General features: G+C 48.0%; 2 protein-coding genes across 3 annotated transcripts; both read right to left on the bottom strand.

Moving 5' to 3' along the window:
• Positions 1-26,834: 26,834 nt before the first annotated feature.
• Positions 26,835-68,382, bottom strand: LOC144952528 (kinesin-like protein KIF2A). 2 transcript variants are annotated; one of them, XM_078882979.1, is made up of 21 exons: positions 68,117-68,382; positions 58,321-58,418; positions 57,187-57,342; positions 54,707-54,761; positions 51,261-51,419; positions 48,301-48,416; positions 47,695-47,787; positions 47,340-47,394; positions 46,173-46,335; positions 44,633-44,723; positions 43,701-43,764; positions 42,859-42,950; positions 41,296-41,438; positions 40,325-40,529; positions 37,660-37,770; positions 36,823-36,890; positions 35,228-35,405; positions 33,824-33,916; positions 32,203-32,338; positions 30,767-30,810; positions 26,835-29,269 (listed from the first exon to the last, which is right to left on the bottom strand). In XM_078882979.1, exons 1-21 carry the CDS (start codon positions 68,169-68,171, stop codon positions 29,264-29,266), a joined length of 2,181 nt encoding a protein of 726 aa, XP_078739105.1. In that variant the 5' UTR covers positions 68,172-68,382; the 3' UTR covers positions 26,835-29,263. The 2 variants fall into 2 exon arrangements, with proteins under 2 accessions (XP_078739105.1, XP_078739114.1); XM_078882988.1 differs by lacking the exon at positions 68,117-68,382 and adding an exon at positions 62,305-62,387.
• Positions 68,383-71,070: 2,688 nt separating this feature from the next.
• On the bottom strand, positions 71,071-112,372 carry LOC144948367 (uncharacterized). The gene is made up of 16 exons (XM_078877798.1): positions 112,075-112,372; positions 103,674-104,141; positions 102,261-102,320; positions 101,374-101,454; positions 100,470-100,577; positions 99,500-100,232; positions 94,538-94,562; positions 86,353-86,833; positions 85,243-85,338; positions 83,516-84,272; positions 83,062-83,098; positions 79,055-79,227; positions 77,292-77,442; positions 75,767-76,307; positions 74,122-74,205; positions 71,071-72,961 (listed from the first exon to the last, which is right to left on the bottom strand). The coding sequence occupies exons 2-16, from the start codon at positions 104,137-104,139 to the stop codon at positions 72,243-72,245; spliced, it is 4,512 nt and encodes a 1,503-aa protein (XP_078733924.1). The 5' UTR covers positions 104,140-104,141; positions 112,075-112,372; the 3' UTR covers positions 71,071-72,242.
• Positions 112,373-120,716: the final 8,344 nt, after the last annotated feature.

Below are 120,716 nucleotides of genomic sequence, written 5' to 3'. Positions count from 1 at the left end.
CCGATCTCTGTGCTGGTCTTCTTTCATACCTCCCAAGCCCCCTCTCTGGAAGCTTCTTTCACCCCCCACTCCCTTCGGCCAATCCTGACCCTTCCCCACCAACGGTTCTCCACTGTCCTCCAGTCCACCACTTACTTTTCCTGCCTTTTTACCTTTCAAATATTTCCTCCAAAACCTTTCAATCTTGCCTCCCGACCAATCACAGTGGAGGCATCTGCACCAATGGGGGGAGGCATTGGCTTACGTCATGATTGTCAGACCGTACACTTGTGTCAGGTAAGCGGTCTGTTATCTCGGTCATTACACATGTAAAGCATGCTGGGTTTGGGCTTTGAAGACAGATTCATGCATATGTAATTTGCGTTCATCGTTATCCAATGTGGCAATGCAACTCAAGTTATGTACCACATGAGAAAGTGCTACGACCTATAACAGCAACGAGTTCAAATCAGTGTGCCTGAAGAAACCCATGCATGCCTGCAAAGGACCAACATGCAAAACTCTTGCAGAGATACATCAGCCTACTTAATGCCCTGGATTTGACAAACACCAAATTAATGAAGCATTCTCCAACTCACAGCATCGCGAGAGAGATGATGACGGCTCGGAGAGGACTTTATCCAACATGGCTGCTGCTGATCTTTCGTAAGGCTGCAGATGTGGATGCAGAGCCACAACTACAATTTCACATTCAGGTCAGATAGCCACATCAGAAGCAGCGGAGTGTATCACGTCATGTCTCCTTCGTATTTGTGGATCGGGCATTGCTTCATATGCTGGATGGTCCGTTCTGGATGATCACAATCGCACACTGGAGAGTTTTAATTTTGCAGGTATCCGCATCTGCCATGGTTTGTGCAGATGCGGTTTAGGGTGGACCATGAGCTTCGTGGAAGATCAAAACAATTGATCCGCGTTGGATTTTTCACAAGGTGTTTGTGAGTTCTGAACTCCCTTAACATTTTCCAAGCTTCATCGGGGTTAAATTCGCATTGTTAAAGGTTAAGGGAATGGGACCACAATGGCTTGCGTGACTTCCCCAGGTTGTGATTGCCAGTTTGTGGACCAGGTTGACCCTTGTTTTCGTTTTGGCGGCTACCTTTTTCATTTAGTCGCGAAAGGTTCGCGTACGGTCCAGCTTCATACCGACATAGGTTGGAGTGGGGTTGTTGTTTCACAGTGTTGCCGGAGAAGGTCACTTTCAGAGTGTGCTGATGATACGACAGCTGCTGCTGATATGACAACTATTTCAGGTCGGATACTTTTCAGTGTACATCAGATAATACAAATCTGGCAAATTATTTTAAGTAACACAAAAAATGAGTTTCATCTACTGAATGGAATGCGGCTGAGATATTGTCCGCCGAGAAGATAAGAGTGATGAACTCTGAGCATGTGCAGATGCTGAATGTTTTCGCTGCGTTAAAGGCGAACTGGAAAACGTCCTTCACCCATTACGGTCCACCACACCACTTGCTGTAAGACCACGTACATGTGCTCCCCGACTCCCTCTACCTCTTGTTTACCACACGATCCGTGATGGGGACCAGCGGGAGGGAGGTTGAAGAGTTTCCCCACTAGCCGTGCTGGCCACTTACTGCCAGGGAAATTCATCTAGCGCATGGCCTCTGCCTGCCACGCTTATTCTCGAGCCTACCCTCTCCACGCTACTCAACATGCACACAATGTCAATGCCACGCATTGATACACTTACAGCGGTTGCCATTGTCATAATCAGGGATAATTTTAGATGCGCGATGTGTTGATGATGCACCCAGGCCACACTCGCCATTCTCCCACTCGCACCGTCTGTCTCAGGAAAACAGTTTTATTGCATTCCAACACGACCTGCCCTTTCTAACTTACCCCCTTTCAGTGCTCGTGTATCTGGGTGCACCATCATATGCTACGCGGATTCTCCTGGAGGTGGTCTCGCGTCAAACTCGCCCATGTTTTACCACAGGGTCCGGGAGTCTCCATCTCACACCGAACTTTGCCAATTCTCTCTCACATGGGAAACCCATGGCTAGGTCACTCGCTAGGTTGCCGGGATGGAAACGCAGGTGGAGAGGTTCGGTTTGTGTCTTCTAGTTGACCTAAGCGCTAGTCGGGGTGCGTGCATGGGGTGAATGCATGGTGTGTGTGTGCATGGGCTGTGTGCGTGGTGTGTGTGGTGTGTGCATGGGGTGTTTGTGTGGGATGAGTGCATTGTGTGTGCAGTGTGTGCGTGGGGTGTGTGTGGTGTGTGCATGGGGTGTGTGTGGGGTGTATGTGTGCGTGGGGGGTGTATGTGGTATGTGCATGGTGTGTGTGTGTGGGGTGTATGTTTGCGTGGGGGGGGGGGGTGTGTGTGGTATGTGCATGGTGTGTGTGTGTGGGGTGTATGTGTGCGTGGGGGGTGTGTGTGGGGTGTATGTGTGGTGTGTGCATGGGGGTGTATGTGTGCGTGGGGAGTGGGGGTGTGTGTGTGTTTGTAGGGTGTCTGTGTAGTGTGTGCATGGAGTGTTTGTGTGGGATGTGTGCATGGTGTGTGCAGTGTGAGTATGCGTGGGGTGTATGTGTGCGTGGTGTGTGTGGCGTGTGCGTGGGGTGCAAGCATGGTGTGTGTGTGTGGGGTTTGCTTGTTATGTGAATGGTGTGTATATGCGTGGGGTGTGTGTGTGGTGCAAGCAAGTAAAACAATCTTCATAAACGTTCCAACAAAACCATAAATGCCAAAAAACATTGCTACAAATGAAAAATATATATTTACAAAATACTGAAAAAATTGTATTTACAAAATACTGAACACGAGGCTTGTTTGCAAACTTTCATGAAAGCAAGACGTATTGCACATTTACATCTTCTGCATTAATACTGTCACTGTGATGGTCTTCCTCGAAATTCAATACACGGTGAAACTAAACTAATATATATACAGTTATTATTATATACGAGTTAAAAACATCCTTAGCTATTTCAGTAACAGTGAGTCAAGAGAAAGGAGGGGGGGTATTGGGCGGTGATGGTTGGGTGGTTAGTGTGCATGGGTGGTGGGTGCGTGATGTGTGTAAGTGGGTGGTGTGTGTGTGGTGTGTGTTGTGGGTGGGTGGGGTGGTTTGTGGGGGTGGTTTGTGTGGGTGGGTGTGTGGTGGGTGGGTGGCGTGTGTCTGGGTGGGTGGCGTGTGTCTGGGTGGGTGGCGTGTGTGATGTGTGTAGGTGGATGGTGTGTGCATGGCATTGGGTGTGTGTATGCGTGGGGTATATGTGTGTGTGAGGTGTGTGTGTGGTGTGTGTGTGATGTGGGTGGTGGGTGGGTGGTGTGTGGATGGGGTGGTTTGTGTGGGTGGGTGGCGTGTGTCTGGGTGGGTGGCGTGTGCATGGGTGGGTGCGTGATGTGTGTAGATGGATGGGGTGTGTGTGGGTGGGTGATGTGTGTGGGTGGTGTGTGTGGGTGGGTGAGTGGGTGTTGTGTGTGTGTGGTGGGTGTGGGTGGGGTGCCTGTGGGTTAGTGGGGTGCGTGTGGGTGGGTGTGTGTGGGTTAGTGGGGTGCGTGTGGGTGGGTGTGTGTGGGTTGGTGGGGTGTGTGTGGGTGTGTGTGTGTGGATGGGGTGGTGTGTGTGGGTTTGTGTGGTGTGAGTGGGTGGTGGGGTGTGTGGTGGGTGTGGGTGGTGTGTGTGTGTGTGGTGGGTGTGGGTGGGGTGTGTGTGGGTGGGTGGGTGGGGTGTGTGGGTGGGGTGTGTGTGTGTGGGGTGTGTGCAGGTGGTGTGGTGGGAGGTTGCAGGATGGCCATGTCTTGGGGTCTGGGGTCGGGTCTCTGCCTCTTCCATTCCAGGTGTTGACATCCCCCGGTGGCGTCACCTGTTCCGGGCACAAACCCAGGGGAAGCATGGGTCATCAAGGAACAGAGCACTCAAGACACACAGCAGGTCTCCAAGTCGTGTCTCAAGATGCTGCATGACACAGTGCGACAAGGGAGTGACTCACCGACGAGGGAAGCAGCCAGCTGGATGCAGTGCAATACAAATTTAGATTTATCTTCTCCATGTAAATTTGGTGGAAAAGATGTTTTGGGGTGACGAAATGTTAACATACATTTCTTCAGGATGATCATGTATTTTTAAGTTATGTTAATTAAACAATTCCGATTGTTATGAAATAAATAGCTTACACCAAAACAGAACTCCTAGACAAAATAATCATTTTCCTTTACAATACAGATCTTTGGTCTTTTCTGAAATTGAACATGTATCTTGTCGATTGTACTTTAGCGGAAAGATTTACATGAGAACTGAGCTTTTGTTAACAAGCTCAAAATAAGAGCTGAGCTATTTTTGAATGTAATCTCCAAGCGAATTGTTATGTAATATTATTTAATGCTTGCTTTTCAACATTCCAGTTTCCTGAAATCTAAATAAATTGGCATATTTGCCCACGTGACAACATCGTCTGATTGGCTGTCAGCAGAGGGAAAAGCTGAAAATTGGCAAATACCTAGACGATCTAATCCAAAAGTAATGAATTATGAATCTAAGATTGGTCGTGAAAGCTGAGATATAATATTTTATAACCTTTTAACGTGCACAGTACTCGCTCACTCCCACAACGCGAGAAACCACAGAATCACAATTGTCTAAGCTCCGAGGTCCTCGATACGTTAAGGTGTTATCGGCCAAATAATGAGTGGCTTTAAATGTTGGAGGAAACTGGGGATCCGGAAAGAAAAAAATCCACGCATGCGCGGCGAAAAACACTCAATCCCATACAGACGGAACAGGTGGAGTCCACATTTTTAAATCCTTTATATTAAGTTCACTTGCTTGCTTGCTTGCGCGCTTACGACCGTGCAAAATTTTCGGTCGTTTTTTAACCCACTTCCAGTGATCCAATCGAGCTGACATTTTGCACACAGACTCGTTGTGCGTGACAATGTATTTTAGTGAGAAAAAAAAATTCCAAAATTTTCCACTTTTTAGGAAAAATTTTTTTTATATTTAATTACCAATTGCTTAATGGTGGCAGGCAATCATCTGACCCATAGGTGGCAGCCATCTCAAGCCAGAGGACGAGAGGACTCTAGCCGCCCGTTTCAAAGACAAATGTGGGCTGGGTTGTGGCCCATTGAACACGCATGTAATGGATTTATAGTGAAAAACTTTGTTTTTACGGGTTAATTTTGTTGTTGTACTGCCTTCTCCTTGCAAGCCAGGATACGGCGTCCACGGGAAAGGGAGTAATCCACCAACCCTTACCTCCACTGTACTGGAGTGGTGGGGTGCGCCAATGATGGGGGCCTTTATTCTTCCGCATTGCAGCAGCAATGCTTCCGGACGAATCTAAGAAATGTCCGGAGTCCCTGCCGCACTCGTGCAAATCTCCGCCCAGGCCCCCTCGATGCCTTCGTTCCGGTGTTGGTGACAGCTTCACTTGTCGCTTGATGGCTGTGCTGGTGTTCCACCAGGGCAGTGTGGGAACTGCCGTTCGTGCTGCTGTGCTGCTGTTCCAGGGCAGTGTGGAAACTGCCGTTCGATCTGCTGCGCTGGTGTTCCATGACAGTGTGGGAACTGCCGTTCGTGCTGCTGTTCTGCTGTTCCATGACAGTGTGGGAACTGCCGTTCGTGCTGCTGTGCTGGTATTCCAGGGTAGTGTGGGAACTGCCGTTCGTGCTGCTGTGCTGGTATTCCAGGGTAGTGTGGGAACTGGCGTTCGAGCTGAAAGAGAGTTGTGAGTGCCACTGTTATGCCTCTGTCTGTCTTTCATTATTCATGCTGAAACTTTCCTACTGCAATACAATTCCATTATCTATCCTACTGCTACTCCCTGCCCTGCCCCCCCCCAGCCACAACCAGGACTACCCCTGTCAGAATATATTCAGAATCAGAATATTGATTTAGACTGTGGGAATATTATGACCTATAAAGCTCCTTTTCACAGATGTCAAGTACATCACTGCCCCTACCCCTATCACTACCCCAAACGATCAAGCAGAGTGGTGGGAATTCCCCATTCCCATAGCAGGGGCCAATCTCTAAATGAAGACCAATGTTAGAATTATGTCCAGTACTGCTGGACATCATACTGGACATCCGTGAAAAAGAGCTTCAGACCTTATCGAATTCCTCCAGTATAAATACATATTCTGATTATTTTCTAGAGTCATAGGCAGAGGAGAAGTGGAAGATCTGGAGCCTAGAGTTGAACAAGAGCATGAAGTCGACAATAAAGATGGCTGGGGAAGGACGGTTTCAGACGGCAGAGGAGAAAGAGCAACCTCTCAATGAGATCTGCATGCAGAGCGAAATCATTGTTTTCTCTAAGCTCATTGGAGCAGGGAGAAACATCAAAGTCACGTCATAAGAACTTAACCGACACAAATATTCTTCAAGATGCACGTGGAGACTCACAATCGGCTCTTGGCTGACACGAAATCTTCCTCGAGATCTAACCCAGAATCATTCGTCCTTCCCTGTTCGCATTGGCTCACACGATCCACCTCCACGATCTCGTCCATTTTAATCGATGCGTCCACTGCATCCGGTTCATTGTGACTAGCGTGGCTTTCGACCTTGGTGCCATCCTGAATCCACTTGTAGCTCAAAGCCTCTTCAGGCGTGAGCCGGCGAACGGGATCCCACCTGCCAAGATATAAACGGGGAATCGTCAGGGTTCAGTTACCATCTACATTTCTTCTAACCATGGGGTGGAGGTGTGGCACATGCAATTATTTACATTCATTGTGCTAACGAATGTAAGAAGGCACAAGGCCAGAAATATTGCCCTGTTATGACACAAAGCCACTCCCTGTCAGTAAAACATCACTCTTAGTAGTGTGTACTCTTTATGAAAGTGCTGATGGTGACAATAAAGATGGCTGGGGAAGGACGGTTCCAGACGGCAGAGGAGAAAGAGCAACCTCTCAATGAGATCTGCATGCAGAGCGAAATCATTGTTTTCTCTAAGCTCATTGGAGTAGGGAGAAACATCAAAGTCACGTCATAAGAACTTAACCGACGCAAATATTCTTCAAAATGCACGTGGAGACTCACAATCGGCTCTTGACTGACACGAAATCTTCCTCGAGATCTAACCCAGAATCATTCGTCCTTCCCTGTTCGCATTGGCTCACACGATCCACCTCCACGATCTCGTCCATTTTAATCGATGCGTCCACTGCATCCGGTTCATTGTGACTAGCGTGGCTTTCGACCTTGGTGCCATCCTCAATCCACTTGTAGCTCAAAGCCTCTTCAGGCGTGAGCCGGCGAACGGGATCCCACCTGCCAAGATATAAACGGGGAATCGTCAGGGTTCAGTTACCGTCTACATTTCTTCTAACCATGGGGTGGAGGTGTGGCACATGCAATTATTTACATTTATTGTGCTAACGAATGTAAGAAGGCACAAGGCCAGATATATTGCCCTGTTATGACACAAAGCCACTCCCTGTCAGTAAAACATCACTCTTAGTAGTGTGTACTCTTTATGAAAGTGCTGATGGTGACAATAAAGATGGCTGGGGAAGGACGGTTCCAGACGGCAGAGGAGAAAGAGCAACTTCTCAATGAGATCTGCATGCAGAGCGAAATCATTGTTTTCTCTAAGCTCATTGGAGTAGGGAGAAACATCAAAGTCACGTCATAAGAACTTAACCGACGCAAATATTCTTCAAAATGCACGTGGAGACTCACAATCGGCTCTTGACTGACACGAAATCTTCCTCGAGATCTAACCCAGAATCATTCGTCCTTCCCTGTTCGCATTGGCTCACACGATCCACCTCCACGATCTCGTCCATTTTAATCGATGCGTCCACTGCATCCGGTTCATTGTGACTAGCGTGGCTTTCGACCTTGGTGCCATCCTCAATCCACTTGTAGCTCAAAGCCTCTTCAGGCGTGAGCCGGCGAACGGGATCCCACCTGCCAAGATATAAACGGGGAATCGTCAGGGTTCAGTTACCGTCTACATTTCTTCTAACCATGGGGTGGAGGTGTGGCACATGCAATTATTTACATTTATTGTGCTAACGAATGTAAGAAGGCACAAGGCCAGATATATTGCCCTGTTATGACACAAAGCCACTCCCTGTCAGTAAAACATCACTCTTAGTAGTGTGTACTCTTTATGAAAGTGCTGATGGTGACAATAAAGATGGCTGGGGAAGGACGGTTCCAGACGGCAGAGGAGAAAGAGCAACCTCTCAATGAGATCTGCATGCAGAGCGATATCATTGTTTTCTCTAAGCTCATTGGAGCAGGGAGAAACATCAAAGTCACGTCATAAGAACTTAACCGACACAAATATTCTTCAAGATGACGTGGAGACTCACAATCGGCTCTTGACTGACACGAAATCTTCCTCGAGACCTAACCCAGAATCATTCGTCCTTCCCTGTTCGCATTGGCTCACACGATCCACCTCCACGATCTCGTCCATTTTAATCGATGCGTCCACTGCATCCGGTTCATTGTGACTAGCGTGGCTTTCGACCTTGGTGCCATCCTCAATCCACTTGTAGCTCAAAGCCTCTTCAGGCGTGAGCCGGCGAACGGGATCCCACCTGCCAAGATATAAACGGGGAATCGTCAGGGTTCAGTTACCGTCTACATTTCTTCTAACCATGGGGTGGAGATGTGGCACATGCAATTATTTACATTTATTGTGCTAACGAATGTAAGAAGGCACAAGGCCAGAAATATTGCCCTGTTATGACACAAAGCCACTCCCTGTCAGTAAAACATCACTCTTAGTAGTGTGTACTCTTTATGAAAGTGCTGATGGTGAACACGAAAATAATTATCAATTAAGATAATATGTAGACAGTGCAGTTATATCTTACTCAAGGCATCCTTCGACGAAATCGATTATATCTTTGTTCATAGTCCAAAGCTTTTTCTCAAGAGAGGAGGTGCTTGGAAAGACCTTCCTGCCGTCCACCCTGTGGCACCCATTCTTGTCTGTGTTGGAGAGAAAATGAGTGAAACGAGTTCCGAGGAATAAGAACAAAGTACATTCAGGCAATGCTTGCCTGAATAATTGTGACAACAGAAGTAGCAACCTGCCCTCCCACTCACCCGTGGAAATGTGCATTCTGGTCGCAGCATCAATCATAGACGTTGGTGGGAGACCAAGAATCTGTGCACAGGTCACAGTGAAATTAATATACATGGGTTAGGTCATTGGACTGTGTGTATCGTAAACATACATGCAGTAGACTTCCTCAAATGTAAAGGTCTATAAAACTGAAACGTTTATTCCCAAGGACTGCACATCCTTTTACACCATTGCCAAATAGATTTAATTTGTATTGGGTACTTAATTAACAAATATTGCCCTTTGAAGGTGACTTCAGGAACCTTCGGGATGAACAATGAACCCGAAGAATGGAAAGGGTAAAAGTCTGTCACTCTGAGTTATTATGACCAAGGCCAAATCACATCATACGTGTCCAACTAGTGTCTGATCACATTAAAGATATGTCTATTCTCTATGTACATACTGGCAGCAGAGCAACATTTGTTCCCATGGAATGAGGCCAAAAGTATGATTGCTCCACAGATTACTTGAACCGTGTATTGCAATCCAGGGCAGTCTCCTATATCGTTGTTAGCGACTAATGGACCATCACTCAGCATTAGCAGTGTGAGCCGGCTCAACTAAAACTAAGCCATAGGCTTCGAAATCATAAATAATAAGATTATATTTTGGCATATTTCAGGTACCGTGATCATTTGGTCAATTAGATATCCTGTGGCCGTGAAAAGTGACTCCCCAGAAGCGAGCTCGGCAATTATGCAGCCCAGGGACCACATGTCCACTGCGCAGGTGAGTTGGAGACCCAGTAATATCTCTGGAGACATGTACTCGAACGTTCCGAAAAATCCGAAAACTGCACACCACACACAGAGGAATAGCACTGATTGAGCGAGATCATACACGTTATTTGCTTAGATTTTTTAGTGCACGCAGATTTTAAAAAACATGTTATAGGATGTTAACCTTTATAATTCTATACAGCAATTGAATGTGTATCTTTCTACAACTGGGTCAAAACTGGAAAAGCGTGAGTGGCACTCCAAGAGATGGTTTGAATTTTGGGTAAAGTTGTTTGCAAGCACCTATTAAGGCCTATATGACCTATTAAGGCCTCTGCGGCTGAGGATTAAACTGAGTCACTGAGATTATAGTGCACTGCAGTGCTGCTCACCATGCCACGTTTCCACACGCACACACATAAGAATAACAGTCGCCATTTGCCACTAAGTGGCGGTGACGTCACCACGGCGCCTGTGCCAGGCCAGGTGCACTTTGAGGCCACTTGAAGTGTCGAAGGTTCACCGAAAGGTCACGGGACCGAAATGAGTGGCAGATGCACCAACTATTCCCCCTGCTGTGCCAACACACATATAAGACAAAGATCCCCCGTGTAGCCTTAGCAGACTGTTGGGGCAAGTGCTGTTCACGAGCACCTATGAAGGCCGGCACGGCACACGAGGGGGTGGGGTGGCCAGCACCACGCCCGGCTGCTTTTGTCTCCCTAGTGGCGATGTTTACTACGCACCGCACTAGGTGCTAAGTTGGGTCTGAGTCGACCTAGGGGGGACCCAGGACCGGTTCAGATAATCGTCACTTGTGTCGGCCATGAGCGGGAATCGAACTCGGGGCGGCCGCGCTAACCGCTGCACTAGCACTCCCCACTCACATATTCACGAAGATTCACAAAGACACACAGAGACACACCCTCGCACGAAAACACAAGTAAAACCACTCACTTGGCTTCGTCATCTTAACACTCACGCCAAAATCAATTATCCTGATGTTGCCGGTTGCATGGTCTTTGACCATGGTGTTTTCCTAGAAAAAAAATAACAAAGGGCAATAGTGGTTAACGTTCAAATGTGTTCATGGCATGCAGCTTCTACCGTTTAGACATCCAGTTAAGACTGCATTTTACATATTCAGTTTAAAGTGGTTCTCTCCTTTACTCGTGTAAGAAATGTGTCTAACTTTGGGCCAATTGTAGCTGTCATTGTGACGAATGTAAATTAGAATCTCTTCAAATAAACTGCAGTGAGCTCTAGAGCAAGAAGAGATAGACAATGTCCAAGATTGAAACGAGTGTCGATTATTTTTATAGATTTATGAAAACAATAACATTCGTGTTGTTCAATGCGGTATAAGGTGCAGTGTGTATGGTTTTAAATTTTTGAGTTACGGTAGAGGCATCTTTCGTCACAGTTGCCTCAAGGCGACACAGATCCATGAATGACGCAGTATGCTATTGTATTTACTTACCAGCTTCAGGTCGCCATAAATGATGGCCTCCTTCTTAAGTTTCGCCAGGGCTATCAACAGGGATCTTGTATAGAGCCTGATTCTTGACGGCGCAAAAATCGTGGAGTTGGTCTGGAATTGATCAAAGAGGTCGGTGCTGCAAGACAAGATACCGTCAATGGTTATTTCCCTGCCACTTCTTGGTCAATGCTTAGACTCGCTTCATGAACTCGGGGACTTGTGTTTTACAATAGTTTAGGATTTTTATCATGTAAAACCAAATTAAAATTTCTCCCAGGGGAATGATGATGAAACGTGACCTGCATATTGGGTTTGAGAAATATAATAATATCAACTTATAACATGCACAGTAATCACTCACTGTAATATAAAGAGAGAATTACTCATAGGTACGAGGAACCACAAACAGGAAATTTCGATTTAAAACTTTCGTGACTGCAGGGATTCATCTTCTTGGTTATTTCGGTAAAGTCACGTAGAAGGGAAATAATAAAATAATAAAAATAAAACATAATAAAATACAATTCACACGACGTTTCGGCCACAACCCAAGCAGCTGTCATCAGGTGAAGAACAGGGCTGTCGGAAAGATTCGGACGCTGTCTTTCCGACAGACCTGTTCTTCACCTGATGACGGCTGCTTGCGTTGTGGCCGAAACGTCGTGAGAATGTTACTTTATTACGTTTAAATTGTATTATTTTATTATTTCCCTTCTACGTGACTTTACCGAAAGAACCAAGAACACAAACAGGAAGTCAACCAGGTGATGAGCAGGCGCCAACAGATGCCTAAGCTCTGCGGTCTTGTATATATTAAGGTATTATCAACAACATTTTGAGCCTATGAGACATCTCCTTTACCAGTGGCAAAATATAGTAATAGGTTTTTACCCTTTCAACTGGTACAAAACTGACACCTTTATACAAGGCATCATGTTTGCAATAACCACAACACAAGCAGTCTGTTTGCATTTTGACTGCTTGTGTTGTGGTTATTGCAAACATGATGCCTTGTATAAAAGTGTCAGTTTTGTACCAGTTGAAAGGGTAAAAACCTATTACTATATTTCGCCACTGGTAAAGATGTCTCAAGGTGTAAATGCTTACCCCGAGCTCTCAATACTCTGATAGTTGCGCTGTTTTTGAGGTCCAACACCAATGGAGACTAGGCTCTAAGAAAAGCTGTCTCGGGTGTGGACCAATCAACTTCAAGGACAGTGCATATCATTATCAGAGTTGTTTCTTTTTATTTGCATTTTGACTGCTTGTGTTGTGGTTATTGCAAACATGATGCCTTGTATAAAAGTGTCAGTTTTGTACCAGTTGAAAGGGTAAAAACCTATTACAACATTTTGAGCGTTTACATGTTGGAAGGAACCGGAGCCCCCAGACAAAGCCCACACTTGCTAGGGGGACAATACTCTGTCCCATACAGGTGGAACAGGTAGAGTCGACATTTTTGTTCTACTGCCCTCTCCTGACAAGCCACGGTATCACACCTCGACGCCCACGGTAGGGAGTTTCGTTCATAGGGCTCATTATGAGAATTTGCTGTTGCATCTGGTTTCATGATGAAGGTAATGGGTGAGACAGGACATTGCGGTAGGTAGCAATGTTGTTTACAGATAACGAGAAACATTACTCTTGGTTCTTTCGATAAAGTCACGTATAAAGATAAAATAATAAATTAAATAATAGCATACGACGTTTCGATTGCAACACAAGCAATCATCATCAGGTATTATTTAATGTATTATTTTATCTTTATACGTGACTTTACCGAAAGAACCAAGAGTAATTCCTGCAGTCACGAAAGCTCCAAAATTAACGAGAAACATTGTTTACTGTATTTGTAATTATTATGAAGTGCTATGTTTTAATGTGCTGTACAATGTAAAATGGTGGTACCACTCTAATTAAAGTGGGAGAGTATCGTTGTATCATAAACAGTTACGTGCCAGGTTAAGGAGGCACCCATGTCCATTTCATCTTTTAAAAACTACCAATAAAGCCTTAAAATAAAACGGCTAGGACATTCCGATGGGTGGTGACATGGCCTAATGGCAGTAGGATCCCCGCCTTTCGTCGAGGTTCATGGTTCGAAACCAGCAGCCTCCCTGATTAATGCAGCTGTAATAATACCACACACCGTGTCTGTCTCATAGCCGATGTTAAATTCGAAAATTACCCAAAAAATTACTTTAATTGCCGTTGTACAACTTAGGAATCATCGCCCCCCCCCTACTGGCAATCTAATACCCCAGGTCACTGTTGCAAATGAGACGCATCCTGGTCTAATCTTAATTTTGGAGATTTCGTGACTGCAGAAATTATTCTTTGGTTCTTTCGGTAAAGTCACGTGACTTTACCGAAAGAACCAAAGAATAATGCATCCTGGTCTCTTGAGTTCTCACCTGATCAAACAAAAAAATTCATCTGAAATTCAGCGAATGTTATCTGCACGTTTTAAAAACTTGCTTGAGATAAACACGATGTTGGCGCACATATGTGATATTTACTTACGTGATGAGCTCCATAACGAAGGCGGGATGATGTCTGAACAGAAGGTGTCCGAGAAATCTAATAATGCAGTTATTTTCTTTGTCCTTGGACTGCAACGCTTTCATGATATGCGCCTCCATTCTGCATTTCTGAATGTTTTTGCTGTGGAGGGAATGCATCGATAAGTCTCACCCCACTCTTTAAGTCTTGCATATTTTTATGCATTATCACACACATGGGATGGCTCAGTCAATAGAGCTCCAGAATCATGGCTATGAGCGCTTAATCCCGGTCAACGTCAACATCGTCCCTGCCCGGTCGACGTAATCAGCGCCAACTGGGGAAGCTGCACCAATTGGTTGGGAAGTTGTCAATGGTCGTTACTCGAAGGAGTTACCGCATCCCATCTCAGTGAGGTGAAAACTGTGCACCACTGGATTATGATCACTGTAGTTTTTGAGCTATGTTAAGCGAGTAAGGTAGAAAGTGTCCTGCTGCTCCAACCCAAACTGTGGACGATATTGTCAACCAATGTAGTCTGTGCTCCTTTAATGTGGAATTGTAAAAGTAAAAAAATCTCTCCTGAAGACCCCTTGTGGCTAGCAGACCTTGGCATTGGTATTTAGTGCCTGAACATGTTGCCATATAGAAGAATAGAATATAATGAGCAAAAGGGCAGCACTCATCCACGCTGTTGGTCAATGGTTTGATCGCCACGTTCACGTGGCAGGCACCATAAAAATTACATATTGCCTCTTCATGACAAATCAAACGTTATTTTGATGGTGTTTGATGACATTTATGAAATTATAAACTCATACAGAAACAACAGCTTCTGATGGAGATGGATACATGACCCGGCAGTAGCACGTTCGCCACTCGTTGCAGAGGTTCAAGGTTCGAATCAAGTGGCCGCTCTTATTAATACTGCGGGTGTATAACCATAATGCATGCTGTCTGCTTCGATGGATGCTAAAGATCACCTGACGTAATTTGCAAGAGTATGCCACTGTGTGCTTGTAACTGGGTACAATGTTTGCCAATATCGAAACCTACGCCACAAATTCCTCAATTTGTATTGTGCAACATAGCAATCATTGTCCCCTACTGGCAGATTAATGCTCCAAGTCACTCTTGCAAATGAGACTCATCCTGGTCTCTTCAGTTCTCACGAGGTTAAACAAAATCAACTTTTAAATGATTACTGTTTAGACTTCCTCTGAAATGTGTAAATTAACACAAATTCTTACAAGCTATGGTTCTCTTCACAAATTCAGATCTTTTTAAAATGTGGTTCATATCGTTGTTCAAACTTACGTAGAAGTGTGCACTAGCATCTTGATAGCCACTTCTTTTTTCGTCTTGTGGTCCAGGCATCGGAGTACCTGCCCAAAGGACCCCTTCCCAATTACATTCAGTACTTGGAAGCGGTACACCAAGTGTTCATCCGTGATCTGGAACAAGATTACACAAGTGTTCAGTACTCAACCAAGGCTGTCTCTGAGTGCTCAGACATTACTCAGCCTAAACACACGGCTCATTCAAGTTCTCATTTATCAGTCACTGGTTTTACATTCCCACCTCTCATGCACATGTCTGAGCTTTCTCTGATGTCTCTGCCAAATACATCTTTGCCTCACACTGGAAACCACTAAATCATTCTATGCAAAGTATGGGTTATAGAATGTCCTTTATCTGTATTTATGAAGCTTTTCTCTCAGAGCTGGATGACAAAGATAGTCACCACATCGCGCGCTTTGAGATGCACTTCTGCGGCCGTCTGGAATGCTCTTCCTTCCGATATTAGGAAGCCACTGGAGCGATGCAGTTAAATCTAGATTTAAAACCCAAGATCACAGATGCCAATTTTCAGGCCCTTTCTCCTTCAGCCCCGTTCACTTTTACATAGCCATGTTCATTCAATTCCCGGATTCCACCCACGCAGTGAGTGGCCTCACTCTGTATGCCCTGCATACTATACTCATAGGCTATGCCAACCCCACCCACTACTCAGGTAGCCCCACCTTTTGGTCATATCAAGAGTTGAGCATTAGGCCAGAACATTTTCATCGATACAAAATCCAATTTTTTTTGTAGTTGCTTTGTGGCACCAGGAGAGCCTTTCTGAAAATGTCCAAAACCAGGACGTTGAGTCGCTTAACATTTAAGTGTTCTTCACATAGAAAATCATTAGCAACTTATTAGGTATACACGTGCGTGTAAGGGATGTTGTGGTTTATAGTGGAATGCATGATTTAGTTGCAATGAGCATGGCTCATATTGGAGAGTCTTACCGGAATGTAGTGGTCGTTGATGTCATCATAGCCATGATTGCAAGGGCCATTTCGTTCCGAACGAATCTTGAAATAATAAACTTTATTGATACTCAATATTTCTCGACGTTCCTGCGCTGTCATTCTGTCTTTGAATTTGTCCAAGACTTCTGCACACACACACATGCCCAAAGACACACATGGTCATTCATGCACATATACACGTGTGCAACAAACGTAATTACATACAATCACAAATGAACCAAGCACATAATGTTACACTTAACAAAGAGACTCGATTTGGGCCTCTTGTATGTGTGCTCGTAACGGATTTGTAAAGCCATTTAGGGATTGGCTCTAGATAGATGTGGATGTGTGTTTGTTATAGAGGAGTGTGGCAGTAATTCATGTGGTGAATGATGCTGAATAAAGTGAGGTAAAACCTTGTGGTGTGCAGCTCATCCCTGCCACTGGGAAGACGACTTCATCTAATGGATTTGCCTGTTTTTGTCACACCGATGCACACAGAGAGGCACACGTGAACATGCAGGCAAGCATACAGACGTGGACATTTCTACAGAAACACAGTGGTACACCCACAAACACCCACTGAGAGACTACTTGTGGAATGGCCTACATCGCAGGGAGCTCTCAGAGGATTACCCTAGAGGGTAATTTTTGGCCTGCACCTCCGCGAGAACATGAAACGGTGCCCGTATTCCCAGAAGCTAATGGCCAATTCCATGAAACATTTGAAACTGCATTTTTCATTGATTTCTAATTTACAAAAATATGACTGAAGGGTCAATTAATGAAGGTATTTTATTAAACTGGTTCCAGGTCACGCACCTGACTGCATTCATGAAGTCCAAGTAGAGCTACGACCAATGTGTGCTGTCTAGTAAGCTTGTGTGTGTTTGTGTCCTGGTAGGTTCACTAGTACTAGAGTCCCTTACTGCGAACTCAGCTGATAAGCATTGCCTTGAATGTGTCACGAGTCTACCGTGTGTATGCGTGTCTGTACCATTAGGTCAAAGCAGCCCGTCATGGTCCTGATTACCGCACCACCATTTCGAGTGCACCACCGTACTAGTTGTAATAGATGTTTACTAACAGCACTTGCCCCAACAGTCTATAGATCTTACACGAGCTGGGGGGGTGGGTGGTGGAACTTTGTTTCTTTGCTGTCAGGTAATAAACACATTTGGTGAAGTGACCTGAAAGTCTGCACTGTGTGTCGGGCTTGTGGTCTGTGTCAATTGTATGTTAGAATGTCAGTTAAATATGTAGTCCACGACTACTACAACCGAAGAAGTGAACTTGTCTCTGCATTGTGCTTATAATAGTTTGCTGTCAAGTGAGTTGCTATCCGTACATTCGGCGAACACTTACCTTGTGCACAGGTGCAGAGTTATCAGCGAGTTGAGCCTTCTTCAAAAGATCGTTCTGTCACACAGCAAAAATATAATATTAAAACCTCAACAATCTCCTTTGACATTCTTCATTCAACCAAGTTTAGAGCAACAAGGGAGACCTGTCCAGCAGATGTGACACTCTCCTGGAACTGTCTTCAAATGGGAGTTAAAATCCACGTTTAGATATTGAGAATACAGCTCGTTCTTCCTTGAAGGGTTCCTGAAAAAATTAAGTGCCACTTTGTGGTAATCAATTAGTTGTCCGTATATTTGAATATGGGCCTCGCCATAGGAATGTGGAATTTACACCACAGGGAAATCACTACCGATGACATGAAGCTTCATAGCTTATTGAGCCCTTCCGCAACCATCAGCAACAACATCTACCTAAACCACAATCGCCATTAGCATCACTAGCACCACCACGAAAATTGTCTCTGCCATCACCACAATCACCACCAAAAAGCAACTAAACTATCACCTCTATCACAACAATTACACTCTTCACGTAACTATCACTTGCAACACTCAACACGAGCAAAGAGGAGCTTCCCTATCACCATCAACACAACCACCAAGACCATGACAAACATCATAGTACCATCCTTAACATCATTACCATCACTTACCTTGGATACATCTCTCGTCGAATAACTCGCACTCACACGATAGGATGACATTTTAAAGGCTCACACGTGGCAAAGCCAGTATCCAGGGGGCGCTGTAGCCCGAGCCGCGTGCCGTCTCCACGAAGTTAAACGCCAGACTAACGCGCCAGGCTAGTGACGTCACGGCATCCGGTTTTATTTCACCCGCGTGGAGTGTCACGTGGGCGTCTGTAACAACCCTTGGCTGGTTGTGACGTAACTCAGTGCCTGGTCCCTCCCCCCGTGGCCTCGCGGGTACCGTGGATTTAAGTAAAACATAACCCACCCACTAGACGATAACATTAAAGTACGTGCGTGTGCCTACACGTACGTTAGTATAATGTAACGTGCACAGTCACTGGCACCATCGCCAAAAGCATCTACCAACACCGCAATTTCTATTGCCATCACTAACACCATCCCGAATAGTATCACTATCATCATCACTACAAACCATTAAACCATCACATCTCTACCACCAACACCACACTCTTATTTACCATCTTCACATTACCATCGCTTGCAACACTCAACAAGAAGCAAAGAGCAGCTTCTATACCACCATCAGCACCATTACGATTACAACCACCAAGACCATGACAAACATCATAGTACCATATTCTTAGGTTTTTTTCGGTAAAGTCACGTAGGTAAAAAAAAAATTTGTACTTTTCTTAATTTATTAATTTAAATAAAAGTAAAATTATTTTATTTGTATTAATTTAAAAAAAAAAATTACCTACGTGACTTTACCGAAAAAACCTAAGAATATGAATCCTTGCAGTCACGAAAGCTTCAAATCTAGAACCATAGTACCATCTTCAACATCACTTACCTTAAATACATCTCTCGTCGAATAACTCGCACTCACGCGATAGGATGACATTTTAAAGGCTCACACGTGGCAAAGCCAGTATCCAGGGAGCGCTGTAGCCCGAGCCGCGTGCCTTCTCCACGAAGTTAAACGCCAGACTAACGCGCCAGGCTAGTGACGTCACGGCATCCGGTTTTATTTCACCCGCGTGGAGAGTCACGTGGGCGTCTGTAACAACCCTTAGTTGGTTGTGACGTCACTCAATGCCTGGTGCCGTCCGCCGTGGACTCGTGCGTCACGTGGATTTAAGTGAAACGTAACCCACCCACTATATGATGACATACCATAATGTATGTGCACCTGCAATCGTTTTCTGTGTTCAGTATAATTTAGCGTGCATGTGTGTCATATACATGATACGTTGTCTACAATACATGCTTGCATGTGTATGGGACTGTGACGTCACGCGATTTTGGACGATTTTTTACCCCCCCCCCCACACACGGCGTCACAAAAAAGTCAAACCCCCCTCAAATATGACGTCATAAAGCTCTGCCCCCCCCCCTCACAAAACCATATTTCCATTTTGAAAATAAAACATGCTACAAATCGCTTTAAACTATTGTCATTGTAGTGCGTATTTAATGTGGCGCTGCACTCTGATGTTGGAGGAGAAAACATTTTATTAAAAAGTCTATTTAATTAAGTAGAACGTGTTGTCGATATTTATTTAAAGTTGCGAATTTTGATGTGACGTCACATTTCTCAACCCCCCCTTTGTCACATATCGTCACAAATGTCTGACCCCCCCCCCTAGGTGCGTGACGTCATTTATGGACGGCCCCTATATTATACGTATGCGAGTCCATATTATTATAAATCATATCTTCTTGGTTCTTTCGGTAAAGGTAAATAATAAAATAATAAAAATAAAACATAATACAATAATTATCACGACGTTTCGGCCACAACACAAGCAGCCGTCCATGTTTTATTTGTATTATTTTATTATTTCCCTTCTACGTGACTTTACCGAAAGAACCAAGAAGATGAATCCCTGCAGTCACGAAAGCTTTAAGTCGAAAAATAAATCATATCCTTATATTTCATGCCATTATAAATCTCAACGTTCATCCTTCAAAGTCCCATCACAAGGGAGAAACACTGACAAAATATATTTGTTTTAATCTTGATTTGAAGCTTTCGTGACTGCAGGAATCCATACTCTTTGATTCTTTCGGTAAAGTCACATAGGTAGAAAAATAAAATAAATCACGACGTTTCGGGCGCAACACAAGCGTCCGTCATCAGGTGGGAAAGCATGGCCTGCTGCTGATGCAAACGACTCTACGCCGTATGGACCTGCACACTCAATTCCCTGTACAAGAATACATGTAAAACGTCTGAGTTGACAGGTATGATATATGGATAAGTACACATAACAATGTACCCCTCTGCCCCCGTGATGTCTGCGTGCCGAGTGAGTATTTGTGACGGTTGTGGCACTTAGAGTGATGCCCACAAAGTTGTAACACCTCGATTAAAAGCTTTCGTGACTCCAGGGATTCATCTTCTTGGTTCTTTCGGTAAAGTCACATAGGTAGAAAAATAAAATAAATCACAACGTTTCGGGCGCAACACAAGCGTCCGTCATCAGGTGGGAAAGCATGGCCTGCTGCTGATGCAAACGACTCTACGCCGTATGGACCTGCACACTCAGTTCCCTGTACAAGAATACATGTAAAACGTCTGAGTTGACAGGTATGATATATGGATAAGTACACATAAAAATGTACCCCTCTGCCCCCGTGATGTCTGCGTGCCGAGTGAGTATTTCTGACGGTTGTGGCACTTAGAGTGATGGCCACAACGTTGTAACACCTCGATTTAAAGCTTTCGTGACTCCAGGGATTCATCTTCTTGGTTCTTTCGGTAAAGTCACGTAGAATGGAAATAATAAAATACTAAAAATGAAACATCATAAAATACAATTCTCACGACGTTTCGGCCACAACGCAAGCAGCCGTCCTCAGGTGAAACCAGGTCTGTCGAGGCGACAGCGTCTGAATGAAACAGCACACGTGCTTGGAGCATATATGTAAGCTGGGTTGGAAGGGGGGGGGGGGACGCCTTGACAAAAAAAAATTGCATATCAAGAGGAATTCAGCATATTTATGGAAAATGCAGGTATGTGATTAGTACTACTTATGTCCGTGCATTATGCAGGATTAGCAGCATCCAAGGGAGGGGATATGGGAAATGCAGGTATGTGATTAGTACTACTTATGCCCGTGCATTATGCAGGATTAGCAGCATCAAAGGGAGGGGATATGGGAAATGCAGGTATGTGATCAGCGCTACTTTGCCCGTGCATTATGCAGGATTAGCAGCATCACAGGGAGGGGATAGGGGTAGCATTAATAAAGGGAAGAAGTGTTAATAGTATGTAGCTGCAGTAACTAAAACCACCACGTAAACAACTAAAGCATAAACTACATAGTATCATCATTATACCAAATATACTCTACAATAAGCTGAGCCACTAACAGTAAGTAATACATTACAATTCTACGTCGTAAAAAATATAATATGCTTCCACCTAAACTGTATTCTCTTACATCACACGAGTCTACACCGTACTATATACTGCCATAGACAAACCCAACATTAAATTATATACTGTATTGCCATCCAGACTGCCACTCTACGCCCGACCTTATGGAAGAGGTACATAGATGACACTTTTGTCATCTGGCCACATGGCTGGCCTGCTCTAGACCAATTCCTCGACCACATCAATTCCATACATCCAGCCATCAAATTCACCATGGAAGTCGAAAAAGATGGCAAGCTACCCTTTTTGGATGTCCTAATTTAAAGGAGACCTGATGGTTCAATGAGCCATTCTGTCTACAGGAAAGCCACCCATACGGATGCTTACCTAAAACCGGATTCCCACCACCATCCATCCCAGAAGAATTCCCTCATCAAGACACTATACCATAGAGCCCAATGCATATCCGACCAGGAACACATTGCCAGTGAACTCAAACACGTACGCCAAGCTCTTAAGGCTAATGGTTACTCCGACTACACAATCCGCAAAGCCATCCCTCCAACCATCAAGAAGGATCCCGTTGAGGAGCCTTTCAAGACCATCACCTTACCCTACATTGCTGGGGTCACAAAAAAGATCTCCAAAATCCTGATAAAACACAAGATCCAGGTCCGATTCAACACAGTACATAAAATCCGTGATCTGGTCCCGTCTGTAAAAGATGTGGTTCCAGACATACAGTACCCTGGCGTCTACAAATTAAGTTGCCTCTGTGGTAGCAGTTACATTGGAGAAACCAAACGACATGTCTCGGACCGCATCCGTGAACATAAAGCAGACTTGAAACACGGTAGGACAAATATCTCAGCCGTGGCAGATCACTGTTACAATTCAGTGGGCTCACATGATATTGACTTCTCCAAGACAGAGGTTTTCTGCAAGCCATCTGGCTACCATGAGAGATTCGTTCATGAGGCGATCCACATATACAAACACAGAGACAATTTCAACCGAGAAGATGGATTCTGGCTTAGCAATCATTGGAAGGACGTAATAAACCATTTCGGATCTCAACTGATTGTGTTCACGTTTATGGTGACTTTCAGACCGCGTTCCACTCACTGGCATTGTATTCTCCGCAGGGAATGGATTTTTTGCTCCGCTGCATTGACATATTTTGTTTCTTCCTCTTAGTATCTTTCACACGACGGTCAACGGTACAATGTATAATAACAAATAGTATAAAAATGTATATGCTTAATACAATGTACAAAGTAATATATAGTATCGTAATTGTATAGTGAATATACAGCAGTGTGATATACATTAGGGTGGGTAGAATAGTGTAATATAGTGTAATATTGCAATGGATAAGGTATAGGGTAGTTTATAGCAATACAGTATATGATTTAATGTTGGGTTTGTCTATGGCAGTATATAGTACGGTGTAGACTCGTGTGATGTAAGAGAATAAAGTTTAGGTGGCAGCATATTATATTTTTTACGACGTAGAATTGTAATGTATTACTTACTGTTAGTGGCTCAGCTTATTGTAGAGTATATTTGGTATAATGATGATACTATGTAGTTTATGCTTTAGTTGTTTACGTGGTGGTTTTAGTTACTGCAGCTACATATTATTAACACTTCTTCCCTTTATTAATGCTACCCCTATCCCCTCCCTGTGATGCTGCTAATCCTGCATAATGCACGGGCAAAGTAGCGCTGATCACATACCTGCATTTCCCATATCCCCTCCCTTTGATGCTGCTAATCCTTCATAATGCACGGGCATTAGTACTAATCACATACCTGCATTTCCCATATCCCCTCCCTTGGATGCTGCTAATCCTGCATAATGCACGGACATAAGTGGTACCAATCACATACCTGCATTTCCCATAAATATGCTAAATTCCTCTTGATATGCAATTTTTTTTGTCAAGGCGTCCCTTTCCCCCCCCCCTTCCAACCCAGCTTATATATATGCTCCAAGCACGTGTGTTGTTTCATTCAGACGCTGTCGCCTCGACAGACCTGGTTTCACCTGAGGACGGCTGCTTGCGTTGTGGCCGAAACGTCGTGAGAATTATTTTATTATGTTTTATTTTTATTATTTTATTATACCAAAACAGAACTCCTAGACAAAATAATCATTTTCCTTTACAATACAGATCTTTGGTCTTTTCTGAAATTGAACATGTATCTTGTCGATTGTACTTTAGCGGAAAGATTTACATGAGAACTGAGCTTTTGTTAACAAGCTCAAAATAAGAGCTGAGCTATTTTTGAATGTAATCTCCAAGCGAATTGTTATGTAATATTATTTAATGCTTGCTTTTCAATATTCCAGTTTCCTGAAATCTAAATAAATTTGCATATTTGCCCACGTGACAACATCGTCTGATTGGCTGTCAGTAGAGGGAAAAGCTGAAAATTGGCAAATACCTAGACGATCTAATCCAAAAGTAATGAATTATGAATCTAAGATTGGTCGTGAAAGCTGAGATATAATATTTTATAACCTTTTAACGTGCACAGTACTCGCTCACTCCCACAACGCGAGAAACCACAGAATCACAATTGTCTAAGCTCCGAGGTCCTCGATACGTTAAGGTGTTATCGGCCAAATAATGAGTGGCTTTAAATGTTGGAGGAAACTGGGGATCCGGAAAGAAAAAAATCCACGCATGCGCGGCGAAAAACACTCAATCCCATACAGACGGAACAGGTGGAGTCCACATTTTAAAATCCTTTATATTAAGTTCACTTGCTTGCTTGCTTGCGCGCTTACGACCGTGCAAATCTTTCGGTCGTTTTTTAACCAACTTCCAGTGATCCAATCGAGCTGACATTTTGCACACAGACTCGTTGTGCGTGACAATGTATTTTCGTGAGAAAAAAAAAATTCCAAAATTTTCCACTTTTTAGGAATTTTTTTATATTTAATTACCAATTGCTTCATGGTGGCAGGCAATCATCTGACCCATAGGTGGCAGCCATCTCAAGCCAGAGGACGAGAGGACTCTAGCCGCCCGTTTCAAAGACAAATGTGGGCTGGGTTGTGGCCCATTGAACACGCATGTAAAGGATTTATAGTGAAAAACTTTGTTTTTACGCGTTAATTTTGTTGTTGTACTGCCTTCTCCTGGCAAGCCAGGATACGGCGTCCACGGGAAAGGGAGTAATCCACCAACCCTTACCTCCACTGTACTGGAGTGGTGGGGTGCGCCAATGATGGGGGCCTTTATTCTTCCGCATTGCAGTAGCAATGCTTCCGGACAAATCTAAGAAATGTCCGGAGTCCCTGCCGCACTCGTGCAAATCTCCGCCCAGGCCCCCTCGATGCCTTCGTTCCGGTGTTGGCGACAGCTTCACTTGTCGGTTGATGGCTGTGCTGCTGTTCCACTAGGGCAGTGTGGGAACTGGTGTTCGTGCTGCTGTGCTGGTGTTCCATGACAGTGTGGGAACTGTCGTTCGTGCTGCTGTCCTGGTGTTCCATGACAGTTTGGGAACTGGCGTTCGATCTGCTGTTCTGCTGTTCCATGACAGTGTGGGAACTGGCGTTCGTGCTGCTGTGTTGCTGCTCCATGACAGTGTGGGAACTGGCGTTCGATCTGCTGTGCTGCTGTTCCATGACAGTGTGGGAACTGTCGTTCGTGCTGCTGTTCTGGCGTTCCATGGCAGTGTGGGAACTGACGTTCGATTTGCTGTTCTGCTGTTCCATGGCAGTGTGGGAACTGCCGTTCGTGCTGCTGTGCTGCTGTTCCATGACAGTGTGGAAACTGCCGTTAGTGCTGAAAGAGAGTTGCAAGTGCCACTGTTATGCCTCTGTCTGCCTTTCATTATTTGTGCTGAAACTTTCCTACTGCATTACAATTCCATTATCTATCCTACTGCTACTCCCTGCCCTGCCCCCCCCAGCCACAACCAAGTCTTCCCCTGTCAGAATATATTGAGAATCAGAATATTTATTTAGACTGGAGGAATATTATGACCTATAAAGATTTTTTTCACAAATGTCAAGTATATCACTGCCCCTACCCCGATCACTACCACAAACTCTTCTTAAGGTAAGAAAAGTCAAAGCATTTTCACACTCAAAACGAGCAAGCAGGGTGGTGGGAATTCCACATTCCCATAGCAGGGGCCAATCTATAAATGAAGACCAATGTTAGAATGATGTCCAGTACTGCTGGACATCATACTAGACATCAGTGAGGACGGCTGCTTGCGTTGTGGCCGAAACGTCGTGAGAATTGTATTTTCTTATGTTTTATTTTTTATTATTTCCCTTCTACGTGACTTTACCGAAAGAACCAAGAAAATGCTGCCGAAATGATGCACTTTCCTGATTTAAGGCCGTGAATACCGATGCGTAAGAAATACTTTTTTTTTTATATTTGATACGGAGACGGATATGCGAATGGGGGGCATATGGTGCGCTTATTTATTTTGATATTTGATATTCCCCACGACGACCCGAATGATTTTCGGTTGTACACGGGCAGGAAACTGCTCCACGTGCAAATTGTACATCTCGTGACTGCACAGCCAAAGGGCTGGAGCATTACACTCATTCATTCTGGCAACAACCCGATACCAAGATTGACTGATTAAAAAAACCTATATAATCCGTTTAATACGTAAGTTTTCACGATAAATATTATTCATAAAAGTTTTTTTGGGGTTAGATCACGCACATATAAGTGCTGTTAACCCACCATCACCAGCACAGCCAATTAAGACGTTACATACACAAAATGTGCCAATTAGTTACTTCAAAAATTGTAACCTGACATTCACAATTTCAGTACGTTTCAATGGCGATTACAACCAGCTTCATCAGGCGATTTGCCCAAATTGTGAATAAGTCTTCCTGTTTCCAGTCTTAGTCAGGCACTTCCAAATACGGCCGTCACCGCTGTCAGCTGTGTGGTCGCGGGCTCTTGCAGCCATGTGACCTCAAGACACACACACACCTGCACACGGGCGAGAAGCCGTATATAGCTGCAACGTGTGTGGCCCAGACCTTCAGGTCGCTTCCACTTACTTCAGATGTTGTTTTCCCCGCTTCAAATAAAAGGTGCATCGTGTTGAAAAGTTAAACATTAGACAAAGAGCCTCCATCAAGCTGCACAGGGCTCGCAAATCAGTTTGGCCACCGATGAACGACAAGTTTAACCACGTGTTATAGGCGAGCAACAAGTATGACCATTGGACACGGGTAAAGGTGGAAGTTTTAATAGTATTTTCTATAAACTCATTATGCATTTCCATGGAGCATTGTGGATAAAAGCAGCAGGATAAAGTCAATTCTGTGTTCACAAATTAAAACGCGTTTTAGTCGATCAGCCTATTGGTTATCCAGAAAAATATGATCAAGCAGCATTATGTTAAAGCAAGCAAACTGGACAAGTTTAAATATTTTGGGTCTTATCAGCAGTCAGGTTGGTTTAAACAAATGCTGCTGAATTACCGGATGTTATTGGCTACGAGCATTCCAAATAAAATATGGGACCCCGTTCAATGCAAAAAATCAAAACGATACGTAAACTCACGCGTTGCTGCGAACAATTTTTGGGTAACAGCATATTATGATCATAACTCCATTGTCTCCACATTAAAATATTCTTTATTTTATATTTTAGAAAGGCCTTACAACTGAGCTTCATGACACACAACACATACATTTTATTGGCCCCGATGTGAAAGAAAGAGGGGTTCGTGAAGGGTCAGCATTAATTAGTTCGTCCAAGGAAGGAAAAACACCACTGGTTGGTGACTGAAAGTTGGCTTCTATGAAAGAAGACAACAAGAACGTTTAATTCGGCGAGGGGGAAAAAAAGGGGCAAATGAGCATCGGTGCGGGTGGAAGCACCATAGGTAAAATCGTTGTACCAACTATTCTTGTAGAAAAAACAACAATGAATTCTATCCATTGTAACAGAGGTGGTACATAGAATTTTCTAAGCACATGCCCGCCATTGGGACTACCAGCCGAATAGACACGTTTTACAAATCCTTGAACGGTTTGGAAAGTGAAACCTCAATAGAGGATGCGCATTAGGGAACCTGCTAAATATTAATGTTCAGCACGACTAGTGCAATAAAGTCACGCCTGGTCTTAAGGTAGGTAAAACCGGCTATGTTAAACAAAAATATGGGTCTTCCATTGTGTGCCACTGCCTGTAACTGACCAAGAAAAGTTCTGGTTACTTCTGACAACTTTTCAGTGCATTTACTTAGCTCAAAATTATTTATTCGAAAAAACACAGTCATCAAATGTACTTCAGACTAAAAATACATACTGCTGCCACGGATGAAAAAAGGTCAGTCCTATGGAATAATAGTTTTTTTTAAAACATGTACACTTCTGCTGTTGCAGCAGCAGAAGATGAGATGCTAGTGACATGAGACCACTGTTAGGAGGGGCATGCCGACAAACACACAAACGGACAACGATCACAAACTATGTACAACAATGAATACCACCGCTGGGATTCCCAACGTCCTATGTAGTGTCACGTGCCTGAGCCTATGGGGAGGGGGTGGATGCAGAAGTTGCATTTCCCAGGCAATTGCAACAATGTCAGGTTTTCTCGCAGACCCAATTAGGGGTTGTTTTGAACACCTTCGGCATAAACAATAAGGTTATGCTTTTACATAAGTGATTTTTTTTATGCTGGTAAATGCATTAGTGTGCTTAAATGTGTTCCTTTGGTTTAAAACAACTGGGCGAATTCACTGGTCGTGAGAATTTGGAAACTGGCTCGGCAGAATCTGGAAGTTGATCGATGGAAGTGAGAAACGTTGAACACAAAATCAGGTTAAGATGAGAATGGCTGTGATAATCATGGTTGACCCCCTTTTTGGGGAATGGCCCTTTTCCATCGCTGAGATATTGATGGGATGGACATTGAACCAAAACAGCCTTTTTTTTAGGGCAGTGTTAATGACGATTCGTGTTGAGTTGTTATTTGCACATCACTGCCAATGCAATAGTAAACATAAAAAAAGATAGAAATTAAGATGCAGAAAATGCAAGTGGATAAATGCATTTGGTCTGAATTTAAATAAAAATGCAGTCCCCGTTTTCCCTTCAGATATAACCATGTCCAAGTTGTAAATTTATAATCAGAGTCTCCTTGCACCACGAAATTAATGCAACCCGTCATTCAGAAATTCAGCTACAAGATCAACATTTAAGGCAAGTAAAACATATCACTTTGGGAGAAACATTGGTGCCAAAGTAATGCAAATCTTTAAATGAAGAAATCAGAATTCCTCACATTCACACATCCAAAATGGAAAAGACAGGTTACAGAGAGAAACTATTCTTAAACTTAGAACAAAAATTGATGAGAGAAGAAATGAAATTAGTAAATGCTGCAAAAACAAGGACGAAAAACCATGCACATACGTGGACTTTCTCACACTTCCCCAAAAGCGTTTGTCTTGAGAAAATGTTGTTTTTCTCACAGAAAGCACAGGCAGGGTTATAGAAACATCATATAAACTGTTCAGGTCAGCGGGCCTTTTGACCAGGCAATTTCCCTTGGAGAGGAGACACTTCGCTCGATATACGGGCGTACATAGGCAAGAATAATGAGAGGATGGCAGTGAAGGTAGAGAAAACACCGGGGGAGATCCTGTACGGAACGGAGACAGGGCGACGAAATCAGCCCCGTGCGCAGGCGCGCGCGCGGTCGGTCGCTGCATTTGCAGAACCGGGAGAGATTACAGCAACTTGGGAAGGCCTTCGTCCAGCAGCGGACAGATCAGGGCTGAAGACACACACACACAAAACACATACAATGCACAAATTAGTAAACATGTAGACGACTAGTTGGGGGACATGGCGTTACGCTCGCTGGCTGGGGCGGTGACCTCACGGGAAGTGGCGTCATGAGCGCCGGCCAGCGAGATGACGTCATGTCCCGTGACGCAAGCGAGGTCCGTTGCTAGGAGTAAGGGAACGAGAAGGGTGGGAGTTAGGACCAGGGGTAAGGTGGAGAAGTCTGGAGAGTGAGGCCAGCATAGGAACGAGTCGTCGGCCGAGTTTGGATGATAAACCCTTTGCCGGAGCAGAGGCGGCAGCCCGGGCAGCCAGCTGTGCTAGGGAACAGACAGGGTGGAGGGTCCGAGGGTAGGACCCAAGCCTATTCTACCCCTACCCCTGGGAAGTGGTTGTATCTTAGAGTTAAATCGGCAGAAGCCCTTAATAAAGCACCCGCGCAAGACCTTTACTTGGAAACCTGCCTCCGAGTCGTCCAACACTTCGCAACAAATATAATACCATTGGTACATCATTTGCCAGTAAAAAATGATAATTGTTTTTTTACCCTTTAATCTGGCAACAAAACTGACACCTTTTTTACGAGGAGTCATGTTTGCATAGACCACAATACCTGCAGTCATAATGCAAACAAAAAACACAACTCTGATAATGTATGCACAGTGCATACATTATCAAACATAACTTGATTGGTCCACACCCGTGTGTGGACCAATCAACTTCAAGGACAGTGCATATCATTATCATCATCAGAGTTGTTTCTTTTTGTTTGTTAAAAGGGTAAAAACCTATTACTACTCTCCAATTCATCGCAATTGTATATATGTTGAACTTCTTTTGCATCATACGTAGCCAAGCGTGCTAAGTTGGAGGTGCCGGGGATAACCATCCGGTGCCGGGACTCAAAACCGAAACGTGAAATTAATTTACTATAGATATAGGGTGGCCGATCTGTATAACCAAGCGATTTAAGGACAGTTACATGGCAACATGTGCGATTGCGAGTGACATCAAACAAGGTCCAATGACCAACAATGGCAACTCGCACAACGAGCCATCGAAAGAATAATATGTATTCAACTACCTCGAACAACAAAGATCCCCTGTGTAGCCTTAACAGACTGTTGGGGCAAGTGCTGTTAGCACCTATAAAGGCCGGCCTCTCCTAGGCCAGGCCGGCCTCCCCTAGGCAGAGCCGGCCTAGGGGAGGCCCAGGACCCGGTTCAGATATAATCGTCACTGGTGTTGGCCGTACGTGTGAATCGAACTCAGGCCGCCGAGTTCATAGCGAAAACGGGCTAAACTCGGGCCGGCTTCGGTGGTGGTGGTGGAGGAGTGGATGGTGTCGGTCGTCGCGTGGCGAGTGATGGATGACGCCGGTGTGGCAGTGCAGCGCTCAGCGTTTAGTGCGGAGGGAGTTGGGGGCGGTAAGGGCTGGATGAGGCTGTCCCCTCGCACAGCCGCGGGTTGCCTGCCCGTTCATCACCTTTGCGTCGGTAGGCTCCATCTCAATGAACTCTTGAAGCATCTCTGCGAAATGCACAAGAACGGTAATGGGTACACGTAGTAATAAACTTACCAACATACAGTTATCGTGTTTTAAATCTGTATTGAAAACTAATTTCTTTAGAGCTGCTTTGTGTTCAGTTTATTGGCCTTCTCCCCACACCTCCGGTGAGCATGGCTGGCTACGTACGGTGCGAAAGAAGTTCAACATACACACATGCGTACGTACGGCAAACTTCGCATCCTGCGCTTTAGGCCCAGCAATACGCAAATAGCTTTTTTATTTTATTATTGGCAAGGCTTTGTAAATTCTTACACCGGTGCACGCCTGCAAGCCAGCACTATGGAAGCAGGATTATTGCGGTCCCAACTCAAGGGTTTAAACACACAGTACGATTCCACCTTTGGGAATAGTTCCCGTAAGTAAGGGGAGCAGCAGCACTCTAGATTGATATTTACTGGAACATTTTAACATAAGAACTCACCGCGAAAAGGTTACTGTTACAATAAATTGGCAAAAAAAATATATGGTATTAAATCTACCTTGGTTTAAAATTCGGTTTTAACTCACACTGGCAATGGTTGACAGCATTCTGCATATAATTCACAGCGTAACAATGCGATGGATGATATCTCTTATGTCATAGATGCTAGACTGTTGGAAACGTGCGATGCTATTTCACAGTGCGTTGTTGTGACAGATGCTAGACTGTGCTCGGAGCTGTGCCTTGCATAGAGTCCTGAACCCACAAATTGTTTATTTTTAATAAGAACACTACATGCAATTTATACGCCAAGGCGGCGAGATGTTAACTACCCTGCCTGGTGTACAGGAGGTCGTGGGTTCAATCCCGACCCTGATGCCTGTTGTATATTTGGAGTTTGCACGTCTCTCCCTGCGGTTGCGTGGATTTTTCTCCACGTTGTCAAGTTTTTCCACGCCCACATTTAGAAACGTGCGTTTAGAGTATTTGGCTGCAATGCATTTCCACACGATAAGCCACTTCGTTGAGCTATCATTTTATGTGGCCAGGTCGCTTCTGAAAAGACCTACGTAACTCAGTGGGCCTTACCTGGTAAAGTGAAAAGTTTAAGAGTTAAATAAAAGTATTTTTTTAATATATTCGGCCGTAAAAACATTTTCTCCAAATGTCAACTGTTGACAGTACTATGTTGCCAAATGCTCGTTCATTTGTACCGATTTTATACTTGCGCAACACATTATTACCACAAAACTATGCATTACACGTTTGAAAAGTTAAATCCTATCATAATTTCTCCGCACCTCCGATTAGCACGGTTGGCCGAGTACGGTGCGAAAGAAATTCAACATACGTGCGCATGTAAATTGTCCAACATTCGCAAGTGTCAAGAGGCACAATCAACAAACAGAAAAACCACCGTGTGCGCACGTACCCCGTAAAGCGGCATCTCTTGCAGAGCGGTCATCGATGATGCTGAAGACCTGCTTCACATAGTCTAACGTGCTGCACTCCCCCTGGCTCCAAAGCTTATTGAGCTGGTTCTCCTGCGCCAGCTGCACCAGGAGCTTCTGTCGCACGCAGCAACGGCAACGTTAGTAAGGCGCGTTGAGGTTTTGAGGGAGCATCATTTCGGGAAAGCTGCATCTCGCTACGCCCCACGAACGGGCAATGTATGCGGAACTTCTTTCGCACTTAACGTGGCCAACTGTGCGAATCGGAGGTGCGGGGGAAAGACAGCAAACCACAAAAAGCAGTTCTAAAGATCGATTTAAAGCTTTCGTGACTGCAGGGATTCATCTTCTTGGTTCTTTCGGTAAAGTCACGTAGAAGGGAAATAATAAAATAATAATAAATAAAACATGTTTCAAAACTCCTTTAGGACAGACCTGTTCTTCACCTGGGGACGGCTGCTTGCGTTGTGGCCGAAACGTCGTGAGAATTATTTTATTATGTTGTATTTTTATTATTTTATTATTTCCCTTCTACGTGACTTTACCGAAAGAACCAAGAAGACAGTTCTAAAGAATTGAGATTTCGAACTAGATTAAAAACACTCAGGTGTGTATGTTTCAAGACGTTTCTAGTCGAGAGGTATTGATACAAGCGAGAGGAAACCAGAGTGCCCGGTAAAGACCTGTACGGGCGAAGGGAGAGGCAATACTATCCCATGCAGAGGGAACGGATGAGAGATTAGTCCACACTTTATGTACCATCTCGTGCCGGCCAGCCAGGTTATAGCAACTCAACGGACAACAGGAAGGGAGTTTTACTCTTTGGTTTTTTCGGTAAAGTCACGTAGGTAAAAATAAAAATTAGAAATAATAATAAAAATAAAATAATAAATCACGACGTTTCGGAGGCAACACAAGCTTCCTTCATCAGGTGTAAAAAGGCACAGCAAAATAACTGTAGTGGGAGTTATTTGTGATGGGGCATTAATATATAGTGTAAGAGGAGGGGGGAGGAGCCAAGGGGGACGGGTGCAGGATGGGGGGGGTAAGGGTGTGGGTGGAGCCAGCTTGGCTCCTCCCCCTTCCTCTTACCCTATATATTAATGCCCCATCACAAATAACTCCCACTACAGTTACTTTGCTGTGCCTTTTTACACCTGATGAAGGAAGCTTGTGTTGCCTCCGAAACGTCGTGATTTATTATTTTATTTCTATTATTATTTCTATTATTTTTATTATTTATTTTTACCTACGTGACTTTTCCGAAAAAACCTAAGCGTATGATCTTGCAGTCACGAAAGCTTCAAATCTAGAAGGAAGGGAGTTTTGAAACACCTGTGGTGGTCTACCTTGCCTCCACAGTTCTCGACTTGAGGCGCGTGCGTGCGTAGACATGAGGCCCACTTTGGTAAACAAGCGTAACAAATAATAGATAACGTAGGGTCAGAAACGCTTTACAAAAACAAAACCATTGCTGGAGCCCACACTGAGGTGGTGCTAAATCGTTTTCGGACGACTCGAATGCGTCGAAAGCACGCAAGACATGGACCCCGCGTCACGGCAACGGGAGTGCAAGCCGGCCGCTGAAGCAGGCCAACGCACCTGCAAGTCCATCTGGTGCTGCTCAATGATCTTATTCTTGAACGGCTGGAGAAGAGACTCTTCGGAGGGCAGCTCCAGTGGCATCTCCTCCTCCTGCGCACGCACGCACGCACGACCAATGCAGCACAAGGGGGAACACACACGCTGGTAAATAAGCCCATCAGGTTCTAAGGACTGGGACAGTTGATGGCAAACAGAAGGATTGTACATGCTCGTGTGCAGCCCCTTTTGTCAATCCACTGCTGGATGGCTGCTGCAGCTCTCCTTACTATTAAAATTTCCCTCCCTTTATTACTGCTAATCCTACTTCCTCCCTTTATTACTGCTAATCCTACATAATACACAAGCATAATATGACTTTGAGACCCCCCACCCCACCACCTACACATTCCACAAGTAGTGACTAATACCATCTCTGCATTTTCCATAAATATGCTAAATTTCTCTGTTGATATGTAAATTCCTTTGTCAAGGCGCTCTCCTCCTCTAACCCAGCTTAAATATACGCTGCCAAGCTTGATGGTGTTCATTTGGTCGCTGTCTTTCCGACAGCCCTGTTCTTCACCTGAGGACGGCTGCTTGCGTTGTGGCCGAAACGTCGTGAGAATTGTATTTTATTATGTTTTATTATTTGATTATTTCCCTTCTTTGTGACTTTACCGAAAGAACCAAGAAGATGAATTCCCCACACCGTGCATGTCGTGGGGGTTATATGACCATTCACCGTGCAGGCAAGTGCCGAGTAAAGGTCGGGGAGCGCGCATGGTTGAGAGAACTGAAGTACCTCTCGCATCACTACTTCCCACTCTGATACTTCTCCCCTCGCTCTACTCCCCTCCGTACACTCTGCTACCTCTCCCCTCTCGTCTCACGCTACTTCAGCTCCACACAGTTTCTGCTCCAAGTAGCCTTGGCATTTGCCCGAAGCCCCCAGTCAACATTCGCTCAGGGGGAGGTCGCTCACTCTCCTCTGTTGCCCCCATATTCTGGGACTCCCTTCCCCCCAGCCACCCATGCTGTCAGCTCCCTGCTCACGTTCAGGCTCATGGACTTCCTTTTATTATTTTCTGCCGATGACAATTTACAAAAAATGCACAATGTTTAAATGCCTCGTTAGGTGCTGTCGCTTAGATGTTCAATTGTGTAGTAGTTTCATTGATAGGTGCCTGGTTAGTGGTTCGATTTCGTTTGTCATTTTGTTGTTTCGTTTAATTGCTTAATAATATCATGTCAATGTTTTTGTCTCTTCCTGAATGAAGAATTGTTAATGTGTATTTGTCAATGAGTGTCAATGTCATTTTCTAATCGTCAGCGAACGATTGTCAATGTCAATGTTTATCCTTCAATGTTTCGCGACTGTCACATGCCATCCTCTGCCCGGGGGATGCTCAATCAACCACTCGCCAGGATGAGAGAGGGCAGCCGTCGATGACGCGGCTGAGGGGCCTCCTTTTCCCCCGCCTCGTCCATATTGACGTCGTCCTCCGGTTCAGACTCTGCCACGGCGGTGGCGGCGGTGGTGGGCGCGAGCGGTGCCGAGTGTCGCTCCTCCCCGCCCTGCTCCACCCCCAGCTCCTTCACCCTGCGTGCGGGCAACACAGACGAGAACGAAGGGCAGACCGCCTTGACACAGCAGCCCATCCAATACCGATGACTCATTCCACCCCTAGGATTTGTGTGGCGTGTGTATGTGTAGTGACTGGGAAGGTCACTGTGTGGTGCCGGGCCTGCGAGGTCACGGCAGGATGTCTACTGTTGTGTGTACACCCCGGAAACGGGGTGTAGCACCAGCCCTAGTGGGGGCTTGGGTGAGCGCTGGTTAAGCGCGGTGGCACCACGCACAGCGTGCGGTGGCGGGCTCCCGTTGAGAGAGAGTGAGAGTGTCAGCCAGCTGGGGCTACGATGGGGGCATGATACTCTGGCTGACCTGGGGACACGTGACTGGATCATACTGGAGGGGGGCCACCGGTGGAGGGGGCCAATGGGTGGTCACATGGTTCGGGAAGAACTTTCGAGAGCCTTCGGGCAAGGGGGCGAGAGAGATCGAGAAGGTGGGCGGGGCGAGAGGCGGAGCCAGCCCCAGCCCGGCACGGGGTTCTTACTGTTGGAGAGGCAGGAGATCCACGTCAAGCTTGAAGAAGCCTCTAGCCACGCGGTCCAGGACCCAGCTTGTGGTCGGGACCGGCATAGTGGGACCGTGTCTAGTTCCGCCCTAGCGTGGTTTAGTTGGGTGGTCACCACCCGTGGGTGTGTTGTGTTAATAGCCCTGGAGTATGTTGTGCAAATAGTTAACAAACGTGTTGCTCCCAAGACAACGTCTGCGACTCGGTTGAACTCGCTACATATGTACACACGTGTACGTGTGTACGTGTGTATGTGCATAACCTTATGGCGAGAGGTAGTGTGGTGTTTAGCGCACTACGAATGCGGAGAACCGAGTTGGAGTCCCGCTCACGGCCACCAACACCAGTGACGATTATCTCAACCGGTCCTGGGCCTCCCCTAGGTCGACTCAGCCTCAAATGAGTACCTGGTGCGATGCGTAAATATCGCCACGAGGGAGACAAAGGCGGCCGGGCACAGTGCTGGCCACCCTGCCATGCCGGTTTTCATAGGCGCTTGCTAACAGCACTTGTCCCTACCGTCTGACAGTGCTATATGGGGGATCTTTGTCTTTGTCTCCATAACCTTATGGGGGATCTTTGTGGCAGTGCAGTGCTACAAACTCGGCGACCCGAGTTCGATTCCCTCTCACGACCAATAATAGTGGCGAATATTTTAGCCAATTCTGGGCCTCCCCTAGGTCGACTCAGCCTCAAATGAGTACCTGGTGCGGCGTGTAAACGTTGCCACTAGGGAGAGAAAGGCGGCGAGGTGTGGTGCTAGCCACCCACCGCCTTCATGTGCCGGTCCCAGCCTTCAATAGGTGGTCACAAACCACACTTGCGCCCCAGCTACACCACACTCAGCACTAGAATTCACCCGGTCATTTGCCTCACCTGTCTGCGTATCGCAGCGTGTTGTTCGTGTGGTCACAGGAGCTCATCGCAGGAGAAATCATGGCGATCTGCAGCATCCACACGCGAGCACAGCGAGAGAATCGGGCAGTGAGTGTGTTTCTATGTGCACAAGGTGGTAGTATCCCGGTTAGCGCGCTGCGCTGTGAACCCAGCCACTAGAGTTCGATTCCTCGCTCACGGCCAACATTAGTGACAATTATCTAAACTGGTTCTGGGCCTCACCTAGGTCGACTCGTCCTCAAATTCGTACCTGGAGCAGTTCGGAAACATTGCCACTAGGGAGACGAAGGCAGCCAGGTGTGGTGCTGGCAATCCCATTCCCTCGTGTGCCGTGCCGGCCTTCATAGGTCCTCGCTAACAGCACTTGCTCCTACAGCAGGTACTCATTTACTAATGGTTTCTTATTTATTTACCAGGTAAGCCCGTCTGCACTATATAGTTCTTTTGCAGAAGCAACCTGCCCACAAACACAACGAAATGGCTTATCATGTCGTGGATGGAAAAACTTGACAACCCGAAGAAAAATCCACGCAACCACAGGGAGAGACGTGCAATCTCCAAATATACAACAGGCGTCAGGGTCGGGATCGAACTCGCGACCTCCTGCATACCAGGCGAGAGAGTAAACATCTCGCCACCGCGGGGCCCGAGTCAACCTAGGGCAGGCCCAGGACCAGTTTAGATAATCGTCAACGGTGTTGGCCGTGAGCAGGAATCGTACTCGGGTCGCTGGGTTAGTTGCGTAGCGCGCTAACCATTGCACTACCGCTCCCCACATAGGCTAAAACACGCGCACGCACACACACACACATGTACCATGCAGGTGCGGGAGTTCTCCCCGATGAACGAGTCCTTCAGCACCTGGGTGAGTTTGCTGCCGCGGAATGGCGTGTGTGCCTTGTTCTGGCCCAGCGCTCGGATGCACTCCTACACATGTGCACGTCGACATGTCAACGCACGCAGCACACGCATGTACAACAAAAACAACCGCCGCCGCCATACGCCACGAAGTGGCAGTGACGTCACCACGGCGCTTGTGCCAGGCTGTGCGCACTTTTAGGGCCACGTGAAGTGTCGAACGCCTGCTGGCAGGAGGTCACGGGACAAACCCAGGTGCCATGGTTTGACCAACTGAGATGACTGGCCGATGCACCATCTGTGCCCTACGACTGTGCCAACTTGCTGCATTTTAACCGTCCGGCGCTCCGCTCGTTGTTGTGAGCGTCGCTCCTCTGCCTTCCGTTGTTGCTGGAGCGCGTCTGCCCCCAACTGCCCAGTAGCAGCGTCCTTCACGAGCCTCTTCCACAGAAGCCAATCTTGACACCGCTGCTACCAGTCATTGGCAAGTCCACTCACCTCCATATCCTCTCGTACCACATCATACCATCTCGTCGAGCCCGTGCCATACCCGTTTAGCACCCTCACGCGCACACACACACACACACACACACGTGCGTGTCCTCATGGAAACGAGGCACAGCCAACAGGCCCGTAGTGTCAGATAGGGGGGCATTCCAAGCCCCCCCCCCGCCATTCTCAATATTTTGGTACAATAAAGCAATTGGCATTAGTCTTTGTTCACATGCATTGCAAGTTTGAAGAGCTTGAGCAGATCGTATAATTACTCATTCTGTTTAGAGTTTACTGTTTGTCAAAAAGTATGTTTAACATTATCCGTGTCGTACCCCTCTTACATTGTGTATGCCCGCCCCCTCCACCTCCCCTTTAAACAAGGTCATGCAGTAACAGGGTTAACAGCCATGGACAAGGACCCTTGACAATCTGTCCCGTTCATATGATAGGAGATGACAACTTACGTTGAAATTAACATGGATTCAAAGCAATAAAGATGTAATAATGTACCTGTCAATCAACGGGTCGGGTAGCCTAGAAATCATTTACAGGGATCCCCATTTATTTCCGTGGAGATTTTTGGATGCAGTTGGCAGCCCTGCACAATGTAGGGCTTCCTTAAGACAATACCACAATTGACCATACTGCACCACGCTGGCGAATTCAGGTAGGTGAATGTGCGGAGCATAAATGCGAGAGCCTAGGAGGTACAGCGCAACAATGGACTTTGCTGCGCCGTCCCCACCCCCCCCCCCGATACCCATTACGTGGCCTCTCAAAAGGCCAACGACACCTATTTTATACATTTTGGTCACCCATCCCAGCATTGTCCAGGCTCAAACCGGATTGGCTTCCAACATCTGATATCAAGTGCATTCTGGGTGATTAAGCCATAGACTGAGTGTGACATTGGAGCGAAAATCGTACTCTAGCCAATGGCGCTGCTCAGAGGTCGCAAACGGGTTTTGATTCCTTACCCGTACCCGGCCGCACCAGGGTCGCAAATGGGTACCCGTACCCGTACCCAGCCGGGTACGGGTAGCCGGGTATAGGGTAGGGTACGGTTATCGGGTACCCAAAGCGCTGGGCACGGGACGGTCGTCCCGATTATCCGAACTCCTAAGGGATGGCTCTGCAATTGGTCCCCAGGTCTCTGCACCGCACTGGTGGAGAGATGGCCAAGCGGTATGGCGTTTGCTGCAGCTGTTGACAGTTCGAATCTAGCGGCCGCCCTGCTTAATACCGCAGGTGCATCAACCGTAAAAAAACACGCAGTCTGCTTCGCAGCGGACGTTAAAGATCCGGCGACGTCATGTGCACGAGCAGGCCCATTGTGGTCCACATTTGCTAAATTTGCAAACGTACCCGCAAATAACTGGGATTATACCGGGGGACCGGCGACCAAATTAAAAAGTGGCATTTTTTTTCGAATTCGTAAAGAAACCTAAATATTTCAAGAGCTTGAATTGCATGTGAATACAAGCCACTGCTGAATAAACAATATCACGAAGCAGTCCTTAAAAGAACCGCATGCCACTCCGTAGCCGCAGGTTGCCCGACCCCCTAGATTATGAATAACAATCATCAGTATGTGGGGGGGGGACTGCAAAAATAACACTTGGCAGTACTGTCCTGGAAGCAAGTCACGAGACTCAGCGAGGGTTTGCTGGGCAAAAACAAGTTATTGCAGCTACATACTATTAACATTCCTTCCCTTTATTAATGCTACCCCTATCCCCTCCCTTTGATGCTGCTAATCCTGCATAATACACGGGCATTATATGACTTTGAAACCCCCCGCCCACCTCCTACGCATTTCACAAGTAGTGACTAATCCCATATCTGCATTTCCCATAAATATGCTAAATTCCTCTTGATATGCAAATTCTTTTGTCAAGGCGGTCTTCTCCCTCCAACCCAGCTTAAATATACACTCCAAGCCTGGTGGTGTTTCATTCAGACGCTGTCTTTCCAACAGACCTGTTCTTCACCCGATGACGGCTGCTTGCGTTGTGGCCAAAACGTCGTGAGATTTATTTAATTATGTTAAATTTGTATTCTCTTATTATTTCCCTTCTACGTGACTTTACCGAAAGAACCAAGAAGAAAAAAACAATCCAATGCAAACCTTCAGCGCCAGCAGGCTCTTGTTGATCTCGGCGCCCTCACGGCACATTTGCAGGTCGGAGTTGCCCGTGTCGGCGCCGCGCTCGCTGCCGGCGAGGTCCACGAGCGAGAACTTGCCGTGCAGAAGCTCGCCGCGCCTCAGTATCAGCTGGAAGATGGCGTGCGAGCGCGAAGACGTCGCGTTGGCCGATGTCTGGCCCGACGTCCTGTGCGCGCGTCACACGGGTTCCGCCCGCGTTAGCAAACCTAGAGGTCTGTGCTGCAAGTTGCAGGGTGGGTCCCATTCACTGAGACTCACCGGAGAAAAACGTAGCGACACGACCGCTGCACTCTTTGATAGCTGGTGCCAGACTGTGCCACACGCCCTCCCGCATGGCCTTGTGGCAGCCTCGGTAACGATTAAGTTACTTTATTTTAGTTTTGATGATGTACACGTACGTCATCAGAACTCAATCGGAAGAAAAACTTACGATGTCCACGTGCGGAACGGGAAAGGGTTAAGTTATGTAAAGCAAAATGTTGTAAATCTAAATGTTTTTTTTATGGATGTGTTTCAGGACAGTCATTCCAACTCTACTCACATCCTAAACATTCATACCTATATCACTTCACAATACAAAAGATAATAATACAAAACAAAGATTAAAACAATTGGATACAAATTAATTAAATTAAAGTATAATTTTTTTTATTTAAAGCTTTCGTGACTGCAGAGATTCATATTCTTGGTTCTTTCGGTAAAGTCACGCAGAAGGGAAATAATGAAATAATATTAATATAAAACAAAACAAAAAATTATCACGACGTTTCGACTGCAACACAAGCAATCATCATCAGGTGTGAAATCCACAGCAAGAACATTTTCTCGTTTTATATTAATATCATTTTATTATTTCCCTTCTACGTGACTTTACCGAAAGAACCAAGAATATGAAAGTAGTATTATTATTATACATGTGCGTGCATGCTGACCTGCACTTGCTCCCAGTCTCAATGAGGGCGAGCACCTCTTCGCTGGAGGAGACGGGGCACTCGCTGAGCCCCACCACCTGTACCTGCTGCTTGCTATCTTCCAGCACTCGCAGGACCGCCCGCTTATTCAGCAAATCGAACACCTGCATTCCAGTCGCACGGTGACAAAAAACCCCCACCACCTCATGGCCTTGACAGACATTTTGGGGCAAGTGCTGTTATAAGCGAGCACCCTACCACCTTTGCCGGCACGGTACACGTGGTGGTGGGTGCGACATTATAATGCATTATAATTAGGTCGCACTCAGTACACACAAAGTGCTTGGCCACCAATGAACTACAGTACCTTGCCGATCTCGTCAAGGAGCATAAACAATCGCGCGAACCTCCAGTCATCCTCACAGCAGCGGTTTTTGGCGAGCCATCGAACAAAGACGGTCGCCGCATCGTGCGCTTTCAGAAGCGCTCCTGAAGCCATCTTTAATGCTCTTACCTTGGATATTATGAAGCCACTTTTAAACCTAGGATTGAAAACTCATTTCTTTAGAACTGCATTTTGCGTTAAATTTGCTGTCCCTCCCCTGCACCTCCGATTAGCACGGTTGGCTACATATGGTGCGAAAGAAGTTCAACATAATCATGCTCGACCATCTTTGTCTTCCCAGTGGTAACGTTTACACGCCACACCAGGTATTCACTAGAGGCTGTCGACCCCTAGGGGAGACCCAGGACTGGTTCGGATAATCGTCACTGGCATTGGCCGTGAACGGGGATCGAACTCGAGTTGCCGGGTTCGTAGCGCGGCACGCTAACCGCTGCTCCCCACACACCCCAATAGTATTCGGGTAAGGAACCCAGAGCCCATGGGCTGTATACCTGGTTCACATTTATTTCATACATACTCTTAGGTTTTTTCGGGTAAAGTCACGTAGGTAAATATTTTTTTTATATATATAATATTAGAAATAATAATAGAAATAAAATAATAAAAAACGACGTTTCGGAGGCAACACAAGTCTCTGTCATCAGGTGGGACCGTCAGAGCTAAAGTTACTGTATCAAGTGAAATTTAGCTGTGACGGCCCCACCTGATGACGGAGACTTGTGTTGCCTCCGAAACTTCGTGATTTATTATTTTATTTCTATTATTAATATATATTTTTAACCTACGTGACTTTACCGAAAAAACCTAAGAATATGAATCCTTGCAGTCACGAAAGCTTCAAATCTAGAATTATTTTATACAGCCGGCGGTTTGCGCACCGTGCTTTGAACCTGACGAACTGACTTCCCATTCCCAGCCACGGCTGACATCAGTGGCGAGTTCATTTCCGAACCGGTCCTGGGAAGCCCATTCACCAACAACACGCATTGACCAGCATGCTGAAGTTAAGTTATAAACAAACCACCCCTATGAAGGATGCGACATAGGGAGGGGGCCCTTCATTCAGAGGTTGAGAAAATACTATAAATTACAATCGCATTCCAATCACACGCACATCTGCACACACCTGCATTCCATTCATTCACACGCTCACACTCATTACACGCGCACGTCCTCACCTTCCCGCTGTAGATCTCAAAGAAGGTGGCGTACACATGCAGATTCAGATGTCTGTAGTGCTTGTTTCCCTGCAGGTCAAACACATCCCGTGCTAGGCAGGATGGGGGAGGGAGGGAGGGTGGGAAAGTCAAAGAAAAATTATAAATTCCAACTATCATCATTATTTCTATGGGACACTTATGCCAGTATCAAGATATTGAATGTTTTAATTTATAGTTTTAACTATTCTTGACCATCGGTAACCATCCCTCCCAGACGTACATTGTCCTGCCTAAAGCTCTCTTACTTTACTTGGGTGACCACCATGCACACATGGGTTATTATAAGGCTATGGGAGCTAAATGTTGTGCAGCAGACGGCAGTCAAGCAAACCAAGCGTTGCCCTGTATTTCTATGCTCTCACGTCTATGCACCCCACCTTCAACAACACGCGCCTATCAGCGGGGGAGAAGGATGTTCCAATAATGCTCGCGGCTGGCAGCCTCCTTTGATAACTGTCACTATCGCCAGCATTTTATTCGAGGATTTCAGAGTTGCTTGCTCAGCTTTCTAACGAGAGCAGACGTTTCCATGAGACACACCCAACACCAGGACTCAAGCTCAAGATCCCTCGGTGATATGAAGTGGACATTGCCATCAAACCACTCGGCCACTTCCTCCAGTAATAATGTTGACTATGCCAAAACAGAGATTTAAAATGATAGACAATTGCGCCCCCCCCCCCACAACACCCCGCCCCCCCCGACCCCAAACTCAACATGTGGCACGGAATGTCTTGGCACATTTCCCCCCTAATCCCACAGTTACTGGGTACAGTCCAGTGTGCAGTGACATCACTCACTTGCCATGGCGTAGATACCCTTGGTGCAATCCTGCGAGCGACCGTTGAAATTTCCACCCATGGTCTGCAAATAAGAAACAAAGAAAAATATACCCCCCCACCATCATCGCCATTCTCAAAAGATCTCTCCGCCTCCGGGAAGTTTTCCCGGTCGCCCGCTTTAAACGCCGCCAAAACTACGTTTGCACACTAAGTAAAAACTCGGCGGCGCTAGGCGAACTGGAAAATAACAACTTTAAACGCTGACTTCGGACACGCATAAGCACAGAGAACGCACGAGGTGAAGCGACCTTTCTGTGCGCACTGCTCACCGCGCCGGTCACGTGACGCCAAGCACCCAATGATGGGCACGCGGACAGCACGGGGGGGTGGGGCTACAAATAATATAATGAAATAACAATCACATGCGGGGGTGTTGAGGAAGGGGGAGCTCAAGATAAATAAATCATGATTATTATATGTACTCTGGGTGATTTGGCCATAGGAGGGTGTTAAGACACAGACCGCGAAACGATAGCCTCTTGTGGAGTTGAGAATCTTCGGTTTTACTGGTAGGAACCTCCTGGTTACACCAGCCCACAGGGGATTATTGTGTCCATCCATCCGTCGTGCATCCACAAATGGGAGGGGTGGGGAGGGGCTGGGTGGGGAGGGTTGGGGGGGGGGCTGGTCACCCCGTGGTACCCTTAAACGTTTAACCTACTCACACCGGCTTGTGCCCGCCCACAGTCGGCCATATTTGCGGAATACACCACGCCACCGTTGACCCTGGCCATTGACCGAGCAACCCAACGTTCCTACCAGCTCCCTCCGCAGGAATGTGTTAGTAGTGCACTCCCGTTTCCCAGGAGGTTAACGGGCCACGACTCCGTCGCAAGAACTGCTCCACCGCCAACGACGAAGGGCGGCCGCGCGTTGGCCTAGAAACTCACGTGGGTTTTGCCGCTTCCCGTCTGTCCATAAGCGAAGCACGTGGCCATGCCCTTGTTGAAGATTGTCTGCACCAATGGGTAGGCGGTGAATCTAAACAAAGAAACAGATCCCCCGTGTAGCCTTAACAGACTGTTGGGGCAAGTTATGTCAGCGAGCACCTATAAAAGCCGACACGGCACACGCAGCGGTGGCCAGCACCACGCTCGGCCACCTTCGATATCCCCAGGGGAGGCCCAGGACGGGTTCAGATATGTCACTGGTGTTGGCCACGAGTGGGAATCAAACTCGGGTCGCCGGGTTTGTAGCGCAGCGCGCTAACCGTTACGCTACTGTTAGCGAGCACCTAACACGCACACACACGGGGTGGCAGCAAGTAACCACACGCACAGGCGCACAAACACACATGACACATGCATGTGAGCAATTGCAAGGACACAATTATTCATCACCCACCCTCACTTGAAGCAGTGCTCTTGCCACATCTAATTTCAACAGCCATTTGCAGCCTCAGGCCAGACCAGCTGTTTTAACAACCCTATTTATCTAAAGTTGCTGGGTGTTTCAAAGGGCACATGGCCTCTATTATACAGGTAGTCCCCGACTTACGATATTTCGATCTTACGATGGCGATAGCGATATGACAAAATTGTTAAATATTTTACATTTCGCGCGGCAGGCAAACGCAGCAGCGTACGAGGTACGATACTGTAAGTTGGGACGCTGCCGGGATGTTATGGTACGCATCTCCCGCCGTGTGTGATGCCTCACTCTCACCAGCGGTCGACGGAGTTAAGTTGTCTCGGTGTGCAATGCATTTTAAAAGTTTTTATAGCGGATAGGATTGATTCCTGAAAAAAAACTTTCCATGAAATTGCGGTTCATATAGGTATGCTAAGAATTTACCTTGTTTTTTACTTTACATTTTACTGTGCAATACAGTACTGTAATTAATAAATACATACAGTATATAGTTTATACAGTACGGTACTGTAAATTGCTCTGTTTTGCTAAACTATCACCATTCTTTAAGACTCCTGGGTAGGCCAGGCCATCTTCGACTTACGATATTTTCGACTTACGATGGAAGTCGTCGTAACACATCTCCATCGTAAGTCGGGGACTACCTGTAGAACTAAAGCTGGCACCCCTGAGAGCTCCAGGGTTTAAGCCGATTAGCAAGGTTGGCTACGTACGCCGCGAAAGAAGTTCAACGTCACAGCAAGGACCAAGGTCATGGGTCGGCAAACCCGCGGCTCCGGAGTCGTATGCGGCTCTAAGGACGTGACGTTATTTCTCGAGGAGAGCAGTCTCGTATTCACACGCATTGCGGCCCTTGAAATTGTTTTTTTTACCGAATTTGACAAAAATGGTTCCTCTTGTTACTTTGGTTGCCGACCCCTGACCTAGCCACTGCTATGCACTGCTGATTGAAGGAAGAGTGTTCAGGTGAGGGAATGGCTCAATGGGGTGGTGGGTGGGGGGAGTGGGAGGGGCAGTGGTGGCAGCGACGGTTGCAGTGACCCAGCCGCGCCGTCTCACTTGTAGACGACTTCGTTGGAGGCCGACTCGTCGAAGGCGTAGTCGAAGCGGAACGTCTGGTTCTCCAGGTACTTGGTGAGGTCAACCTTGTGTTTGGGCTCGTGGACCATGAGCACCTCGTGGCTGGGCACCGTCACCACATCAATCTCCTTCTGCGCCAGCTCTGGGTCACGCGTGCGCAGACACCACCAACGGGACGGTCGTCTGATTCGCAATTGAGTTTCGGCTCGCATCGCGCAAGTAAAAATGGGTGTCGTAAGCAATCCACAGAATTGAATTAATCGTTAAGATTGTTATGAATTGCTCGACAGCACACCGGAATTTGCCCAAGCGGTAAGAGACTGGCAACGCTTGCTCACGTTACAACCAATCTAAATTGGGTGTGTTGGGTGGTGTTGGGTGGTGGAGGGTGTACGACACATTTACTTACATGATTTGGACCGATTTTTGTTTATCATATTGGTCGCAAAATGCCTAGGCATTAAATTTCAGCCATCATCATCATCATCATCATCGTAAAACCGATTCTAGAAATGTTTGTCAATAGCTCTTGCATGTGGTCTTAGCAGGGGTGGGGGATTCCTATGTATTGTTCGGTATGTGTCTGCAAATGAGTCTTGAAATGCTACACAATAAACATTCGACTAGATTGCAAACTCATTTCTTTAGCACTGCTTTGTTTAAATCGTTGTCCTTTCCCCACACCTCTGATGGCACGATTGGCTACCAATGGTGCAAAAGAAGTTCAACATGCATACAATTATTCCTGCGATAACACAGGGGCATCATCAGTCGTGAGTGCAGACAGCTAAGGTTTGTCTACAGGACGAATCGCGGAACGACATGCGTAATCCCCGTTACACTGCAAAACTGACGACATAGCCTCCCACCCACGCACCCCCCCCTCCCACCCACGCCCCCCCCCCCTCACCCACGCACCCGCCCCTCGCACCCCCACCTCACACCCACCCCTCTCACCCACGCACCCCCCCCTCCCACCCACGCACCCCCACCCTCCCACCCACGCCCCCCCCTCCCACCCACGCACCCCCCCTCACACCCACGCCCCCCACCTCCCACCCACGCTCCCCACCTCCCACCCACGCCCCCCACCTCCCACCCACACACCCCCCCCCTCCCACCCACGCACCCCCCTCCCACGAGTACCTTTTTTGTTGAGTGGGCGCTTTCTGACACAGACGCAGATCTTTCGCTCCTCCACCTGAATAGAGCCAAGGTCCACCACAGTTTAAAGTCAGAGTGCTGAATGAACGGAACTTTTATTGTACCAGGTAAGGCCCACAGAGCTATAGAGCTTTTCTCATAAGCGACTTGCCCACAAATGATAGCCGAACGAAGCGGCTTATCGCCACGTGGAAATGTGTAGCAGCCAAATACTCTAAACGCACGTTTATAAATGGAGAGAAAAACCGGAGGACCCAGGAGAAAAATCCGCGTGACCACGGCGAGAACATGCAAACGCCAAATATACAGGCGCCAGCGGGGGGAGGCCTTCACGAACCTGGTCAGAGATGGAGAGCGGATGGAAGTCGAGGTTGGCACGGTAGTCCTGGATCATCTTCAGGAACTCCCAGTGAGGATCATTCGCTGCTCCCTGTGTTTTCAATGAACACGGCACATGCAGGACTTCACATGCAACATGAGCACGTGGCACAGGTTTGCAAGTGGCGATTGTTACTGTTTGTTCCACAACCTCTCGGATACTTGCACGTTGAACTTCCTTCACACCGTACGTAGCCAACCATGCTAATTGTAGGTGCGGCGGGGTGGGGGAAGAAAAAACTAAACACAAAAAGCAGTTCTAAACAAATGAGTTTCCAATCGAGATTATTTAAAAGGAGCGGCGTTCCAGACGGCCGCAGAAGCGGATCCGAAAGTGCACGATGCGGTGACCGTCACGTGATGGTTTATTGCTCCTTCAAGTTCAAGTTTCATTTATTAGGTATAGCCCTGTGAGCCATTCGGCTCTTGAATCGGGTGCAACCGCAACAAACAAAAAAAACAAACATGAACAAGAAAACATCTCATCCTTGAAGAGAGAATAGCAAGGTCATTGTGGTTCGTTTGTGGCAAGCGCTTTTTGTGCGATTAGTGCGACCTTACAAACCCGCAAGCGGCGATCGCGAGGGCCCTGCTGTTGATTCTGGAACGCTCGCTCGGTCCGGATCCGACTCGCCTTGTCCGTCTCCGGCATGTAAGTGGTTCGTCTGCGCCCTGCTGCTGCTACATGGTCATCAGTCAAGGTAAAGGGGGTCACGGAAGGGTCAGAGGAGTGAGTCTGTGAAAATACAACTCTTAATGCGTTTGAGATATACAACACCAGGATTAACACTCCTATCGTGTTTTTGTATAATTTCATAATAGATCGCATTAATTATAAATGTGTCGTAACCCTCCACCACCCGACACGGCCAATCGGCAAAAAAGTGTCAGGTTGACAAAAGACAAATAGTTCACTACTTTAGCCCACCGGTGTGTTGAAGAGTGAATCCACAATATTTACAATTGTTAAGTACGACGTTCCGCTGGTAATTGCATCCAGCATCATCGGGCAATTCGCCAGAATTATGGCAAATTGCCCGTCGTACTCAAAAATTGTAAATGTTGTGGATTCACTCTTCAACGTGACACTTTTTTGCTGATTGGCCGTGTCGGGTGGTGGAGGGTTACGACACATTTATAAATAACGCGATCTGACCCAAAAAAAACAACAACTTTATTATGAATGTTATTGGTCGCGAAAGCCTCCGTGTTTTGTATAATTTGTTGTAATGTTCCGACCCCGTGTCCCTACTACTGGACATCTGTGAAAAAGAGCTTTATAGCTCATCGGATTCCTCCGGTATAAATGTTCTGATTCTAACATCGGTATGCTGAAGGAGTAACTAATTGGCACGATTTGTTCACGTGGCAAACCCTTACTAATGGTCTGTGTTGGCAGGAGGTGGGTTTTACAACACATTTAAATTGACGTTATATAATCCAAAAATAAAAAAATCACGAATAAGACCGGTATCTGTACTTTATATTTCATTTGTAGTCCCTCTCGTGTCGATGCCATGCAGTAGAAATGTGTGGATGCATGCATGTTGAACTTCTTTCGCACCGTACATAGCCAATCGTGCTATTCGAAGGTGCGGGAGAAGGCCGACAAGCCAAACACAAAAAGCAGTTCTAAGGAAATTAATTTACAATCTAGATTTAAAAGTGCAAAGCTCCAGTGGCTTCCAGATGGCAACATGAAGCACATCTGAAAGTGTGCGATGCAGTGACCGTCTTTGTTCGATAGTTCGCCAAAAGCCGCTACGACGAAGACCGGAGCTCGTGATGCTTTATGCCCCTTTACGAGATCAGCAAGGTACAGTGATACCTCGGTTCACGAACGCTTCTGTTCACGAACAACTCGGTTCACGAACAGAAAAGTTCATAAAAATCTGCTCCGGTTCACGAACTCCGCTTCGGTTCACGAACAGGAGCCGCGGCCATTTTAATGCTATTTCCAGGCTGTCACATGGTCGTGACTTCCTGTAGGAAGATCGTGGAGAGAAGAAGAGACGCAGAAAAAAGTACTGTGAGTACTGTGAAGACACTTTCAGTGACTTTTTGCTTTTTGGTGTGCTTTTTAGCACATATTGTACTGTACTACTGTACTGTACAATACTGTACTTACTGTATTGTACAGTTCACCCGTTTGAGTGCTTACTGAAGTCATCTCAAGCAAGGTTAGTGTTCTCTCTTTATACATTACTATACTGTACAGTACTAATGTGTATTGTAATTTGTTTCATATTTTTGTGCTTCAAAAACCCCAAAAAAAGGTCAGAACGGATTAACCGGATTTACATTGAACCCTATGGGAAAATGTGCCTCGGTTCACGACCAATTCGGTTCGCGACCAGAGTCAGTTCACGAATTAAGTTCGTGAACCGAGGTATCACTGTATTGTGGTTAATTTGTGGCAATCACTTTGTGTGTAATGAGTGCAACCTTATTATGTACAGGGTAGTACTCGACTTATGATGGAGATGCGTTACGACGACCCCCATCGTAAGTCGAAGATGACCTAGCCTACCCAGGAGTCTTAAAGAACGGTGATAATTTAGCAAAACAGAGCAATTTACAGTACCGTACTGTATAAACTATATACTGTATGCATTTATTAATTACAATACTGTATTGCACAGTAAAATGTAAAGTAAAAAAAAACAAGGTAAATTCTTAGCCTACCTATATGAACTGCAATTTAAATGGAAAGTTTTTTCAGGAAACAATCCTATCTGCTATTAAAACTTTTAACATGCATTGAACGTATCGTATCGTGGTAACCTTAAACTGAAATCGCTAAAGCTACGTATCATACATGCATTGAACGTATCGTAACGTATCATATTGTACTGTACTCACCAAGATTATGTCCTTCGTCTGCACACTTGAACAATGTTAGGTTGTTGATGGCAATTCTCGTATCGCTATCGCCATCTCGCAAGATCGAAATTTCGTAAGTCGGACCGTCGTAACTCGGGGACTACCTGTACTCATTCGGCGACTGGAAGCCGATGCAGCTTGGCGAGCACATGACGGACGACAAACAGGGACTTCTAAGGTATCGGTGCTTTGCGCAGGAGACTGAGGCATTACAGAGTTGGCATGGGCCCTGGCGCAGCGAACGAAACTAGGCGGCCTGTCCAATTTCCCCCACCTTTATAGACCGGCCGGCGCCTGGAGCCCCCTACAGCCCCGTGAGTCTCGGGTGCAGATACACTGCCCACGCGCTCGGATAGCTACCGCCACCACCAAAGGAGTTTCTATCAAGTCACTTTGCATGTGGAAGGAAACCCGAGCGCACAGAGGAAATTCATGTACACAAGAAGACAACGCTCGTAAACAAATCCCCATAAACAGATCGGCACCCTATTAGCTGCACTTTCCCCTGCGAGCCACCCCGTGGCAGGGCAAGGCGAGCATCATGCACGTGCAATGACATGTGTCAAGGGGGATCGCAACCAACCGCACCACGGGTTGAACGACGCGACACGACTCTACACCACACACGGCGATGAAGCGAACCTGCATTGCCCGTAGTGGTGGTGGTGGTGGTGGTGGCAGCGGCGGCGCCATCATGGGCAGCGGGCAACGCCGGGGCTGGGTGTTCAGGGAGGGTGCCCAGCTGTAGGGTGCTGGTGGTGGAGTCGGAATGAGCTCGTGGAACTGGAAGTCGGCTGACCACTGACACAGCGCAGACACACGTGGGCCAATGACACACACATCTACACTGTACATGGACCTGTTAATACACATCCACACACACATACGATGACAACACCCGCCGCCATTCGCCATCAAGTGGCGGTGACGTCACCACGGTGCCTATGCCAGGCCAGCTGCACTTTGAGGCTATGTGAAGTGCCGAAAACTTTATGACAGGTGGTCACGGGACAGACCCAGGTGCCATGGGTTGATTGAGATGACAAGCAGATGCACCGGCTGTGCAAACTTGCTGCATTTTAGCTCAAATAAAGTTACAAAACACACGTACAAACACTTGGCTTCATTATGCACACATCCACTCATGCAGATATTATGAGAAACAAAACGCATATACACCTATGTGAACACGCATAGGGGCTCATGACGCACACAAATCCATTAAACACGCACACAAATATAAGCATACAAGGTCCTTGACACAACACACACCCATGTTGTCATGGATATATGTGTACACAGCCATAATGCAGACACGCACGTACGTGTGGTCACAAGGCTAAACCGAACTGGCTTGTCCCAGGATAGATTCTGATACCAAGCGTCACTGCTGGGAGGGTGAGGAATTGAATTTGGTTTGCCAAAATCACAGCACAATGCAACAACAGCCACTGAACCCTCCACCTGCTCCCCAAGGCAATGCAAGAACACACACACACACACACGATGGCCCAACTCTGAACGAAACGGTTAAAATACAACCAAATTTGGATAAACATGTGCGGAATCATTTTTTTTACCTTTTAGACTGACATGGCCATCTTAAGACACTCGAACTCCAGGCTGAAAAGCTAACCTCTCCAAAAGGTGCTGGGCGCGGCCGTGTCTTTCAATACAGGAACTCCTCTACTTACAAACGAGTTACGTTCCAGAGGTCTGTTTGCAAGACGATTTGTTCGCAAGTCCAAACATGGTGTACGGCCTGTACACTAAACACGGCGAATAGATTTAAAGGTTGCATAATCTCCTGTAGATGTAGATGCCACTGGTTATTCATGTTCTGCAGATGTAGATGCCACCACCGTCACCTATTGCGCGGCGGTTGAACTTACTACTTCTTGGTCCGAACAGGTAACTGGACATACGGACAGGTTCGTTCGTAGCTCTGAAAGTTCGCAAGTCGAATGTTCATAAGTAGAGGAGTCTTTGATTTAAAGCTTTCGTGATTGCAGGGATTCATATTCTTGGTTCTTTCGGTAAAGTCACGTAGAAGGGAAAGAACCAATAATATAGAGGAGTCCCTGTATGCACAGACTACCTTTACAGAAACAGCACCTGGGCTTGGGGACTCATTGTCCTGATACTGGCATCAGCACCCCCCCACCCCAAGTGGCAGTCCGTCCACCACCACAGCAGCTCTTCAATAATCTACAATGTCAGCGGCGCAGCACGATTGACATGGGTCCTGGTACAAAGAATGAAACGGGGTCTCCTGTTTCCCATTCCCCGCCCCCCCCACCTCTTTTTCCTCCAGCATTGGGCTCCCCCGACAGATGCACTGGCCTGTTTACTCACTCCACTGCTAGCGCCACTGACGTCCATGGTGCTGCTGGTGCAGCGTTCCGACACAGCATCCCGCGAGAGCCACCCAACCAACACCAATCATTTATTTTCTTAAAGAATTTTCCCTCTTGCCCGAGCTTAACAAAGGACCTCGGGGCCACTTGACGACGGGGACAACGTAAGCAGCTTGAGAGCAGCTCCAAAACCAAGCGTCCCTCAAAAAAACAAGCAGCTGGGCGAGGCTTTAGCCCCGGCCGCCTGCCCGCCATCCTCCAAAATTCAAAGCCTCGTATCGGACGGAAACACAGCGAGGATGTGTCGGAGCACCGAGGTTCTCCCTGTGCCTCACCTACCACCGCCCCCCGGCCCACGGCCCTACACAGAAGGAGCGGCCAACTCAAGCGAAACACTCAGGGGGCCACTTGTGGCCTGCCCGGGCACGCTGCAACACCAGTGTCCGCACTCGCAACTTCGGCGGTGCAGCCACGAGGAGCGGTTTCACTTTCAGGAAAGGGGTGGGTGGGGATTGTGGGTCACGTTCACATTTAAAATCTAAATTTTTACATCTGTGCCTCTTAGCTTATCCGCAACTCAACCAACATTCCTGCAAATTGGATTTTCAGTTTTCGGACTCATCAAAACCACTCGGAAAAGACAACCATTCACTCCTACTCCAGCTAAATGTGTTTGTAACATCATCATTTTAACGTGTTTGTCTCTGGTGTCTAGAACGTGTGAAATTAAGCTTGAAATGCACAAGCTCAATGATATTCACATTTAAATTACAGGTTTTCCAATACCACTTTTGAACATGAATTCATCAGTAGAATCACCAATGAAAATAACCTATTCTCATTTTTTTACTTCTATGTACTCTAAGTCTAATCATCAACATCTGGATTGATGTCTTCCTCGTGCGACTGAATACCACTCCAATACCTCTGAGTAGCCTGCCCTCCCCTCCATCCTGTACGCATGTTCCACCCACCGCAACCTCCTATTCCCAATCACAACTACAAGACTTTCTTATCACGTTTCACACCGAACCTCCCAAAAGTTGCCTTTACCATGACAATCATGGGCCATGGCAATAATATTAACGTGGCAGATGCTTCTATTCCAGTTGGTCTCTTCAAGTTATCTTGGCATGTGCAGTAACATACATTACACCCCTGCCCCAAACACCTGTCTCTCAACGTTAAAGTTCACCGCTCTATCCTTCAAAAATGGGATGCGTAGTTTATAAACAAAACACACCTTGCTAACAAAATAAGATCTCAACTTCCATCGAACAGGTCCCGGTATTATATGCACACTGCTACCCAGACCCACAAAGTCTCCACTACTTGTCTCGGTAACCTGCTCTCCCGTATGCATGGACAAACGTTGAACTTCTTTTGCACCGTATGTAGCTAACCGTGCCAAATCGGAGGGACGGGGGAAGGGCAACTAAACACAAAAAAGCAGTTCTAAAGAAATTCGTTTTAAATCTAGCATTTTAAAGTGCATAGGTCCGGTGGCTTCCTAATGTCGGAAGGAAGAGCATTCCGGATAGCCACAGAAGCGCATTTAGATGCGGTGACCGTCTTTGTTCTATGTCTCGCCAAAAGCCACCGCAAGAATGACCAGAGTTCGCGTCATGGTTTATGCTCTGTGACGAGATCAGCAAGGTATTGTGATTATTCCTGGTTGCATCGAGTATGCCGTCCCTGCTTGCCATGTCGTTCTCTGGCGCAATGTCTTACAGTCACTCCTTTGAGGCAGAGGCTCTTGCTTCAGCCCGACGACGCTGTTCCCGACCTGGGAGTGGAAGACAAGCAACACATTCCTTCAGAGTGGGCAGGTAGGAACTTGGTTGGACGGCGCATTCGTGCGATCCGTGTCACGCGGCGCAAGCTGCGTGGGGCGGCGCGTCACGTGGTGCTGAGCCCGCCCGAAGCGCTCTATGAAATACAAATCGAGGGCGTGGCTATGCACGACAGACAGACAAATAATCCCTGGTGGGCAGTGTGGAACTGTTGTTCCTACCTGTAAAAAAAATTGTTCATACATTGTGCAGTGGGCAGCTGTGTGGCAACATCTATTGCTGTACTGTGGCGTCCATGCGCCCCACGTCAATGCACCCCACCACCTTCACTAACCCAGAAAGGCGAGCGTGGTGAATTCACGTCAAAAACCACCACCGTGACCCAAAAGGCACTGGGGGAGGCAGTCATCCAGCAGTGGATAGACAAATGGGCTACATGCATTCGTGAGAGAACAGTTGCGTGCCGATGCGCTGTTGCAGGACTGTGTGGGATGGTCGATGGCATGGGAGGGACTTTTTTATGATGACGATATGAAACCTTTAATAACCACTGAAAGATGACCAATTGTACTTTTAAATGTAATTAAATAAACTAATTCAGAGTATCCCTCCATCAAATGATCCCTTTGGGGCCAATAAAACTAGTACTACTTGGAATTAGTCAACAGCATCTTGTAATTGCAGTCAAAACGGAATACAGTTTTTTAAAATCCTTTATATTAAGTTCACTTGTTTGCTTGCTTGCTTGCTCGCTTACGACCGTGCAAATCTTTCGGTCGTTTTTTAACCCACTTCCCGTGATCCAATCGAGCTGACATTTTGCACACAGACTCGTTGTGCGTGACAATTTATTTTCGTGAAAAAATATTTCCAAAATGTTCCACATTACGAAAAAAAAAAATTCATATTTAATTTAAAATACCAATGTGATAAAAATGAAACTCTCACTCAAGAAAAATAGAAATGAATAATAAAATAAAACCGATGCCACGCATATAAAGGATTTATAGTGAAAAACTTTGTTTTTACGGGTTAATTTTTTTAAAGACCCTATTAATTCGAATATGTGACCAATGATAGGCCCTACAGCTCTCCGATGTATTCAGGTTGAACACCGTCTTGTTCGGCAGGACGCCTGATAATTATTTGCACCTCCGATTAGCACGGTTGACCACGTACGGTGCGAAAGAAGTTAAAAATACATACACTACAGTAGATGCCCCTCGGTAATTGGCTCCACAAAACCGATCGTTAAGCGATATGGTCATTAAGCGAGTAAAGGAAATACACATTAAAGGCTTAATTCGTTCTGATAGCATCAAAAGTTACCCTTTTTCACCCAAATAGCTTACTTTAAAATATTTAAACAATGGATATTAATTAAAACATAAATATTCTAACAATACATAATCTTAAAAAATTAACCCGTAAAAACTAAGTTTTTCACTATAAATCCTTTATATGTCAGATCACCTCTTGACATGCCCCGTATATTCCCGAGGGCACTAGCGTTGACCCGTTTTACCACTTTCAAGAACCTGGCGGCTTCAATTTAACTGCTCTATAAATAGTCTCCACTGTACAACGTGGGGGCAGGGATTTCATGCCATGTGGTTAGTCAACATTTGCGTCATCATGAAACGGGCGGCTAGAGTCCTCTCGTCCTCTGGCTTGAGATGGCTGCCACCTATGGGTCAGATGATTGTCTGCCACCATTAAGCAATTGGTAATTAAATATTTTAAAAAATTACCCTAAACAGTGTAAAATTTTGGAAACAAATTTTCATGAAAATTAATTGTCACGCACAACGAGTCTGTGTGCAAAATGCCAGCTAGATTGGATCACGGGAAGTGGGTTAAAAAACGACCGAAAGATTTACACGGTCGTAAGCAAGCAAGCAAGCAAGCGAACTTAATATAAAGGATTTAAAAAGACACGTGGTTAATCAATCCAGTAATTCATATTTACTGTACCTACAACAGCCCGTCATTGACAAGAGGAATGGTCGGTCAGTGAACACATTGGGCTCTATGGAGGCCCGTCGTTACGTGATTAGTCATTAAAGAGGAGTTCTACGGTATATTCGGGGATTGAATAGAATCAAATTTCTAAAGATGCACCCCGGCCGTGGAACAAAACGTCAGACAAATGTAGAACCCCACGCTGCAACCCGAAAACACTTTGGTGAGTTACAACACAGCACGCATATGGAGAGACCTACCAGGAATGATTGCCCTTCGGGAGAAATCCGGACCCAACAATTCAGGACCACCAACAGAAAGACGTCACCTATTCACCGTTCATTTTAGGAGGCGACTTTCAAGCTACGTATTATTCCACGAAAATCAATCATGCTGCCACTTAGCAATTTCAATTCGTCATTCGTGATCTGAATTGAGAACACCGAAATTCCTTACCGAGCAGTCGGACCCACGCATGACACGTGCGTTTGCAACCGAGGGCGTCGGTCGTAACTTCACGGGAACGGAGGGTCGCGCAGGGGGAGGCATCAGGTCCGAATCCTTCACCAGCACCAGCTTGGGGTTCAGCCGGTATATATCTTGGAGAGAGAACTGCCCGCACATGGAGACGGACGGATACACGCCCACCGTTACGCACAGGCACATTTCAGCACAATCATCCACCAATGTATGTATCTAGAACTTTTTTCGCACCGTACATAGTGAACTGTTCTAATCGGAGGTGCAGGGGAAGGAAAATTAACCCGTAAAAACAAAGTTTTTCACTATAAATCCTTTATATGCGTGGCGGCTAGAGTCCTCTCGTCCTCTGGCTTGAGATGGCTGCCACCTATAGGTCAGATGATTGCCTGCCACCATTAAGCAATTGGTAATTAAATATAATAAATTTTTTCCTAAAAAGTGTAACATTTTGGAAAAAAAATTTCACGAAAATAAATTGTCATGCACAACGAGTCTGTGTGCAAAATGTCAGCTCGATTGGATCACGGAAGTGGGTTAAAAAACGACTAAAAGATTTGCACGGTCGTAAGCGCGCAAGCAAGCAAGTGAACTTAATATAAAGGATTTAAAAATAAACTAAACACCAAAAGCACACAAGGGGGAAGCCAAGGAAGAAGTTTATAAATATGGAGCGATTTGGAGACGGCGGGGGGAGGGGGGGGGATCCCCATGCAGGAGGAGGACAATGCGAGCCAGGAAGATTGTAGGAATACGGGAACCAAGAAACGGTGAAAGGGTGGGACATAGAAGACAAGGAGATGCTGAAAATCCAGAGATTATTCAACGAGAGATATGGAGAGGATGAGACATGGAGGGGAACTTGACACGGCGGAAAAGGAGCGACAAAATTATAAAAGGACATGAACGAGATGCAGGAGCGCACAGGAGGCTGGGAGCAGAGGAGAGAAATAGACAGCAAACAAACGAAGAAAATAAATCACAAGGATTAAAAATGAAGTCTGAGACAGATAGAAGATGGGGACAGAAGGAGATCCGGGTAGAAGAAGTATAAACAGCAGGACGCAAGACCAGTACAATGTTGGAAGACAAGGCCATGCCGTTGCTCACCTCCTTGCAGCGGCCTTGATCATCCAAATCCATCCACTCCATCTTCACAATATTGTGGATCGCATCTATCCCCATCACGGTGGCCTCATGCACACGGCCTGCAACAGGAGACGGGACACGGCAACGCCGTCGAGTTCCAAATACGCGGTCCTTTCAATCAAAGCAAAGCAGTTTAACACGTAGGCTTTCGCAACCAATATTATCCAGAGGGCTTTTTATGGGCTTAGATGGCGTAAATATAAATGTGTCTTTAAACCTGCCACCACCCAACACAGCCAATTAGTAAGGTTTGCCACATAAACAAAACATGCCTATCCCGTTACTAGTACAGCATACAGGTGTGTTGGAGAGTAAAGCCACAACATTTACAACTAGAGTATGACGTTTCACCAGTAATTACAACAAACTTGATAATTGTTTTTTACCCTTTTATCTGGCAACAAAACTGACACCTTTTTTTTTTACAAGGAGTCATGTTTGCATTGACCACAATACCTGCGGTCGGAATGCAAACAAAAAACACAACTCTGATGATGTATGCACTGTCCTTGAAATGAATTGGTCCACACGCGAGACAGCTTTTCTTAGAGCCTAGTCTCACATGGTGTTGGACCAGATGACGCCAAAAGGCGCACAACTCAAAGACAATGCACCATCCAGAGTATTCCAACCGCAGGTATTGTGGCCAATGCAAACATGACTCCTTGTAAAAAAGGTGTCAGTTTTGTTGCCAGATAAAAGGGTAAAAAACCAATTATCATATTTTGCTACTTGCAAAGGAGGTTCCAATGGTACAACTTCACCAGATGTGGAGAAATCCTCTTGTTTCGTTCTTAAATAGAGGGATAAATGTGATATCAATGCCAGCTACAGGAAGATGCACAACAAAACATATTGATTGGGTCCTTAAGACAATAGACCAAGGTAGACTCAAAAGTCTCCAATAGATTCCGCAAGAGTGGTCTGTGGGGTGGTATTTAGGTAGCAAGCTGGCAGATCAGTCTCCGATAGGGCCTCTAAACCAATACATTTGACGAACAAACCAGTCTCTGATGAAGTTTAAAGCAAATTATTTGCCGATGCTCTGTTGGCAGTGGTGCACAAGCACCCAACAAAATTCACATTCATCAACAGTCTTAAAAGTAAAAAAACATAATAGGTGATATTTCAGGCAACGAGCCTTCTTCATAGAACACAAACTCAATATGTTAACGTGCTATGAAGATGGTCCATTGCCCAAAATGTCACCTTTCCCATTTTTATATGGTGCTATTGACGAATGTGCAGAGTTTCTAGTTTATAACATTCACAAATCTGGCTCCGATGGAGTCTATAGACCAGCAGCTCTTAACCTTTACTGCAGCCTTGAACCCCATTTGGTTCTCAGTTGTAATAAAATGTATGTTAATAAACACGTAGGCTTTCGCGACCAATATTATTCATAATATAGGGTTTGGGTCAGAAAATGCTGTTGATTCTCTCTTCAGCACACCGGTGGGCTAAAGAAGTGAATTATTTTGTCCTTTGAAAAACGTGACACATTTTTTACCGTTTGGCCGTGTCGGGTGGTGGAGGGTTATGACACATTTATAAATAACGCGATCTGACCCAAAAACCTATATTATTACAGTAATCCCTCGCCACTTCGCGGTTCAAGTTTCGCGGCATCAGTGCATCGCGGATTTTTCGAACTGATTTAAAGGCCTCATTATACCTGTGCAGTAACACCATCATCATCATCATTCATCATCACATTCATCGAACTGCACAGGTCTGTCATCGTCGTCATTGTCATCGTCGTCGTTGTCATTACTGGAGTCAAGTCTCAAGATACTACTGGCATTGGTGAGTGTAGAACACCATAATACGTATCATATGAGAGAGAGAGTGAATGTATAATATTAAGGTTTTATAATTAAATAGATTTAAGTAAAATATATATATAAAGTATAAATATACATATTTTAAACATTCTGGTACCCACACACACACATATACGGAAATTCCTAGGGGGGCAATCCTACTTCACGGATTTTCACCTATCGCGAGGGGTTCCGGTCCCCATTAACCGCGATAAACGAGGGATCACTGTACATATGTTTTATGAAGCAAAGTAGTACTTACATGCCTGTGCTGAATTTGCGTTTCGATTATTTACCTTTAACAAAAATCTGGCCATGTCTCACACCCCCAAAAAGGGCATCTCACACCCCCAGGGATGTGTGGACCCCAGGTTAAGAAACCACAGCACGAGACATTAGACTCCGACGATTGTCCCGCACCTCCAATTAGCACGATTGGCTAATACACGGTGCGAAAGAAGTTCAACATACATACATAGACAGACGGGTCCATGGTGAGAATTGAAATATCACATTGCGAAACTGGCAAAGCGGCAAGAGTTCCCAATGGATTCTTCGTCTTAGGATACCAAAAGCGGGACAAGATTTGGTGGGGAAATAAAAAGTCAATAGATTTCACAGCAGGTTTACTGCTGCTGTGGCAGCAACAACGTCACGAATCGGACAGTAGAGAGATTACCGGTACATTAAAAGGGAGGCCTTCAAAGATGACGTCGCATGAGCAGCCACTCTAAGGACCCCCCAAAACGAACGCAGCCATGGAGACGGCACGAGCGATGCTGCTTCGTGTCACCGCGACCGTGGCTTTGCCCGCCCCAGGTCCCTTAATGCGAAGGTTTGTATTGGGCGAAAACAACATGGACGATTTGATTTTTTTTTATCATTATTGTACATTCGTATCGCCGAGCAAGGGTGACAGAGCCGCTTCATCAGCAGCGCGGAGGGACGGACCCAAGTCCACCGTCGGAGTCATAGGTCAGGGCATACTCGTCGACAAAATGCGATGCAGTCTGTCGCTGACCACGTCCGCAGAGTGAGTTGTTGTGGTCTAAACATAAAACTAAACGATGTATTGTTTTACCAGGTAAGGCTCACCGAGCTCTTTTTCAGAAGCGACCTGGCCACATATGATAGTTAAAAAAGTGGCTGATGTTGAAATGTATAGTGGCCAAATACCCTAAAAAACGCATGTTGATTCTAAATCTGGAAGTAAAAACTAGAGGACCCGAAGAAGAAAAATCGACACGACCACGGGGAGAACATGCAAACTCTAAATACATAGGAGTCGGGGTCAGGATCGAACCCACGACCTCCAGTACACCAGGCGAGGTAGTTAACATCTCATACAACCATCATGCAGTCAATTACTCCAGAACACATTTTACAAAGTGTGGATTGAATGGGTGATATTTAATTTTACTTTCATTATCATTGTGAACTTTAATAAGTAATAATAAACTTTAATAAGTAATAATTGTAACGAGCAACAAATATTCATGGTATATATTTTTTGCAACATAAACGATACGATTCTTGCGACTCTTACACAGTGTGATATGCCGTAGTTTCACCACATTCTGGGCAATGTTGGTTATCACGGTAAATTATTATGGTATATTTTACACCTTTAGGCGAGCATTTTGTGTTGGATGAAGCAAGTATTTTATATGGTATTAAGACAAAGTTGTTATTCCAGACGAGACCAGGGTTTTCTGCGGTCAAATCCTAGCCAGGGTTAACTCCGATCAACAACAACAATGTTGGGAGCCCCACCTGGTAAGCGTTAAGTCACCACTTTACAGGGTTGCTCTGTTGAATTATCAAGTGACATTGCCCCCATCAAGGTAATGTGGCGTTTCCTCCACACCGATGCAAGAAAGTGAGCATCAGCTGCTGCGTCCATGTAAAAGGAGAGAAAGCAGTCCATGCCATAAGTGTGGGATTCCTAACACGGAGCTAGAGAACAGCACTGCACTCGAATGAGCATGGTGATAGTTTTTTTTCTCTGTTATCTCACTTTAAACCGGCAATTAGTCCACAGATTTGCCGGCCAAATATGTTGCTACGGCCACATTCAATATTTAAAATCGGCAACAACAATGGCCGTTAAAAAACAACTTACCCCTCCGGTCCTGATCGTGGCTCCGTTTGTCCATCGAACGCAACAATGAGGACAATGTATTTATGAACTTATTTTGCACCGTACGTAACCAAATCCACTGTGTGCAAGAGCGCTGGTGAAGACGGTCTTGGCTTGGTGCATCTGTTCTGTGGTCAATAACGGCAGAGACTGCCTCAAGTTTCCATGGGCAACCCCAGTTATGTAATTCTGCTCCCGAAGGAGATGTAGACTCAGAGGGGCTCGCACGCCAGAAGCCACGAAGTGCTTTGTGTACACCGGTGGGTGCAGTGGTTAGGAGGCACACGTGCGCCGTGAACCCACCAGACCCCAATCGATCCTAGGGAATGGCTAACATTGGTGAAAAGTGACGTCTAAACCAGTAGTACGACACGCTTGCCTCCTACCCACCCGACCTCACCAACATGCCTCGACTAGCAAGGTGACCACCTGCAAGGACTATTCGGCTGCTATACATTTCGACAATGGTAAGTCACTTCGTTGATGTATCATGCGGCCAGTTCGTGTCTGAAAAAATTAACCCGTAAAAACAAAGTTTTTCACTATAAATCCTTTATATGCGTGGCATCGGTTTTATTTTATTATTTATTTCTGTTTTTCTTGAGTAAGAGTTTCATTTTTATCACATTGGTATTTTTAATTAAATATGAAATTTTCTTTTTTCCTAAAAAGTGGAAATATTTTGAATTCTTTTTCACTAAAATAAATTGTCAAGCACAACGAGTCTGTGTGCAAAATGTCAGCTCGATTGGATCACGGGAAGTGGGTTAAAAAACGACCGAAATATTTGCACGGTCATAAGCGCGCGCAAGCAAGCTAGTAAACTTAATATAAAGGATTTAAAAATAGCTCTATGGCTCAGTGGGCTTTACCTGGTAAAAAAAATTCGATATGGTCAAACAACACCTACAACTGACACTGGATGGGAATGTCTTCATCCAGCAGTGAATTGACTAAGGGCAGTAAGTTAGTATTGCTTTATTCATTTTAATGACGCCCATGGACAATAATGTACACAAAGGCAGAACTCCAGGACACATATTTTCCCCGTTATCTCCAAAACTAATTTCCAATTGTGTTGCCATCAATATCGTGTCATGATTAAAACAAACTATATGATAGGTGATGTTTCAGGCAATGGTCCTTCTTCATAGTACACGTATGCAGCCCCATGTTGTCAGCACAAGATAAGTAGGTAGCTTCCTTCGTACGAGGCAACGAGACTCACTCTCTCATCACGGGTCAAAATTCCACATTCCTATGGCACATTAAACTCAACTATCATGCTACCGTTATGTGATGATTTAGCACACTCGACCACGGTGCGTATACCATCGCTCTATCAGCGCAACTGTAAATAAGTAATATAAAAAAACACTTTAATGAAATGTACTCGTAATGGAAGAACTCCATGACTCCAGGAAGTGGCCCCGAAGCTTGCCACAACGTAAGAGGCCGTGGTCAGTTACAGCCAACGTCAGTTGACTGGACAATTAGACCCAAGCTGAAACATAACATCTAAAAAAGAATGTTTTAAAATACATGGTTTTTTATGATAGAATATGGTATTGTCATCAGTATGACATAAGTATACGAAGTTTGCAGTAGATACCATATTGGGAAGTGGGTTAAAATTGAGTTACAAGATTTGAGGATAAGACAACAACAACAGAGGGAGTTAAATAAAAAAAAGTGTAATGTGTAAAAAAACACAATGGCCAGGCTTCTTAAGCTCCCCCTCCAACCAACCCCACCTGTCCACCAAGCGATAACAAATGGGTACACGCCACAGAAAGGTAATCGCTCAAGTTACTGCTAATATAAGCTTCCTCGGTTCAAGGAAAACAACATTAACTAGCATATCTCGTAAAATTCTGATACATACCCGTCAAACCCTCATCAGTGCCTACATTATTACAGACCAATTTAGACCTTATTGGTCACCCCGTGCCCTTATAAATCTCAACGTTCATCCTACAAAGTCCCATCATAAGGGAGAAAATCACAAACAAAGAAACAAAAAAATGCTTTTGCCCATATTGAAACGGCTGTACGCCGTATGGACCTGAAAACTCAATTTCCCCTGTACAAGAATAACAGAGGTAACCCGTATGGGGTGACAGCTATGATACCCATCCAAACGCATTCCTGCGGAGGGAGCTGGTAGGAACGTTGGTTTGCTCGGTCAATGGCCAGGGTCAACGGCGGCGTGGTGTATTCCGAAAATATGGCCGACTGTGAGGGTGGGCACAAGCCGGCGTGAGTAGGTTAAACGTTGAGTTTTATAAGGGCACCACGGGGTGACCAGCCCCTCCCCACCCTCCCCACCCAGCCCCTCCCCACCCTCCCCACCCAGCCCCTCCCCACCCTCCCCACCCAGCCCCTCCCCACCCTCCCCACCCAGCCTCTCCCCACGCTCCCCACCCAGCCCCTCCCCACGCTCCCCACCCAGCCCCTCCCCACCCAGCTCCTCCCCACCCAGCCCCTCCCCACCCAGCCCCTCCCCACCCTCCCCTCTCCACCCAGCCCCACCCCTCCAATTTTTGTATGCACGACGGACGGACACAATAATCCCCTGTGGGCTTGTGTAACCAGGTGGTTCCTACCAGTATAACAGGACCCTCCTGTCAACCCAGTTCAGACCCCCTAAGGTCGGTCATGGAATTGTTGCCTCTTCCCACACTAAATGGTTGCTTGATTCAATGCACAATTATTTGTGCCATCCGATCCAGGATCTTTGTCTTGGGTTCGCGCAGAGAACAGGTTCCAGTACATGTTCTTGGTTTTTTCGGTAAAGTCACTTCGATAGAAAATAAAAAATAATAGAATTTAATTAAAAATAAATTGAAAATAATACAAGCAAAAAACCTAAATAAGAAGAAGAATAAAAGCTTTTTTTATTTGCAATACAATTTTATTTAACTATTTTTATTGTGGCTTTTTGCTTTTATTTTCAATGTATTTTTCTTTACCGAAAGAACCAAGAATATGAATTCCTGCAGTCACGAAAGCTTTCAGTCAAAATTTAGGTTCCAGCAATTGTGCCGTGTGGTGAACGACACCGCATCTCTATAAAAGTTAAAGAGCCCAATTACGGTGTTTGTGATATGAAGAGCGCTCATTTAATAATTGTTACCACGTTAGCTCTGTAGGATGTGTTTAAAAAATAATTTTACAGACGCGTATAAATCCACCGTTAGCAGGGCAAGGGTCTCCCCCACGGCGGTACAGGTCGTGAAGGGGGCAATGACGATACGTCACCACGCTGGTGACAGTGAGGAGCATAGACGTGAGAGAATAGTACAGCACAACATTGTTTTTTTAAATCCTTTATATTAAGTACGCTTGCTTGCTTAGGACCGTGCAAATCTTTCGGTCGTTTTTTAACCCACTTCCCGTGATCCAATCGAGCTGACATTTTGCACACAGACTCGTTGTGCGTGACAATTAATGTTCGTGAAATTTTTTTTCCAAAATTTTACACTTTTTAGGACAAAAATATTATATTTAATTACCAATTGCTTAATGGTGCAATGCAATCATCTGACCCATAGGTGGCAGCCATCTCAAGCCAGAGGACGAGAGGACTCTAGCCGCCACGCATATAAATTATAAAGGATTTATAGTGAAAAACTTTGTTTTTACGGGTTATACTTTTTTACTCACTAATTAATTCTTCTGGGGGTACCAAATCATAAAAATGACCGAGGCAATTAAATATTGTATTTATGGGACAATATTTTTTCCCAGGGGTATTACTTAACTCCGTGACTGGGGTAGCAATCAATCCGAAATCAGTGCCACACTCCTCGACGTTGAAACGTCAAACATTAGCATAAAAAAAATCATTGAAGTTGATTGGTCCACACCCGAGACAGCTTTCTTTAGAGCCTAGTCTCCATTATTATAGAGCCTAGTCTCCATCATTATCCTCATCAGAGTTGTTTCTTTTTGTTTGCATTTTGACTTCTTGTGTTGAGGTTATTGCAAACATGATGCCTTGTATAAAGGTGTCAGTTTTGTACCAGTTTAAAAGGGTAAAAACCTACTACTATTTTAACAGTGCATCGTGCACAGCTCGTCGAGATGATTCGATTGCCGCATCGCTGACCATCAACACAGACTAAAAATGAATTTTTATACAACTTTGGTTCTTTCGGTAAAGTCACGTAGTTAGAAATAAACTTAAAACAATTCACGACGTTTCGATCGCAACACAAGCGGTCGTCATCAGTCACGAAAGTTTCAAACCAAGAATGAATTGACTTTAAACTTTCGTGAATGCAGGGATTAATATTTTCGATTGTTTCGGTAAAGTCACGTAGATAAATAAACATTTTTTATTCAATTTTAAAATTGAAAATAATAAAAGCAAAAAACCCACGACGTTTCGATCGCAACACAAGCGGTCTTCATCAGGCGGAGAGAAGAGGGGGGGGGGCAAGCCTCAAAATGCAACTGCTTCTAAGGTTTTTAGCTTTTATCATTTTCAATTTATTTGTAATTTTTTATTAATTTGTATTTTCTAACTACGTGACTTTCCCGAAAGGACAAAGAATAACACCATTGGAACCTCCTTTGCCAGTAGCAAAATATGATAAAAAAAAATTTACCTTTTAATCTGGCAACAAAACTGACACCTTTTTTACAAGGAGTCATGTTTGCATTGCCCACAATACCTGCGGTCGGAATGCAAACAAAAAATGTAACCAAAAATAAGACAAAAAATGACTGCATCACGGACATGGTACCGCCACAATGTCCAATTTACAAATTTTCAATGAGAAAACTTGTGCATTTGTGGCTTTCGTTCACATAAAGCGCTGGTCACAAAAGCAAAGTTTGTGTGGCATAGCCATTTTCTATGCTTTTTTAGGCATAATAAATTAAAGAAACACTTAGTACCCAGGAACGAAAATTGTGTTACTCTTAGGTTCTTTCGATAAAGTCACGTAGGTATAAAATAAAGTAAATTAAACCACGACGTTTCGGCCGCAACACAAACGTCCTTCATCAGGTGGGACAACCACAGCATCTTGCTGTGACTTTACCGAAAGAACCAAAGAATATTGATCATTGCGGCCACGAAAACTTCAAATCTAGAACAACCACAGGATCTTGCTATGACTTTACCGAATGAACCATAGAGTATTGGATCCTTGCAGCCACGAAAACCTCAAATCTAGAATACAATAACCTATTCCCATTCTTTTACTTCCAAGTACTAAGTCGAATCATCAACATCTGGATTGAGGTCTTCCTCGTGCGACTGAATACCACTCCAATGCCTCTCAGTGCCATGTCAAAGTACCATCTGGAGATGTTCACTTTGACACGGAACAATACGATGTGTCCATGTGTGTCTCTGTATGGGGAACGGCAGTGAAGTTGTTAGCGCTATGAACCCGGCTTACAGAGTTCGACTCCAGCCCACGGCCAACAGCACCGGGTCCTTGGCCTCCCCCCTAGGTCGACTCGGCCTCAAATGAGTACCTGCTGCGGTGGTGTAGCAAACACCGCCACTGGGAGAGACAAAGGCGGCCGGGTGTGGTGGTGCTGGTCACCCACGCCCTCCTCGTGGTGCCACAGTGCCGGCCTTCATAGCTGCTGCTCGCTAACAGCACTTGCTCCTGCAGTCTGTCACAGGCTACACGGGGGATCTTTGTCTTTGCATGTCTCCCAACACGTTTTTTGGTTTTTCTGGAGGCGGCGCCGCTCTTTTGAAAAACCCCACTCGCAAACAACAACAACAACAACAATCTCCACCAACAATCCACCCACCCCACCCTCTCACCGTCGCTCCTATTGATCATGAGCACCATGCCGACCTCGACTCCTTTCGTGGCCATTGCTGGGCTTCACTCTCGAACGAAAATTAAAAGAAAATCAACCAAAAAAAGAAGGGGGCACCTAAAAATAAAACACAACAACGACGACGACGACGAAGAAGTTGGTTGAAGGGGGAGTTTGTCCGACCTCTACCAACTCCACACAAACCCACAGACAACAACCACCACCGCCGCCACCGCTGCTCAGCGTCTCTCTCTGCCGGTTCCTTTTTTAAACTTAGCGGCCTTATGGGAGGATCACTTGTGGCACCTCCCAACAAACTACTCCCCCCCCTCGTACGTCATCACGCACGCGTGCCGCGCGCGCATTGCGTCATCACGCACGCGGGCCGCGCGTGCCTGCGTCATCACGCACGCACGCGAGCCGCGCGCGTTGCGTCATCACGCACGCACGCGAATCGCGCGCGTTGCGTCATTACGCACGCACGCGAATCGCGCGCCTGCGTCATCACGCACGCACGCGAGCCGCGCGCGTTGCGTCATCACGCACGCACGCGAATCGCGCGCGTTGCGTCATCACGCACGCACGCGAATCGCGCGCCTGCGTCATCACGCACGCACGCGGGCGCGCGCGCCTGCGTCATCACGCACGCACGCGAGCCGCGCGCGTTGCGTCATCACGCACGCACGCGAATCGCGCGCGTTGCGTCATTACGCACGCACGCACGCGGGCGCGCGCGCCTGCGTCATCACGCACGCACGCGGACGTGATGTTATGTTGTTAGTAGTACGATTATTATGGAATCAACTTTGGTCTGTTCGTTTATTCTTTAATCGTGTGTATCGTTTAATGGGATTTCATATTAAACTTTCGTCTGTTCGTGCAATGTTAAACGGTGGCTCAATATTGATTCGCGCGCATCCCCCCCCACCACCTCGTCGTGACGTCATCGCGCACGGCGGCTGCGTGATGACGTTCCGGGAACAACGGTCGCGCGCATCCCCCCCCACCCCTTCGTGACGTCATCGCGCACGGCGGCTGCGTGATGACGTTGCGGGAACAACGGTCGCGCGCATCCCCCCCACCCCTTCGTGACGTCATCGCGCACGGCGGCTGCGTGATTACGTTGCGGGAACAACGGTCGCGCGCCTCCCCCCCCACCCCTTCGTGACGTCGTCACGCACAGCGGCTGCGTGATGACGTTGCAGGAACAACGGTCGCGCGCGCCCCACCCCCCACGTCGTGTGACGTCATCGCGCACGGCGGTGGCGTCATCGCGGCGCTTTGAAAGGGCTCGCGGGTGACGGTATTGTAATGTGACGTCACGCGAAAAGGTGAAAGCGTCGGATGACGTCATCGCGCGGCATTCCAGTAAGCGGGACCCAGATATGGAGATGTTTACGTGGAAAACCTTACACAATTGGCTGTGTCGGGTGGTGGCGGGTTTAACGACACATTTAAATATCTACACGATCTAACTCCCTCCCCCCCCCAAAAACCATTGTATTATGGATATAGATGCTGCCAACAAAACACATTCTTGCGGAGGGAGCTGGTAGGAACGTCGGGTTGCTCGGTCAATGGCCAGGGTCAACGGCGGCGTGGTGTATTCCGCAAATATGCCCGACTGTGAGGGCGGGCACAAGCCGGCGTGAGTAGGTTAAACGTTGAGTTTTATAAGGGCACCACGGGGTGACCAGCCCCTCCCCACCCAGCCCCACCCCTCCCACCCCCCACCCAGCCCCATCCAGCCCCTTCCCACCCATCCCACCCTCCCCACCCTCTCCTCTCCACCCAGCCCCACCCCTCCTACCCCCCACCCAGCCCCTCCCCTCTCCACCCAGCCCCCCCCTCCCATTTTTGGATACACGACGAACGGACGGACACAATAATCCCCTGTGGGCTGGTGTAACCAGGTGGTTCCTACCAGTATAATGTAGTGTATTGTGTAGTATATAGTGTAGTGTATAGTACTGGACAGTAGAACCGATCTTAACGACCAGCCCCTGTTAACAATTCTTCCCCTTAACGACAAAGATTCCATAGAGGCCAATGTGTAGTGTATAGTAATGTAGTGTATTGTGTAGTATATAGTAGTCGTGTATAGTACTGGACACTATAACCCCTCTTAACGACCACTCCCTGTTAACGACGAGCCTCCATAGTGCAAAATGTGTAGTGTATAGTGTAGTTTAGTGTAGTATATAGTAGTGTAGTATATATTAGTGTATATAGTAATGTATAGTGTAGTATATAGTAGTGTATAGCAGAGGTGTGGACTCGAGTCATGTGACTTGGACTCGAGTCAGACTCGAGTCATCAATTTGATGACTTGCGACTCGACTTGGACTTGCATAACAATGACTTTGTCCCACCTATGAGATGTGGACTCGAGTCATGTGACTTGGACTCGAGTCAGACTCGAGTCATGAATTTGATGACTTGCGACTCGACTTGGACTTGCATAACAATGACTTTGTCCCACCTCTGGTGTATAGTGTAGTGTATAGTAATGCATATTGCAGTGTATAGTGTAGTGTATATTAGTGTAGTGTATAGTAATGCATACTGCAGTGTATAGTGTAGTGTATATTAGTGTAGTGTATAGTACTGTACAATATAACCCCTGTTAACGACTAATCGCTTACCGACTATTCCCCTGTTGTAGGTACAGTAAATATGAATTCATCAATTAACCATGTTTGAAAAAAATATCTGTTTATAATGTATCTTTATCTATTAATATATATTGTTTAAATATTATAAATTACGTTTGTTTGGATGAAAAAGGGGAACTTTCGATGCCAAGAATTAAGCCTTTAACCGTTTAACGTGTATTTCCTATATTCGCTGAACGACCAAATCTCTTAGAGACTGGTTTCGTGGAACCATTTACCGTCGTTAGCATTTATGAAACTGCATAAACAAAAGTACACACACACACACCACGCATACGTAAACAAGTATTTAATGAGGGAACGGAAGAAATTCTAAATTAAATAAACACAGATCTCCACGAGGCTACAACGTGGTGTATATCGTAAACCTCCTGAATTGTTTATGTTTTGACATCCGAACATACCAAGTAAATCAATATTCTGATTCTGAAAGTTTTGTAAAAATGGCAATCAACTAGGGGTTCTGGATAAAAATGCAATAAAAAAATTTGGCAAATTCCTGCGAAAAATGTAAAATATATAAAGCAAAACGATGAATCCTGAATTCTACATCCGTAATGCCCTGAAATATGATTATCCTTTCAATTCTATAATGTTCCAGTAGAATTTCCCTTATCCATCACCCTCTTGTATATATGTTCAACTTCTTTCGCACCGTACGTAGCCAACTGCTAATCGGAGGTTCAGGGAAAGGACAACAAACCAAACACAAACGGCAGCTCTAAAGAAATTAGTTTTCAATCTCGATGCTTTAAAAGTGCATAGCACCCAGTGGCTTCCTAATACCGGAAGAGCTTTCCAGACGGCCGCAGAAGCGCATCTGAAAGCGCGCGATGCAACGACCATCTTTGTTTGATGGTTCGCTAAAAGATATTATCTAGCCATGTAATAATTCCACCCTCTCAAACGCAACCCCAGCTATTAGATAAATTATCCCAAATCGGGGGTTTAAATCATTTCCAGAATTATGGAATTTCTTTGCCTCGTTTTTAACATCTAGATGTTTTTCTCACTCGTTTGCCGTTTTTCTTGCCGTTTTTCTCGCCGTTATAGCCTAAACATGATGTAAGTGTACCTTTTGCGTAACACTTGCATGAATCGCAAATGATTGACTCTCACACGCAAGGTTCAACTTATGTATGAAGAGTGTAACAATAGATGCCTGATTGCCTGCCTACGACAATATATCCGCTTCCACGGGCCATTATCTAACATGAACAGTGGCACCCGTTCGACAAATCAATTTGGGGAAACAAGACAAAAATATAAAAATTTTACAAGAGGCGTTAGTTCTCCGATACGTTTTCTGGTTGTATCACTAACGTTCGGCATGACGGTCTGCCGTTGCGCTCCACGCGCCGAGTTTCTTTCGCAAATATCAAACGACACGCGCTGGAGGGACGACCCCCGAAAACGCAACGAGAGAGCCCCGCTGTGCAACCGCTTAAAAACCTACGCGGTAGCAAAAGAGGAGTTCTGAATCTCCCATCCGCCATCGCAGTGGAGCGGGCTCTTCGCTTCCTCAGAGCGCTGCGCACCCCCCTCCCCGGCGTGCTTCAGCAGGTGCACCTTGAGGTTGCAGAGTCGCGTGAATCCTTGGGCACACACGTCGCAGCCGAACGGCTTCTCGCCTTTGTGGCTGCGCTGGTGCCTCTTCATGTTGCTGCGCTTGGAGAAGGCGCGGCCGCACGCCTCGCACCGGTAGGGTCGTTCGCCCGTGTGCGTACGGGTGTGCCGCCGGTAGTTGGAGTACTCCGCGAAAGCGCGGCTGCACACGTCGCAGCGGAAGGGGCGCTCACGCACCGCCGTTGCCGCCGTCGCTGTTGCCGAGGGCGCGACGCCTGCCGCTGCCGCCGCGGTGACCGCCACCGACGGCCACGCCGCCGCCGCCGGGCTATCGCGACGGTGGCCGCTGTCGGCGGGGAGCCCTCGTCCCGGCGAGCAATCCGGTGAGCATTTCACCGGGAGGGTCGACTCGTGCCAGTCTTGTGGCTCAGCGCAGCATCGAACGGCGGCTTTCGTGTCGTCAATTACCGCGGCGGTGGCGGGGATGGTGGCGGCGGCGGTGGCGGTGGTGGTAGAATCCTCGGAGAGTTCTTCGATCTTAATGGCGACTTTGGGCTGCACCGCGCCGTCTTCGATGAAGAATTCGGAGTGGCCTCCCAGAGGTTCTGCACAAGAGAGGACGCTCCCTTAAGGTTTATAGGTAGCGTACGTTAGTCATAGCAGATACTACATTGCACGTCGGCTCGTCAATATTGCCGATGCCTGTGTCTGGACACACAGCCAGGGCTACCAAGGCCCCTGGGTTTATGTCCTGGTATTCAACCAGCACCGTGTAAGTCTTGTGGCCGACTGCTTCTCCCTGTTTAAGGAGGCTATGTCCATGTCAGGCACCGAGCCTGCACCTTCTGAGTACCTAGGTTCGAGCCCTGAGGCTGGAGTCACTCGTGCGGCTGATATCTATGGCAGGGATGAACAACACAGGGAGAGACTTGCAAATTCAACCTACGTCACTCAGGCTGTCTTGTTTGTATGTATGTATGCATCGTATGTAGTCAACCAAGCTAACCGGAGGTGCGGGGGAAGGACAACAGACTAAACACAAAAGCAGTTTTTAAGAAATTAGTTTTCAATTTATATTTAAAATTGCATAGCTCCAGTCGCTTCCTAATATCGGAAGGAAGAGCATTCCAGACGGCCGCAGAACCAGCGCATATGAAAGCGCATGATTCGGTCACCACCGTCCTTGTTCAATGGCTAGCCAAAAGACGCTGCTGCGAGGATGACTGGAGTTTGCGTACTCCTTGATGAGATCAGCAAGATATTGTGGTTAATTTGTGGCAAGCACTTTGCGCTTAATGAGTGCGACCTCACAATGTATTTGCTCGGCAGCCAGAAGCCAATTCAGCTCGGCGAACACTGGACGGACACGATCTTGCAGTACCCGTCACGACACGTGCCAAAGGACTTTGTACACGCTGCAGCTTAGTAATGTTTTTTTTCGATTTAAAGCTTTCGTGACTGCAGGGATTCATCTTCTTGGTTCTTTCGGTAAAGTCACGTAGAAGGGAAGTAATAAAATAAAAATAAAACATAATAAAATAATTCTTATTATGCTTTATTTTTATTATTAATAAAATAATAAAAATAAAACATAATAAAATAATTCTTATTATGCTTTATTTTTATTATTTTATTATTTCCCTTCTACGTGACTTTACCGAAAGAACCAAGAAAATTTTTTTTTGCCAAAGTGATAGTTTTGTTCACTCAACTCCTCCCGCCCATGCCCATCGCCCACACTGGCCCAGCGTCCGGCCACACTCACCTGCGGGCTCCTGGCTGTCCGGACCCTCAGCTCCTTGTACCGGGGTCCACGGTTCCTCAGCATCGGTAAATTCACCCAAGTTACCTGAGAGGCACGCAGACCGGGCACGCGTCATAAGTACAGGCTACGGGGGTCTGCCACACATTTAGGACTAAATTGGAAGTAGAATAACCAATAATATCCGGCTGGTATGGTTAAGAGTGCCAATCTCACGATCTAATGTTCATCACCATCTTCAGCCATGAACTATCCATTGGTGGATTAAGTCTTCCCTACGCCATTGGGATGCTAAAAATCATCGAATGCGCACGAACTGATTTCATCGTTCCGTCTGTCCCTTGGCTGCTATTCCGTCACCAGTCATAACCGATGGCCATCACCCCTTCTGGCAACGGTCCACTGGCTTGAGCCCACTGTCTCTTCTCGCAACATTCAACAAACACGGTCGTTGATTTGCAATCGTTCCACGATCCACACGGCCCCCTCCCTTCCAAGTCTCCCTCGGCGTAATTCGAAGCGTGAAATTCTCCTTGCTCTTTCTTGCGTGCTTCTCAACTCTTGATCCATTTAATTTGTCAGCGTTTGCGCGTTTCGGGTCCGTAAGTCACAGCTGGGAGCGCGCACGGACACACAGAGCGCAACCGTCTTCTTTGGGCCCGCCAGCACGCTTACCGTTCACGATCCAATTCAGTTTTCCCGAAAGAGCTCCACGCTGCTTCCGTTCGCCCGTAAATTAGAACCTTGTCTGCTGTCAACATCTACCCTAGATGTGTATGTGTGGATACACATACTGCTGTGTTTTAGAGTTATCTCCAAACAACATGTATTTTATTTATATAAGCAAACTTGTATTGAATCTATATATATAAAAGGGAAATTTGTGAATGTGTGTGTCTGTTCGAAATGTTTAGCATACTTCCCGACATGCAAGAAACTTGAAATTTGGCATGTGGGTAGTTTCCAAGTTTCCAGACTGTACACAATGCAAAAAGGAAAAAAAATGACTTTCGTATTTTTTTTCGGGGGGGGGGCGCAATAATGGATATATTGTATTTTGCACAGAAAGTCAGCGGTGACGTCACATCTGTGATGTCACCCGCATGCGGCAGCGTCACGCAGTGTGCCTGCTGACATCACGCACCCCTCCCCCCACTCCAAGACAAGAATCCAAGTCTCGGCCCTATCTGGCATGAATACAGCTATTAAGATGTTCAACCACCAAATAGACGCCTATTACACAAGGCAAAAAAGGGTCCCATAGATAAAACTAACCCTGAACTGATAATTGTTTTTTTACCCTTCTATCTGGCAACAAAACTGACATCTTTTTTACAAGGAGTCATGTTTACATAGACCACAATACCTGCAGTCATAATGCAAACAAAAAACATAACTCTGATAATGTATGCACTGTCCTTGAAGTTGATTGGTCCACACCCGAGACAGCTTTCCTTAGAGCCTAGTCTCACATGGTGTTGGACCAGATGACGCCAAAAGGCGCCTTTTGGCGTCATCTGGTCCAACCCATGTGATTTAATCACAGGTGGCCAAATCTTGGATTCCAATGCCAAATCTCAGCAGTGCCACCGTCTCAGCGCTCCCATCTTTGAGCTAACCTCCCCTCTAAAATAAAATAAAAACTCACAGTGGCTGTTGTGCTGATCCTCTTCGGCCGGATGGTGACCCCCATCATCCGTCACAAAATCCTCCACGTATCCCACTCCTTCCACAGTTCCCAACCTCCGCACGAACAGCAGCAGCTCCCGGCTCAAGCCACTCAACAGCGCGAGCAGCACGTCCACCAGGCCTCCCCGCGTCACGTCTCCAGGAGAGGAGGAGGCGTTGCTGGCGGCAGCGGCGGCGGCGTCGTCCCAGCGCGGCGTCCCGGCGCCGTCGTGGGGCTCGGCGCCCCGGAGGGCCTTCACCACCTGCCGCAGCACGGCGTAGAAACCGAAGGGCAGGCGGTCGCGCGCCGCGGCCAGAAGCTCGGCACGCACGAGGCCGTCCCCGACGCAGGCGCGCAGGACCCCGTAGTCCCGGATGCCCAGCTCCGAGTCCATGGCCCGGGCCACCTCCTCGTTCACGCCCTGCGCCTCCAGCCATGCCGGGAAGTCTCCGCTCGGCTCCAGGGCAGGGTGAGCGGTGGCAGGAGGGACAGCGGACACCGCACACGCCATCGTTGTCGACTGGATGACGGGACCACGGGAGATTGAATTGCTTAATTTCAGGCTTCTCAGGGTTATTTCACTTCAAGGTGAGCTGCGTTTTGTGTTCAGTTTGTCCTCCCACACCTCTGATTAGCACAATTGGATACATGCGGTGCGAAAGAAGTTCAAGTTAAGGTAAACTGCAAGCGCTATAATTGCTTGCTTACACTACAGCTGGTGGAAACAAACTCAAAGATTCAACCGCAAAAACGAATAGACGTTCATTTTTTTCATTTTTAAGTTATTTGTTTTGCAATTAGCTTTTTTTTATTCACCAGTTGCTGTGTGTTCTATTTCTGCTATAGGCATCAGGGCTATGAGAGTTTAAAAAAATGTCCCGACAACTTTCGCCAGCAACCACCTCTGTCGGTAGATAAAATATCTTGGGATGGTTGCCTCGACGTGAATTTGAAGCTTCGTTAATGAGAAGAGGAAAGAAAAAAAGAGGCTTTAAATTCACGGCGAGACAATGTGGCCACTGCACTGCAGCATAGAACAACATCTAGAACCCAAATTCCTGAAAGAGTTCACATCAGCACTTGTTGTAGAACTCCGGCATTTTTTGCGCAGAAATGCGGCGAAAGCAATTCCGCCTAATTCGCGTGAGCCAGATTTACAAAGCGGAATGATGTTTTTGAGCCTCATCAACTCCCCATGAACCTCATTAACCTCGTCAACTCCCCGTTAACCTCGTCAACTCCCCGTTAACCCCATTAACCTCATCAACTCCCCGTTAACCTCATTAACCTCATCAACTCCCCGTTAACCTCATTAACCACATCAACTCCCCGTTAACCTCATTAACTCCCCATGAACCCCATTAACCTCGTCAACTCCCCATGAACCTCATCAACTCCCCATTAACCTCATCAACTCCCCATGAACCCCATTAACCTCATCAACTCCCCATGAACCACGTCAACTCCCCATGAACCTCATCAACTCCCCATGAACCTCATCAACCTCATGAACCTCGTAAACTCCTCGTCGTCGTCCGCGTGTTGATCTCCACGCGTCGCGGACGCAGCTTCGCGTTTCCCCGGCCGCCGATTCCGCCGTGCGCGAGGCTGGGGGACCGCGGCGATTTGCGCCGTCAGCCCCCGGTGTTGTTGCACTTGGGGGGGGGGGGGGGGCACGTCCATAAATGACGTCACGCACCTAAGGGGGTGGGGTCAGACATTTGTGACGATGTGTGACGAGGGGGGGGGGGGTGTTTGAGAAATGTGACGTCACATCAAAATGCGCAACTTTGAATAAATATAGGCAACACGTTCTACTTAATTAAATAGACTTTTAAATAAATGTTTTCTCCTACAACATCAGAGTGCAGCGCCATATTAAATACGCACTACAATGACAATAGTTTAAAGCGATTTGAAGCATGGTTTATATTTCTTTGGGGGGGGGGGGGCAGAGCTTTGTGACGTCATATTTGAGGGGGGGGTCTGACTTTTTGTGACGATGGGGGGGGGGGGTCAAAAATTGTCCAAAATCGCGTGACGTCATTTATGGACGGCCCCTTATTTTATTGGGGGGGGGGGGGGCAGAGCTTTGTGACATCATATTTGAGGGGGGGGGGTCTGACTTTTTGTGACGATGGGGGGGGGGGCTAAAAAATCGTCCAAAATCGCGTGACGTCATTTATGGACGGCCCCTTTGCGGTTATCGGAGAGACGGAAATTCCTCTTTGGGGGTGATGATGAGCTCCGTTCGTGATTTGAAATGTAACGCAGAGACAGCAAGGGGGGTGTGTGTGTGTCATCAATGTCAGATCTCGAATCGGAGAAGGGGTCATAATGTAATTATGGGGGCAGTTGAAACAGATTCGAGCGACCGCACCGTAATAATTCCACGATCCTTCGAAAATCCACTGCTGGATTGACAACGGTGGGTTATCTGACCATACTTCACCACGTTGGGTCAGTGGAAAATTACAAATATTAACACATTCCTGCTGTGGAGGGAGCTGGTAGGAACGTTGGGTTGCTCGGTCAATGGCCAGGGTCAACGGCGGCGTGGTGTATTCCGCAAATATGCCCGACTGTGAGGGCGGGCACAAGCCGGCGTGAGTAGGTTAAACGTTGAGTTTTATAAGGGCACCACGGGGTGACCAGCCCCTCCCCACCCAGCCCCTCCCACCCTCCCCTTTCCACCAGCCCCACCCTCCCCACCCAGCCCCCCCCCCACCCTCCCCTTTCCACCCAGCCCCACCCTCCCCACCCAGCCCCTCCCCACCCTCCCCACAGCCACCCCCCACCCAGCCCCACCCTCCCCACCCAGCCCCTCCCTCCCCACCCAGCCCCTCCCTGCAAGACGGACGGATGGACACAATAATCCCCTGTGGGCTGGTGTAACCAGGAGGTTCCTACCAGTAAAAAAAAACCTCTCCAGCAGCTTCCCAATGTGGTCATCCAGAACAGATCGTACCACGTGTAACGGGACCGCCGATGCCCCGATCCACACCGATACGAAGCAGTCAACTGCTGCCGCTGCTGCTCCGAGCGCGGTTGCCTGGTCTGACCACCTGAATGTGAAATTGTCGTGGTTGCTCTGCCATCTCCATCGGCAGAGGGGCCGTTCCTAAATGACGTCACGTGATTTTGGACGATTTTTTTGACCGCCCCCCACCCCCTTCGTCACACGGCGTCACAAAAAGTCAGACCCCCCCCCCTCCTCAAATGACGTCACAACGCTCTGCCCCCCCCCCCAAAATAAAACATGCTTTTAGGTAGGGCTTCTCTCCCGTGTGCACCCGCTGGTGGGTCTTGAGCCCGGAGCTCTGCGAGAAGGCGCGGCCGCAGGCTCCGCAGCGGTACGGCTTCTCGCCAGTGTGGATGCGCATGTGCGCTTTGAGCGCGTCCGAGCGCACAAACTCGCGCCCGCACTGCCGGCACTCATACTTTTTAGGAAAAATACATTTTGAGTTTAATTCACGACGAATAAAAAGGCAGTAGGATCATAAAGGTTAACAGCCATGGAACACCCTAAGAGTGTCTCTACTGAACCTAGGGGAGAGTTTCAAGTGAAAAAACACATTTCCACCCATCTACACGTGTAGACTCATTGGGCATTTTTCGATTTAAAGGTTTCGTGACTGCAGGGATTCATATTCTTGGTTCTTTCGGTGAAGTCACGTAGAAAGGAAATAATAAAATAATACAAATTAAACAATAACATTCTCACGACGTTTCGATTGCAACACAAGCAATCATCATCAGGTGTGAAAATCACAGCTGTCGTGAGAATTTTATTGTTTTATTATTTCCCTTCTACGTGACTTTACCGAAAGAACCAAGAATATGCTTCAAATCGCTTTAAACTATTGTCATTGTAGTGCGTATTTAATGTGCCGCTGCACTCTGATGTTGTAGGAGAAAACATTTATATAAAAAAAGTATATTTAATTAAGTAGAACGTGTTGTCTATATTTATTTAAAGTTGCGCATTTTGATGTGACGTCACATTTCTCCCCCCCCCCCATCACAAATGTCTGACCCCCCCCCCAGGTGCGTGACGTCATTTATGGACGGCCCCAGAGTTGGTGACGACTTTGAAGCGTAGATTTTAATAAATATTGATCTCGGTGTAATGTATGGCTCTTCAATCTTTTCGCCAACACAACCAACATCATCACCACCACCACCACCGCCGTCGTCATATTTATTTAGTATTGCCATTTACATCTGAACAGGAGACTTCACAATGCAGGTGAATGGGTGACCACACACACATATGCACATCGCTGGGTAACAGCATGCAATCCATCAATACAGCTGTCAGTCTGAAGTCGAACCAAAACAAAACACAAGTCGACCTTCTAACAAAAGAAGCAAAACCATTGCTATTTTTACGAGTTATTTCGGTAAAGTCACGTAGAAGGGAAACAATGAAATAAAAAAAATATAAAACAATAAAAATTCTCACGACGTTTCGATTGCAACACAAGCAATCATCATCAGGTGTGAAAACCACGGCAAGAAAATTTGAAGAAAAAAAAAAGTGGCGTTTTTTCTTAGTTTAGTTTAAGAAAAAAACGCCACTTTTTTCCGAGGTTTTCACACCTTATAATGATTGCTTGTGTTGAAAAAAAAGTGGCGTTTTAAAAATTAAACTAAGAAAAAACCGCCACTATTTTTTCGTGGTTTTCACACCTGATGATTGCTTGTGTTGCAAACGAAATGTCGTGAAAATTTTTCATTGTTTTATATTTTTATTATTTTATTGTTTCCCTTCTACGTGACTTTACCGAAAGAACCAATAATATGAATCTCTGCAGTCACGAAAGCTTTAAATCAAAATGAAGATCAAGTTTAGTCGACATCGGTCGTTCATGAGTTGCACCCATGTAAACATCGCGTCTTTGCAATTCACGTCGTGTTAGACAAGCAATAGTAAACAATTTTTACTGGTAGGAACCTCCTGGTTACACCAGCCCACAGGGGATTATTGTGTCCGTCCGTCCGTCGTGCATCCAAAAATAGGAGGGGTGGGGCTGGGTGGAGAGGGGAGGGTGGGGAGGGGCTGGGTAGGGAGGGTGGGGAGGGGCTGGGTGGGGAGGGGAGGGTGGGGCTGGGTGGGGGGTGGGAGGGGTGGGGCTGGGTGGGGAGGGGCTGGTCACCCCGTGGTGCCCTTATAAAACTCAACGTTTAACCTACTCACGCCGGCTTGTGCCCGCCCTCACAGTCGGGCATATTTGCGGAATACACCACGCCGCCGTTGACCCTGGCCATTGACCGAGCAACCCAACGTTCCTACCAGCTCCTTCCGCAAGAATGTGTTATTTTTCAAAAAAGACACGTAACTTAAAAACACTGGAGGCTAAGCGGAATGTTTAACCATACCGACGACATAGCCACGTAGCCCGACCATTCTTCTGAAAACAAACGCTTCTCGTTTAGAAAGTTTTACTTCCAACATTTACATTTTAAAAAAATACGAGGATGCGAGCTGTTAAAGAGCTAGATTCATATCTTGAACGAAATGGCCTTGGCAATTTCCCCTGATTTTAGTTACGAATACATCGGTATGATGTTTTTGTCGTTGTTGCACACATAAAACGCAGCAACTGCCAAACACGTGATTCGTAATGTTACCATAACGGAGTCCATCAGCAAGGTTTGAACTCAAACGAATGCCACTGGTTGCACTATCACAGATGCCCTTGAATCTGTTCAATTTCAGTGACACTCATAAGCAAGCATTGCCTTCATAAACCAATACCACTGGGTACCTTCATGCTATAATCAACGATGAACCCATTTATGATAATTCGTTTTTTACCCTTTTATCTGGCAACAAAACTGACACCTTTTTTTTACAAGGAGTCATGTTTGCATAGACCACAATACCTGCAGTCATAATACAAAAAAAATCATTACTCTGATAATGTATGCACTGTCCTTGAAGTTGATTGGTCCACACCCGAGACAGCTTTCCTTAGAGCCTAGTTTCACATGGTGTTGGACCAGATGACGCCAAAAGGTGCAAACATGACTCCTTGTAAAAAAGGTGTCAGTTTTGTTGCCAGATAAAAGGGTCAAAAACAATTATCATATTTTTTACTGGCAAATGAGGCTCCAATGGTGTAAATGCTGAACCCATTTATGCTTGTTATAAATTAGCGGCCACTTGTCCATGGCCTAGACTACCCACCTTGTAACCGCTCAACAAAAAACACAATGTACAACGATTCCGTTGAGCAATCGGCTTAAAATTGTGACCGATTACGCGGGACGCTTTAAAAATAGTAGTCGTCTTCACATCCTGACTCCCAACAGGGACCTAAGGTCTCCCCCCCCCCCCCCACTCAGTTAAATAAATACACCACCTCTGGGAAGAGTAGAAAATGACCCACGTTCACACTCGCCTCCGATCAGATCGCTTTGCGAGATGGTAAACTACCTTGCCGATCTCGTCAACGGAGCATAAACCATCACGGGAACTGCAGTCATACCCATAGCTACATCAATGCATGACTGACTGTATGTACCAGTGGAGAAATGTTATCTGCCTCGCCTGGCAAATAGGTCACGAGTTCGATCCCGGCACCGACGCCTGTATATTTGGAGTTTGCATGTTAATCCAGGGGTGGTGTGGATATTTCTCCAGATCTTCCGGGTTTCCCCTCCACATTTAGAATTAATATGCGTTAGGAGTAGCTGGCTGTGATAAATTTCCACGTGTTAAGCCACTTCGTTGAGCTATCATTTGTGGCCAAGTCGATTGTGAACAAGTATAACCCGTAAAAACAACGTTTTTCACTATAAATCCTTTATATGCGTGGCGGCTAGAGTCCTCTCGTCCTCTGGCTTGAGATGGCTGCCACCTATGGGTCAGATGATTGCATTGCACCATTAAGCAATTGGTAATTAAATATATTTTTCCCTAAACAGTGTAAAATTTTGGAAAAAAATTTTCACGAACATTAATTGTCACGCACAACGAGTCTGTGTGCAAAATGTCAGCTCGATTGGATCACGGGAAGTGGGTTAAAAAACGACCGAAAGATTTGCACGGTCCTAAGCAAGCAAGCAAACTTAATATAAAGGATTTAAAAATAGCTCAGTGGGCCTTACCTGATAAAATAAAAAAGAGTTTTGTTTAGCACGCACACACGTACAGGATGCATACATTGACACGGTTCCATTTGTACGGAGCAGCAGCCTCAAGACCTCAAGGTTGCGAGTTGAGATCCTGCGGCAAGGGTCGGCTCACCCTCATCGTCGTCACCAACGTCGTCATCATCTTCGTCGTTATCACCGTGATCATCCCTTCGGGGGTCAGTAAAACGAGTACCGGCTCGTGGGACTGCAACACTCGCGAATGGAACAAAGTCCACAGCGATTTTTGTATGAATCACATTCAATATGCGAACGTGTTCTTACTTCCGCCCCGGCCTGGAGCTTGGCCCTCGAGCCAGATACAGACTTCTTGCGAGGCCAACGTAGCACGGTTTGGTTCCAGCTCGCAGTTGGGAAAACGACCCCGTGCCGCCAGTCACCCGGCGCTGGCTCGGCTCAGATGTGTCAGTGGAAAAAGGGGGCGGCGGAGGGAGGGGGGGAGGAGAGGGAATTAGTCTCAGCGTCACACTGCACTGCCGGCAAACCCGACTCTGTAAGGTCGAATTCAGGAGCGACTCCCAATGATCACCGCGCGTAAAGAAACCCATCGGGAGACGGACCCGTCACCGCTCGTCGTGAACCGGCCTCGCGTTGGCGAGCAGGCACAACTTGCGGTGCCTGTTGCAGTGGCTCGATATGCCAAAGCTCTTGCCGCAGCCCTGGCACACATAGGGCTTCTCCCCCGTGTGCGTGCGCATGTGGTACTTGAGGCCCGAGCACTGCGCGAACACGCGCCCGCACACGCCGCAGCGGTAGGGCTTCTCTCCCGTGTGCACCCGCTGGTGGGTCTTGAGCCCTGAGCTCTGCGAGAAGGCGCGGCCGCAGGCTCCGCAGCGGTACGGCTTCTCGCCCGTGTGGATGCGCATGTGCGCTTTGAGCGCGTCCGAGCGCACAAACTCGCGCCCGCACTGCCGGCACTCGTACTGCTGCCGCCCGGGCGCCAGCGCATCGGGGCGGTTGGTGCGCGGCCGCCCTTTGCTGCTGATCGACGCCACGGCGCCGGCGGCGGCCTCCTCCACCTGCTGCTGCTGCTGTTGGTGGTGTTGGAGGTGGTGGGGATCGGCGGCAGCGGTGGCGGCAACTGCGGCCGCGATCATCTCGTCCACGCTGTGCTGCTGCTGCTGACTCTGCTGCGGCTGTTGATGCGGTTGCTGCAGCTGCTGCTGCAGCTGCTGCTGGTGCAGCTGCTGCAGCTGCAGGGCGGCCCCATAGGCGGCGCTGCGCTCCTTGGCGGCGGCGGAGGAGGCAGCATAGTACTGCCGCGCGCACTCCAGGGTACTGCCGTCCGGGAGCACGAAGCCAGACAGGGTCTCCAGGCTCTTCCCTGGTCAGCGAGGAGGAGGAGCGGAGGAGGCCGGAGGTCACCTCGGGTTAGAGGTCACCGTGTGTAACGATTCACCTCTCCACGATTCGATGGTCGCGATTTAATTTTAGACGATCGTTTTGCTTTGTTCATGTCTGGTTTGTGCAGCTCTTTGTCTTGTTTGTGCTCAGTTCTGCGAGCTCATTGATACACAATTTACCTGGGCTGGGTTTTCACCAGGGCTCTCGCCTGTGCTGAGTTCTCACCTGGGCTGGGTTCTCACTTGGGCTGGGCTCTCACCTGGGCTGGGCTCTTACCTGGGCTGGGTTCTCACCTGGGCTGGGCTCTCACCTGGGCTGTGTTTTCACCTGGGCAGGTTTTCCAACGAGGCTGGGCTCTCATCTGCGCTGGGCTGTCATCGGCGTTGGGTTCTGTATGTATGTTTAACTATTTTCACATCATACGTAGCCAACTCTGTTAATCAGAGGTTATCACCAGGACCGAGTTATCACCTGGGATCTCACCTGAGCTGGGCTCTCACCTGCGATCTCACCTGGGCAGGGCTCTCACCTGGGCAGGGCTCTCACCTGGGCTGGGCTCTTACCTGGGCTAGCACCTGGGCTGGGTTCTCACCTGGCCTCTCGCCTGGGTTCGGTTCTCACCAGGACCGAGTTCTCACCTGGGATCTCACCTGGGCTGGGCTCTCACCTGGGCTGGGCTCTCACCTGAGGTGGGTTCTCACCTGGGCTAGCACCTGGGCTGGGCTCTCACCTAGCCTAGCACCTGAGGTGGGCTCTCACCTGGCCTCTCACCTGGGCTGGGTTCTCACCTAGGCTAGCACCTGGACTGAGCTCTCACCTGGCCTCTCACCTGGGCTGGGCTCTGGGCTAGGCTCTCACTTGGGCAAGGCTCTCACCTGGGCTGGGCTCTCACCTGGGCTAGCACCTGGGCTGGGCTCTTACCTGGCCTCTCACCTGGGCTGGGCTCTCACCTGGGCTGCTGTCGCTGTGCTGCCGCCACTCGCACTCCTCCTCCTCCTCGGGGACTGGACTCTCGGCGTCGTCGTCGGAGAAGTCGCCGGCGTTGCCTGGACGATGAGAAGCGAGGGAGGGCATGAGCATCGCCCCGCTACGGGGCAGACTGGCTACCATCAAAGGTTTGTACACGAAGCCATACAAATATACAAACACAGACATAATTTCAACCGTGATGACGGTTACAAACTGAGTAATCATTGGAAAGATGTGATTAACCATGCAAAAAAGATTTAACTACACTTATTTGGCCAATCTTATTTGACAGACAACTATTACAAGTTTACCATGTTCAGTTGTTTTGTCCTTGTCACAGGTTGAGTCACAAACCGTACCTCTCCATAACAAAGGCTCACCCTCTTAAGCCTCACCTTACCATATGAATAAAAAGTGTGCTGTACTTGGCCCTTCCCCCCTCTCCAACCATTATATAAACGGACTGGTAGCTCCTGCAATCTCTCATTTACTTGATACAGCTGTCGTGGCTGTGACGGTTCCACCTGAAGACGGAAGCTTGTGTTGCCTCCGAAACGTCGTGATTTTTATTTTATTTTACTTTTATTAATTTTAATGTTTTACCTACGTGACTTTACCGAAAAAATTTAAGAATATGAATCCTTGCAGTCACGAAAGCTTCAAATCTAGAATCAGACTATGTGAAACACGGCGCCTTCCTTCGTGATGATCTCGCACCACTGGAATGGCGTGAACAGCAAACGTCCTACATTACCATTCGTATTAAACACGGGGACATAAGAACGCAAAACCGTGATAATCGCGCGCCGTGTGCAGTTTGAACTTGATTGTGGATATGTGTGAGTGGTCCGATGCTCGGTCACGGCTAGCATCAGCGGCGAGTGATAGGGACGACTCTACGTACGGACATTCGACTTACTAACTTTCAAAGATACGAACAAACCGTTCTGAACCCCCGTGCCCCTACCGGACATCTGTAAAAAAAAAAAATGACTTTTTCGCTCATCGGATTCCTTCAGCATAAGCAAATATTTCCGATGAAGATCCGACGGGCCACCGTTGATTCCTTCACACGTCCGCTAAAACCTCACCGTGGTGCGAATCATCGTCGTCCCTCTCCGTCTGGTAGTCCTCGTCCTTCGCGAGGAACCTTCCGACAAAGGCGCCGCCACCGCTCACCGCCTCCAGCTTCTGCACGGAGAGCGCCAGCTCGCGGCTCAGGCCCGTGAGCAGCGCAAGCAGCACCTCGACGAGCCCCGCCAGCGTCACGTCGCGAAGCGTGCCGGACAGCGGAGTCCCGGCGCCGTCGTGGGGCTCGGCGCCCTGCAGGGCCTTCACCACCTGCCGCAGCACGGCGTAGAAGCCGAAGGGCAGGCGGTCGCGCGCCGTGGACAGGAGTTCGGCACGGAGGCACGCGTCCCCGACGCAGGCGCGCAGGACCCCGTAGTCCCGGATGCCCAGCTCCGAGTCCATGGCCCGGGCCACCTCCTCGTTCACGCCCTGCGCCTCCAGCCACGCCGGGAAGTCCTCCTGCTGTTGCAGCTCCATCGTGGGTTCACTCTCCATCTCGCACTGTGGGGTTCGTGAGAGTGGAAAGAAGGGTGAAGGTTTGGGGGTTTTAAAAAATCAATGATCATGCTCATAATAAACGTTGTTGGTCTTCTTGGTTCTTTCGGTAAAGTCACGTAAAAGGAGAATAATAAAATAATAAAAAATAAAACATGATAAAATAATTCTCACGACGTTTCGGCCACAACTCAAGCAGCCGTCTTCAGGTGGAGAACATGCCTTCTCGACAGACCTGTTCTCCACCTGAAGACGGCTGCTTGCGTTGTGGCCGAAACGTCGTGAGAATTATTTTATGTTTTATTATTTTATTATTCACCTTCTACGTGACTTTACCGAAAGAACCAAGAAGATGAATCTCTGCAGTCACGAAAGCTTTAAATCGAAATTAAACGTTGTTGGGTTAGATCGCGTTATTTATAAATGTGTCGTAACCCTCCAGCACCCGACACGGCCAATCGGCTGCCATTTAAGACCGGGAGCAAGAGCAGAGCCTCACCATTCTGGCGAATTGCCCAATGATGCTGGATGCAATTACCAGCGAAACGTCGTCCTCAAAAATTGGAAATGTTGTGGTTTCACTCTTCAACACACCGGTGGGCTAAAGTAGTGAACTATTTGTCTTTTGTCAACGTGACACTTTTTTTTGCCGATTGGCCGTGTCGGGTGGTGGAGGGTTACGACACATTTATAGATAACGCGATCTAACCCAAAAACGTTTATCATGAACAATATTGGTCACGAAAGCCTGCTACGTGTTAAAAAGATCATGCTGTGGTTTTGCATGCCTGCACACACAGAGTCCAACACACAACGCAAACGAGAAACGCAACACTAATTAAATTTAACACGGGCAGGCTTTCGCGACTAATATAATGATGTATAATAGATTTTGGGATCAGATCACCACGTCAGTAAAATGTGTCGTAAACCCTCCTTCACCCTACACAACCAATGAATAAAGTTGTCACTGGTGTGTTGGTAAATGTTGTACATTGCTCTTGGCACCGTTTGTTCACACAACTGCATTAATTGCACAATTGGCTACTAACAGTGCGAAATATGTTCAACATACGTACATGAGGGTTTACAAAGCACATTTTGCTTGTGCGATCGGACCCAAAAATTTAAGATGAATCGTTAATTTTGTATTTCAGTGTGGAAACGATTTTTATTTGCCAGGTAAGGTCCACTAAGCTATAGAGCTCTCTTTCAGAAGTGGCCTGGTCACAAATGATAGTTCAACGAATTGGCTTACCACGTGGAAATGTATAGCAGCTAAACACTCTAAATGTATTTTGATTCTAAATGTGGAGGAAAAAAATGGAAGACACGGAGACAAATCCACACGACCACGGGGAGAACATGCAAACTCCAAATATACAGGAGTCAGGGTCAGGATCGAACACCCACGACCTCCTGTATACCAGGCGAGGTATTTAACATCTCCTAGCCACCATGATGATGATGATGAGAGACACGCAAACTCCAAATATACAGCAGCAGGCATCGTCAGGGGTTGGGATCGAATCCACGACCTCCTGTATACCAGGCGAGGTATTTAACATCTCCTAGCCACCGTGATGATGATGATGATGAGAGACACGCAAACTCCAAATATACAGCAGCAGGCATCGTCAGGGGTTGGGATCGAATCCACGACCTCCTGTATACCAGGCGAGGTATTTAACATCTCCTAGCCACCGTGATGATGATGATGATGAGAGACACGCAAACTCCAAATATACAGCAGCAGGCATCGTCAGGGGTTGGGATCGAATCCACGACCTCCTGTATACCAGGCGAGGTATTTAACATCTCCTAGCCACCGTGGCGCACCGAGACACTTTTGGAATACCATGTTAAGATTTAGGAAAAATACATTTTGGGTTTAATTCACGACGAATAAAAAGGCAGTAGGATCATGAAGGTTAACAGCCATGGAACACCCTAAGAGTGTCTCTACTGAACCTAGGGGAGAGTTTCAAGTGAAAAAACACATTTCCACCCATCTACACGTGTAGACTCATTGGGCATTTTTCGATTTAAAGCTTTCGTGACTGCAGGGATTCATCTTCTTGGTTCTTTCGGTAAAGTCACGTAGAAGGGAAATAATAAAATAATAAAAATAAAACATTATAAAATACAATTCTCACGACGTTTCGGCCACAACGCAAGCAGCCGTCCTCAGGTGAAGAACAGGGCTGTCGGAAAGACACCGTCTGACCGACAGCCCTGTTCTTCACCTGAGGACGGCTGCTTGCGTTGTGGCAGAAACGTCGTGAGAATTGTATTTTATTATGTTTTTTTATTATTTCCCTTCTACGTGACTTTACCGAAAGAACCAAGAAGATCATTGGGCATTCACAAGGACACATGCACAGACTCCGCACACAATGCACACGCCCCACTGTTTATGATCCACTTGTTAAGGCGCAGCTATGTAAACACACAAGGCAACAGTAATCGCTGCATATATATGTGTAGTATATATAATCAGTAAATATTGTATACTGTGTGTAGAGTGTATCCATGGGGAGCGGTGGCACGGTGGTTGACGCTGCACTGCACTCCGAAGCCGGCCAAGAGCAGAACCGAGTTCGATTCCCGCTCACGGACCCCAATCAATTGACGGAGGTCGACTCAGCCATAAATGTGTTGACCCGCTGCTGTTTTGTAAACATTAGCAAGGGGTGCTTTGAGCGGGGGAGCGGTGGCGCAGTGGTTAGCGCCACGCTGCGCTACGAACCCGGCGATAGCGATGATCTGAACCGGTCTTGGGACATCTCCCTAGATCGACTCAGCCTCAAATGAGTACCACTGTTCGATGCGTAAATATCGCCACTGTGGGGGGGGAGACAAAGGCGGCCGGTGTGTGTGTGTGCGTGCCACCCTCACTAGGTGCTGCTACTCTGCTAAGAGTCACCCGACCAGCCGAGAAGTCAACAAAAGGCTGCAGGGGGAGACCTTCGCCTGCCTCGCCCGTGACCCTCACAACCCTCACCACCCTCACTTCACCACCCTCACCTCACCACCCTCACCTCACCACTCTCACCACCCTCACCTCACCACCCTCACCTCACCACCCTCACCACCCTCGCCACCCTCACCACCCTCACCTCACCACCCTCACCTCACCACCCTCACCTCACCACCTCACCACTCTCACCTCACCACTCTCACCACCTTCACCTCACCACCCTCACCTCACCACCCTCACCTCACCAGCCTCACCTCACCACTCTCACCACCCTCACCTCACCACCCTCACCTCACCACTCTGGCACTCTCACCACCCTCACCTCACCACCGTCACCACCCTTCACCTCACCACCCTCACCTCACCACCATCACCACCCACACCTCCCTCACCACCCTCACCTTACCACCCTCACCACCCTCACCATCACCACCCTCACCTCACCACCGTCACCACCCTCACCTCACCACCCTCACCTCACCACTCTCACCACCCTCACCTCACCACCGTCACCACCCTTCACCTCACCACCCTCACCTCACCACCCTCACCTCACCACCATCACCACCCACACCTCCCTCACCACCCTCACCTCACCACCCTTACCACCCTCACCACCCTCACCTCACCACCGTCACCACCCTCACCTCACCACCCTCACCTCACCACCCTCACCACCCTCACCTCACCACCCTCACCACCCTCACTTCACCACCCTCACCTCACCACCCTCGCCACCCTCACCACCCTCACCTCACCACCCGCACCTCACCACTCTCACCACCCTCACCTCACCACTCTCACCACCCTCACCTCACCACCCTCACCTCACCACCGTCACCTCACCACCGTCACCACCCTCACCTCACCACCCTCACCTCACCACTCTCACCACCCTCACCTCACCACCGTCACCACCCTTCACCTCACCACCCTCACCTCACCACCCTCATCTCACCACCATCACCACCCACACCTCCCTCACCACCCTCACCTCACCACCCTCACCACCCTCACCATCACCACCCTCACCTCACCACCGTCACCACCCTCACCTCACCACCCTCACCTCACCACTCTCACCACCCTCACCTCACCACCGTCACCACCCTTCACCTCACCACCCTCACCTCACCACCCTCACCTCACCACCATCACCACCCACAGCTCCCTCACCACCCTCACCTCACCACCCTCACCACCCTCACCTCACCACCGTCACCACCCTCACCTCACCACCCTCACCACACCACCCTCACCTCACCTCACCACCCTAACCTTACCACCCTCACCTCACCACCCTCACCACCTCACCACCCTCACCTCATCACCCTCACCACCCTCACCTCCCTCACCACCCTCACCTCACCACCCTCACCTCACCATCCCCTCACCTCCCTCACCTCCCTCACCACCCTCACCACCCTCACCATCACCACCCTCACCTCACCACCATCACCACCCTCACCTCACCACCCTCACCACCCTCACCTCACCACCCTCACCAACATCACCACCTCACCACCACCTCACCACCCTCAACTCACCTCCCTCACCACCCTCACCTCACCACCCTCACCACCTCACCACCCTCACCTCACCACCTCACCACCTAACCACCCTCACCTCACCTCACCACCCTCACCTCACCACCCTCACCACCTCACCACCCTCACCTCACCACCCTCACCACCCTCACCTCACCTCACCACACTCACCACACCACCCTCACCTCACCACCCTCACCACCTCACCACCCTCACCTCACCACCCTCACCTCACCACCTCACCACCCTCACCTCACCACCATCACCACCCTCACCATCACCACCCTCACCACCTCACCACCCTCACCACCCTCACCTCACCACCCTCACCTCACCACCCTCACCACACCACCCTCACCTCACCACCCTCACCATCACCACCCTCACCACCTCACCACCCTCACCACCCTCACCTCACCACCCTAACCTCACCACCCTCACCTCACCACCTCACCACCATCACCACCCTCACCTCACCACCCTCACCTCACCATCCTCACCTCACCATCCTCACCACCACCTCACCACCCTCACCTCACCACCATCACCACCCTCACCTCACCTCCATCACCACCCTCACCACCTCACCACCCTCACCACCCTCACCACCCTCACCTCACCACCCTCACCTCACCACCCTCACCACCCTCACCTCACCACCCTCACCTCACTACCTCACCACCTAACCACCCTCACCTCACCTCACCACCCTCACCACATCACCCTCACCATCCTCACCACCCTCACCATCCTCACCTCACCACCCTCACCTCACCACCCTCACCTTACCACCCTCACCTCACCACCTCACCACCTAACCACCCTCACCTCACCTCACCACCCTCACCTCACCACCCTCACCACCTCACCACCCTCACCACCCTCACCTCACCACCCTCACCACCCTCACCTCACCTCACCACCCTCACCACACCACCCTCACCTCACCACCCTCACCTCACCACCCTCACCATCACCACCCTCACCACCTCACCACCCTCACCACCCTCACCTCACCACCCTCACCTCACCACCTCACCACCCTCACCTCACCACCATCACCACCCTCACCATCACCACCCTCACCACCTCACCACCCTCACCACCCTCACCTCACCACCCTCACCTCACCACCCTCACCACACCACCCTCACCTCCACCACCCTCACCACCTCACCACCCTCACCTCACCACCCTAACCTCACCACCCTCACCTCACCACTTCACCACCATCACCACCCTCACCTCACCACCCTCACCTCACCACCACCTCACCACCCTCACCTCACCACCATCACCACCCTCACCTCACCTCCATCACCACCCTCACCACCTCACCACCCTCACCACCCTCACCTCACCACCCTCACCTCACCACCCTCACCACCCTCACCTCACCACCCTCACCTCACTACCTCACCACCTAACCACCCTCACCTCACCTCACCACCCTCACCACATCACCCTCACCATCCTCACCACCCTCACCATCCTCACCTCACCACCCTCACCACCCTCACCTCACCACCCTCACCTCACCACCCTCACCTCACCACCCTCACCTCACCACCCTGCCCACCCTCACCTCACCACCTCACCACCCTCACCTCACCACCCTTACCACCCTCAACTCACCACCCTCACCTCACCACCCTCACCTCACCACCCTCACCACCTTCACCTCACCACCCTCACCACCCTCACCTCACCACCCTCACCACCATCACCACCTCCCACCACCTCACCACCCTCACCTCACCTCCCTCACCACCCTCACCTCACCACCCTCACCACCCTCAACTCACCACCCTCACCTCACCACCCTCACCTCACCACCCTCACCTCACCACCCTCACCTCACCACCCTCACCACCCTCACCTCACCACCCTCACCACCCTCACCTCACCACCCTCACCACCCTCACCTCACCACCCTCACCACCATCACCACCTCACCACCACCTCACCACCCTCACCTCACCTCCCTCACCACCCTCACCTCACCACCCTCACCTCACCACCCTCACCTCCCTCACCTCACCACCCTCACCTCACCACCCTCACCTCACCACCCTCACCTCACCACCCTCACCTCACCACCCTCACCTCACCTCACCACCCTCACCTCACCACCCTCACCTCACCACCCTCACCACCACCACCCTCACCTCACCACCCTGCCCACCCTCACCTCACCACCTCACCACCCTCACCTCACCACCCTTACCACCCTCAACTCACCACCCTCACCTCACCACCCTCACCACCCTCACCTCACCACCCTCACCTCACCACCCTCACCACCCTCACCTCACCACCCTCACCTCACCACCCTCACCTCACCACCCTCACCACCATCACCACCTCACCACCACCTCACCACCCTCACCTCAACTCCCTCACCACCCTCACCTCACCACCCTCAACTCACCACCCTCACCACCCTCACCTCACCACCCTCACCACCCTCACCTCACCACCCTCACCACCCTCACCTCACCACCCTCACCACCCTCACCACCCTCACCTCACCACCCTCACCTCACCACCCTCACCTCACCACCCTCACCACCCTCACCTCACCACCCTCACCACCATCACCACCTCACCACCACCTCACCACCCTCACCTCACCTCCCTCACCACCCTCACCTCACCACCCTCACCTCACCACCCTCACCTCCCTCACCTCACCACCCTCACTTCACCACCCTCACCTCACCACCCTCACCTCACCACCCTCACCACCTCACCACCCTCACCTCACCACCCTCACCTCACCACCCTCACCACCTCACCACCCTCACCACCTCACCACCCTCACCTCACCACCCTCACCTCACCACCCTCACCTCACCACCCTCACCTCACCACCCTAACCTCACCACCCTCACCTCACCACCTCACCACCCTCACCTCATCACTCTCACCACCCTCACCTCACCACCCTAACCTCACCACCCTCACCTCACCACCCTCACCTCCCTCACCTCACCACCCTCACCTCACCACCCTAACCTCACCACCCTCACCTCACCACCTTCACCTCATCACCTTCACCTCATCACTCTCACCACCCTCACCTCACCACCCTCACCACCCTCACCACCTCACCACCCTCACCACCTCACCACCATCACCACCTCACCACCCTCACCACCTCACCACCCTCACCACCCTCACCTCTGGGCGCCCCGCGCGTGCCGGGTGACGTCAGCGCCAAAGTTGGCGGTGCGCGCCGCGACTGCAGATTCGCCGCGCCCGGCAGCAACAGCAACAAATAAATTAATATTAAATTAATTTTATTGTTAAATCTCGACCTTTAACCGCAGGATTTCATATTATTTGGGTCTTTCGGTACAGTCACGTAGATAGCTCATAATTAATTTAAAATCATAATTTTTAACCGATCTACGCAGAACAAATCCACAACATTAACAATCTGAGTACCTTTGCCCCGTACATGTGGATTTGCTCTCCCAACACACAACCGGTGCTGCTGTACCAGTAAGGGGCCGTCCATAAATGACGTCACGCGATTTGACACTTTTTGACCCCCCCCCCCACTTCGTCACACGGCGTCACAAAAACTCAGACCCCCCCTAAAATATGACGTCACAAAGCTCTGCCCCCCCCCCCCAAAAAAAACACAAGGGGCGTTCATTAATGACGTCACGCGATTTTTGACGATTTTTGACCCCCCCCCTTCGTCACATGGCGTCATAAAAAGTCAGACCCCCCTCAAATGACGTCACAAAGCTCTGCCTCCCCCCCCCTAAAAAAACATCCTTCAAATCGCTTTAAACTATTGTCATTGTAGTGCGTATTTAATGTGGCGCTGCACTCTGATGTTGTAGGAGAAAACATTTATTACAAAGTCTATTTAATTAAGTAGAACGTGTTGTCTATATTTATTTAAAGTTGTGCACTTTGATGTGACGTCACATTTCTCAAACCCCCCCCCTCGTCACACATCGTCACAAATGTCTGACCCCCCCCCCCCCCAGGTGCGTGACGTCATTTATGGACGGCCCCCACCGAATTGTCCACATTTTGTTTACGTGAACAAACCCCTTTAATAATTGGCTGTCGGGTTTAATGACACATTCATATAATGGATGATATTGTTCGCGAAAGCCTACGCGTTAAACTAGAATGTTGCTTATTTTTTATTTAATACTGGAGGAAATCCGATAAGCTATTAAGCTCTTTTTGTAACGTCTCAGTAAGCAGGGGCACGGGGTCAGAACGAACATAGTTTAAAATATTGTTGAAACATGAGTTTTTTTTTAGGGGTTAGGTCGTGTAAAATATTAATGTGTCATATTCTTGGTTCTTTTGGTAAAGTGACGTAGAAGGGAAATAATACAATTATAAAAATATTAAACAATAAAATTTTCACGACGTTTCGACTGCAACACAAGCAATCATCATCAGGTGTGAAATCCACAGCAAGAACATTTTCTATTTTTTGCTTGTGTTGCAGTCGAAACGCCGTGAGAATTTTTATTGTTTTATATTTTTATTATTTTACTGTTTCCCTTCTACGTGACTTTACCGAAAAAACCAAGATTATAAGGTGTGTCACGTCAACAAAACGTGTCAATTCGTTACTGGTTCAGCGCTCTCTCACACATTTGTATTTACACGATCTAACCCCCCCCCTCCCCAAAAAAACCCTTTATGTTAATTAGTCGCCAAAAGTCTACGTGTTCAACTAAATAATGGTTTATTTTACCAGGTAAGGCCCACTGAGCTACTTTAGAGCTCTTTTTATTATTATACTGGTAGGAACCACCTGGTTCCACCAGCCCACAGGGGATTATTGTGTCCGTCCGTCGTGCATCCAAAAATGGGAGGGGTGGGGCTGGGTGGAGAAGGGAGGGTGGGGAGGGGCTGGGTGGGGAGGGGCTGGGTGGGGAGGGGAGGGTAGGGAGGGGCTGGGTGGGGAGGGGCTGGTCACCCCGTGGTGCCCTAATAAAACTCAACGTTTAACCTACTCACGCCGGCTTGTGCCCGCCCTCACAGTCGGGCATATTTGCGGAATACACCACGCCGCCGTTGACCCTGGCCATTGACCGAGCAACCCAACGTTCCTACCAGCTCCCTCCGCAGGAATGTGTTAATTCTGGAGGAATCCGATAAGCTATGAAGCTCTTTTCATCACAGATGTCCTGTAGGGGTGGGTCAGAAAGTAACAAATACAAAAAAACACGAGAGGATCGCAAAGTACAAGAACAGGTAAAAACAAATCACACAAAACAAATATTTCCAGTGGCGACAATGACACTAAACACCGCTGAACGAACAAAGGTGGCTTGCGTGTTCGTGTTAACGCTCCTGGCACTATTCGCACATGACGAGAAGTTGCCCCGGGGACATCCAACCCGTGTGAGATGTTAACTGCCTCGCCTGGTATGCAGGAGGTCGCGGGTTGGATCCCAACCCTGACACCAGCCGTATATTTGGAGTTTGCATGTTCTCCCCGTGTTCGCGTGGATTATTCTCCGGGTCACCTGGTCTTTTTCCACTCCACATTTAGATATGCGCGTAATTGGCCGCTGCTATACGTTTCCACACGACGATATGCCACCATTGGAACCTCATTTGCCAGTAAAAAATATGATAATTGTTTTTTTACCCTTTTATCTGGCAACAAAACTGACACCTTTTTTTACAAGGAGTCATGTTTGCATAGACCACAATACCTGCGGTCAGAATGCAAACAAAAAACATAACTCTGATGGTGCATTGTCTTTGAGTTGTGCGCCTTTTGGCGTCATCTGGTCCAACACCATGTGAGACTAGGCTCTAAGGAAAGCTGTCTCGGGTGTGGACCAATCAACTTCAAGGACAGTGCATACATTATCAGAGTTGTTTTTTTTGTTTGCATTCCAAACCGCGGGTAATGTGGTCTATGCAAACATGACTCTTTGTAAAAAAAAGGTGTCAGTTTTGTTGCCAGATAAAAGGCTAAAAAACCAATTATCAACGATAAGCCACTTCGTTGAGCTATCATTTGTGGCGAGGTCACTTGTAAAAACGCTCAATGGGCCTTGCCTCGTCAAAAAAAAAATATAGTATCCATAATCCAGGGGTTTTTGGGTTAGATCGCATATATAAATGTGTCGTTAAACCCACCACCACCGACACAGCCAATTAGTAAGCTTTGTCACGTGAACAGAACATGCCAATTCGTTACTAGTACAGCACATGGGTGTGTTGGAGAGCAAAGCAACAACAATCTTGATTTGAAGCTTTCGTGACTGCAGGAATCCATACTCTTTGGTTCTGTCGGTAAAGTCACGTAGGTGAAGAAAAAAATAAGAAAATAAATATATAAATAAATACATTTAATCGCGACGTTTCGATTGCAACACAAGCAATCATCTTCTTGGTTCTTTCGGTAAATTCACGTAGAAGGGAAATAATCTAATAATAAAACATAATAAAATACAATTCTCACGACGTTTCGGCCACAACGCAAGCAGCCGTCTTCAGGTGAAGAAGAGGTCTGTCGTTCAGACGCTGTCTTTAATTTTTATTATTTTATTATTTCTCTTCTACGTGACTTTACCGAAAGAACCAAGATGAATCCCTGCAGTCACGAAAGCTTTAAATCGACAAGCAATCATCATCACGTGGGTAGAAAAAAAAGAAACTAAATCACGACGTTTCGAGCAGACATCGTGCTGCTCGCAGCAGACATCGCAGCTATCGAGATTTTCACCTGAAGACGAACGCTCGTGTTGCGTTGGAAACATCGTGATTTATTTTATTTTTACCTACGTGACTTTACCGAAAGAGTATAAAGCCACAACATTTACAATCTGGCCAGTACTCAGATTGTAAATGTTGTGGCTTTGCTCTCCAACGCACCGGTCGCGAAAGCCTACGTGTGTTAAATAGTATAGCAGTTCATCAACCGGTGGACAACAGCAGCCGCAGCGTGCGGTGGTCACCAAACGAGAAGCATTCAGCAACATTCAAAAGGTGCCGAGGTCACCACGATAATGGACGATGGGTCTTACGAGCTTTCACAAAACCGACTTACAGCAAAAGATACGGTTTGCAAGAAAAACTTTATTTACAGGAAGCCACGAACATTTTCTCGAGATCGAACAAGGAAGGGCGCGTGTTGCACACGCCTGCAAAGGAGGGCTTCCGTGACGATTTCGATTAAGGATTAAAACAAAAAACACCAATAAATTATAAACAGAAACACACCCGAGCGCAGCTCAGCAATTTGAACAACTGGATGAAAACTGGGAAGGAGTATCAAATGCCAAGTTCTTGAGTAAATATCAAGGACAGAGTTAATGGGAGATGGATGGCCATGGTTGCCAACGTTTTTGAAAAAGGACACCGCACGCACGGAGAGAGAACAAAGCTCTCTCACCTGTTGTATGAGCAATTCACAATCTGGTCTGCTGTGCATACACAGCCCACCCATTCTGGACCTGCCGTGTGCCTAATTGGTGTGCTTTTCGATTTAAAGCTTTCGTGACTGCAGGGATTCATCTTCTTGATTCTTTCGGTAAAGTCACGTAGAAGGGAAATAATAAATTAATAAAAATAAAACATAAAATACAATTCTCACGACGTTTCGGTCACAACGCAAGCAGCCGTCTTTCCGACAGACCTGTTCTTCACCTGAGGACGGCTGCTTGCGTTGTGGCCGAAACGTCGTGAGAATTATTTTATTATTTTTTATTTTTATCATTTTATTACTTCCCTTCTACGTCACTTTACCGAAAGAACCAAGAAGATGGTGTGCTTTTGTTGTGTCGACAACTCAACGTCTCCATCGCGTTTGCTGTGCAAACAAAAGCACAAACAACCCAATGTCTAGTCAGCTGTGTGTACAGCTTGCCGCTTGCTGTCATGCATGCAAACCCCCGTGCAGCCTGGCCACTTCGTAAATCGCAGTCAGCGGAGTTCACAGCAAACTCCCCCCGCTTCCTTGTCACGATCCTTGGGAAACAACGCGCTTGCAAACACAACGCAGCCTTTCCCCAACTTCGCCTTAGTCCATCCAGCTGCACCCCCCGCCCCACCCTTGTTTCCTCACCGAAACCACGCCTAGACCTGGCTACCCCCCACCCAACGAGCCCGCCGCGCCCGCCACCCCCGGCCCCTTTCTACACGAGCGCGTTCGAGCACATGCGCCTGTGCCTGTTGAAGTGGCTCGACATGCTGAAGCTCTTGCCGCAGGCCTGGCACGCGTAGGGCCTTTCGCCCGTGTGCGTGCGCATGTGGTACTTGAGGCTTGAGTACTGCGCGAAGGCGCGTGGGCACACGTCGCACGAGTACGGCTTTTCGCCCGTGTGGATGCGCTGGTGCGTCTTGAGGCTGGAGCACTGCGAGAAGGCGCGGCCGCAGGCGCCGCAGCGGTACGGCTTCTCGCCCGTGTGCGTGCGCCGGTGCGTCTTCAGGTTGCCGTAGTGCGAGAACGTGCGGCCGCACAAGTCGCACGGGTGCGGCTTCTCGCCCGTGTGGATGCGCATGTGACCCGTCAGCTGGTCCGACTTGGCAAAGCGCCGCCCGCACTGGCGGCACTCGTGCGGCCGCCCAGGGTCGGCGTCGGCGTCCGGAGACGGGGCGCCGTTCCTGCCGCCCGGCACCGCTGGGTACGCGTGCGAGTTGGGCAGCTGTGCGGCGTGGTAGACGGGCTCCGGAAGGTTCTCGGCGCATCGACGGGTAGCCAGCCCTTGCTGGTGCTGCTGCTGCTGTTGCTGCTGCTGCTGCAACAGATGCCGCTCTTGCTGCTGCGCGTTGGTGCGTATCTTGGCCGCCAGCACGAGTCGCACCTTGTCGCTCTGAAGCGAGGTGACGTCCTCGATTGCGAACATATGATCGCCGCCGACCGTCGCTTTACCTGGAGGTTGAGGAGGGGGGCCACAGAGGAGGAGCGGAGAGACGCGGCGGTTGGTCGGTCGGTTGGTTGCGGAGGCTACAGCTAACTATTGTGGATGTCTCTCCGTTCACAGAGTTAAAACCGCGACGATCTCTTGACAGTTCTGGGGAAAATTCTAATTGCAATTATAGCAACACGGTTGTTCGCCGAGATTGCAGTAACTGACTGGCATTCGGTAGAAATGACCCTGGGCCTTGCCTAAGTGGTGGGAGCTTGTCGACGGAGCGGCCTTCCCACTGCCCGAGGAGTCCCACGAAGGTCGGCCACCTAACCTCTGACCTCTGTGCAACGGCTGGGAGCTATGACCTGCAGCACACGTGTGTGCGCACACGCACACACGTCACGCGCGTGCAAACACACGCACGGAAACATGCATGGACACGTGGCGTGCGCGAACTCATCCACATGGTCACATGACGCAAAAACAAAGAATTCCACGTATAGCCTTTAAGAGACTGTTGGGGAAAGTGCTGTTAGCGAGCACCCGATGAAGGGCGGCACAGCACACGAGGGGGTGGGTGGGTAGCACCACGCCCAGCTGCCTTTGTCTCCCCAGTGCTGATAGTTTACACACTGCACCAGGTGCTCATTTAAGGCTGAATAGACCTAGGGGAGGCCTATGACCGGTTGAGATATTCATCACTGATGATCGCCGTGAGCGGGAATCGAAATCAGGTCGCCGAGTTCGTAGCACAGAGCGCTAACCACTACGCGACCACACGGACATGCAATGTATGATGAACTTCGTTCGCACCGTACATAGCTAACCATGCTAATTGGAGGTGTGATTAACGCACGAACATGTGATGTGTACAAATACACGCACGCACGGACACGTGACGTGCAAGCACACACACGCACTGGCACACGTGACGCGCAGGGCCAGCGCGACAGTCAACGGGTGACTCGGTGTGCTTCCAACCCCACATGCAACACGAGGTTGTGCTTCCCTGCTCCTCTCTCACGTCATCAGCAGCGTCTTCATCGTCGTCGGCCGCGACCTATCGAATGCCGACTGATGGCCTTCCTAAGCCGTCACACACCACCTCTCTCACGGTCCCGTGACGCCCCATTCAAAGTAGCGGAACGTTTTCGGAGATACCTGGCACGCTCTCAATTTTAATTCCCTGGTCCGAGTTGATGGTGCTGGACGTTTCCAGGGAAGGGACATCTGCGTCCTCGTCTGCGAATAGAAAATAGAAAAACGAAAACACCGATTCAGTGGCTCTCGCTCCAGTGTTGACTCCGGCACCGCGGGGTAGAGTTGGCACGAGCGAGAGACGTCATTTGTGGCTCGCATGATCTTTGGGACACTTCCATCTTTCGTACGGCTGCTGATGTAAATGCATACAGACTACAATTTCACATTCATGTGGTCAATCCAGACAACCGCATCAGGAGCATCAGCGGAGTGTATTTCCGTGATGCCTCCTCCACATTTGTGGACTGGAGCATTGCGTCGTGATACGTTGTATGGTCTGATCTCGATGAGCACAGTCGCATGCTACTGCAGAGTTTTTTTTCCATTTGTGCATCAGGTATCCGCATCTGCGCCCAGTGTCGTGCGGCGGGTGCGATTAAGGGTGGACCACGAGCAGCTTCCTGGAAGATCAAACCCCAGTGGATCTTTCGGGACACTTAGAGAGGGTCAAGTGCGGTGCTGAAAGACGGGTGTATTTTGGCAAGGTAGTGGTAACGGCGTCTGAGCGACGGTGGGACTGCTCTTCCACGAGCCCCGCTGCACGGAGCATCAATGTCCGTCGCACGGCGGTCCAACCGACAGACATCTTTAAATCCCCAGGGCAAGAACATAACAATCGATTCCTCGCACGAGCGAATCCCGTGGCCGATCGTCGTGACTTGGCAAAGAAAAAAAAATCTATCGACACGTCGAAGCACATCCGCTCTCGTCCGAGACATCTCGTCGCCCACAACGTAGCTGACGTAACTCAAACGAAGAGGTGAACAGCGGTGCGGTGCGGTACTTACAGGACTGGTTCAAGTAGTGGCCGTCCGCTCCATGATCTTGATCTTGGGACGGGTCGTTGCCTGCACAGAGAGCAGAATGCATGAGGCACAGTGGGATTCATTTAAAACACATTCGTACGCTTACGACACCATTACTGCATCAGCTGTGCGAGAATCAATAATTAAATTTCGATTTAAAGCTTTCGTGACTGCAGGGATTAATCTTCTTGGTTCTTTCGGTAAAGTAGTTGTATGGTGAATATGCAGCAGTGTGGTGTGCAGTAGGGTGGGTAGAATAATACATAGTGTAATATTACGTAAATATGCAAAAAATCCTCTTGATATGCAAATTATTTTGTCAAGGCGCTCTTCCTCCTCCCTCCCAGCTTAAATAGACGGTCCAAGCCAAGGACGTGTCATTCAGACTCTGTCTTATCGACAGACCTGTTCTCCACCTGAGGACGGCTGCTTGCGTTGTAGCCGAAACGTCGTGAGAATTATTTTATTATGTTTGATTTTTATTATTTCCATTCTACGTGACTTTACCGAAAGAACCAAGAAAATCAATAATTATTTTCGCACCTCCGATTAGCATGGTTGGCTATGCACCGAAGTTCAACATACGTACGTACATTCTTGATTCATGGAAATGCAACGCCAAATTTCATCTTCCTTGTATGTCCGATGTTGATAAATGAGCACCGACAATAAATTTACACTGAAGCGGTTGAGCCAGATAATTGCATCGAGAGGAGCAGGGGAGCGATGTGTGGCGCTGCTGTGATGATGCCTCATCCGTGTCTGTGAATCGGGCATCGAGTAGTGATACGTCTCCCCACGCTTTGGCTGAGGTTCTGTTTAACGCCACTCCGCGCTGTGTATACACGGCTAACCTATTTCTGCCCAAAATTCTGGTCCTCCGGTTTTTCTCCCCTCCGCGTTTAGAGAGGCGCAGTTCGACTATTTTTAGATAATGTTGCCTGCTGTAAATGTCCAAATTATAAGCCACTTTGTTGAGCTATCATTTGTGGCCAGGTCGCTTTTGAAAAAGCTAATAGGTTCAATGGGCCTTGTCTGGTAGGATGGGGATGGTTTTGACTTTTGGGAAAAGTTTTTTTTTGTTACCGAGCACCTATGAAGGCCGGCATGGTGTGATGTTTACACACCACACCAGGTACTCATTTGAGGCCGAGTCGACCTAGGGGAGGCCCACGACCGGTTGAGAAAATCGTCACCGGTATTGTCCGTAAGCGGGAATCGAACTCGGCTCACCGGGTTCATAGTGCGGCGCGCTAACCACTACACAACACACACACGCGCACATGTGTGTTCAAAAGAGTCGGGGAGTAACCGTGCGAGCGCGAGGGGTGTAGGCTTCATCGTTGCATGCCTAACGAAGACGATGACGCCGACGACTGCCCATGGAAGTCTCACCGGCACTCGGGTATTCTCCATTCTCCTCCCCGGGGCCGCAGTCCGCTCCGTGGACGCGTCCCAGCCTCTGCATGGACACCGACAGCTCGCGGCTCAGTCCGCCGAACAAGTTGGCGAGCACCTCGATCAACCCCTCCAGGGTCACGTCCCTCACCACGCCGGGCGACGACCCGCTGCCACCGCTGCTGCCGCCGTCGTCAAAAAGTGGCAGTTGGAACGGCTCTGCGCCCCGCAGGGCCTTCACCACCTGCCGCAGCACGGCGTAGAAGCCGAAGGGCAGGCGGTCGCGCGCCGTGGCCAGCAGCTCGGCCCGCACGAGGCCGTCCCCGACGCAGGCGCGCAGGACCCCGTAGTCCCGGATGCCCAGCTCCGAGTCCATGGCCCGGGCCACCTCCTCGTTCACGCCCTGCGCCTCCAGCCACGCCGGGAAGTCCCTGCTCGGCTCCAACACCGCGGCGCACGCCATTCCTGCGTGGTTCGAGCCGGGCGGCAATAAAAAACACACACACGGAAAAATCTGCAGGGCTGGAGGGGCGCCGCGGAAATATTGGCGACAGCTATGAGCCGGGCGAATATTCGGTTTGACTGCAGCTGAATTGTCTAGCTCGGCTACGACACGAGTGCTTCGGCGAAATAATTCAGCATTAACTGGCGAGGAGAGTTGATACAAGTTATACATTTATATGTGGCTCATTTATACAGGTAGGAACAACAGGTTCCACACTGCCCACCAGGGATTATTTGTCTGTCCGTCGTGCATAGCCACGCCCTCGATTTGTATTTCATAGAGCGCTTGGGGGCGGGCTCAGCACCACATGACGAGCCGCCCCACGCAGCTTGCGCCGCGTGACACGGATCGCACGAATGCGCCGTCCAACCAAGTTCCTACCTGCCCACTCCGAAGGAACGTGTTTACAATGAAAAATAACGGATGACTCCCTGGGTGTGTTTCTTTCTCTAATGCCTGCGATGAGACATCGATGTAATGTCTCTAAGACCTGGGTTAAAGTCCTAACCGTGGGTGTTCTTTCTCGCTTTCTCTCTGAAAGGTTACGTCTACGATGAAACACTGAACCAGCAATTCTGGGGGGGTGACGGGGGCATGGGTTCAAGCCGTGGTGGATCTGGGTGTTTCTTTAAGAGCTGGAGGCCACGTCAAAGATCACTCTGAGAGGTGTCCTGAAGACGAAGCCCCAAACGCTGGGTTCTATTCCGAGCGAGTAATCTCCAAGACACAAACACGGCACTTGTTCTCCCGCTCACACGCGTAATTAACGCGCCACTGCCGATCTATTCCAGCAGAACTCGAGCAATCTGCTATCACCGAGACTGCCAAAGGTGACAGTGAGGCAAATAAGAAAGGGACCCAAATCAAAATCGAGGACGGGTGGGCATGAGCTCCAGCCTCCGCAAGCCGAGGTTTTTTTTTTAAAGTGGCCGTCTGCTCTTGCTATAAATGCTGCGTCGTATTAATAGCAACACGTGTATTTTTTTCTCTTGCCACGTACCGACTACGTACGAAACTTATTTTTAGAAAACCATTCGCTCTGCCTGCTGACCCGTCTAATACTCTTGCTGACCCGCCCAAACTGACCATCTGCGAAAATGAGCTTCATAGCTCATCAGATTCCTCCCAGTCTAAATAAAGATTCTGATTCACATTGAGGTGCAGAGACCACTCCATAACTGCGGCAGAGATGTACTTTTTAACTGTCTTGATAAAGTGAATATATTTCGATTTAAAGCTTTCGTGACTGCAGGGATTCATCTTCTTGGTTCTTTCGGTAAAGTCACGTGACTTTACCGAAAGAACCAAGAAGAAGAGTGAATATATGTAATGGAATATTATTATTGGGAGAACCAGCAGTGCAGCGGTGAACGCACTGGTGCCGTGAACTCGGCAAGACCCGTGTTCGATTCCTGCTCAGGGCAAACATCAGCGGCGAGCGATATCTCCAAACCGGTCCTCGGACAATCAACAACACAAACTGACCAGCGCGGTGAAGTGTGGTCAAACACAACCCATGACCTACATGGCATGGGAAGGCCTTAGTCATCCAGCAGTGGATGATTCAAGGGCTGTGAATAACAATGTAAACATATTTTTCGATTTAAAGCTTTCGTGACTGCAGGGATTCATCTTCTTGGTTCTTTCGGGAAAGTCACGTAGAAGGGAGATACTAAAATGATAAAAATGATGCATAATAAAAAAATACAATTCTCACTCGTGTGAGAATTGGAATATTTTATTATGTTTTATTTAATAAAAAAAAAACATAATAAAAAAATACAATTCTCACTCTTGTGAGAATTGGATTATTTTATTATGGTTCATTTTTATTATTTTTACCGAAAGAACCAAGAAGATAAACTAATCACTTTTAAAATATATCCAATATAAAGTAAACTAATCTAAGCTCCGATTTAAAGCTTTCGTGACTGCAGGGATTCATCTTCTTGGTTCTTTCGGTAAAGTCACGTAGCAGGGAAGTAATTAAATAATAAAAATAAAACATAATTCTCACGACGTTTCGGCCACAACGCAAGCAGCCGTCCTCAGGTGGAAAACAGGTCTGTCGAGAAGACAGAGTCATCATTCAGACTCTACGCATTTCACAAGTAGTACAAACCTCCTATGCATTTCACAAGTAGTACTAATCGCATATCTGCATTTCCCATAAATATGCTAAATTCCTCTTGATATGCAAATTATTTTGTCAAGATGCTCTTCGCCCCTCCATCCCAGCTTAAATAGTCGCTCCAAGCCTGGAGCGTGCCATTCAGACTCTGTCTTCTCGACAGACCTGTTCTCCACCTGAAGACGGCTGCTTGCGTTGTGGCCGAAACGTCGTGAGAATTATTTTATTATGTTTTATTTGTATTATTTTATTACTTCCCTTCTACGTGACTTTACCGAAAGAACCAAGAAAATGTAAACATAATTCATATTCTTAGGTTTTTTCCATAAAGTCACGAAAAAACCTAAGAATATGAATCCTTGCAGTCATGAAAGCTTCAATGTAAACATAAAACCGTGACCACACTGGCTAAAGTTGGTCAATGCGGTCTGGAGTGTCCGATTCACAATCAAAAGGTTGCAAGTTCTAATTCCGGTCTGGGGGTCAGCTGAGCCGATCAATCATCCCAGGGGGTCTGCGTAATTGAGTAACGCTTTGCAGGATTGCCAATGGTGTTTGTCGTGTCGGGAGAACAGCCCCTTCCCATTACACTGTGTAACAAATACATGTTAATTTTCATTCATATGTTGTTTTTTTCCGACTTTACGTGAACGAAGAGACGCACATTCGTCCGTTTTCTCATTGAAAATAGGTACATTTCTAAATATTACTGTCCTGGTCACAAAAATCAAAGTTTGTGGGGAATAATAGCTATTTCCTATACTTTTTAGGCATAAGCAATTACGAAATAACACTTACTACCCAGGAACAAGAATTGTATTGAGGTTAGATTTGAAGTTTTTGTGACTGCAAGGATCCATACTCTTTGTTTTTTTCGGTAAAGTCACGTCAGCAAAAAAATTAATAAATTAAAAATGAAAAACTTAATTAATTTTCGATTTAAAGCTTTCGTGACTGCAGGGATTCATTTTCCTGGTTCTTTCGGTAAAGTCACGTAGAAGGGAAGTAATAAAATAATAAAAATAAAACAATAAAATAATTCTCACGACGTTTCGGCCACAACGCAAGCAGGTGAGGACGGCCGCTTGCGTTGTGGCCGAAACGTCGTGAGAATTATTTTATTACGTTTTATTTTTATTATTTTATTACTTCCCTTCTACGTGACTTTACCGAAAGAACCAAGAAAACTAAATTAATCTTCTTGGTTCTTTCGGTAAAGTCACATAGAAGGGAAATAATAAAAATAAAACATAATAAAATAAATCACGACGTTTCGGGCGCAACACAAGCCTCCGTCTTCAGAAGAACGTCGGCGATTTAATTAAGTCGTTTTTCATTTTTCATTAATTTTATTTTTTACCTACGTGACTTTACCGAAAAAACCAACGAGACGGGTCGATGTTGATGTGCAGCACCAACTACAATTTGACACCAAGGTGGTTTCAATGAGCCGGATGGTTGTGTTAGGGGTAGCAGAGTGGTGCATTGCCGCGATGTATTTGTGAATCGGGATTTGAGTCGTTACATGTCCCACGGTTCTGTGCTGGGTGACCACAGTCGCACACTGAACCGGGTTGGGGGGGGTTTAACTTTCCATTTGTGCATAATCATAGTCAGTGATGATCTACTATCTACTTCTGGATGAAAGTCTCCCGAATGTACGTATGTTGAACTTCTTTTCGCCACCGCACGTAGCCAAACGTGCTAATCGGAGGTGCTGGGAAAGGACAGCAAACTAAACACAACAAGCGGCTATGCAGAAATTCAATAATGCTGCTAATCCTGCATAATGCACGGGCATAATGACTTTAAACACCTCGCCAAACCTCCTACGCATTTCACAGTTAGTACTAATCGCATATCTGCATTTCCCATAAATATGCTAAATTCCTCTTGATATGCAAATTATTTTGTCAAGGCGCTCTACGCCCCTCCATCCCAGCGTAAATAGTCGCTCCAAGCCTGGGGCTTGTCATTCAGACTCTGTCTCCTCGACAGACCTGTTCTCCACCTGAGGACGGCTACTTGCGGTGTGGCCCAAACGTCGTGAGAATTATTTTATCATGTTTAATTTTTTTATTTTATTATTTCCATTCTACGTGAATAACCACAATACTTGCAGTCAGAATGCAAAAAAACACAATCTGATAATTTATAAATTGTCCTTGAAACTGATTGGTCCACACCAGAGACAGCTTTCCTTAGAGCCTAGTCTCATACGGTGTTCGACCAGATGGTGTCATCTGACTGCAGCAAGTATTGTGGTCAATGTAAACATGATTCCTTGCAAAAGGTTTCAGTTTTGTCGCCAAAAAAAGGGGAAAAACCCCCTATTATTATATTTTGGTACTGGCAAAGGAGGCCTCATGATGAAGAAATTCGTTTTCAATTTAGATGTAAAAGTGTGCAACTCCAGTGGCTTCCAATGAATCTGTCGCCAACCCTCACAAGGCTCTTTTATTGGTGATTTATCAATAGTTTACTATCTTCTGGGTTCTTTCGGTAAAGTCACGTAGAATGGAAATAATAAAATAATAAAAATAAAACAGAATTCTCACGACGTTTCGGCCACAACGCAAGCAGCCGTCCTCAGGTGGAGCACAGGTCTGTCGAGAAGACAGAGTCTGAATGATGACTCTGTCTACTCGACAGACCTGTTCTCCACCTGAGGACGGCTGCTTGCGTTGTGGCCAAAACGTCGTGAGAATAATTTTTATTATGTTTATTTTTATTATTTTATTATTTCCATTCTACGTGACTTTACCGAAAGAACCAAGAAGATGAATCCCTGCAGTCACGAAAGCTTTAAATCGAAAAATAGTTTACTAATTAAAATAGTTATTCATTAAACCCCAGCCCTCAAGGTTTACAGTGGTGTACAGTAGCAAGGCCTTGCAAGTAGCACGTTCAAACCACTTGTCGCAGAGGTTCACGGTTCGAATCCTCGGGCAGCCCCAGTTATCACTGCGGGAATAATAACCGTGACACCACTCCACACCGTCCGCTTCGTACACAGCCGACGTTAACTTTCCCCCTCGAGGTCATTCGCAAGAGTACGGCCATTGGAACCTCATTTGCCAGAAGAAAAAATATGATAATTGTTTTATTACCAATTTATCTGGCAACAAAACTGACACTTTTTTTTACAAGGAGTCATGTTTGCATAGACCACAATACCTGCAGTCATAATGCAAAAAAAAACACAACTCTGATAATGTATGCACTGTCCTTGAAGTTAATTGGTCCACACCCAAGACAGCTTTCAAATCTGGTCCAACACCATGTGAGACTAGGCTCTAAGGAAAGCTGTCTCGGGTGTGGACCAATCAACTTCAAGGATAGTGCACATTATCAGTTATTTTTTTGTTTGCATTATGACTGCAGGTATTGTGGTCTATGTAAACATGACTCCTTGTAAAAAAGGTGTCAGTTTTGTTGCCAGATAGAAGGGTAAAAAAACAATTATCATATTTTTTACTGGCAAATGAGGTTCCAATCAAACAATTTGTTTTTATTTTACCAGGTAAAGGCCCCACTGAGCTATGGAGATCGTTTTTCAGAAGCGACTTGGCTATCACAAATGATAGCTCAACCAAGTGGCTTATCAGCATCACGTGGAAATGTATAGCGGCCAAATATTTTAAACGCATCAATAAGAGGTTTTATTTGGGGGTTAGATCGCGTAAATGTGTGTTGTTAAACCCGCCACAGCCAATCAGTAAGGTTTGTCACGGAAACAAAACACGCAGATTCGTTACTAGTACAGAACACCGCTGTGTTGGAGAGTAAACCCACAACATTGACAATTCGAGTACGACGTTTTGCCAGCAATTGCAAGTAGCATCATCAGGCGACAGCCAGATAAACGTATGATGATGATTCTCAATGTAGAGGGGGGGGGAGAGACCGGAGGACCCGGAGAAAATATCCACGCAACCACGGGGAGAGAGAAAGAGGGAGACACGCAAACTCCAAATATACAGCAGGCGTCAGTGTCGGGATCGAACCCACGACCTCCTGTACACCAGGCAAGGTAGTTAACATCTCCTAGCCACCGTGATGATGAGAGAGAGACACCGCAAACTCCAAATATACAGCAGGCGTCAGTGTCGGGATCGAACCCACGACCTCCTGTACACCAGGCAAGGTAGTTAACATCTCCTAGCCACCGTGATGATGATGAGAGAGAGACACCGCAAACTACAAATATACAGCAGGCGTCAGGGTCGGGATCGAACCCACAACCTCCTGTGCACCCGGCGAGGTAGTTAACATCTCCTAGCCACCGTGATGATGATGAGAGAGAGACACCGCAAACTCCAAATATACAGCAGGCGTCAGTGTCGGGATCGAACCCACGACCTCCTGTACACCAGGCAAGGTAGTTAACATCTCCTAGCCACCGTGATGATGATGAGAGAGAGACACCACAAACTCCAAATATACAGTAGGCGTCAGTGTCGGGATCGAAACCACGACCTCCTGTGCACCCGGCGAGGTTGTTAACATCTCCTAGCCACCGTGGCGCCCCATAGCAATCATCGCCCCCTTCCGTCAGATTAATGGCTAGGATCACCCTTGCAAACGAGACTCCTATCCTGGCCTCTTGACTTCTCGGCTGGTGTTAAACAAATGTAACTTGAAACTTAGGGGCCGTCCATAAATGACGTCACACGATTTTGGACGCTTTTTGACCCCCCCCCCTTCGTCACACGGCGTCACAAAAAGTCAGACCCCCCTCTCAAATATGACGTTACAAAAAAAACCATGCTTCCAATCGCTTTAAACTATTGTCATTGTAGTGCGTATTTAATGTGGCGCTGCACTCTGATGTTGCAGGAGAAAACATTTATTACAAAGTCTATTTAATTAAGTAGAACGTGTTGGCTATATTTATTTAAAGTTGCGCATTTTGATGTGACGTCACATTTCTCAACCCCCCATCGTCACACATCGTCACAAATGTCTGACCCCCGCCCGCCTAGGTGCGTGACGTCATTTATGGCCGGCCCCTTATCTTGAGTGAGTGACGGAGTAGTTTAGTGAGTTGACCAGGAGTTTTGAGCGAGTAGTGTTTAATTAGATAGTCATTAGTTTAGATGAGCGAGTGTGTGTGGGGAGCAGTTTAGCGAGTGATTGGGGGGGTTATTGATCACGAGCGAGTGATTGGGGGAGGTTATTGATCACGAGTGAGTGATTGGGTGGTTATTAATCACGAGCGAGTGATGGGGGGGGGGGGTTATTGATCACAAGCGAGTGATTGGGGAGGTTATCGATCACGAGTGAGTGATTGGGGGGTTATTGATCACGAGCGAGTGATTGGGGGGTTATTAATCACGAGCGAGTGATTGGGGGGTTATTGATCACGAGCGAGTGATTGGGGGGGTTATTGATCACGAGCGAGTGATTGGGGGGTTATTGATTACAAGCGAGTGATTGGGGGGTTATTGATTACGAGCGAGTGATTGGGGGGGTTATTGATTACGAGCGAGTGATTGGGGGGGTTATTGATCACGAGTGAGTGATTGGGAGGGTTATTGACCACGAGCGAGTGATTGGGGGGGTTATTGATTACGAGCGAGTGATTGGGGGGGTTTATTGATCACGAGCGAGTGATTGGGGGGGTTATTGATCACGAGCGAGTGATTGGGAGGGTTATTGACCACGAGCGAGTGATTGGGAGGGTTATTGACTACGAGCGAGTGATTGGGGGACTAAGTCCACCCAATTATTTAGGAGTTTTGAGCGATGGCGTTACTCACCGAACTACAATCCGGAGTTTCCAACGGAGCGAGTTGTCGACGATTCGATCCGGTATCTCGCCGTGGATTTTCTAACAAAACAAACAACACAAAAAAGCGATGTTCAACGACTTCGGCTAAGAATAAATTTAAAAAAACCTCCTATCTGCAACCGCCCGCTCACCAAAAAGACACAACTTTCTGCCACCGCAGCGCTGAGAGAATTGTGGTAGTTGAGGTTTAAAAACACACGAACACGCCGCCAATGCCGCCGCTGCTGCTGTTGCTGTTTCAACGGCGGCGACCACCACCATCAACGCCTCTGCTAGCCGCAGATTCGCCGCGGTGCCTCGCGCTGGTTGAGGTGTGGTGGGGGGGTGGTGGTGAGGGACCGCGGCGAATTTGCTTCCGACGCCAAGAGCAAACGATGTAAAATTTCGATGAAAAGCTTTTGTGGCTGTAGGGATTCATATTCTTGGTTCTTTCGGTAAAGGTCACGTAGAAGGGAAATAATAAAATAAGAAGAATTATACAAATAATAGAAATTTTTTTTTTTGAAATAAAAAATAATCAAAAATAATAAAAATATGTTTGATTGTTTTTTTAAGAAAAAATAATAAAAGTAATATAAATATTTTTTCTTTTATTTTAAATGTATTATTTCCCTTCTACGTGACTTTACCGAAAGAAACAAAATAGCAAAGATGTACAGTGGTTCGATCTTGATTTGAAGCTTTCGTGACTGGAGGAATCGGTAAAGTCACGTGGGGTAGAAAAATAAAATAAAATCACGACGATCATCTGATGATGATTGCTTGTGTTTGCAATCGAAACGTCGTGATTTATTTTAATTTTATTTTAAACCTACGTGACTTTACCGAAAGAACCAGAGTAACGATTGTCAATCGGAGAAAGAAGGGGGGCATAAATAAATAAATAAGTGATCTTATAGTCAGGTGTGGGGGGGGGGGGCACTGGCTGTGTGAATAGTCATATCTGTCACCCCCCCTCACCCCTTAGGGACCGTCCATAAATGTCCTCACGCGATTTTGGACGATTTTTGACCCCCCCCCTCTTCGTCACACGGCGTCACAAAAAGTCAGACCCCCCCCTCAAATATGACGTCACAAAGCTCTGCCCCCCCCCAAAAAAATATAAAACATGCTTCAAATCGCTTTAAACTATTGTCATTGTAGTGCGTATTTAATGTGGCGCTGCACTCTGATGTTGCAGGAGAAAACATTTATTATAAAGTCTATTTAATTAAGTAGAACGTGTTGTCCATATTTATTTAAAGTTGCGCATTTTGATGTGACGTCACATTTCTCAAACACCCCCCGCCCCTTCGTCACACATCGTCACAAATGTCTGACCCCCCCCACCCCTAGGCGCGTGACGTCATTTATGGACGGCCCCTTATCGGTGTCCTACCTTCCCTGCACAACAATACGGCTAAACCGTATGGGTTGACAGGTATGGTTTAGTGTGGCGTATAGTGTAGTATATAGTAGTGTAGTGTATAGTAATGGAGTGTATAATAGTGTAGTGTAGAGTGTACTAGCGTAGTTTATAGTAATGTAGTGTATAATAGTGTATAGCGTAGTGTATAGTGTAGTGTATAGTAGCGTATAGTGTAGTATATAGTAGTGTAGTGTATAGTAATGGAGTGTATAATAGTGTATAGCGTAGTGTATAGTGTATTAGTGTAGTGTATAGTCGCGTAGTGTATATAGTAATGTAGTGTATAATAGTGTAGTGTATAGTGTAGTGTATAGTAGTGTATAGTGTAGTATATAGTAGTGTAGTGTATAGTAATGGAGTGTATAATAGTGTATAGTGTATTAGTGTAGTGTATAGTAATGTAGTGTATAAGAACCAGAACCATCTCGAAGGCCCTGGAGAATGACCTCATCCTCCAGCCCACTTCCGGGGAAACACGCGCTGGGGGAAAGCGGATCGTAGAGATAGCGCGTCGTGATTGGTTCACTAAGGAGCGATGCTCACATCGAGGTCCGCATCCGCTCCGTCTCCCGGGAGGAGGGACTATATAAGGTGATGCGCACAGGCGCACAGGGAGAGTGTAACCAGCGAAGACTGAAGACGGAGAGGAAGAGATAGGGCCCTGCGGTACCCAGTCCCGCTGTCCTGTGAGGAACCGGACTCTGTGTAACCCAGAGGCGGAGTGTAGGGTGAGCATGCAGTGTCAGCATGCGGAGTGTGTAGCCAGAGGGCTAGAGTCTATACGAGACGAGTGGAGTGTGTAGCCAGAGGCATAGGGTCTACACGAGACGAGTGGAGTGTGTAGCCAGAGGCATAGGGTCTACACGAGACGAGTGGAGTGTGTAGCCAGAGGCATAGGGTCTACACGAGACGAGTGATGTGTGTAGCCAGAGGGCTAGAGTCTACACGAGACGAGTGGAGTGTGTAGCCAGAGGCATAGGGTCTACACGAGACGAGTGGAGTGTGTAGCCAGAGGCATAGGGTCTACACGAGACGAGTGGAGTGTGTAGCCAGAGGCATAGGGTCTACACGAGACGAGTGATGTGTGTAGCCAGAGGCCTAGAGTCTACACGAGATAAGTGAAGAGTGTAGCCAGAGGCAGAGAGTCTACACGAGCTAAGTGAAGAGTGTAGCCAGAGGCAGAGAGTCTACACGAGCTAAGTGAAGAGTGTAGCCAGAGGCAGAGAGCCTACACGCGTTAAGTAAAGTGTGCCGTCGGAAGAATAGAGACCACACGTTGTATTGTGACAAGTCAAGATTTAATAAAAAGTGTGTTACCCGTCAAGGAATTTCCTGCCGTCATTTCCAATACTTCAACTGGTGTCAGAAGTGAAACTGTCTTCCAAGCATGGATACAAGGAAGACCAATCGGACCCACGGGATTGACCGCGAGGACAACCTTGACGACCCGGGCCAGCTGCCGTCGGGGGGTGAGGACGAAGAATGGCCCACGCTGCAAGATCCGCCGACGGCGCCGGAGGAGCGACGGGGGACCGAGGCCGTGCTCCGTGAGGCGCACTCTCGTCTGGCGGAGCTGCTGCTCGCCGCCGCGTCCATCCTGGCGGAAATCAGCTCGTCGGCTGGAGCGGAGACGGCGGCGGACATTCTACAGGGTCGCCCCGCAGATTCCCGCCAAAATGACTTGGCGATTCCCGCCATTTCATCGGCGTCGACTTTTGGCGGGAACGGCGACCGCCACGTGGCGGGGGTTCTCCAAGCGCGCCCTCTTACGTCATCAACGCGCGCTGCAGACCGCCATCAGTCATCCGCCATTGGGGCCGCCATCTTACACACCGACGGGGCGGCGGGAAGGAACCACGACGCGGAGGACGACTTCATTTTTCAACAGCGCCTCCCCGCATTGTCAGCCTTCAAGGCGGAAGGCGGGGACTGGGGCCAATTTCAGCGCAGGTTTTTGGCGCATCAGGAGATGTCTGCCTGGTCCGATGCTACGGCGCTGCGGGCACTGCCTGCCATGTTGGACGACAACGCGCTCGCGGCCTTCATGTCAGCTCGGAGGTCGGACCGCTCCACGCTTAAGGCAGCGCTGGGTCTCATGGCCAAGGTCTACGGACCTCCCTCGGCATGCCGCCATCATTTTTATGCAAGGCGGAAGGCGGACACGGAGACCGCGCTCGCCTATCGCACAGCGTTGCTGGCTCTCGCCGATGCTGCATTCCCTTGGATGGACGAGGAGGGCCAGGATGCGATGGTTTTGGAGCAGCTGCTTAAGTTGGCGCAGGACCTGGGGGTCCCCATCAACACGGCCGACGAGATCGACATTTCTTCCTTACGGGTCGCTACGAGTATACAAGCGCACGAGGTCCTTCAACGCAAACAGGGGATCGTCTGCAACGCTGCCGTGGCCTCAGCTCCGGGTCCGGTGATCACCGAACCCCAAGTCGTCAGTCCGCGAGAGGAGGCGTTCACCGCGGGACGACCAGGGGACTGGAGGTCGGGGGGTCGGTCGCCTCTGCGATCGGCCCGCAAGCTGGAGCAACCGAGATCACCGACGACCCTCATCATGTGCTATAACTGCGGCCTCCGGGGCCACGTGGCGTCCGGTTGCCGCGCTCCCCGTCAGCGCGCCATGGGATCTCGGCTGGACGACGACCAAGGCCCCAAGGCATCCCTACAAACCCCGGCAAGTCGCGGCACCTCACATGCTCGGCCCACACACTCGACACGCATGGGCCGTCGCGGGGCGATGGAGGAGGGCCGGTTAGGGTTCGGGGATTCGGTTCGGCGAGGGGGTTTCGGCCGGGACCGGGGAGAAATTAAATGGTCGGAGTTGGGGCATAGAATTGTGGCTGCTTCAGCGGGTTCATCCGTCGTTGCGGGTTCTATTGATGGGGTCGAGGTCAGGGTATTGGTGGACACGGGGGCGTCGGCGACTATTATATCGGACCTCATTTATAACATTCTCCCCGTCCAATGCCGTCCGCTGCTCCCAGTGGATGTGCCATTTTTCGCCGCAAATGGGGGATCGTTGGGCATTATTGGTCAGATTAGGGCGTCCATTTGCATTGGAGATATCAAATTGTCGGGACCCGTTTTCGTTTCGTCTTCTTTGGCGGTTCCTTGTCTATTGGGCACTGATTTTTTGGCTAAGATGCCCATTAAAATTCTAATCGATCAGCGTTGCATTGAACTACCATCGGGTCGCCGTATTTCATTTTTGACGAACCCTACTGAGATTCGGACGGCGTGCGCCACGAAACAAGCGTTGGCGACGCAGACCGTGCACGTGCCCCCGGGTTCACAGATGTTAATTCCCCTCCGGTTGCGGAAACCATGGGTGGAGGGGACTTCGGAACAAGGCATGCTTTTGGGTCCTTCTAACAGGGCTGTCGGGGGGGTCGATTTGTCGGTGGCTCACACTTTGGTTCGGGCGGACAAGGATCCGTTTGTGATGGTTTTAAACGCTGGGTCGCGGCCAGCCGTCATTCAGCAGGGTACCGTGCTGGCTCACGCGGCGCGGGTTCCTGCGGAGGAGCAGCTGGTTGCGCTCGTTGATCCGAGCCCCACGCAGAACATTGAACCGAGAAAGGACCTTGAATGGGTCCATTCGCTGTGCGCGGGCTCGGACGATTTGTCAGGTGTGCAGTTGGGTGCGCTGCGCGAGTTACTAATGGAATTTTCTGATGTGTTCAGTAAACATAAATATGACATTGGGTGTACGGATTTGTTACGCCACCACATTGACACGGGCGATGCGGCACCGGTCAGGCTAAATCCCTTCCGACTGAGTCCTGCTGAGAAGGAACATGTTCAGTCGGCCGTTAACGATATGCTTGAAGCCGACATTATTTCGCCTTCCTCCAGTCCTTGGGGAGCACCTATTGTGCTGGTTAAGAAGCAAGACGGGTCCTTGCGATTTTGCGTAGATTTCCGTCGCCTGAATAAGATCTCTGTGGCTGACGCGTATCCGCTCCCCAGGATGGACGAGTCCCTCGATGCATTGTCTGGTGCGCGATATTTTTCGACTCTTGATTTATTATCGGGATTCTGGCAGTTGCCACTCGACGAAGAGTCTAAACCTAAGACAGCATTTCGGACTCCAGGGGGCCTGTTCCAGTTTAACCGGTTACCCATGGGACTTCACTCCTCTCCAGCGACGTTTCAGCGCCTTATGGAGTTGGTTTTGTCGGGCTTGCAATGGGAGACGTGCTTGATTTACCTTGACGATGTCATTGTTTTCAGTAAAACATTTGAGGAACACCTCCAGCGATTGAGAGGGGTGTTCTTGCGAATGCGATCGGCTAAATTGAAATTTAAACCGGCCAAATGCCACCTTTTTCGTAAGTCCGTTAGATACTTGGGTCACATTGTCGACTCTTCGGGGATCTCTACCGATCCCGCGAAGACGGACTGTGTCAGTTCATGGCCGACACCCACGTCAGTTGCAGACGTGCGCAGTTTCATCGGTTTTGCTTCGTATTACCGCCGATTCGTTGAGCACTTCGCCACTATTGCAAAACCCTTGCACGCTCTAACGGCGAAAGGTGTGAAGTTCCGATGGGGACCGGAGGAGGAGGCCGCGTTCTGCTCCCTCCGGGACGCCTTGGTGGGTGCCCCACCCTTGCGTTATCCGGATTTTGCGAGTCCCTTCTTGCTAGATACGGATGCTAGCAACACGGGCATTGGGGGGGTACTGTCCCAGGTCGTTGGGGGAGTCGAAAGGGTGGTCGCTTATGGTAGCAGGGTGTTGTCTCCGGCGGAGCAGCGCTACTGCGTCACCCGTCGTGAACTGCTCGCCATTGTTTTTTTCGTACAACAGTTCAGACCGTATCTCTATGGTCGTCACTTTACGGTCCGGACGGACCACGCGGCGCTACAGTATTCATTGAGGGTCGCCCAGCCCTCGGGCCAATTGTCACGGTGGTTGGAAGTCCTCCAAGACTATCAGTTCACGACCACATACTGTAAGGGGTTGCGACACACAAATGCCGATGCCCTGTCGCGATTGTTGCCTTGTCAGAAATGTGCGTGTCTATCGGGATCGGCGCGCTGTAAACCGCCGGTTGGGGAAGATAGGGGGGCATTGGCTGCGACCGCGGGCGCATCAATCGGGGATGTTCCCGCTACCTCTCAGGATCGGGACTCGCTGCTCTCACTGTCGCTGAGTGAGTGGGGCCGCCTCCAAATGGCGGACAGCTCCCTGCTAGCATTGCGCCGCAGGGTGGGAGGTCCTAAGGAGGACCAGGAGCGAACTGGCTCCTATGTACTTAAACAGGGCATGTAGATGAGATGGGACAGTTTGTCCCGGCGGCATGCACTGGTGGTGCCTTCTGCTGTAAGGGGGAAAGTTGTTTTGGCCGCACACGAACGCCTCTTGCATTTGGGAGTAAACAAAACGCTTGCCCTGCTTCAGCGTGATTATTATTGGCCGGGAATGGGGGGCGACGTGGTAAATATTCTGAAGGGATGCGTTGAGTGCGCCAGGCGGAAACCACCGCCCGTGGCAGCTAATCCACCGCTGCAATCCATTCAAGTCTCGCGCACTAACGAGCTTGTTGCGCTCGATATTCTGGGGCCCTTTCCAGTCACGCCTAGGGGTAATAAGTACCTGTTGGTGGGGGTCGAATATTTTACCCGGTGGCCTATGGCGTGGCCACTCGCCAACCAGTCGGCGGCGGCTGTGACGGACGCCTTTGTCCAGGGCTACGTCCTGGACAAGGGGGCTCCCGAACGCCTGCTGACCGACCAAGGGAAACATTTTTCAAGTAAATTGCTGCAAGAGGTGTGCGATCTGTTGGGCACTAAGAAGGTGCGTACTTCCCCGTACCACCCGCAGACGGACGGGATGGTGGAGAGACTCCACAAGACCTTGACTTCTATGCTGTGCCAGCGGGTGTGTGAGGCACATGTTGATTGGGACCTGCAGGTCCCGGGGGTCCTCGCCGCGTATAGAATGCCCCCCCATGCAGCCACGGGGTTTTCCCCATTCTATCTGATGTACGGTCGGGAAGCCGACCCGCCAATGGAAACGCAGCTTGGCCTGTCCGCACCACGAACTAATTCTAAATTGGCAGAACATATTAAATTTAATATTCATAAGTTGACAGAGGCAAGGGAGGCCGCACGGCTTAATTCGCGGGCTCGCCAAATTGCTAACGAGCGGTTGCGTGCACGAAAGGTGTCTGTGCACGACTGGAGACCGGGTGACAGGGCCTGGCTGCATTGCCCTCAGGCGCCTTTGGCTACGTCGCCTAAATTGTTGAAGCCATGGCGGGGACCCGTGGAGGTCGTGCGTGTTGCACGTCCCCAGTGCGTTCAGATAAAATGGGGAAAGCGACGGTGGTACGTCCACCCCTCCCGACTGAAACCGTTCTCGCCTCCATATGGCCTCCCCTTGTGTCGTGAGGGCCGAGCATGTGACGTGACCGACGACCCAAAGGGGAAAATGTCCTTGCCTGATCCTCACATGCTTCCGCCTGATCTCCTCCCAGGTCTCTCGGAACTGACAGCTGCCGACCACCGGCGGCCGGATCTTCGCGGCGGGGCCGGTCCTTTCAGGCCCGACCCGCGCTGTCTAGAGCAACCGGAACCACCGGACGGTCGTCAGCGTCCCGTCCCATATGACGGACCGGCCAGACGGACTCGCGCCAGGTCGCGCTACTTTTCATGACCTACCATGTGAGGAGTCGAGGAAGTTGGAGCGCCTCGTCGCTGCGTTAGTCACGGGGACGCCGGGCGCGTTCATTTTCTGGAAATCGCTTTTATTATGTTGTTCGTCGGGCTGTATATAGCTTCTTATAAGGTGTTGTGTGTGGTATTGTTGACTTTTCTTGTGTTAATTGTCAAATTGTACATAGGTTGCTGTTGTGTTGTTGTTGTGTTACAGGGCACACTGGGGGGGTGGGGGTTTTGTTGTGTTAACGTTGTGTGAGGTTGTTGGTTAGCAGCCGGGACGGCTGCGAGCTATGTGGGGGGGGGTGATGTAGTGGTGATACGCGCTGGGGTAGCGATCAGGTGCCAGCGCGTCGGGATTGGATGTGTGTGTGGTGACGCGCGCTGACGGTGAGGGATCAGGGGTCAGCGCGGGATCGTGGGTTGTGTGGTGCGGATTGGCTGGGTGCCGGTGACGTGCTGGTGTGGGAGTGATCGGGTGGCAGCGCGGCGTGATTGGGTGATGAGTGGAAACACGCGCTGGGGGAAAG

The sequence above is a fragment of the Lampetra fluviatilis genome, chromosome 3 (genome assembly GCF_964198595.1).
Source record: "Lampetra fluviatilis chromosome 3, kcLamFluv1.1, whole genome shotgun sequence".
NCBI classification, from domain to species: Eukaryota; Metazoa; Chordata; class Hyperoartia; order Petromyzontiformes; family Petromyzontidae; genus Lampetra; species Lampetra fluviatilis.
This window is presented reverse-complemented; position numbering and strand designations above follow the sequence as displayed.

Bases quoted from the DNA above. Each gene is read 5' to 3' on its own strand.
- LOC144952528 (XM_078882979.1), bottom strand. From the start codon at position 68,171: ATGGCCACGAAAGGAGTCGAGGTCGGCATGGTGCTCATGATCAATAGG. The intron at 58,419-68,116 runs GTGAGAGGGTGG...CTCCTGTTGCAG, and splicing joins CATGATCAATAGGAGCGACG to GCCGTGTGCATGAGGCCACC. The intron at 36,891-37,659 runs GTACATGTGTGT...TGGATGCTGCAG, and splicing joins AGAACTCCCGCACCTGCATG to ATCGCCATGATTTCTCCTGC.
- LOC144948367 (XM_078877798.1), bottom strand. From the start codon at position 104,139: ATGGCGTGCGCCGCGGTGTTGGAGCCGAGCAGGGACTTCCCGGCGTGG. The intron at 101,455-102,260 runs GTAAGTACCGCA...TTCTATTCGCAG, and splicing joins CCACTACTTGAACCAGTCCT to ACGAGGACGCAGATGTCCCT. The intron at 100,578-101,373 runs GTATCTCCGAAA...CGTGTGCTGCAG, and splicing joins TAAAATTGAGAGCGTGCCAG to GTCATAGCTCCCAGCCGTTG.